A 144,179-nucleotide genomic window follows, 5' to 3' on the forward strand; every position below is an offset into this window, starting at 1 on the left:
AAATATAAAATGCTGAGTGATTTCAAAATATTCAATAAGCTAGTTAAACTTTTTTTCTTGCAACGGCTATTGGAACTATGTAAAATAGTGTTTTACACAACACTATTTATATACAGTGTTCATTTTTTTCCTTAGTAAAGCTATCAGGCCAGGCGCGGTGTCTGACACCTGTAATCCCAGCACTTTGGGAGGCCGAGGTGGGTGGATCATGAGGTCAGGAGTTCAAGACCAGCCTGACCAAGATGGAGAAACCTGTCTCTTCTAAAAATACAAAAATTAGCAGGGCATGGTGGGGGGGCGCCTGTAATCCCAGCTACTCGGGAGGCTGAGGCAGAGAATTGCTTGAATCCAGGAGGCAGACGTTGCAGTTAGCCAAGATCTCACCATGGCACTACAGCCTGGGTGACACAGCAAGACTCCGTCTCAAAAAAAAAAAAAAGTAATAATAATAATAAATAAAGCTATTAAACTACAATATAAAATCAAGAACAACCTATTAGTAAGTAAACTACAATTAACTTAAATTATTAGAAAGCATAAATTTGCATGTTTAAATTACTAATTGTAATATATGAAAAAGCATTTCTTTGACCATTTTTAAAATTTATTTTTACTTACATTTTTTTTCTTTTTTTTTTTTGAGACAGAGTTTCACTCTTGCTGCTCAGGCTGGAGTGCAGTGGTGCGATCTCGGCTCTCGGCAACCTCCATCTCTCAGGTTCAAGTGATTCTCCTGCCTCAGCCTCCCAAGTAGCTGAGATTACAGGCGCCTGCCACCGTGCCCAGCTAATTTTTTGTATTTTTAGTAGAGACGGGATTTCACCATGTTGGCCAGGCTGGTCTTGAACTCCTGACCTCAGGCAATCCACCCGCCCCAGCCTCCCAAAGTGCTGGGATTACAGGCATGAGCCACCATGCTCGACCCTAAAAAACAATTTTTTAAAGATGGAGTCTTGCTGTCACTCAGGCTGGAGTACAGTGGTGCAATCTCAGCTAACTGCAACCTCTGCCTCCTGGGTTCACGTGATTCTCCTGCCTCAGCCTCCTGAGTAGCTAAGATTACAGGTGCCGATTATCATGCCAGGCTGATTTTTGTGTTTTTAGTAGAGACAGGGTTTTGCCATTTTGGACAAATTGGTCTCTAATTCCTGACATCAGGCGATTCACCAGACTCAGCCTCCCAAATTGCTGGGGTTACAAGCATGAGCCACTGCACCTGGTCTCCTTGACCATTTTTGATAATACTTTATGAATAAAAAAATCTAAACACTTTGGAAATAGATAATGGTGATGGTTGCACAACACTGTGAATGTAATTAATGACACTGAATTGTACACTTAAAACTGGTTAAAATGATGAGTAGTATTTCATATACATTTTACTGCAGTTTTTTTAAGTATAAAAATATTTGTTTAAAGAACGTAATGTTTGCAAATATTTTTAAGAATAAAGAAAAGTAGTTCTGTGGTCACTGAAAGTAGAATAGTATTTTGCAGTTTAAAAAGTAATGGCCAGGCATGGTGGCTCACACCTGTAATCCCAGCGCTTTGGGAGGCCAAGTCAGGAGGATTAATTGAGTCCAGGAGTTCAAGACCAGCCTGGGCAACATAAGAACATGGGGATACCCCATCTCTACAAAAAAAACAAAAAACAGTCAAAAAAGTTGTGAGACCTCACCTCTATAAAAAAACAGAGACATTAGCTGGGAATAGTGGTGCACACCTGTGGTCCCAGCTACATGGGAGGCTAAGGTGGGAGGATCGCTTGAGCCTGGGAGGAGGTAAAGGCTGCAGTAAGCCGTGTTCGCATGAAACTGCAGCCTGGGTGACTGAGTGAGATCCTGTCTCAAAGAAAAATAAAAATAAAAAAAGTAATGTCACATGTGTAATCTTAATTTTTTTCTTCCCACCAACATTGCCAATTAAATTCCCACATTAAACTTTCTATAAGACAAATAATTTTAATGTTACTTAAATGTGTACAAGAATGCCATAGTCCCCTTTGCAGAAATGTCATTTAAAACAGTACTCTTTCATACAATAATTTCTATGTTTCTAGTCTTACTTACTTTCTTTCTTTCTTTCTTTCTTTTTTTTTTGAGACAGAGTCTCGCCCTGTCGCCCAGGCTGGAGTGCAGTGGCACCATCTCGGCTCACTGCAAGCTCCGCCTCCCGGGTTCACGCCATTCTCCTGCCTCAGCCTCCCGAGTAGCAGGGACTACAGGTGCCCGCCACCATGTCCAGCTAATTTTTTGTATTTTTACTAGAGACGGGGTTTCACCATGTTAGCCAAGATGGTCTCAATCTCCTGACCTCGTAATCTGCCTGCCTCAGCCTCCCAAAGTGCTGGGATTACAGGCGTGAGCCACCGCGCCCGGCCTTTAGTCTTACTTTCTATTTTAAAAACAATTTTTTGGCTTTTTCTGAATCATTTGACTTGAATCTTCCATGCTTTAAAAGTTTCCCGAAAATTCTATTACTTTCAGAAGTCCTGTCTAATAATATAAATTATGGGGACAGTGTATATAACTTTCTGAAGAGTTTGATTAGTATTTCTGTTTCTTCATTAAGCTGTACCCATCTCCAATGGAAAGAAACAAAGAGGTACTTCAATCAGTTTGATTTCTGAATGCTTAAAAACACTTAAAAAACAACTCAGTTTATTGTTGCTGTTGTTTAAATAGTGCTTGATTTCTTTTTAGATTTTTCTACAAGGAATATTCAAAAAAGAAAAAAAATTAAATAACACCGTGTTTCAGCAGAATCTGTTATTATTATAGATATTTTTGTCATTAGAAATTAAATCAGAAAAGTAGCTAGGTCCAAGTTCCCCAAAAGGTAGGGTTCATGATTTGCCTGTGACCACGACATCTTGACACCAAGACATACTGGTTTTGCCATTAGCTTCAGTTTCTCACCAGACAAAACCAAGCAATTTGGAGGCAGTAACATAATTCACATATCTGTGCTGTCTGGCATGTGGGAGTCACTGAAATAATTTAGTTAGTTCCCTTCCCCAAATTTCTCCATGATACATTTATTGAAGGATTTATGTGAAACAAGATATTTACAGAGATTAGAACGTAGAACTCAAAAAGGATTTATCAGGTGTCCTGGTATCTAAATTATCTAAAAGAATAATATATGGCAAAGTAGTGCAAACACATTACTTGAGTGCTGTGGTCATAAACTATTAAAAATGACACGATGATTAGAAGACAGTCAAAAATTTAGATGACGTTTATCAGTTTTAGATGTGCTACCTTTCAGAGTGATCACGACAGTCCAATATTTTCAGTTTCTGGGCTTTTATTTTAGATTTAAATTTTGAGCATATTTAATTTGCTATAATCATGATTTTCATAGCATGTTTTCTCAAACCGTAAGTATAATTTTAATACAACCAAGTGAATTAAAAATTTTCTTCCCCATAGAAGCATAAATATAATTTTAGAATGAAAGTAACTAATACTGGAGTCTATATGCAAAAAAGACCCTACCTTACATATGAATCCATAAACAATAGCCACGGTATATACACTTGTAACTGAAAATTCTGAAATCATTAATATTTCTATAAAGATATCCACTTAGTCTAATCAAATTCTCCTCTTAAACTGTACTTTCCATAAACTGTTTTTTTTTTAAGTATGTCAAAGTGAGTCTCATGTATATAAAAAAAGAAGTCCTAAAAGTACTAGTTGAGCTCTGAATAAACTGGGTGAAATTTTCTAGTATCATGCCCAACTATTACCATCTTTTTGAAACTTGATTTTTCCAATTCTTAGTAGAATTGCTTAATATGTACATTTGCCTTCTTTATATTTTTTCCACCATCACTTTTACCCAATTTGTATTTTTTTAATAATTCTATTTCCTCTCTTCTCCATACCAAATCGCAAATGGAAAATAGCTTACTCACTTCTTATTTTTAAATTTTAGTTTTTGTTTTCTAGGATTCCAAGTAACAAACATCCAAATGACCTTCTCCTCTGTAATGTTTTCTCATTACAAGCTCTGAAAAGGCTGCATGATAGACAAAGTGGCTCATTTTAGAAATCCCTATCATCTGGCAAAATTCTGTAGCTTCTGGCAATATATTTCTTTCCTGGTTATATAAAGATAAGTTGACTCATTTTGCAATTGTTCTTTTGAGTAATAGACATATTTTACACATTGTTCTTACCTAATAAGTAATAATCACTAGCAAATGATAAGATCACATAGTAACCCATATTAACACCAAAAGAAATGTATTAAAAAATAAAATCTGGATTAGACCACTGATTTAACTGTTATTACTATTATTATCATACCTTCTGTTTTTCTGTTTCATGACTTAGTGTTTTCCTGGGGGCTGGGGAAGGATTTGAATAATCTAAAGGCTTGATGTGATTACCAGACATTTTAGTGGAATAGTTGAAATTTAATATAGAAAGTTTTCAAAATTATTTATGCAGAATAAGGGGAAAATATCTCAGTGGTAAATAAAAGCAAACTCTAGTACTTTCAAATCCTAGATCCCTCAGCAGAACTCCACTGTTCCTGAGTAAATCAATTAGAGTCTTTGCTACACAGTCTTCCTCCTCCGTGCGGTGTTCTGAATAACAGCCCTGCCCTCACCCCTTACATCCATGTCCTAATCCCTGGGACCTATGAATAATTATCTAGCCAAAGGGACTTGGCACACGTCATTAAGTTAAGGATCTTGAGATGGAGAGATTGTCCTGGATTATCTGAGCATCCCCTAAATGTAATCACAAGCATCCTTATAAGAGGCAGGAAGGAAATTTGACTATAGTAGAAGAGTATGTGACCATGGAAGCAGAGATTGAAGTGATGTAGCCAGGAGCCAAGGAATGTCAGCAGACTCTAGAAGTGAAAGCTGGAAGAATCTCCCCTGGAGCCTCCAGAAGGAACCAGACCTAAGGACATCTTGGTTTTAGTCTCTTAAGGCTTCTTTTGAACTTCTGCCTCCAGAACTATAAGATAAATTTGTGTAAATTACTGAAGTTGTGGTAATTGGTTACAGCATCTACGGGAAACTAGACCTCCAAGATCCGCCCATGATTTGAGAAAAATGTTCTGCACTGTCAGTCTTGTGGATTTTTATTCTGAAGCACTTTTCATGGACATAACAAGAAAAATTATTTTTACTTAGTTATTTGAGTATAAGTGTTTGTTGCAATTAATCTATTGGGTATTAACATGTCATCATCAAGAGACAGCAAACAGCAGTGAAGATAAAAGCTGAGAGAAGACATTACATCATTAACAAATGATTTCTATGTTTGAGTAGCCAATTCAATGAGAAATTCAAAACACAAGAATCTTGCAGAAATCAGCTGCCAGATTTATTAATCTACCTGAAAACAAAAACATAAAAACTCAACCAAAAAGTGGAATCAAAACAGAACTTAAAAAATTTTAGATACATTTTTCAAAAGAGTTTATAATGTAATATTTTCAACCCTTCTGTATTGGAAATACACTTAATGTTGGTCAATTATGTATTTAGTTCAGTGAGTCACTACGTTAAAACAGCAAAACATATAGTTTGTCCTTAAATATTATATAACTAATACCATTTCTGCCATTGTTCTCTTGTGATAACGTTAGCATGGCCCAATTCTTCCTCACTGACTGACTAAAACTAGACTATTAAAAAGAAGAAAAAGGAGAAAAGAGAAAAAGAAAAAAAAGGAACAAAAATGAATCCTCAATACAGTTTTCATTCAGAATATATTTTAAAGACTCACTTAAATTTTCTCCTTCAATTTCACCAAATCTCAATTATATATCTCAATTCCTTTTTCCAATAAAACTTTCACTGAATATTTTAACATCTGTTTTTATTCTAAGTGCTGTAGATGGCCACATAAGCATAGTGGGGAGAAAAGGTTCTGATTTTTAAGGCATAGTTTTCTTTTTTAGGCCCAAAATGGGCCAAAATAATACATGATGTATATGAACAACAATCATTGAAATCGCAGGTTACATACATATTTTGAAATTGGAGTACTTTTTGTAGGATTAAATGTGAAGAGTAGCAATTTTGGTGTTTGGGTTTCTTGATAACTGCTCCACTTAGAGAAATGAGCTGTGATCTGTGTAGTTTTGGAAAATGGGTAGCTGGGGGGATCATCTTTAAACAATCTTTTTCATGCTCATCACGAAATGCTTTTACAATAGGTTTATTTTGACTTTGTGTTTAGAATTTTTTTTTTTTTTTGCTTTTTGCTATAGACTCTTTAAAAAAGTTGTTCTTCTGGATATTATTGATAGATGGAACAAAATTCATGTCCCTTGCTTGAATCTTTTAGCGAGCTATTCAGAGATTCTATATCCCCATTTACTCATGGTTTTTTCAAGGTGAATGAAACAACATACCCTGCTTTCAATATTTTCTCCAAATGCAAAGCAAAAACAGAACAAAAAACTTTGAAACTTTAAATCTTCTTTCAAACAATCCAATCACATTTACAGAAGTGTCCAAAAAGAGATGATGGATAATATCAGTGCCAGCACTATGTCATACAGCAACTTCCTCATATTCTTTGACGGTTTGTAAATAATTTTCCATATCACCAAAAGTTACAAAAGGTTCCACAGTTTCCTTTAGCAAGCTGAAGCTTACTCTTCATTTGTCAATGTGCATAAAAGCTGCTTATAGCATAGCATGGCGTAAGCTATTTTTTAAGCAATAAATGGTTTGAGTCATCTATTTTGTCCTGAAATGCTATCTGTAGTTAACTGCACTGCTTATAAATGGTCATAGTAAATTCAGCATGAAAGAGAATATTACAGAAAAGACAGCAGCAGAAGCATTAGCATTATCTAATATTTATATATGTTATCAACATAACACAGCAGTAAAAGGTTTAAATGCATATCAATGGGTACCATGTCTAAAAATTACTATAGTACCTATTTAGTGTATTGGATATTTTTCTTAAAGAGTGTTTGCTGTAACTAGAACAGCATAATACATGATTTAGTACAGTTAATTCTTATTGATTAAATAATGTATTTATGTACTGAAGAAAGTGAAAAGGAGACAGATATTTTTTGCTTCATTTTGATTCCAGATTTAACATTTAAATGAAGATTCCAAAGGACCATGACATGTCATTATTTAACTGAAATGGGCTTCAAAATATTTAAAAGACGGTATGATTTGTATCTAAACAGCAAGGTGGCACCAGATACACGTAATGCTACTGGCCTATGACTCAGTTTGGCGCCAGAGTCCAAAATTGTGCCCCTCATTTACAGTCATGGTGATTATTCAACTTCAGAGAGAATTACCCATTTTATGGTTATCCTCTGCAAGTCATATATAAAGCAAAATAAAACAACAAACAGCAAATGCAATCGCTAAATACCTTTTTACAAGTGGTGCAAAAACAGTCATTTCTAACAATTAAACTGCCATTTACAGTAGATTGGGGTTTTTTTGTACACCTGCAGAGACTCATAAATGACAGGGGAAAATGCCCAAGGCAAATAGTCTCCAAGTGGATATTTACACAACGTGAAATTAACTGTACCATAGATACCCCGATAAAATAAACATTATCTTATGTTGTTATGAAATCAAACAGACATGATATAGTTTCATCATACTCAAAACTTGTAGGACCCCATCCCAAGCCTAAGTAAAAAGTAATCCCCAAATCCCTCTGCCCATTCACCCATTAGCTTCCTGTTACACAGAATAAATGTTTAGATTACTCCCACCCACCCTCAAATAAAGTGCACAGTCCATGGCAGACCATAGAATAATGCAACAGGAAAAGCCCCTTTTTGTGTATTATTATTTAAAAATAAAATACAAACAACAGAAATAAAACAAAGATTCAGCAATTCTCTGTATCTTGCAGAAAAAAGGAAAAGCGCAAAAACGCCCTGCTTGACTGTCACTTGTGTTAATACACGTAGCCTTCGTTGTAGGGGTGGGGGTTGCAGCAGCCCCCTTCCGGCATGTAGGCCATGCTCTCATCAAAGTGAGAAAGAGGCACTGTGTCCTCCTCGTTGATGTGACGTTCCATGTCTGTCTTCAGCAGTGGACGCTGATTATCTGGAAAGGCCATGGAGAAAAGGGCTTCTGGATCACACACAAACTTGTAGACATATCTCTCTCCAGCCACCTGATGATAACATGGAAGAGAAAAACCCATCCTCACCATCGCCAGATGGGGAAGGACAGGAAGGAAAAAGCCAAAAACGTGGTTTAATATACAGGAAAGGATGGGTAACTCTGGCCCAAAAAAGCAAACAACTAATAGCAGATACACATAAAAAAAAAAAAGTCTTTACTTTGTGGAATAAACTACAGTTCAGTCAAGGGAGATGCAAAATGTTGACCTTGAATAATAATTAATTAATTCCAGATATAGCTAGGAAGCACAGGAATTTGCTTGTCTTAATATAGAGGTAAACTTACATCGTTGTTTTGAAAAAAAGTCAATTATTTAATGCAGGCATTTCATATTGAAAGCTTTTTTTCTGCATTTTAAAAGGTAGTATCTACAAATCTGTACTTTTAAGGTACACTGTCCCTCTTAATATTACATATCTGAAATGGTAGAAAAACTAAATTCAAAATTTAAAAGAAAAATGTGCTTTATTCCCAATAAGACTAGACTAGTAATTCACTGATTCACAGAATAAATGGATTCTTTACTTTTTTTCTTTTTTGGCAGTGTGTGTTGAAAGAAGAAAGAAAGGAAAGAAATAAAGAAAGAAAGAAAAGAGAGAGAGAAAGAAAGAAAGGAGAGAGAAAGAAAAAGAAAAAGAAAGAAAGGAAAGAAAGAAAGAAAGAAAGAAAGAAAGAAAGAAAGAAAGAAAGAAAGGATACACAGCCTCATTTAAATGAAAGATGGATCAAAAGGACAGTATCCTGGGTACATCACTTTTAAAAATGAAGGCAAGATGCATTAGACAGAGTTAAGGATGTGTGTAAAGTGTCAAATTGAAGTAAGAGGTGTAAAAAAGTGAAAGGAATTTAAAATACACAATGCACAGGGAGGAAATGAGAAAAAGAAATGTGACAACTGCCTGGAATAAAGAAGTAGCATAATTTATAGGGTATGACATACCCCAAACTTAAATTCTGAAGAGTAATGCTTCCCTAGAAAATTATAAACAACTGAGTGAGATGAATACGCCTCTTGTTAATAGACAATGCTGAGATGCTCTCAAAACCCGGGGTGGGGGGATGGGTGGATGAATACAGTTCTTTCTATTAACTTTGATAGTCACTTTGTATGGGTGTGTGTAAAGGTATGAGATTTTAGAAAGCTGAAGGTGACACAACACCTCCATGTTCCTGTATATCAACAAGGCATTTGCTAGTTGATTTTTGATGTGGGGCAACAGTGTGTTCCTGGGTTATAAAGTATTGTTATATCTTTGAGGGAAAAGTAACAATTGTCAATGAATGCTGCTGCTCTGAATTCAAATTTAGAACATTTTTTGTTTCTTTTGCCCTGAATTTAAGTAAGAGGAACCACTTTAGAGAATTCAAATAATCTGAATGTACCTAGGTTTGAAAGAATGAACATTTAGTAGTTTTTATGAATTTGGACCTGTTTCTTAGACTACCTCTCAGTGGCCTTTGCTGTGAAATGGAGACAGGAATGGCGCCTCAGAAAGCCCATTGCAAGGTTGGGATGGAAGTCTCCAGCACAGAGCACTGTGCCAGAAACAGAGGAGTCTGGCATACATTTATTTACTTTAGTCCTTCATACAAAGAAAATTAAGATCTTAAAGGTGAAATGATGAAATGACCATAAACATAAAAATAGCACTATCAGGAACAAAGCTGAGATAGTAAATCCTAGTTTTCCTTTATTTTTTTCTTTGTTCAAAGTATTTGGAGAAAAAATAAAATAAAATAAATGGCCTGCATACCTCTGAGTGTTTTATAATGTGCTTTGTTTTGTTTGGGGCTGTGGAGGAAGATACATTTGCTTTAAGTACTGGACTTCCTTTGACGGGTTGCTACTGGCTATACTTAAAAATTATGTAATAAATGAATTAAAATGTGTAACATGCAATCAAGCTTATGCAATCTCTCAAGGACTCTGCCTTTCCTCACTGCTTCCTTCTGTATTGCTTTTGAATAAACATTTTTAGGGCTACTACTTCATTTGCTGGACTATGTTAAATGCTACTGAGTTTAGAACAAGGGATGATAACCAACCAAGGGGAATGATGTCTTCCATTATGAGTAACAGAAGTACTAACGTGCAAAATGCTGTACATTAAGTATAGCCAAAATGCAACACTGAGACAGACAGAAAAAACAGGAATTTTTCCAGGGAGATAAATCAAAAGTAAACAAGGAGATAGCTTTAGAGCTGTGCTTTCAATGGCTGGATATTCAAATTATGTTTTATCTCTTAAAATTTCAGAAGTAATATGGGGATACTGAAGGATAAATTAGAAATTATCAATTAAGTTAAAACAAAGGGTCTATAATTATATCATCCAGAATATAATCACCATTAACATATTGGTATATATTGTTCTAGGCATTTCCTAATTTTGAAATAGAAGTACACATAGGCATTGTCTGTAAGGTAAACATACACTGTTCCATTGTTTCTTACTTCTTCCGTATTACTAAAATTAATTACCAGTTTTCAATTTTTTTAACATGTTCAGATGTAAGTTATTTTTATTTTTCTCTAATCTTCTAATTTTCTATATTATATACACCACATATGCCCACAAAGTTTTAAGTTAGTGAACAAATATAGCCATATAAATATTTTCTCCTACATGTTAAAATATATAATTCAACATCATAGTTTTTGCTATTTAAAAAAGGACAGCATAGTTTTCCTCTGAATGACTATACTAGAATTTACTTGAACATCAGAATGGTACATATCCGAGAATGTGATTAGCTGGGTGCAGTGATGCAAACCTGTAGTTCCAGCTACTCAGGAGGCTGAGGCAGGAGGATTGCTGGAGCCCAGGAGTTCAGATATACTTTACATTGTGCCAGTTACAATGTAAAGTATCTCAAGTACATTATTTCATTTAATAATCACAGCAACTTTAATGAGGCAAGAATATCACCATTTACTAGGAAAATAATCTGTTCAAGAATGTAATCTGGTGAGAGGCTAGCATTCAAACCTAATTCCTGACTGCCTTATCTGTTACTGCTGTGCAATACTGCCCGGGGACACTGCTGAGCACCATCTGTGACAGCCCAGGCAATGTGCCCCCGCATTAGGAAGATGGTGGTGAAAAGAAAGGAATGGAATGTATTTGAAGGATCTTACTACAAAAAGGTAGGTGAGAGAAAGGGAGGAATTAGAAATGACCCCAGGGTTGAGATGAAAAAGACAGGAGGAGCAGGTAGTAAACTGTTATACATTTTGAAGGCATGATTGAGAAAACAGGAAGCAACTGAAAATCGAAGTCAGCCTTTTCTTTTAAGGATCATGGAAGTTCTAACGTCTGAGCCAGCAAATTCTAGGGCACTGAGATAATATGCCTCTTGTCAATAGACAATGTTCTAGGAAAGTCAACAGTGCTATTTTTCGCTGCTCTAATAAGCTTCATGTAGCAACTGGTCTAGTTTTTCTGGGTAAAACTATGGTGACATAAAAATGTGCCACAATCTATAACATGTAACTATGTTTACAAACCCTAAAATAAACAAATGATACAAAATAAAACTGTAACGTTCACAATAGGTAAATCATAAACTTGGTTCACAGTCAAAGCAATTAGATTTCTGTACACTTGCAAAGCTAAAGGGTGTAATAAAAACAAATATCCACGTTTTATCTTCATTCATTTATTTATTCCTTTCTTCAAAAATGTTGTATTTTATTTTAAGTGTAATTCACTTGTTTTTTCTCTACTCTTTTTTAAAAAGCTACTCTTGGCTGGGTGCATTGGCTCATGCTTGTAATCCTAGCCCCTTGGAGGCCAAGGCAGGCAGATCACCTGAGGTCAGGAGTTCAAGACCAGCCTGGCCAATATGGCGAAACGCCATCTCTTCTAAGAACACAAAAATTAGCTGGGTGTGGTGGTGCGCACCTGTAGTCCCAGCAACTTAGGAGGCTGAGGCAGGAGAACTGCTTGAACCTGGGGGACTGAGGTTGCAGTGAACCAAGATCACGCCACTGCACTCTACCCTAGGCGACAGAGCTAGAATCTGTCTCAAAACAAACAAACAAACAAAAAGCTACTTTCAAATATTATGGGAAGCTCATTTGAAATAAAATATATTGAACTTCCACAAACCAAATAAGATCAAATGTTCATTTTTAATGAATGGTTTAGGATGTCAAACTATCAGATGATAAAACTAGGCAAGATTTGAGGCAAGGAAGAAAATGTTTTCACAAATGAGAAAAAGAAATGTCTGTTTTAAGAATCAAAACAAGAAAAAAGTACAAATTTATTCTAAAGATTCTTTATTGCTATAAACAAAAGCATTCCAAAATTATATAATTGTAGACAATGTGCAATAAAAACTTCTGAAGACAGATGTGCTATTAATACTAAAACAATCTTTTTTAACCATGTGCAGCAAAGTAGGACCTTCCAGAAAGCCTATTATTCTGTATACAATATCACTACACATTTGTCTACAATGTCTAGGCATTTATACATAGAAAGGCTTGTAATACCAAAACCAAGAGCTAAGCATTTGTTAAAATGAGTGAAAAACTCGCTTCAGCAATGCAATGATATGTGGCGTTTAAAGTATGATGTTCAGATTAATGTGCAACATTTCAATGAATTTTAATGCTGTATTAGCTGCTCACCTTTTGCATAATTCCTTTCTCATAGTAATAGCGGAGTGAACGGCTAAGTTTATCATAGTTCATAGCTGGCCTGTTTTTCTGAATGCCCCAACGTCGGGCCACCTGCCGCGAAACAGAATTACATTGTAGTGTTAAGTATTAACTTATCAGCATATTTCATAAAAATTATTTAATTAATTACTTCCAAACCCACAAAAATGTCCAACTCAAGGATATAAGTAAAGTAGCAAGAGCTATCGTAATCTGGATTTCCTGTCTCCTGGTTTGCTTTTTTTTTTTTTTTTGAAACAGAGTCTTGCTCTGTCACCCAGGCTGGGAGTGCAGTGGCGCGAACTTGGCTCACTGCAACCTCCGCCTCCTGTGTTCAAGCAATTCTCCTGCCTCAGCCTTCTGAGTAGGTGGGATTACAGGTGGGCCCCACCACGCCCGGCTAATTTTTGTATTTTTAGTAGAGGTGGGGTTTCACCATGTTGGCCAGGCTGGTCTCGAACTCCTGACCTCAGGTGGTCCACCCACCTTGGCCTCCAAAAGTGTTGGGATTACAGGAGTAAGCCACTGCGCCTGGCCTGGTTTGCATTTTAAACCAGGCGTGCAGTGATCCTTCTAAAACACCACAATAGAATTATTTGTCACTATTGTTTTGAATACAAAATTAAATGGAAATAAGGAAATGTTCTTACAACAGGAATGAACAGGCTACAGTTCACCAAAATGAGGCACGTTTTTCATTCTGAGATATACTGTCTGTTTTATCCTTCTTGGTTTTTCAGACAAAAACTATAGATAAAGAGCAGCTTAGTGATCTCCTTGTAAAGGTGTTTTACTGAGGTTATGATAAGCCAAAGGAAAAAAGATACCCTGCTCAATACTATATGAAAGAGTGAACAAGTGACAATGTGTGTAGCAGAGGAAACAGTACACAAATTAATAAACCGAACTGCAAATACTTTTTATTGCCTAAAGCAGCAGCCGAATAAAACTGTGGGTAATACCAAACTGAAGAATTAAGCATTCATTTAGAGAACGGTAATTGGATGCTAAAAATAAGAAGGAAGTGGAAAAGGTCACCATGTATATGAGTCCACAAACAAAAATCTCTAAAGCAGAATGTCTACTCTGTTGTTTAATAAAAAAACTCAGAGCTTTTTATTATGTGGCTTTGGAGGAGCAATGTATCTAAGAGTTTTTCAATAGAGCTTTAAAAAAAATCCTCTCTCCTCAATGTATATATATCCCTACCTCATCACCACCCCAGGCTAGCCAAAGCAGTATACAGAATAGTGTAGCTTGCTTTTCCTACCCCAGCTAAAGTCACTCTCTCATTAATTTCCACTTTTTATTAGTCTGAGAAGAAACTGCAGCTGCCACGCAAACCTAGGCAACCCCAAGAGGACATTATCTAATAGGGCTAGGGAGCGCCTTCATTTCCATAAAATTCCAAGTTGTTGCTATGTCATATATACTAAAATAGATTGCTTTTCAAAGAGATCATTCTGTCTCTCTTTGCTTTATTAGTAATAACCTTTCTCCAGGTTTTTTTTTTCCTTTAGAAATACCGATCCTAGCTATTTTCCCTCTCAGTAATTTTTATTCTCTGAATGAAGAAATAAAGTACTTTAATGACATGCATCAGTATGTTTTTTAAGAGTAGAGAGATGCGATGTAACAGGGACAACATCATATATCCCAGCAGACAATCACAGTGGCAGGAACATCTCAATTTCCCAAAGATAAACTTCATTTTAATGTAAATCTTCTGAGCAATAGTGAATTGAAGCGGGGGTGGGGGCGCTGGGGGGAGGCAATAAGAAATGAAAGCATTTTCTAAAGAATATTTCATTCAAAAACCTAACTATGGACATCAGTGAACCTTTAATAGGCATAGCAGCCGAACTATATGCAAACCTGGAGGGGATGTGAAAATAAAGTATTAGTATCTCCTTAAACAATAATTTCTGAATCCTTATTCATTTATAAAGGATTATTTTCTAGAAACTCACCAGGATGCACCTAGAAAATAAAATACTCACATACTCACAACAACTTTAATACAATGTTGTGGAGGTCTCTGGAGAGAGAAATATGATTTTTAAAAATACCACAGAGTTTGATACTTATCATGCCAGTTCATTCTCAGCATCATGGGTATTAGTGGACATTTAAAAACAATAAAATGTAGTCTTAGAGTTGTTTTAGTGTCATATTCCTCATAAAGTTGAGGTAAATGGGAGAGAGCAATATGCTTAAGAGATGCAGACAAGACAAAAGTTATAAATTAACAGCGTAAATAATTCCAGGCCAGGTAGGCCAACCACCAACTAAGAAAGTTCATTCAGCCTTCACATACGACCGACCAATCGCCACCATATCCAACACCACTCAAAGTCAAGGCATAGTTTCCAATATGGAGTGGGAAAAATGGTGGGAAAACTTCCAGTGACTTCCTTATATACGCCTTCAAATGAAAACTTGAGTTGTTAGTGAAGAGAGTAAAAAGATGATAGCACTATGGCATTCACCCTTATTGTCAAATAAATTAAATAAGATAATGTAATAGTTCAAGCATTAATCAACTTATTTTAAAATATCACGCTTGAATATGTAACACTGAACCTGATAACAACAATCAGGGCCTGGCTATCAGACTTCCTGGTAACTCTTCCAGCTCAACAAGCTTCAATTTCATCAAAAGACTTTTATACTGAGTCTTACAGACGACTTTCTATGTTAATAATTGTTTCCCGGCCGGGCACAGTGGCTCACACCTGTAATCCTAGCACTCTGGGAGGCTGAGGTGGGCAGATCACCTGAGGTCAGGAGTTCAAGACCACCCTGGCCAACATAGTGAAACCCCGTCCCTACTAAAAATACAAAAATTAGCTGGGTGTGGGGGTGCACACCTGAAGTCCCAGCTACTGGGGAGGCTGAGGCAGGAGAATCACTTGAACCCGGGAGGCAGAGATTGCAGTGAGCCAAGGTCGCACCACTGCACTCCAGCCTGGGTGACAGAGTGAGATTCCATCTCAAAAAAAAAAAAAAAAAAAAATTGTTTCCTGGAACAATTCCCTAGGAGACATGACTAATTCAAAAATAGTATTTCATTATCTCAAATATCTAAGAAAAAGACATGTTAAAGATTATGCGTTTTCTAAAGTTACCCTAAACACACTGAGCAGATAATCTGTGCAGGTCTGGAGTCTCACTCAATATCATTTTAAAATGCAAGATGAAATATAAAGAAATGGAACCCATCAGTAATTCCAATAAGATGGCTTCAGAGACATCTTTCACGGACTGTGCTGACACAGGCACCCAATGAGCTGCTAGGCAGTAGAGGGAACAGGGTGACCACAGGTCACAAAGACAAGAAATTTCACAAACCCTTTCCAAAGAAGAAATTTAAACAAGACCCTACAGTCATTGCCTGATGGAAGTAATTGCAACAGTCAGCAATGCAGCAATCAGATATGGGATGTTTCATTTTGAACAAAAGCCTTAGGAGACATTCAGTGCTTATTGCACAATTCCCATTGAGTTGGTTATTATTTGGAAACGCTCTACTGACTCTGAATTATCCAGCCTCTTTTTAACTTTATGAGGCTGCTACAGAAGAGTTGTCTAAATGTCAGTCTGTTGTATGGAACAGATGTAATTCTACTTCTTCCCTCCATTTAAAAATCACAGTAACTCAGAATTTGATGAAACTTAATGGTCATCTAGTCAAATCTCCTACTTACTCAAATCTGAACATCATAAAAGTCAACAGTTGCTATATAAAAAGCTTAATCATTTGCAAAAGAATTTTTCTTCTTCTGAGTGGATCAAGAAATACTGGCATAATTCAGTAATGTTCCCTATCTTAACAAATATATGGCAGGAACAACAACAAAAACCTCTGCTCAGTTCATTTTAATCACAGGTGAAGGGAAATAACTGTTTAACTGATACAAATCCCTGTAGAAAGTGCTCAGTTCCAGCATGAACCAACTCTTGCAGTGATTATTAACATCTTCCATGAGGTGAAGAGCACACACTCCCATCATGCGAAAGGGCTTTCAAATTACTTTGTTAAATGCTTCTAGTCTCAATTTGTTAGTGCTTAACATTTTTGTGGTTCTTTCACTTACATCATGTGAGAGTATCTATGAAAAAACTAATCTTCTTTGACAGCTAAGTTAATTTTAAACACACTACAGCATTCAAACACCCAAACGTCATCCTAGATAATGAGAATTTTCAAATACTGACATTGAGTCTTCTGTGTGTGCGTGCTTGATGTGGGGCAAGGGAGATACTGCAAAACTAACCCTCTAGTGTTACTAAAGTATTGATATAAACTGAAGGAGACTTGACTGTTCTAACCAGTGCCTTTTATTTCATACTTTCAGTACATTCTCGAGTCAGATAATCTCTTAAATTTCAAGAAGTTATGTAAACTTATCTTCTGGGCATCAAATTAGGGCATATTATCTGATTATAGTTGAATACGTGGTTTAATAAAGACAGAAAATTCAAGATGATGGACCCAGTAGTCAAGGGTGTGGATGTTCAGTGTATATGAAAATCACTTTGGGTTCAAACATTTTTTAAACTTACTGAATTTTTCAATATTACTGAGGTGTTTAGATTCAATACCTAATATAATCAGTTAGAGGTATGGTAGCTAAAAATCTTCCATTGCTTTTTTGGCTGATATAAACTAAAGTCAATTTTAATAGTAGCAGAGAAAGTATCTTTAGTAATGAAGACACAACAATTTGATATTAACTTCACCTTTCCATCAGCAGTCCAAAATGCTATTGATGAGTTATGCTACAGGAACAATAGTAGCCTTAAGCCTAAAGCTAGTTCTGGGAAGAATAAAAACTGAACTGAGAAATTCTTCATGGAAATACTCCATTTGTATGTGGGGAGTGGGAAGGAGGGGACAATTGAAGTTAGTTGAAGGTGTCCTCCATTTCTCTGTACAGTATTATCTCTGTCCAGGCTCTTCTTATTTTAGTAATTTTTTATGTGCTATGGCAACATTTTAAACTTCATCCCAACCTTCCAATGGAGTATGCCAGTCCAGCTGACTTGGAACAAGTGTCACGGACAAAGGAAAATGTTTCTACCAGGCCTGTGTCTTGTAAGAGACACTTAAGGGCTGAGAATTTTCCACTGTTGCCCTTGCATCCCTTTATCCGCCACAGCTGTTTTTCCCCAATCTTCTTTTGAACATAACTTTGGCCTCTAAATGCTCCTCTCCAACCCTCATGACAAAATCCAAGTTGTCCAAATAATGATTGCTAATTTGAAAGAATAATTCACCCATCCCCCAACCAGTTGACTTTTGCAGACATCGTTCCTCTCTCCTAAGGACCATAAAACCTCCCTCCTGCCTCTTTTCTCTAATTCAGATGCTCCTTTAGAAACCCTGAAGCCAGACATTCTTAAATAAAGGTGCAAAGCATGCTCTGGTTAATTTTCTCCAACATCAATTTTGTAGGATTGTATACAACCGGAAGGAACACGCAATACATTGGTGATTTTAAAGGTAGACATGTTTTATCTTTGCATGCTTTTTAATTCAGAAAGTTTCCCTAAAGTCTTGAAATGATTAAGAATACATTTTTGGTATATTAATCAAATGTGTCAGTTTCTTTATGTTATAACATGTCTGAGTGTCCTAATTAAAATCTATTAAACTAACCTCTTCAGGCTCAATCAGTTTAAATTCCATGCCTCGACCAGTCCAGGCAATAAAATGAGAATTTGAAGGGTCATCCAGAAGAGCTACCAAAAACTGCCAGAGCTGAAGTGATCCTCGCCGTTGGTATGTGGGTCCTTCCCGATACATTCCTGGCTCTTGTTTGATGTCTCCTAAATTAAAACATTTTTAAGTTTCTATTATTAGCAATACTATGCTATCTTACATAAAATGTACATTAAATCAATCACTAATATGGTTAAACCACAATCAACCACTTTATGGGCATTTATGAAATATATTATTACCATTAAAGAGGAATTTAAAATAGTTAAATGGTTGAATATAAATGAGCAAGCTGTACGAACTTACAGATAACTATATATAACACAGGTGCAGAATAAATCCTGTGTCAATATGAATGACACACATCATTTACTTACAAAAATATTGTGGAACTATCTTTTTTTTTAAATTGATTTCTTTAAAAACCATCGTATCTAATCAGACTTCTTTGCTTTTATTGTTAATGCTATTACCCACTGCTCTAGGCAACACTGAAGAGGGAATAATCAATCTTAAGCTCTGGGCATTTGATTCATACAAATTAAATTCTGCAAACTATAATTTATAAATATCTTATTGACCTGCTCATGAAAAACTATTGAAAATTTTAATGCAAATATTTCAAAGCAAATTTAATAGTATCCTAAACTGAGTTAAGTAATCTTCACTTTATATAAATAAGGAAAATCTTGTGGGTAATTCAGGGCATACTGCATTATCGTAGTACTACCCTTCCTTCACCGCATCATATACCTTCCTATTAAAGCTACTACTTTTTCAACTGGTAACAAAAATTCTCTCTCATTTTTCTTTATCTCTTGCTTGTACTTCACTCACTTGAATTTAACTTGCTATTGTTTTTTCTAAAAGTCCAATTTAAAAATGCATGCACGAGAGATTTCTGTAAGTATGTATTTTTAAGCACAAAAAGTTTGTGTTATATTTATTTGATATTCATATCTAGTGTAAAAATCTGTTAAATAGAGCACAGCAATAAAGGTGTTCATGTTGCAATGCTTCTGGTATAAATCTGGTCAGTTATATTAATTTTACAAAAAAAAATACAAAGTTTCATGACTTCTGATTATTTACTTCCATCTCCAGCCACATGTCTCAAAAATAGGTGGAACTGCTCACATTGGGGATTGAGTGTCTAGGGCCCTGCAAGTATGTCATTGTTAGTGCATAAATTGCTCTTCTCCGCTAAAGAAACAATCCAGACAAAATATATCTAAGCCTATGTAGTCATACTAAGTGTGCATTATAAAATAGACCAAATTGCACACTTTCTAAAACTTACCTATGGTCAGTAGAGAGACATATACCTCTTAAAATAATTACAGAAAGGGCAACATTTGAAAAACCTAAACCAAAATATAAAATGTGTGAGTCAATAGCTGCTAAAATCATTATGTTGTTTTGGTCTTAACATGATAATATAGAAGTGTATCTTCATATCGATTTCAATGACAGTTTTATTTATCTCAGTTTTTCCTTCTGAGATTTACAATGTTTTTTTTATGGGAGTAACTGAGTAATTATGCAGATAGAGTGAAACACTGTTACATTTTATAGTCTCTATATTGCTTCTGCCTATAAATGTGACTGATCACACTGACCATGTACAGTGAAAAAATAACCCCCTCATTTTTCTTTCTTCTTGTTCTACATTACTTATAAAATACAAGGCAAATACTATCTTCCAAAAAATGTTTTATTAGTGTAAAATTGAAGAGTATTTAAAAGTCGAAGGGAATAAATAATCAAGGCAGCTTGTTCCCTAAATATTAGTGTGACTTTGGCCTGTCAGATTATATTGTAATTCTGTCCATAATTTTGAGATATTTTTCTTTCTTATATGCCCTTACTAATTTTCAAGATCTCTGCAAATATGAAGCTCACCAAACACGAAAGAAACTAATGAAGGTCATTCCAAGAGTAAGAGGCTTTATATACTTTGTCTAAGAGAAAATGCTATATTTTAAGAATGCTGATGCTCTGCTAATGTTGCTAAATAGTACGGCTCACCCCTCTGAAATGCAAAGCTTAAAGCTAACATCTGTTGTAGAATAAAACCAAAAATGTGATTCCTATAATTTTTTTTTTGACCTTGAATGAATTTAGAAATCTAAAGGAGGATAAAGAAGCAGATCTTCCCTAGACTTACCAGCCCTTCTGAGAAGGGTAAGGGTAGCACAAAGCTCGGGAACATGGGGTAGTCTCCAAGCAACTAATTAGAAATTGAAAAGCAATCTGAGCATGTACATTGCTGTTTAAATAATGACAATTTAAAACTTCAGAGAGCACCCAAGTCATTATAGCCATGACCCCCAAAGTTTGTGCAATCAGTGAATCACAGGGCCCCTGCTGGTTTCCTGTCAAACGATCAAAGCAGGAAATATGAAAACCACTCTGAAGAACCACTAAATCAATTAACTGTTTACTTTTTACCCAAGCTTCCTCAAGATGCCAACTTTTGTCACCTTTGTCAAAAAAAAAATTCAATTTAACTTGACACCCTTTTCTAACATCTGAGACCTCTGCATTGCAATAGCAAGTGATATTAAAAAGGTAATGCTTTCCTAACTCCCTTTTAAGCAATTACAAAGTCATGCTACATTAGTAACATACATCTTCCCCAGTTAAAAAAAAAAAAAAAAAGGGACTAACAATCACTAACTAAATGGGCAGTTATGTTGTTCCTGTGTTCCATAATGCATCTTTCCATGAACAATGAAAGAAGAGAGGCCGCGTTAGTCATCGGTCCATCCACAGCAGCACGTTTTCTGCTCTGCTTTGTTAATTACAGGATCAGCTTTCAATAAATCTCGAATAACAAGCTGCATGTGCTCAGCAGGGCAATGGAAAGCCCCCTCTTACGCTACACAAAGCTCAGCAAGAATGATGCTCTTTGTCTATTTCTCCAAAAATGAACTCCCTCCTAACACAAAAGAAAAGGTTTCCTACTGGGGCAAGGAAGAGATAAATTGTAATAGGTCAACGTTGGCTAAAATTAAGTGCATGATGAATTATGTGCATAGGAATCTTTAAGTAGGGATGTCCACTGTTTTCAGAAGAAGCGAAGGTAATCACTCCATCTTTAAAAAAATCAGAACTTGAGGCAAAGTGTAAAACCTACCATCGAATTTTTCTGGGACAACACAGGTGTCATCATAAAACTGCCTGGGGCCCTTTTCAAACATACAGCCTGTGGATGAAAAAGGAATACATTTATTCATGATAGAAATGAAGCTCACAAACACTTAAAATATAACCATTTAACATAAAAATTGTGATAGAAAATGACTCTGCCACCACCTTTCAGTTCCTTGAGCCCTGGACACATTATTTAACCTCTGTGCCTCAGTTTCCTCATCTATTAAATGGGATGACAGTAACACCACTTATCATGTTATAGGGTTGCTGTAGTTTAGAGTGATGCCTAGTACACAGTGAAATATAAAAGTTAGTTATTTACATTGTTAACTCAAGCCAGAGCTCACCTAAACATTGGCAAGGATTTATAACGTATCGTCTCCTTTTTTAGATTCATCTAAATTTTATTGTTCAATGAAAAAGTGAGAAAGCAAGGTGAATTACTGGTATTCACATTATATTATTAGTCTGATGCTCTGAGACAGATTTATTTTATCCTCTTACTTTCTTGTAAAAATATTTAGATGGGTTAACCTTCCTGTACTCAATTAGCAAGATAAGAGGAAAAAAAAAGTTTCCCTTTTTTTTTTTTTTTTTTTGCTGTAAGGTAAGTCCACAGAAAAAAATGCAAAATAAATCAACAGCTTTTCATAATAATGTCCTCTCTCAAATATCCTTCACTGTGAACTTTCGTTGTTGCTATCTGTGATTACCAGGAATAAATTTCATAGAGTTTACTTTTATTTCTCAAATGTATTGGTCTTTATGGTGGGTATATAATACTAACAACAGAAGCAACAATAATTACATTGCATTTGTGCAAAACTTTTAATTTCAAATATTTTACATTTACCATCTCATACTACCCTTTAAAATTCTACTAATATCATTTACACAAAATAACCAATATTAGACCTAGCCTAAAAGAATGCATCCAAGTCAATCCTATTAAAGAGATGTAGAGTGTTTAGGTTAGGAACCATGCACATATTTCAGAAATCCTTTATTGAGGATTATATCCAGACGAAATCATTTTTACCATTACTTTTTAGGTATCAAAGTCCTTTACAGGCAAAGCTTTCCTACCACGGTTACCACAAGCCTGTCTATGAGAAAACTCTTTCTCTAGGCCTCCTATGTGAAATCTCATTCATATAAATTATTTGTCCAAAAATATAAAATCCAGAACATTTAAAGGTGAAAACCTTTAAATCGATGGCATTTTACTCCAAAACTATGACTAGGTCTGTAAAAGCAAAACCAAATATTCCTCAAAGATACATTTCAGTAGTAGTAAAGTGGGCTAATCTATAAAGCATATGTTCTATTTTAAAAGGATGTGGTTGTTGGCAAAAAAGAACACAGAAATCCACTTTTCAGTTGTTTCTACGCATATGACTCATGTTAACAACAAGATACCACTACTTGAAACATCTTCTTTTTACTTTGGAGATAGTCTTAAAACAATTGCTTAGGGAACATAAATGATTTTTCCCAAATAATATAATGATTAATTAAATGACGTCATATTTGGGATGTCTGATTATTCTGAACGGTATTTACACGGAATTTCAGTGGTGGACAACTTAACTTCTGTTCTGCTGGGATGAGCCAGGAAGCCTTCTTGCCTCATATAAATGGAGTGGCAGCTAGGCACTTCTGAAAGAGGAAACAATATTGGTCAAAAAGAGTCTGGAGCTGAAACGCTGCGGTTATCAATGGACAGGGTGCAGACAGAGAAGATACAGAAACGGACACAGGTTCCAATGTGGGGAACATGTCAACATATAATCAACATTTCAGGCAGGGCCCACACATGAAATGAAAGAATGAAGAGTATATATCTTGGTGAATGCTGATTCTCTTGAATAGGAAGGTGAATTCAAAGTTTTACCCAAATAAACCTTGCTAAAAGTCAGCTCAAACAGCAACCCACATGAATGAGATGGTGTCCTTGAAACAGGGTCACAAGTTTTAAATATGCATCAGGACATTTAGCAAATAAATTTGTATAATCCCATAGCATTCTATGAATATAGCAACATTGGAAATATTTAGAAGCTTTCAAGTTGAAAATACTGTAAAATGTATTATCAAAAGTTTTATTATGCTATTATACTATGCCTTCTTCATATGAAGTATTATGAAGCATATAATTCTGACCATATAAAAGACAGAGTTAACACTGTTTCCTGATATCTGCATTTATAATAGGGTTGCAGTATAGTTAATCTTTTGGGTTACCAAATAGTTAGCAATCCATTTTAGCCCAACTTCTTAACCAATGGTACTTCAAATTAATTTTTAATGCTATTTTGATTTATTCCCAGACGTAAGGTCCCTTAAAGCAGCTGGGACTGGAAGGGACAGTGTTAATAACTCTGCCATCAGCTCAGCAGCTGCTTTGAGGCAAGCATTTTGTTGAACTAATGTTGACACCCTGCCACAAAATACTTTTATTGACTGCTGCACACCTGGATTGCGGCTATAAAAACAGCTGGCTGACTCTGGAGGCAGCCAGAGGAAAACAGATAGGCTAAACTCTATTACATATAAGTGTGACTAAATGCAGTCTTTCCTTCCCAGAGTGGGAGAAAAGGAGGGAGAAAGGAAGTGCAAACATTTCTGAGAAATTCACTATTTAATGTCAAAGAACACCTTATAAAAGTGTTTTAACATATGACAAAATTAGCATAACCCTGGAAAACTAGATATTTGACATCAAATTTGAGATCTGATGGATAATTTCACTAATACCATCTCTATTCAAATGGCTGATTTGTTTATTGCTATATTTACTTTATAACATTCTTAATAAATTCTAATCTATGATATTTAAGATATACTGATTTAAAATTCATAATAAATTAATAACATATAATAAGGTTAATGCCAGAATCTCCATTACACTTCCAAAGGCCCAACTTGTGAACTCAAAAAAGCAATGGATGGCAATTTAGAAATATATGGAATACGACTGTGTTTTTGCCAATTGCTGTTACTATTTATACTCTAGTGTAAATAAAATTAACATCTAGCTCTTAAAATGGATACACTTGGCTAGCATTGTTTAAATCTGGTCTATACTTAAAATTGGTGTCCTTTATACAGTCCAGAGAAGCCTGAAAAAATATGGCTAAGGGGAGATTATCCCCATAAAGTAAGTAAAGTCATGTTATCCTTAAGTGATATCAGTTAATTTATGACTATCAGAGTGGGTCAGACTCTAATCAAATTGTAGAAACATTTCCAAAGTGATTATTCAATCAAATGACTAACATGGTTAATTAGGAGCCATAAACATTGCTCTGAAGTTCATCAAAGTAATGACTTGCCCAGAAAAATTACTGCTAATTAAATTGCCTGCTGCTTTCATTTCTACCTTATCTAATAAAAAATCCAACCAATGAAGTTTGGCATTACATTTTAACTTTTGTTAAATGCTTGACTATGATCCAAACTAGCTAAGCGGCGACTTCAAAGGCAAATGTTTTGTGGCAGAGGAAGGAGGCATTGCATATGCATTCAGTTCTGTTTCTTCACGAATAAAATGTACAAAGTTCAACAACCGTAACAAGCTGTAGTTTAACTCATGCAAAAATATTAAGATGACAGCATATTCACACTGTCCTATTATGCATCCACAGATTATAGTTTAAGGATCATTAGTACAAGTACAGCACAATGGTTATAAACAGGCACCTTGTCATCTGATAGAACTGATTTTGAATCTCAGTTCTGACATTGCATGGGAGTATGACATTTTGTTGTTATTTAACATCTCTAACTCCCAACTTCCTCATCTGTAAAGTGGGAATAATAATAATAATGACATCCTTAAAAGGGTTGTTGGGAGGACCACGTGGAGTAAGTTATGTGCAACATTTCGCACAGTATCTGCACACTGTAAGAATTCACCATATGGGACTTATTATTAATAACACTATTTTTAAGTGATCCTCACAAGTATTTAAACTGAGTACTTTAACCACAGTACTTAAAACTAAAAATAATTATATATCTAAATAAGTTACATTTGTTATCTTACTCTGCTGTTCTTAAATTATATGAGATGACTGATTTGTTGATTATTAGTGTATCTATTTTGGAATATTTTTCACAAATCTATCTATTAATCTATGATATCTAAAATACAATAAAATTCATTATAAACTTATAAGGTTTAAGCCAGACTCTCCAGTAGATGCTTTAACTATTTGGGGGTACCTCTTTTTTTTTTTTTTTTTTTTTTTTGAGACAGAGTCTCGCTCTGTCGCCCAGGCTGGAGTGCAGTGCCGTGATCTCAGCTCACTGCAAGCTCCGCCTCCCGGCTCAGGCCATTCTCCTGCCTCAGCCTCCTGAGTAGCTGGGACTACAGGCTCCCGCCAGCATGCCTGGCTAATTTTTTGTATTTTTAGTAGAGACGGGGTTTCACCATGTTGACCAGGCTGGTCTCGAACTCCTGACCTCAAGTAATCCACCCGCCTCGGCCTCCCAAAGTGCTGGGATTACAGGCATGAGTCACCGCGCCCGGCCGGGGGTACCTCTTTTGAGCTTCTTTTTACAGTATTACCCCCTCATGTTAGCTCCTAAAGCGCTCTGGTTTTAAAAGTTTTAAATTAAATCTAAAAATTAAATTATGTAAATTTAATTTAGGACAAAGAATTTTATTTGTTTCAAAACTTGTGGATCAAAATGCTCTATGACATATTAGTACTGGCCAAATCAGCTTACAGAAATTAAACTGCCTATAATTTGTTACAGATGAGTTCATGGTGATGAAAGCTGATCTAATATGCTGTAAAAATTCAAAGCAACAAAGCCCTGTTGTCATTTTAATGCACTAATCAATGTAGCGGAAGTTAAGAAGAATAATAAACTAACACCCCAAACTATCTAATTTGATTAGTTTTCACGTTTAGTAACATCAGTAAAGTTCTCTTCAAATTAAAATACGCAGACAAGAAACTAAAAAAAAAAAAAAAAAAAGTTACCTTCTTCTCTGTCTCTTGATTTGCATTTTCAAGCTATGCTGGGAAACATAATATTGATTTGGGAAGCTTTACCAAAGGTTTGACCACAAAGTGCAGTATTGAATTTGCACATTTAAAATTGCTAGGCACTCTCTGATTTGCATATTTGCTGCCTCTATAGCAGAATGGAGGCTCTCCTTTAGGGCAGAGTTTGCTTAAAATTTCAAGGATCTACATCAGGCCACGGCAAAGAGAAAAGATTTGCCACAGTTGCCTGAAATATCTGTACAGAGCTGGCTGAAATTGCTCTGCTATCAAATAGTGTGTAAATCTGGAATTATAACATATTATAACCTCTAAATAAGGGAGAAAAACAAGTCTTTTCCATTTGATGCTTTTGGTTAAATTCTTCTACCAATAACGACTGTATAACTTAATTAAGCATTTGAATCTCTTAGAGGAAATGAGAAATCTCAGTAAAATATAAATATGTTTGATGTTGTATTTTAATGTGGTTTTGCTTTCCTATAAGTATATAGTGCAAAGCTGGATTGATTATACACTTGACTAACTCCTTGTGGAGTTGATATGACAAAATCAAGTGCACATAAACTTGTCTATTGTATATTGATGATTTCTAAAACTTGGTGCATAAAATATCCAGAGCCAAAATGTGTATGTAAACACATATCTGAAATTATCATATACTCAGTAAAAAATGTGTGTATCAATGCATACCTAGGAGTTTCAACTAGTTTTTCAAAAACATTTGTCTATTATGTAAAAAATACTGAGTTGTATTAAGAATTAATATCACCAATCTCATTCAAGAAAGATGAGCATAGTGACAGATCTTGCCAACATTTTATCTCTTTTAAACTTAGTACTTCACTAGATTTTTTGTTTGCTTACTTCTTCTCATTTGCTGGTAAGCTCATAGTTTATGTTTAAAATCCAAAGGTTTACAAGGATGCATAGATTACCTGAGTTTTATGCAGATGTGTTTAAATGCAAAGCCATCACGTATATGCCATACTTTTAGCCTGCTTTTCCAATTGTCACATGTCAAATTGAGTGCACTCAATTGAGAAAACTTATTTCATAAAGTTTCCTAGAATGAATGATAATGGAAATAATTTTTTTTTTTTTACTTTTACCATATGACCACTCTATTGCAGAACAAGTCTAAAAGTAATTATCTTCCAAAATAAGGACATATATATCTGAATTCATGTGAGAATGATAGCAAAAAAGTCAAGTTTTATAAGACCTATTTGCTGTTCATTAGGAAGCTCAATGTGAATATAACATCTTAGTTACTAAACTTGATGTGAATGTAACATCTTAGTTACTGAACTGGATGTGAATGTAACATCTTAGTTACTGAACTGGATGCGAATGTAACATCTTAGTTACTGAACTTCACATGAATGTAACATCTTAGTTACTGAACCTCATGTGAAGAAGGCAGCAAAGCTGGAGAAATCCTGACAAGGGAGTGATGAATTTAGTATTACCTCACTCACACTTAGATGGGATCTTTCTCTTTAGGGTTTTAAGTAAACTGTGAATATAAATAATGTAAAATCTGCAGAGATACTTACTTCACAATAGCTCGGATGTACTGAATCTACTATTGATTGAGTATGGGGGAGAAATATGTTAATTTTTAGATGGTTTTAATATGCTTGTAATAGCATTTGCAAAATCTTAAAAAAAAGAGAGAAAAGTAGAGGTCAGACGTGGTGGCTCACGTCTGTAATCCTAGCACTTTGGGAGGCCAAGGTGGGCGGATCGCCTGAGGTCAGGGGTTCGAGACCACCCTAGCCAACATGGTGAAAACCTGTCTCTACTAAAAATACAAAATTTAGCTGGGCATGGTGGCGCGTGCCTGTCATCCCAGCTACTCGGGAGGCTGAGGCAGGAGAATCGCTTGAACCCAGGAGCCGGAGGTTTCAGTAAGCCGAGATCGCGCCACTGCACTCCAGCTGTGACAGAGTGAGACTCCATCTCAAAAAAAGAGTAGGCTGTGCACAGTAGCTCATGCATGTAATCTTGGCACTTTGGGAGGCCGAGGTGGGAGGATTGATTGAGCCCAGGAGTTCAAGACCAGCCTGGGCAATATGGTGAAACCCCATCTCTACCAAAAATACTTGAAAAGTTAGCTGGATGTGGTGGCACACACCTGTAGTGCCAGCTACTCAAGAGGCTAAGATGGGAGGATGGTTTGAGCGCAGGAGGCAGAGGTTGCAGTGAGCCCAGATCATACTACTGCACTCCAACCTAGGCAACAGAGCCAGACCTTGTCCAAAAAAAAAAAAAAGTAAAAGTAAAGTAAAGAAAGAAAAAGTAAAAGTAGAATAAGTAAATAATGCAGTTATCGCAGTTATCTGAATTTACGTGCTTTTGAAAGTTTAAGGCTACATGGCGAAAAATAACAGTATAGAATTTTATCTACACAATTATAAACTTCTCTTGTAAGCACCTGGGGTTTTCTTTTGGACAATACCCCACACAAATAATGACCAGATCCAAACAACATTAGATTATATGATCTACTAGGCTCGCACTATTACAAGTTTTACAAGCCTGTGATAGTCTTACTAAGCTGAAATTTTAAAATAAAGTTGAAGTGATAGAAAACATAGACACAACTGTAACTTTGAGTATTTATTTATTTATTTATTTATTTATTTATTTATTTATTTATTTTGAGACGGAGTTTCGCTCTTGTTGCCCAGGCTGGAGTGTAACGGTGCGATCTCAGCTCACTGCAACCTCTGCCTCCCGGGTTCAAGTGATTCTCCCGCCTCAGCCTCCCTAGTAGCTGGGATTACAGGCATGCACCACCATGCCCTGCTAATTTTGTACTTTTAGTAGAGACAGGGTTTCACTATCTTAAGTCAGGCTGGTTTTGAACTCCTGACCTCAGGTGATCTGCCGTCTTGGCCTCCCAAAGTACTGGGGTTACAGGGGTGAGCCACCGCGCCTGACCAACTTTGAGTATTTATTTCATACTACCATACTCTGACAATTAACAGAGGTTTAAAAGAAAATATGAGGCCGGGCGCGGTGGCTCACGCCTGTAATCCCAGAACTTTGGGAGGCCAAGGTGGGTGGATCATGAGGTCAGGAGATCGAGACCATCCTGGCTAACACGGTGAAACCCCGTCTCTACTGAAAACACAAAAAATTAGCCGGGCGTGGTGGCGGGCACCAGTAGTCCCAGCTACTCGGGAGGCTGAGGCAGGAAAATGGCGTGAACCCGGGAGGCGGAGCTTGCAGTGAGCCGAGATCATGCCACTGCACTCCAGCCTGGGAGGCTGAGTGAGACTCTGTCTCAGAAAAAAAAGAAAAAGAAAAAGAAAGTATGATACAGGATGCCATTAGCTGCCAAAATGGGCCACACAAAATTCTGAAGAGATAGTGGTTTTAATGTGGAATTTCAATTTTAAATTTCTCTCTTGCTGGAAACTACATGATTTGAAAAAAAACATACCATGAACAGCTTTGTCCTCTTGTTTTCATCTCTCCTTGGATCACCACAATATTCAGATAACTTTTTCTATTTGCTTTGCATATGAATAATACTAGTAAGAAGTTCATTTGGGTATATACCCAGTAATGGGATGGCTGGGTCAAATGGTATTTCTAGTTCTAGATCCCTGAGGAATTGCCACACTGACTTCCACAATGGTTGAACTAGTTTACAGTCCCACCAACAGTGTAAAAGTGTTCCTATTTCTCCACATCCTCTCCAGCACCTGTTGTTTCCTATAAATCATGCTGCTATAAAGACACATGCACAAGTATGTTTATTGCGGCATTATTCACAATAGCAAAGACTTGGAACCAACCCAAATGTCCAACAATGATAGACTGGATTAAGAAAATGTGGCACATATACATCATGGAATACTATGCAGCCATAAAAAATGATGAGTTCATGTCCTTTGTAGGGACATGGATGAAATTGGAAATCATCATTCTCAGTAAACAAGAACAAAAAACCAAACACCGCATATTCTCACTCATAGGTGGGAACTGAACAATGAGATCACATGGACGCAGGAAGAGGAATATCACACTCTGGGGACTGTGGTGGGGTGGGGGGACGGGGGAGGGATAGCATTGGGAGATATACCTAATGCTAGATGACGAGTTAGTGGGTGCAGCGCACCAGCATGGCACATGTATACATATGTAACTAACCTGCACAATGTGCACATGTACCCTAAAACTTAAAGTATAATAAAAAAAAAAAAAAAGAAGTTCAGCAAGACTGTTTCTCTTGCTGGACTAGCACAATATGATTGTTTTAAGAGTATTGTCTCTCTTATTTTATCTTATCCTCTAGCCCCAAATACTGTACTTTAAATTATTAGAAATAATAATGGCATCTTAATAAAGGACTAGCAGTCTTTGAAGAAGTATCTAGTCAAAATAAAATCATGTCAATGGGAATCCTTTATTATTGCCTGCACCCCTATTATGTGCTAGAAACGGTATCAGTGACTTTATAAACATAACCATATTTACCCGTTACAAAAACACTAAAAGATGAGAGTTATTTGCCCTTTTATAAATGAAGAAACTGGAGGCATAAGGGGTTACAAAACATGCTCAATATGACACAAATCGTAAATGGATGTCAGGCCCAGGATTTACTATAATATTTCCAGTGTCATGTTAAGTGAGTGGTTTTATTTTTTAATACTAAGAAAAACAGATGGAGCAGTGAAATGTACAGACCCACATACTAAAAAAAAAAATTACCAGAACAGAGAGTTGAAAAATACTTTTAAAGAGAATAGTTAAATGAATCACAATAACACATGCTTGTTGTTCTTTTGGTTTTTTTTTTTTGATACTTTTCATATTTATCTTTGAATTACTCTCCTGTAAAATTTTCCAGATTGTTAGAAACAACTAAATAGAAACCATACACACACACACACACACACACACACACACACACACAAAATAAGAACAATAACCATCTATTTAATCTGATAAAAATTCCTTGAAAATTTTTTCAAGTTGTTCATATCCTAGTTGAAAATGTTTTATGAAATAAAATGTCTCTTTTCCTCAAACCTATTAGTTAACTCATTTAAGTATAGAAATCATTTAAGTGTAAAAATTCTAAAACTATATTCGAAACCTAAAAACAGATACTTAGTTATGTAAACACTTTAAAAAATGTTATATGTTCCCTTCTTTTGTTCATATTCATGAAACAGACAAAAACACACAAAGACACACACACAGAGAGAGAGAGAGAGAGAGAAGAGAGATCCAAACATGTATCTTTAAACTGTCTCATTTAATTTCAAATCTCAGTTCCACTTATAAAAACAGTTGTATGTTCACTTTACCCACTTGAAATAAGCAGTTCTGGGCCTAAATATCCTGGTTGTTTTATTAAAAAAGAAACTAAAAGTCCCACCCTATAAAAGCACACTCCACCCCCTTCTAATTGCCTTTTTCCAAGCTAGTACAACTCACAAGCAGATTATCCATCCCTTCCCCCTTTCCTGCCTGTAAAATCCAAGTTAGACAAACACTGTGGGGCTGAAATGACATATTTGAATGGAATTCAGACCCACCAGTTCCTGTTTATGTTTCTGATTTGAGAATGTTGTCTTCTCATTCACTATACATTAGGAACACTGCAAGGCCATAAATAGTGTCAGGTTACTTGCAAGCAGGACCAATGAGCATTAATCATTACTTCCAGTCAACTGGCATAAGCAGCAGCTGATGGAACACTACACCCTTCAGCTCTGTATAAATGGACATTCCAGAGAGAGTGAGTGAGTGTGTGTGTGTGTGTGTGTGTGTGTGTTTCCTTTCAGTCTCCATTTTATGAATGAAACTCCAGGCTCTATAGCGTCCATTCATGTAAGAGAAATGCTTACAGGGCTCTGCCCCTAGGGATCAATCAGTCATGGGTAAAACTGGTATGATTGGTTTAAGACAGCCTTCAGCCTTCCATTACTGCCTTAAAATGCAGTCCCTGTCCATTTGGCCTGTGTTAATGCATAAAGAGTAAATCCAGACTGTAGTCTCAACTCTCAAATCAAATCACTAGAGCCAATGCCACTTACTGTAACTGTAGATTTAGAGCATATTTAAGTATTTCTTAGAAAAACTGATATAGTGGGCCAGAGTACTGATTTGGGAGATTTGCAATTTTAACTCCAAAAGAAATGAGGAAAACTCATATGAGACATGCTAAGCAATAAAAGGCAAAGTCAAATTGTGAGGCCAATCTATGACCTCTATTGCAATAACAAAATCAATTAGGAAGACATCACTGTCACTTTTCACAATTGAAGCACCTAAAAATCAGAGATTAAGTGATCTACTAGTCCACAAATCACTGGATGTGTAAAAGAAAATTATCTTTGGATATTGAGAAAGAGATAAGATGTTAACATTTTCTGAAAGTTCAATAGCTCATTCTTTAAAGTTCCCAAGTGATCCTACACTTGAATTTCTTTAAGCAATAGTTTTAGAGTTAGGAGGGAAAAAATGAGCTGCCATGTTTCAGGAGAAAATGTAGCCATAAGCAAGTGATGTTTTGTAATGGAATAAGGCCACGGTTTAGCCTTTGGAAGTGTTACATATCAAGCACAAAAGGCCAAAGTTCATGGAATCATAATCATTGCTGCCCTGGAAATTACTAAAGATGGCAATATTTAAAAATATCCAGAGTTTTTATGGAGAGGAAGCAATATATAAGCAATTATGGAAATATTTTTTGAAGAGTCAATCCTATCCTGAATAGTATTGAATATGGAATGGGTTTTATCAGCCATTTGTACTTTGTTCCTTGACTCCGAAGGGGAAAAAAACACTTTTTTCTTTCAGTGACCTGAAGCCATGTGAGAAAAAAGTTGCAGTAAACAGTCCCTGTGTATATCTCTAAACCACTGATCAACAGATCCTTGCCATGCCTACAGAAAAGGAAGAGGATAAACAGAAAAACTGCCCAGTCTTTGGTTTTAAACCTGGGAAGGATTATTTATTATGGCATTATGACAAATATTCAACCTCCAATTTCTAATATCTGATTAATACAGTCATACAGAATAAATAAATTTATGGCAGTATGTTAGAGCTCAAAACTAAAATACTTAACATAGGCAGGTGGGAGATGAACCCACCATTCAGAAAAAATATGGGACAGAGGAAAATCACCAAAGAGTGAACGTATACCGAATTATTAATTTATTGCTAACTTTTTTTCCAGGGCTTTAAAAATATTCAATATTTTCTAAGGAATTACTTTTTAAGGTGGTTCAAAAATATGTAAATAAAAATGACAAACTGAAAATGAATATCTTCAAATGTAATATTTCATATTTAAAATAATTGTAATATGTTGTCTAACTTCCATTATTCAATATATTTAAAGTCTGATCAATGTAATACATGAATTATAAATTTATAATTATTAGGGGCTGGATATAAAATTCATAATAGATTGATTTGAGAAGTATATGCATTATCTATATTGAAATAATTTGTTTAGGTGTTCAGAGTTTTAGATATTGTGGTTTTTATAATTCTAGGCCTTCTATAACTATATAAGAGGGAGGCGGGCCTTGAGATAGACTGTTGTGGTTGCTGAGAAGAGAAGAAGGCATACATTCGTAACAACTTGGTGACACTTCCATACTTTCAAAGGGAATATGAATAGAAAAATACTATTCTACTTCCTTTCCTCCTTAGCTGCCTAATTAGAATCCCAGCAATAATACAATTTTTAAAAAATAACTAAGATAAAATAATGTCTTCAATGTGAAAACACTGAATAGTAAGTGACATTGGAATGTTCAGACAGTGGTGGCATGCACCTGTAATCCCAACTACAGTGAGGCTGAGGAGGGAGAATTGCTTGAGGCCAAGAGTTAGCAACTTACCTGGGCAAGACAGCGAGACCCTATCTCTTTAAAACACATCAGCCAAAACAAAACAAGACACACACACATAGAATGTTCAAGAGGGAGAAATTATTGATCATGGGCTTTCCATTTTGGAAATAATGAAGCCTGCTAGTTTATGGTAAGCCTTGAATATTCAAAATAAATATCAGTTACCTTTATTTCTACTCCCTGTGTTCCATCTGACTTTAATTAGTGTCTTTCAACAGCTTTCCTTTTTGTAATCACTGCATACTTTCTGTTTCCTGGATAATATTTTTGGTTGCTTATGTGTGCCCCAATTGTTCAGAAAGGATGAAAGAAAAGTGTATTGGAAAATATGTATGAGGTTAGTTTCCCTAGAACACGTATCTCATCTTGTAAGTAAATAGCAATAAATTGTTTTTTAAGGTAAAATATCCTGATGACACAATTTCTGAGATATTGCTAGATGAGTAGTAGTAATAAATGCAATAGTAATAGTTTAGAAATAAATGACTGGGATATTTTAGCCCTCTGAATGTTGTTATTTTTTTCTTAAGTTTTGTGCAAGTTTAGTCAGTTGATTGAGGCTCTGACATGTCATCTCCAAACCTATAAAACACTACACATTTATATTTTTATATGGATGCAGAAAATAACCATGTTGTTCTTGCTCCATTACCCAATTATTTAATCCTACAAGTTTCACTTTCAAACCATATTATAAACTCTGCAAGGGGAAGCCCAAGCAATGCTTACTACTACAGGCAGCATTAGGAATTACTTCACTACTTTTCCTACTATTTGATTAGGATGAGTATCCACCAACACAGCAAAACATAGAATAACATTTACAATATAAAAACATTCCTCTCTTGCCATTTCAGAAACCCAAGAGTATTTAAATTTCTTGATTAAAGTGCCAGCTTGGGCCTATGTGAATAGCAGATAGATTTGTCAGCTCTGACAGATGAAAGTTAAACATATTCCAGTTTTAACGTATTTAACATAAGGTAAATATTTTTTCAGTATTTATTTCATCATTTTTCTGCCTACACATAATTTTTCGATGTGCTAAGGACAGATAACCGTTCTCTAAATTTACAGGCTTTTCTACTGGCTTTTATCAAAGCCCTAATAGGGTAATAAGGAAGTATATGAGGAGCCTGGGAGGGGTTGTTGGGGTGAATAATGGATGGATTTTAAATGAAGAATGGGCCAGCCACAGTGGCTCACACCTGTTATCCCAGCATTCTGGGAGGCTGAGGCGGGCGGATCACCTAAGGTCGGAAGTTTGAGACCAGCATGACCAACACGGAGAAACTCCGTCTCTACTAAAAATACAAAATTAGCCGGGCATGGTGGTGGCGCACGCCTGTGATCCCAGCTACTCAGGAGGCTGAGGCAGGAGAATCATTTGAATCAGGGAGGCGGAGGTTGTGGTGAGCTGAGATCGTGCCATTGTACTCCAGCCGGGGCAACAAGAGTGAAACTCTGTCTCAAAAAAAAAATTAAAAAAATAAAATAAAATAAAATGAAGAATGGAAAAAGCACCCTATTCCTCAACAACAGCTTTCTTTACATCGATTTGAGATCCTGTAGTCCCTCATAAGCTTACTTGTGAAAAATGGATTCAGCTGACAATGGTCTGAAAAGCACAGCTGAAGGTGAAGTGTAAGCCACTGAGCCATCAAGGGCATTAAGAAAGAAAGAGCGAGGTCCAATGAGAAGACTCAAACTCTATGTTCATGCAATCAAGGACTTAGAGCTTGGAAGGGCCATTAATTAGCCACTTTTTCTTCTCATTATTTTTCAGTCTTTTTCAAAAGAGCTATTATAAAAGATCACTTCTTTGATAATCTCAGTTCTTAAGAATGCTCGTGGTATATTTTTTAAAAGAAAGCAGAATGCATCTTCATAATTTATATCGTTGAATTGCTCTATTTTGCTACCTCACTGCGGTGAACACCTAACATTTAGAGTAAAATGTGGGCACTATTTAATGTGAAATGTGCTCCTCCCAAATTAGTGAAAGCACACCTCGTATCTTCAAGCAGATGCCCTGGATCATGAAGATCCTTCGAAAACCATACAAAAACACTCAGTATTTCCCTTTAATCTGAACAATTATGTAGAAAGACAAATCATGAACTCTTCACTAAACTAAGAATTAGAAAATCCTAATTTTAGTTTTGGCTGCTTCACAATATATCTGTAACTGATGGTAAATTACTTCATTTGGATGAACCTCAGATATTTATCTGTAAAATTTGGGTGTGGAGAAGTTTGAAGTAGGTGAACTTCAAGAGCTTTCATGATAACAGGATTTAGAATTCTATGAAACATTTATTTGTGTCAACTTCCCAGTTTAAAATAGCACGAACAACATTTGCTGTCAAAGAGTTACGTGCCTCCAAATTGAAAAAAGGCCTCATGAGTAGCAGCAGGAGTGGCCTTAAGAAACACAATTTAAAAATGCAAAAACCGTTTCTTCGGCAAACATATGATGTTGAGTTCTCACCTCTACCCTCTGCTTTTATTTCCTGCTCTCTCTAAGCTCAAAGTATGCAGCATTGTCCTTTATTTTCTTATTTTAGCTATCTTCCTCTTGCCTTTGAAAGTTCTTCTTTCCCTCTCTTCATTCCCTACTCTGATTAAGTTGCTCCACCACATGGCCGAGAAGCATTGTTTAAACCTATTAGGATAACAGAATAGGTCTTCAGGGCTAAAAACACCTTATTAATGTACATTACTCCTCCAACCAACTACTGAGTTAAGATTTTTAATACACTGCAATGTGCAAAGGAATAAAACCCTAATGGTAGCATTGCAAGCACTGTGCAAGGTGAACATGAATCCCACTAAGTAAGGCATCATTTTCCCTCCCTCCTCTAAGGCAGTACTAGACACAAACCAATAGAAAGTCATTTACGCTTACAACGTGTGAGACTATAACATCATTTACTTGTTTTCACTTATAGGACTGACGTGATGAGTTTGGACACTTCTCTTCTTCAACTATACATTAATTGATTTTTTTTTTTTTTTTGAGACAGAGTCTCGCTCTGCTGCCCAGGCTGGAGTGCGGTGGCGCGATCTCAGCTCACTGCAAGCTACACCTCCCTGGTTCACACCATTCTCCTGCCTCAGCCTCCAGAGTAGCTGGGACTACAGGGACCCGCCACTGCGCCCGGCTAATTTTTTGTATTTTTTTTAGTAGAGACGGGGTTTCACCGTGGTCTTGATCTCCTGACCTCGTGATCCGCCCACCTCGCCCTCCCAAAGTGCTGGGATTACAGGCATGAGCCACCGCGCCTGGCCCGACTGATTTTTTTTTTTAAATACTCATTCTGTTTGATTAGGAAAGCAGCACATAAGCATTGTTAAAATATAAAATATTAATACTTCACAGATACAAAATATCACCTATAATATCACCACCTATATATAGCCAAGGTATTTCTGTACTGGCTCTTAATTTGCATGAGTTATGCCTTGCATACTTTTAAAAACTCAGTAGTCTCATTTCATTAAATATTTTTCAAAAATCTGACTTCTAATGGCTGCATAATATTTCTTTTACAAGTACCCATAACTTACTTTACCGTTCACCTATTATATATTTTTAATATTTTGCTTTCTGTCTCTCTCAAACATTCACTATGCATCTTTCACTATTTCTTAGAATAAATTCCTGAGAGTGAAATTACCATGTGAACATTGTGTGCTGATATTCTCTAAAGTCAAAGTTTAGTTTCATGTGCTCACTACTCCCTAAAAAAATCTACTGTAAGATATCAAAAAGTAAAATAAAATGAAACAAAAAAAGCAAAATATCAACCAACCACCTAACACTTTCAGCTCTAATAAAATATATTGCTATAAACATCTAAAATATTTGCGTCACTGGACATTCTGAATTTGCAAAACCTCATATGTGGTCATGAAAATGAGAAAACAGTCTTGACTCTAAGAAAATAGGATACTTTCTACGGGAATCTCCATGACGCACTCCAGATGAAGCACTCAATGTGTATTTAACACTTCTTATGTGGGCATTTGACCATAAGGGCATGAAAAAAAATATCATGTTGGATTTAGACAAAAACAACCAACCAACAACAACAAAAAATGTGTACTGCTTTATGCAGCATAATAGGCTAGAGAAGAGAAGGAAAGGGACAATAATAGATGGATTGGATTGGATCTTTTAGAACCTAGTATCATGATACAATCATGATCATACTGTACTGGTTCATTAAGCTAGCCCTAAATATCTATTTCTTGTTTCCTCACTGTCTTCTGATTGAAGTCTTTTTCTTTTCTCCTGAATAAAAATTTATACTCTACTAACATACTATTTTGCATTTTTTATCTTAAATATTAGGCAGTTGAAATTGCATTCCTGTAATTATAATTATAACTAATAGACCTTCCATTTCCCATGTCATAATTAATGTCAGGCTTTATTAGAGCACAATCATAAGCTACCTTTTCCCTTACGAGGCTTCTTTTATTTTCACAACATTTATGGTGTATAGAATTAAGCAATAAAGAGTTCTAAAGGTCTTCCGTAAGAATAGCCTTTGGATCATAGATGCTGAGTTAACTGACTTAGAAAATGCTTTTTACGGCAGGGTGCAGTGGCTCATGCCTGTAATCCCAGCACTTTGGGAGGCTGAGGCTGGCGGATCACTTGAGGTCAGGCGTTTGAGACCAGCCTAGCCAACATGATGAACCCCTGTCTCTAATTAAAAATATAGAAAAATCAGCTGGACATGGTGGCACACGCCTGTAGTCCCAACTACTCGGGAGGCTGAGGCAGGAGAACTGCTTGAACCTGGGAGCTGGAGGTTGCAGTGAGCCGAAATCACACCACTGCACTCCAGCCTGGGCGACAGGATGAAACTACATCTCAAAATACAAATACAAATAAACAAAATGCTTTTTACATTGTTTTTAAACCACATATAAATCTATGTGCTTCCTAATGTGCTATTTGTTCAACACCAATAGGTGAAAAAAGAAATCACTGATTCAGTGATAAATGCATTAGATTTCCTCAAAGGTTATTAAGTGTACTTTCAGCAAGGATGAAAAAATTAATGACAACCAAACAAAATATCTACGAATCATATTTGTTGATTGCCATGTATGACATATACATATGTGTCAACTTAACTGCAGCAATTTCATGGCAAGTAAAATACATTTTGACACCCACAGATTAAGTTTTCATAGGCCCTGGTTATGGGGTTACTATATTTATTTTAAATCCTGTCAGAAAGATACAATTTTACCATTTAACTATTCAAGCAAAACACAACTGTATCCTATTGGCAATATTGAAATTAGAACTCAAAGGTGGTATACAACTTTGGTAATTTTAAATATAATTTAAAAGGGAGAATGCAATATAAAATTAACAGCTTTTTAGGTAAGAATTTTACAAGTAATCTGCAAGACATGGCATACTTAACTTACAAAAGAGATGCCATACATACCTTCGACAAACGATGCTGGACTATGTTTTGAAGATTATATATGACTCAATCTGTGCTTTTGAGGGTCAAATAGTGACTGGCTCTGAAGTCCATATTATGTATGAATGTAATTCTTACAGCACAAGATGCTGTATTTCGCCCTTATTAGAATTTTAAAATCTCTTTTCCATTAGGTTCACATCTTCTTAAGAAAAGTTATACATTCTCAATACCACACTACATATAACTGTATATACAATATAAATATGAGGAGAAGATATACATGGAGCAATCACAGAATCAAGAAAACAGTTTCAGGCTGGGCGTGGTGGCTCACGCTTGTAATCCCAGCACTTTGGCAGGCCGAGGCAGGCAGATCACGAGGTCAAGAGATTGAGACCAGCCTGACCAACATGGAGAAATCCTGTCTCTACTAAAAATACAAAATTAGCCGGGCATGGTGGCGCATGCCTGTAATCCCAGCTACTCCGGAGGCTGAGGGAGGAGAATCGCTTGAACCTGGCAGACGGAGGTTGCGGTGAGCCGAGATCGTGCCACTGCACTCCAGCCTGGCAACAGAGCGAGACTCCATCTCAAAAAAAAAGAGAAGAGTTTCAGTGTGGCTCTTTTTGGTATTATACATATAAAAACATTTCTAGGCAGGGCATGGTGGCTCACACCAGTAATCCCAGCACTTTGGGAGGCCAAGGTGGCCCGATCACCAGAGGTCAGGAGTTTGAGACCAGCCTGGCCACCATGGTGAAACCCCGTCTCTACTAAAACTACAAAAATCAGCCGGGTGTGGTGGTGGGTGCCTGTAATCCCAGTTACTCGGGAGGCTGAGGCAGGAGAATTGCTTGGACCCGGGGGTCGGAGGTTGCAGTGAGCTGAGAATACACCACTGCACTCAAGCCTGGGCGACAGAGCGAGACTCCGTCTCAAAAAAAATTCATTTCTAGAGCACAAAAAGAAATATTTTAAGTGCTATGCTATACATGTTCTTTGGAATGATTATTTGAGATAATTTATATGATTTCCACATAAAGTTTCTTGAAATCATAATGAATTTTAAAAACTACAACAAATTAAAATGTGGTTTGGGGAATAAGGATAATATCAATTAACAGGATTTGAAATTTACAGAGATAAATGTGTACTATTTATAATAGAGCCCACTGTATTGCAGGGTTCTTAATTAGAGACACCAGTGGACGATACAAAAGGTTCTAAACTGAAACCACAATGGGAATTTCAAGATACTCCCCAAATTACAGTCCCTGGGGCAAAAATTCAAATAAAGACTCTTATACAATCTGTTAAAATTTCTTAAATTATAAATCGGCCAAGCAAACTGATAAATAAGGTGTCTTCTCATCTTTGCAACTGTATACCATAACAACCTCTCAGCCATGTCAAGTTTAGTAGCTGAGGAAATCTCTAAAATGAGCCTGGAAGAGTATGTGGTATGGAGAGAGCTAGTACCCAGTCTTCAGATCCTGACACACCCCACTTTTTGTCTCTCTTCCTATCCTTGAGCTCAATATTGGGCCACACTGTGAGAGTTTCACACATCAAGATCCATCCTCATGCCTTCACGAACAACTGCCCTTTAGCCACCCTTGAACCTAGCACTATATATAGGAGCAATGTGCTCTGGTTTCAGAAAACAGGGCCTGGGATGCACTTACTCAGGCCCTGGAAGTAGACTCAAGGCCACTTGGGCAGAGAATTCATAGGTTTTGGGGAGCTTGCATGCTTTCTAGAAGTTGAGGCATGCCTCAACGGGGCCAATTCCCTTCGTCCTTTGAACCTATTGGCCAGTGTAGAAGGATGACCAGAGGGAGACTTCTAAGTCACAGGGCTCTCTTTTGCAGAGCCTTAAGGGCAGTTCATTATCAACCAGGTAATCTTATACGCAAACTGGTAACTCAAGACCTGGAGGTAGTTTTCTTTACTCAAGTAGACTGATGATAGAAAAACTCAGCAGAGGACGCAATACTCCCTTCATAAAGAATGCCCAAACTTTATATCCAGACAAAAGGAAATGAAACTGTTCTCAAATATTTCCACATCCACAACCATCTATTGACCACAGATACAATAATGTTAACAATATTTTACAGGTACATGGTAACCTTATAAACATTAGCTTTTATTTCATAGATTATCTTTCAAAATACCTGAGATGTGTTAAAAACAGATGTCCTGATTTGGCAGATTATAGAAGGAAAAACTCAGCAGGGTTAAGTAATTCTTTTAAAGTCTCAAGGTTCAAATATTGGCAAAGTTGGTGGTACTATTTGGAAAAAAAATTTTTTTTTTGAGACGGAGTCTTACTCTGTCACCCAGGCTAGAGTGCAGTGGCGCAATCTTGGCTCACTGCAACCTCCACCTCCTGGGTTCAAGCAACTTTCCTGCCTCAGCCTACCAAGTAGCTGGGACTACAGGCACGTGCCAGCATGCCCGGTTAATTTTTTGTGTTTTTAGTACAGACAGGGTTTCACCGTGTTAGCCAGGATGGTCTCAATCTCCTGACCTCGTAATCCGCCCACCTCGGCCTCCCAAAGTGCTGGGATTACAGGCGTGAGCCACCAGACTGGAAAAGATTTTAAACCCTCCCTCCTTTCAGGAAACCCCACTCCCCCACTTGACCCGCTGCTTTGTACTACTTTCTAGCTCACAGAGACAAAGCTAAACTCTACGAATAATCTGTTATTCCCCTCTTAATATGTAAGAATTCTTACTTACGAACACTTAGAATCTTTGCCACCAATATATATTTTTTTTTTTTTGAGATTTTTGAGACGGAGTCTCTCTCTGTCACCCAGGCTGGAGTGCAGTGGTGCGATCTCGGCTCACTGCAACCTCTGCCTCCCGGGTTCAAGCGATTCTCTTGCCTCAGCCTCCCGAGTAGCTGGGACTACAGGCACGTGCCACCATGCCTGGCTAATTTTTTGTACTTTTAGTAGAGATGGGGTTTCACCGTGTTAGCCAGGGTGGCCTCGATCTCGGTCTCAGCCTCCCAAAGTGCTGGGATTACAGGCGTGATCCACTGCACCGGGACCCCAGTAATTTTTTCTTAAATGTTATAAGCAACATGTGACCTAGTTCAGAAGAATATTACTTTCTGTAAACATTTTTATTAAGTAGCACTGTAGTAGCAAAATAAGAAGAAAAAAAAGTACAGAATTAAGAAAAAAAATTGCAATGTCCCTCTCGAGCTGAGACTGTGCATAATTCTGTAAAGTGTATTTTTCTTTAAACTGGTTTTGTTTCCAGACACTATTTCAACCATCACCTCATGTCAAAATGACCTGATAGTTCAAATCTTTACACGTAGATGAAGTTTCAATGAACGGACAAAATCTGAAAGATCTTATTAAAAAATGGTCAGGAGCTACCTAGTCTGATACCAACACTAACCAATGTGACAAGGGAGGTGAAAAAGTGCCTTGAATGTAATTTGCGCAGAGCGCAGGCCTACCTGAGTCATATGCAAAATCTCTGGGTTCCTGTTTAATCATCAGAGGAGGGGGAAAGCTTTGGCTGGCCGCACTGCCAACCATGGTGTTGTGTTCATACACTGGGTCGTGGTACTCCTGCTTAAAGCCTTGTGGTGGGAAGGGGATGTTTGGCTCAGACATCTGGCGTTGGTACATAGGACGTCCTTCCCTTGGCATCGTCGGCAAAGGAGGAAAGGAGTTACAGGGTTCAGAAAGCTGGCGGCGAAATCTAGGGAATAAGAGAGTGTGTTTCAGATGAAACGGTAACATGGAACATTCTTTAAAATACGGATACGGTTTTCCATTTCTTAGTGAACGAACATGATACCAGCTGACCTGAAGCGTAAATCTTTAACAAGCATTACGTTTTTCTTTCCTGGATTAGTAGCTCTATGTTTTTTAATCATATGACTTATATTCCCTTTCTAATCAGTCTTTTGCAGCACTGTTGCAGTATATGAGTTAAAGATGTACTTTGAGTAAGGATTGGAGAGCAATGAAAAACTTTGAGGATTTTACACACCCACACACACACACACACACACACACAACGATTAATGGCTAAAATGCCTAGTTCTAAATCAATTGGATCACGGATAATTTCCACACAAGATTCTTAAATCATTATATACCAGAAAAAGATCTCAAACTGCATCCTCTATCTTTTAATTCTGTTACCAAACTGATCAATAAACAAAAAACCAACCAACCAAAAACCTGCTGAGAAAGCAAGAGAGGAATGACTTTTTTCTCAAATCAGGACTTTCAATTCCTCAACAATGTCCTAATTAACATTGCGTTCTAGTAAGAAACAAAACTAGGTATTATAAGGACTCAAACCCAAGCCGGTTGTAAAAAGACTACCTCTTTACTGTCAAACAGCAATGCAGACCATATTGGCTTCCAATAGATTCAAATACAGTATCAGGTTGATAAAAATAAGCATAAATGCACAGCTGATCTCCAAAGGTGAAAATAACATATAGTGTTGTATAGGTTTGGGGCAAGTCCCGCTGTTAGGACATGAGGAAGTTCTGAGGCCTCAGCAGAAGGCTAGAAATGAGTCCTATGCCTCTTTGTTCTTGGTTATACTTTATAACAATTGGCTAATCACATAATCGTTCTGTTCTGTGTTTCTCATCCATAATATCATTGACCCACCACAAAGATGTGGATTAATTAAAGATTTAAAAGTGCTCTAAAAATGCCCCAGGAGTGCTTAAAAATAACCTATAAAACATTTCTATGAGCAAATATAAGCCTAATAACCCCCCCACTAAAAGCATTCCTGAGACTTTAATTTGGAAAGTTAGCATTTAATTTCGGTAATGTTAAATAAAAATAAGGTAAAAGCTAAAGAATGGCAAAGCGATTGCTTTAGCATTTCTAAGAACACTCCATCCTGTGATTTAACTCTAGGCTCACTGGTGGTCATGGAAAGCACTGAAATTCCACCTACACCTGCAGAAAATAAACTTAGAAACTCGGATATTGCAGAGCAGTTAGGCTGACTGGCACTGCATTCATTTCCCTTCTCTTGCTTATTTCATTAGCCAAAAAAAGAAACAGAAATTATCATTAAGAACTGTCAAGGAGTGAATCAGAAAATTGTAACTTGAAGTTAAAATAAGAAACTGGCTCACTTGTGAAGCCTTAAAAGGAAGTTAATAATACTTGTAACTGAAAGCTTTGTAAGGAATCAAGCCATTTGTTTTTACGAGTCGACCTGATTCCAGTTGGAAGTTGCTGGGGAACATGTATATATCAAACACGCATGCTTCTCAGGAATTTGCAAGGTTTTGGTGCAATTCTTAGGAGCCACTGACCAATGGTAAAGAGAAAGTGATTCAAGAAGCTTCTGGAAAGGAGTTAACAGATAAGGAGAACATGCTGATGAACTCCCAGATAAAGAAAAACAGGGTGTAAGTGGTGGAAACACTGAGAAAGAGAGACAGGGCTCCTGCACAGTGGGTTCAGGAAAAAGTGCCAAAGGGCTGGCCCCAGGAGCAGAGTGAGGCTGAGGAAAGGAAGCAGGGTGCAGGCCAGTTGGCCGTAAAGCATTCCCAGAGTGAAGTGGGGTGCCTGGCTGGAGGGGGTGTTTTGGGGAAAGGATCTGTTCCCAGAGCAAATTTGCCATTTATAACTGAGGGACTGTCATTTGTTGGCCAGAGCCCTCTAAGAAATCCTCCTCAGAAACATACGGCTTTAGAGATTTTCCTGGGACTGGCCAGCTGGTACTGTCCTCAAAACTCAGTCAGGGGTCAGTGGGAAAAGACCCCGAGCTTCCCTCTTGGAGTTCCGGGCCGGCTGTTCTCAGTCTCAAATATCTGACTTCAAGTAGAGAAACTAAAATGAATTTGGCTAAAGCATTTCAAGTTAGGTCACCTAAAACCAGGCACACTGCTTATTCAGCAGGCACCTTCCCTAAGAAATAACCAGTTTGCACAAAAAGCGAATTATACAATCTATAATTCTGGCACTGATCAGAAGAGTGAGATTCAGTTATCAAGAACTCAGAAGTCACCAGTAGTGGAGAAAATAAAACTTGGTTTGTTCATATTTTTTTGTTCCCTTTCAGCTCTGCACAATGTCCATCTGTTTAATGGCCCACCCTGCAATAAGAATTCTTTCATCTGTATTTACAAAACTGTTTACACAGATGCACATACCATTGCACTCTGACAAAGTCTCAAGGCTACAGGGTGAGAAGAAAAAGATAATAGGAAGCATTTAATAACTACCCCACAAGAGGACTTAGTGATGGAACCAAGGGTGGAAAAGACAAGGCTTTGTATCACATTGTAAAGAACGCTTTCATCTTACGCCCTTTATAGCAAAATGAGTTTCTGAATTTGAGATTGAGTCCCATGAAAAAACCTATAAAAAGCACATTTGAGTGCTCCCTTATTTTCAGAAAGTTGCCAGTGGCACATCTTCTGCTTTCCTCTGCTGATCTAGAAGATTCCTTTGGCTGAGTTATTTTTACAACGGTGTCTCAGGGCCAGTTTGCACTGACTTATTGTCAAACTTGCAGGAATTTTTTGAGCCAGTTCTTAAACACAGCCACTATTAACAGTTAAATTATATAACTTCACAATCAAAAAATATGTTAAAAACAGAAGATAAAAATGCAAAACTCATCACTTTCTAATTATCTTACTACATTTCATTACCAATTATACACCTGAGGTTACTTATGTCTCTGGTATCCGTATGCTAGAAATACTACATTACGCTGTGCTATTGCATCTTTGCAACTCGGCATTCAGGGTTCTCACAGTGATGGCTCGTAGTGGGCCATGAAAGCAATATGTACATCACAGACCCAGCAAAAGCTACTGATGAGGGCGTTTTGTTTTTCTCTCATGCAGGCTGTTGCTAAACATTTACCAGCACGCCACTGCATACAGAAGCACAGGGCAGAAGAGATAAAGAAGGAGAGATGCTGTATATAAGCAACCTGATTTTAAGCTGTATATTAAGGTAGTACATCTCAGAACCTCTACAGGTTTTATTTAGTATTTTACTTAAATATGAATTTCTTAATCTCAAGGAGTCATGAATTACCTAACGCAGTATTCTCCTTAGATCTATGCTATGCTTCTTGCCTTGCTCCTTTCTAAGTAATACTAATTGAGTCTCTATCTCTTTAATTGTATATTCGCAGTGTCCAGAGTCATGCGTCTACTGATATTAAATATTAATCACCTGGAAAAGATGGTCAACAGTTTTAATCAAATAAGTTATATTCTGCAAAACTATGTACAGCTGAACCATTCAATATAAGGTAGAAAACCTAATTCCATAAGCTACCTACTAAAATTAGTCTCCTAACTTTACAGAACAAGTACACACATATGCTCATAAAAATGGGATGATCTGATTTAAAGTTTAAGTGAAGCAATTTAATTCAAGCAAAGCGAAAGGGAAATGCTCAAATGTCAGTAGATAGATTAATTTTCCATTTTAGCAACCAATTTAAATGTTTATAAAAGGAATGTTTATAAATGACTTTCTCCACAAATTATAAGTATAGATAGAGTGAGCTCTTTCTAAAAATATTTTGCACAGATGTGCAAAATTAATAGGCTCACCTTAAATCTACTCTAGGCCTTCAGAATTGTTAATAGAAATTTTTTCCAAGAACGCAAAAAACAGTTTCTAGAAAACTGGTATCTGCAGGTTACCTGTGGTCCATGGGGTAGCTGCTATCTGGTATGGACTGCGATGGAGGGAGGTGAGCTGGGAAGGCCCGGTCAGGTTTCGGTGTATGAGTTGAGTTTGGAGATGCATGATGCAGTGGGGACACTGGCGTGCTGGATGGTGTGGGGGGGTTGGAGGGCCTCATTCCCACTTGTGGCTTCTGATCATAGGCACTACCCAGGGGACAAAAGAAGAGAGAACATTTCTTTCTTTGGAGCAATTTTTTAAAAAAGTTTCTAATCCAAAGGAAGAAAAGATATTTTAGACTTAAGTCAAATGGAAATGAAAACTTTGTTGTTGCTATTGTTGTTTAAATCCAGAACAGATAAACTTCAAAATCACAACACCCTTAAACAGAAAATAGGATGATTAATGCAAAACCTTGTAACAGAACAAATATTAAATGTGTATTTTTAATGCATATACAAACAACTTAGTACAGGGAAAATTACGTCCAAAAAAGCAGTGGTATTTTTTCCATCTATTCTTGATATATCTATTTGAGAAAGTTTGATAGATCTTTCCTAAATCATTAAATACTTCTGATATTATATTCTTCTTTTATATTATGTAAGATTTTAAAACAAGAACTAACATCAGCTTAATAAGGCAGAGACCACACCTGGCTTGCTTTTATTTGTGGTGGGATTTTAAGAAGGCAATGCTTTTACTTTATTTTCATTTTATTATATTAAATAAATGATGCTTGGCATTAACTTCCCCACATGGGATAATGAAGATTAATGAGGTAAATTAAAATGTCTGATATATTTAAACTTTCTTAGAGAATAAGTAAAAAATAATGTCATTAGGAATAAAATCCTATTATAGTCTAACTTCTAAACACAGTTACAGAAGAATAAAATGAGTAAGCTTGATTTTACATTATGATTTTAAACTGCTTTCCTAGGTGTAACTTTCAGGAATGTGATTTAGCTAATTTTGGTCATCTATAAAATATTTTACTAAAACTAAATTTTCTTAAATTTTTTTTAACAACAGGGCATTTCTAAGTTAGAATGCTGTATTTCATTTTGCTGGGCGCAGTGGCTCATGCCCCTGATCCTAGCACTTTGGGAGGCTGAGGTGGGAGGATCGCTTAAGCACGGGAGTTTAAGACCAGCCTGAGCAACATGGTGAAACCCCGTCTCTACTAAAAATACAAAAAATTAGCTGGGCGTGGTGATGCATGTCTGTAGGCTCAGATATTCACGAGACTGAGGTGAGAGGATCGCTTGAACTCGGGAGGCAGAGGTTGCAGTGAGCCCAGATTGTGCCACTGCACTCCAGCCTGGCTGACAGAGTGAGACCCTGTCTCAAAAAAAAATAAGTAAAATAAAATAAAAAGCAATCATCAGTACACTTTTTTCTTTAGAAAGAAATATTTCTTTTTGAATTAAATTATGTAATAATTTATTCTGTTGCTCCATCAATGCAACGGAATTATATCCAGCTGCAAAAATCTTTTACAAGGAGTAAAGGAATATATGCTGCACAAGGCAGCTCTTGCTTCAAAGCAAAGTCAACAGTGTTCATATAATGAATTGCATGTTTGGTTCCACCTATGTTCTTTACCAGTATTTCTGAAGAAAAACCCACTTCTTTTGTGAAATGGTTCACCTAACTCATTCTCATGAATGAAGAAACAAATGATACTATTCCCCCATGAAATGCTGTACTCAATAATATTTTCTGTATAGCGATGGAAGTACCAGAATTTATTGCATATGCCATATATCACTGTGGGGACTTTTCATCCCCCAAAAGAAACACAAAATATTCAGGCAATTCCTTTATTATTGATTTGTGGATGTCAGATATGGCATATAAAACAGTGATGATTTCACAGTCACAATTCTGATTAATGCTGAAAGGCAATGACAATTCTATATCTAACTGCCATTGACTAGAAATTCCTCAATATGTTAAATAATTATGCTGTGGATACACAGTACTTGTAAGGAGAAAATGCAAAAACAAAACTAAACTATAAAATAAAACTCAGATCGATCAATACTGTCTTATCTGAACTCATTATGCTTTAATAGTTACCTTCTACAAGAGACCTTTTTTATAAAACTTTGCAGTTTCAATTGAGCTAGCTCATAATTTCAGGCTCTGGTGAACCTCTTAGAAAAGCAAATATAAAAGACAAGTTTGCAAGAACAAATGGTAATAAAATATCTGAGCATTGGTCAGCTGCCATAATGGCACAAGTCTATGTTTCTCTTTTATTTTTGAGATGGAGTCTCGCTCTTGTTGCCCAGGCTGGAGTGCAATGGCGCGATCTCGGCTCACAGCAACCTCCACCTCCCAGGTTCAAGCGATTCTCCTGCCTCAGCCTCTGTAGTAGCTGGGATTACAGGCATGCGCCACCATGCCCAGCTAATTTTGTATTTTCAGTAGAGACGAGGTTTCTCCGTGTTGGTCAGGCTGGTCTTGAACTCCCGACCTCAGGTGATCCGCCCAACTCTGCCTCCCAAAGTGCTGGGATTATAGGCATGAGCCACTGCGTCTGGCCTATGTTTCTAGAATCTTACATATCTTGGACATAAACAGCGTATGCAATAAATATCTGAGGAATTATTTAATAGAAGACCCCTTTGGGTCATAATGTACAATGAATCTGAATTGATATAACTTATAAAACAGTATGAATATTTGGAATAATTTGTGTAAGTTTGCAAACTAACTTCTTTTAAGAACTAAGTTTCTACTGTAATTGAGAGTGATAATACTCAGTAGAGACAGCCAACTTTTTCTTTATGCAATTAAAGGCCAATATGAAAAGTAGCATCATACAATTTACTTTGAAGGGTTTTTAATGAACATATATGTGATCAAATTTTCTAATAAATGAACAATGCACTTTTACTGCACCACCCTTTATTATCATCAGAAGAACAACCAGCTTTTTAATAGATAATAGCCTCTGCTAAGCCTTATGAAATTCCAGTTTTATTGCAATTGTCCATGAACTCATCTTACAGATCATCTGCAAAGCCTGGCAGATAACTAATGTACTGCTCAGACCTGCCAAATGTTTCATTTTTTTCTGCAAACTCTCTATCTAAAGTGTATAATGCATTCATTCTAATGGGAACTTTCAAAAGCTGCTTGTGCCAAGTAAAACCCCTTTTTCAAACCCAAGATGCATCACTACAGTAGAAAAGCAACTAATGATCTGGATAAAAATTATTGCTTTAAAATGAATCCAAAGTGTGTGATTGGATGGTAAATGGTTCTTTAGAGTTCTGCTAAATGCATTACCTAATTAGCTTGTTACATATTAAAGACGTTACTCATAAAATATGACTTGAGATTTCATATTATTCTGGACTTTTTGATTCAATAAGAACCACTATCCTACATACATACACCTGGTGGCTTTACCTGACATTGTACAGGCACTTTTCTCCATAGCTGAATTTAAAGGGCTGTTCTTGACTGCAGGCAGAGCTGATTTCTGAACATGGACTGTGGGGTTCTTTCTTGATTTTCAGTGGCAGGCCATGAAAAGCCACTAGAAAAAAGAACAAAAATATCCACAAAAATTAAATGCTGTAGGAATTATGGAGATTAATGTGTTCTACTTCTCTTGTTAAAAAGGTCATTCACATTTCATATTAACTTACATATGTAAGAAAAATCACGTTTGATGAATTTCAGTAGCAGAAGATTTCAGAGAATCTTCATATACGCCTTTTCTGCCTTTATTGTGTAACAAAATGCATGCTTGAATTTTCTCTCATTACTTAAGTGAATCACTTGTAATTTGCTTAACTGATATTAACAATGCTAGAAGCTCAGTTTCAAGAAAGTACATTTTGAAAACATATCAGAAAGGTTTCCAATGACTAAAGCAGAAAAATTACAGATGATTAGCCAAGAATCAACTAAAGACCAAAATATAATTTTAAGCATTATTGAAAGGAAAATATATCAACTGCATCAATAATAATAGTTTAATGAAATGACAACTAGACTGGGGCAAAGAAAATCCAGGCGCAGGTCCAGAAGTGACTGATATTACTTTGGGCAAAAACTCAACATCTTTGAGGCCAGTTCTCATCTATAAAATAGAGATTAAGTATCTGCCTATCTAATTACCAGAACTGTGAAGATGAAATCTGAGAAATATGTAAATGTTGTTTGTCACATGTAATCTACCATGAAACAATTATTCTATATGAAATGATGTTTTCACCTTTTTACTGTGACTTAATGCACAGTAATGCTTATATGCATTTATGTTTAATAACGTACAAAGCTACATCACAAAATATGAAAACTAGAAAAATACGTATATGGGGAGGGAATCACAGCTGTAAATCCAATAAATAAAAAACATGCTATAGGCCGGGCGCCGTGGCTCACGCCGGTAATCCCAACACTTTGGGAGGCCGAGGCAAGTGGATCACCTGAGGTCAGGAGTTCAAGACCAGCCTGAGCAACATGGTGAAACCCTGTCTCAACAAAAATACAAAAATTAGGCCGGTATGATGGCAGGTGCTTGTAATCCCAGCTACTTGGGAGGCTGAGGCGGGAGAATTGCTTGAACCCAGAAGGTGGAGGTTGCAGTGAGCCGAGATCATGCCATTGCACTCCAGCCTGGGCAACAGAGCGAGACTCCACCTCAAAAAAAAAAGAAAAAAAAGAAAAAAAAGAAAAAAAAAGCTATATATTTTTTATTCTTCGATATGAAACTGAAGAAATGCCTATTAGAAATCTTATCAGAATAATTAAATTTTTGGTATAAATGGGAAATTGGTTTAAAAAAGGAAAAAATAATCATAAGAATAGATTCTGTAATTTACATATAATATCCACAGGTATGAATAGTCAAGGGATAAACACATAACAGAGACACACGTTCTGGAGATTTATTCTAACTCTTATAGAAACTGAAATTAAAACACAGTATGTTAAGTCCGCTTTCCAAAAAGGAAGATATGACAAGAGGAATTTTGTGGTTTATGATGTCATTTGTCATTCAATCTTAATGACGGCATTACAGAATTATAAACTTGCATTAGCTTGAATGTTATATATAATTTTTAACATAAAAATTTGATATCACAAACTACCAAGCTTCAGGAAAACAAATACTATTTGTTTTATATGCATATAATTTTGATACAAGTGTTCAACAGCAATCAAGAGTCATCTGAAATATTCTAGAAAACAAATTTGCCAAATACGCACATTTTACTTAAGTGATCTAAGAGAAACTTAACACATAATAATAAAATAATTACCCTTGGTACACTATTTCAAAGCATTTTTTAATGTAGTGTGTGTGTGTACATACATGTTTAGTACGCCTATTCAAAGTAAAGAGAAAAGAAAAAAGAGAAATTTTGTCTATCTCCATATATCAAGAATACTCATGTGCATTAACTTTACCAAGTCAGAAAGCTCTAATTCTTCTGAAAGAAAAGGCTTAAGAGCCTCAAGAATCAATTATGAGGACTTGAATTCTGATTTGAACAAACCAACTATAAAAAGACAACTCTGCAATAAATGACATTTTAGTATAGACTAGCTATTAGATAATTTAATGTCTGTTAATTTTGTTGGATGTGACAATAGTTGTATTTAAAAAGTTTTAATGTTAGAGGTTCATAAAATATTTACAGATAAAATATCCAGAATTTTCTTTAAAATACTCTAGAAAAAATAATTGTGTATGAGGAAAGTGATGAATAAGACTAGAAAAATGTTGATAAATGGTAAAAGCCAATTGAAGGGCAGGAGGGAATTAACATTATTCTCTTAACGTTTGTCTATGTGTCCTAAATTTCCTGGGTAAACATTTTTTAAATGTGAAAAGAAAACCCACGAAGAATTTAAAGTAGTGCTCTAGGCCCAGTACGGTGGCTCACACCTGTAATCCCAGCTCTTTGGGAGGTCAATGTGGGGAGATCACTTGAGTCCAAGAGTTGGAGACCAGCCTGGTCAACATGGTGAAACCCCATCTCCACTAAAAATACAAAAATTAGCCAGGCATGGTGATGTCCACCTATAATTCCAGCTATCGGGAGGCTGGGGCACGAGAATCACTTGAACCCGCGAAGCAGAGTTTGCCGAGATCGCGGCAGTGCACTCCAGCCTAGGTGACAGAGTGAGATTCTGCCTCGAATAAATAAATAAATAAATAAATAAATAAATAAATAAATAAATAAAGTAAGAAAATTGTCTCCCATTGTATATCTGCGTGTTGTCTGTGTGTAGGCGAGATCTTAGAATAAGAAATACTAAATGACACAGCTTTGTAATACATTAACCATGCATTTCTTTTTTTTTTTTTTTTTTTTTGAGACGGAGTCTCACTCTTTCGCCCAGGCTGGAGTGCAGTGGCGCGATCTCGGCTCACTGCAAGCTCCACCTCCCGGGTTCACGCCATTCTCCTGCCTCAGCCTCCCGAGTAGCTGGGACTACAGGCGCCCGCCACCACGCCCGGCTAACTTTTTGGATTTTTAGTAGAGACGGGGTTTCATCGTGTTAGCCAGGATGGTCTCGATCTCCTGACCTCGTGATCCGCCTGCCTCGGCCTCCCAAAATGCTGGCATTACAGGCATGAGCCACCGTGCCCGGCCTCTTTTTTTAAACAAGTGGTTTTCGATTATTTATTACATCTTTGAACATATTTAGCAAAGTGTGTATTTCCAAGTTTTGTTTTGTTTTTTAACTTTCACTTTAGGTTCAGGGATACATGTGCAGATTTATTATATAGGTAAGCTCGTGTCATGGGGGTTTGTGGTACAGATTATTTCATCACCCAGATACTAAGCCTAGTACCCAGTAGTTATTTTTTCTGACCCTCTTCGCTTTTCCACCCTCCATCCTCAAGTAGCCCCCAGTGTCTGTTCTCCTTTGTCCATGTGTTCTCATCATCTAGCTCCTACTTATAAGTGAGAACATGCATATATCCAAGTTTTAGCACTTCAGATTAAGTATTGGTTTTACATTTTCATAAGAAAAAGGAGCAGCGACATATAAGGAATTCAAGTAACAAATCATATTATACTTGAGAGATTAGATCAGGTTTACATGACTAAAAATTGATGAACTCTATAGCTAATAAATATGCATGCAGTATGATGTAAAGTTTATCATATTTATCAAAATGTCAGCCATATTGGAGACTATAATGTTTAATATTACTATATTTTAAGTCTTGAGTACCATGAAGTAGGAAAATATTTATAAACAGGACACAAAAAGCACTAACCATAAAAGAAAAAATATCAGCAAATTAGGCTTCAATGAAATTAAGAACACTTTTTCAAAAGACACTGTTAAAAAAAAGGAAAGTAAGTCACAAGCTATAAGATGTTTTAAGTAGAAAGATCTGATGAAGAACTCATTTAACAAAATAAGAATTGCAAAATATCAGTAAGACAAGACAAATTCCCCACTTAAAAAATGGGCAAAAAGTCTTGAAACAGGCCAGTAGTTCACAAAAGCAGATATCCAGATGGCAAAACAAATCGGAACGACAACAAAATATATGCAAAGGTATTTAAAATCTTTATTCTTCAGAAAACTGCAAAATAATCCACATGAGATTATCACTATATAGCTGTATCAGATAGTTACAGATATCACTAGAATGACTAACCTGCAAAAGATAGACATTATGAAGTTTTGGTGAAGACATGAAGCAATGGGAACTTTTATACAAGCTGCTGAGGGTATGGATTAGTATAATAAGCACTTTGGAAAACTTTCTGGCAATATCTACTAGGGCAAGAGAAATCTACTCTATGATCCATTAATACACCCTTAGGATACATCCAAGAAAAAAGGGTGCATATGTTCATGAAAAGACATGTGTGAGAATGTTCAAAGAAGCTTTATTCATGATAGCAAAAACTGGAAAAACTCAAATATTCATCAATGGGCAAATGGATAAATAAATCATGGCATATGCATACAATGGAATGAATACAGGAATAAAAAGGGACAAATTACATGCAAAAACAGATGATCTCACAGGTACAAAGTTACGGAAATATATCTTGCTGGAAACATTTTATATCTTGCTTCTGGGTGGTGGTTATATGGATATATACACATGTAAAATTCATCAAACTATGCACTTCAGATTTTTGCATTATAATGAATGTATATCAATATAAAGTTTAAAAAACTCTGAGGGACATTAATCAAAGCTACACTAATTAAGTTACTTGAACATGTATGGCCTTCTGACCCAGCTGAGACATCTGAAAATGTGCTTCAACTTCACAGGAGAAATTATTCCAGATGGGTAGGAAATGGAGGGTGGAGAGGAATGGCATGTTTGGGGTGCCATCAGGAATGGCTGCTAGCATAACAACAGCCTTCTATCAAAATGTCCATTAGCATGGACCTAGAAGCAAAAGGCATGATCCATGCTAGTGGAAATGCTATTTAGTGCTCTACTGCTTTCAGATTGGCCCAGTGAGTTTCCCGAAGTGACCTTAGAAGAAAGGGCATGTCTTAGTCTGTTTAGGCTGCTGTAACAAAAATACCATAGACCGTATGGTTTATAAACAACAGGTATTTATTGCTCACAGTTCTGGAAGCTGGGAAATCCAGCATCAAGTCACCAGCAGATTAAGTGTTTGGTAAAAGCTCACTTCCTGGTTCACAGATAGCCATCTTCTCGCTGCAACTTCACATAGCAGAAATCACAAGTGAGCTCCCTGCGATCTCTTTAGTAAGGGAATAGGGGCACTAATCCCATTGGCTCCATCTTCATAACCTAATCACTTCCCAAAGTCCTCACTTCCAAATACCATCACACTGGGGAGTAAGTTTCAATATCCGAATTTGCTGGGGCGGGGGTGGTGAGACGGGGACACAAACATTCAGTCTACTGCAGGGCATAAGGATTCTCAAAGGGTTATCAGAGGCAAGCTGATCCCTGAACACAGGAGCCCCAAATCTGGCACATCATCAAATTATCTAGGGAGCTGCTGGAGAAACACAGATTCTCAGACCTCGTTTGTTATTGGTTGGATTGTGTCCCATCAAAATTTACATGTTGAAATTTCAACACCAGAATCTCTTATTTGGAAGATTAAATTAACATAAGATCATTAAGGTGAGCACTAATCCAATATGACTAGTATCCTTATAAAAGGGGGAATCTGGATAAAGAGACATGCACACAGGGAGACTGCTACGTGAAAATGAGGGCATAGGTAAGAGTGAGGCCTCTACCAGCCAAGGAATGCCAGAGGTTCCCAGGAAACTACCAGAAGCTAGGGAAGAGGCAGGGAATAGATTCCCTCTCACAGCCCTCCGATCCCTGCTGACATCCTTCATCTTGGATTTCCAGCCTCCAGAACTGTGAAACAAATTTCACAAAGCAACCCAGTTTGTGATACTTTGTTACAGCAGCTCGAGAAAATTAATACACCACTCCCAGAAATTCCATTCATTAGAGCTGGGTTGTATCAGGATTCTGAATCTTATAAAACTTTTTAGGTGATGCTCATAATTGAGCAAATTTGAATCCACTGTGATCTGATGTATGCCGCATTCAAATAGGTCCAGTAGTTGAAAAGAGTTTTTTTTAAAAATCCAGCAACATCTTCCTTTTCCTTAGATGCCAACGCTCAAGGATTCTTACAAGTTCTCCCGCTCCAGTAGTTTTGAGATCCCCAACTCTCTCCATAACAGGTTCAACCTATGTGGGCCTCAGTCACTATGGGCCCTTGAAACTGATTTTTTTTTTTTCTAATCATAAGCCAAATAAGTAATCCAATGAATCTGAGTTGGCAAAAAAAATTTTTTTTTTGAATTGCTGCATGTGAGGAAAAAAGAGAAAGCCAACCTAAAAATCTTCGACTTACAGCACAAAAGCCGTAGGCTACATTATTTTCCTTATTTTAACTTTCCTGCTTCCTGGAGATTCTATGTCACAAAAATGACTTCTCTTATTTATTCTTAAATAAGAGTAGTGTAGAGACTCCCATTAGAGAGGGCTGAGTTGAAAACGTGTTGGGTATTTCATCACAGGGCTGAGAATCTGAGTCTGCTAACAGGCGGTTTTCCAGTTCATTGGCACAGGCACAAGCGAAAGCAGCACATTCATTTTGTGCAATTTGCTTTACCTTCCCACATGGAGTTGGTGCATGTAAAAGGCTGTTAAGTACTAAATTATTCCTTATCAAATCACCATCATCTGGAGTCATGATCAACACTAATTAAATTACTTTCGTTGAACACGGCTCCAGCCTGCTGCCGAGGCTGCTAGGTACTTTTCATTTCTCTTACAGTACCATCCTTGCTGAGTCTGGAACAGAGTTACAGGCATCTGCGTTGTTTGTAGTTTTAATTAAAGTGAATCTTTCCTTCTTCAAGTGTACCAAATCAAGTGAGTTGACTCCTTCATTTCATTTGCAAAGTGGTGGTTCAAAATGATATTATATTTTTTATCCCTGACTTCAGACAGGTCAGATAATTTATCTAGAAAATCTGCAGTCTTCCTCTGGCATTCTTCAAACACATTTTCCATGGAAACTTTTATGATCCACAACTCCTCCGGACAATCAAATTTTTGGGAGGAAAGGCAGAAAGAACACTCAAGAGATGTGTCTTGCATTTTTTCTTTGATGGAAGCTTGACCTTTAAAACCACATCTTAAGGCTGACTAATGATCACTTGAGTTCTTCTAATGGTTAAATTTAAGAGCTCCAAAATACCAAGACTTTAAAAAATGCACTTCCAAAATAAACTTAACCACTTCTTAATTCAGAAGTTTACTTGGGGTTATGGTATTCCTCATGAAGTGTTTGCTTAACTAGTAACTGTTTTCATTTTAGAACTATGAACTATGACACATCATTGCTTTCAATTTTTTCTACCTATATTTTAGAAAGAGGGCACAATCTTGTCATTATTATTCTACCAGAGGATAGAAATGCCCTGAGCTTTCTAAAAGCAACAATGCTGGTATACAACTACAGCTTTGGTTGAGGGTAGATACATAATGTAAAATCACATTTGAACACTTGAAATATAAGGGGAGAATATGAATTTATTTATTTACTTATTTTATTTATTTATTCATTCATTTATTTATTTTGAGACAGAGTCTCACTCTGTCTCCCAGGCTGGAGTGCAGTGGCACAATCTCAGCTCACCGCAACCCCTGCCTCGCGGGTTCAAGTGATTCTCCGGCCTCAGCCTCCCAAGTAGCTGGGATTACAGGTGTGTGCCACCATGCTCAGCTAATTTTTTTGTATTTTTAGTAGAGACGGGGTTTCACCATGTTGGCCAGGCTGGTCTCAAACTCCAGACCGCCTCGGCCTCCCAAAGTGCTGGGATTATAGGCGTGAGCCACCACACCTGGCTGAGAATATGAATTTAAGATTTGCTCATAGGAGAATAACTTCCCAAACAATCATAACATTGGGGCATTATTTGTATCCTTACATTGAAAACAGATAATGTTTGTTACAACTGACTGGTTAATGTAAATCCAGAGAATGAACAATGAAATCTATGAATGATGTATGTTTTTGTTTATATTTTTACAGTGAAGATGATGGATGATGTCTTGTAAATTAAACAAAGATAATATGTTTAAGTGTTGACTTAACAAACTGGTTGAGTTTGGAATTCTAATAGAAAATACTAATTGTAATCCTAATAGAAAACACTAACTATACAAAAAAAAAAAAAAAACAAACTCAAACACACATAATATTTAACCATTTTCAAAGAATTGTCCCATACTCTATTTGATTCTCATCAGTTAAGACAGGAACATATATAATAATTCCCATTTAACAGATCTTTTAAAAAGGCACAAAGAAGCTAAGCACCATGTCTGACTAAAGATCTAACACTAAGTCATAACACATTAAGAATTAGAGCCCTGGGCTCAATCTTAAGGTTGTAATTGTTGAACTCTTGAGTATATAATTCAAATTGATTTATACACAGACACTCATTATTTCCTTCATGCATGAGCACCACTATCACATTATATGAGATTTTTATTCATTCATTTCTTCAGCAATTAATTCATTAATTCATTTGTTAATTCATCTACCATGCCCCAGACACTACGGCAGGTCCTGAGAGGGTGAAGGAATATGGAGCTATGGAATGAAGATAAATAGTAAGACACAGTCCTTATTATCAAGAGCTCATGGAAGTCCAATTAGAGCTTTATTTGGTGTTTTAAAAATTCCCTAATAAAGACATTAGGCAGTATTCTTTAAGTTTGACTAATTCACGTGTGTCAGATACATGTATCTGTATGTATGACCTTAGTACTATATTCTTGGCACGTGTATCTAAATAAAAACACTTCTCAGAGTATTCACGTTTGCTTTTAGGCAATCTGCCTTCTTTCAATTTATTACTGTGACCAAAGGCATTTAAAAATTCACACCACTCATATTCCACTGAAGGAAGAATGTTGCTATTCAACAGTTGAAGCTTCCCTTATACTCTGATAACCAAAATGTCACAATGATGGAAAGGTCTCCTTCTATATGTGGACAGCGAAAGTAAATACAGTGATAAGTTGTCTTGGCTCTGACCTTTCACTCTGCTTTCCTCCCAACTCTTGTCTTAAGAGTGAAATAGGGTTATCAGTTTCTGTGAGTAGCAAACAATTACCCTGGGAAGAGAAACACGTCATATTTTTAATTCTTCTCTAAACAGAAATAAAATCCATAGTTTTGGAGGAAGAGCCTTGAAGACAGTCTCTTTATTTTGAGGTTGCGTTTTCTGGTCTGTTCAAAAATCATGTTTTAGAATAGTCTTCTGTATGCTGTTCTAGAACAGAGGCTGGCAAATTACAGCTCATGGGCCACATCCGGCCTTCCACCTGTTTTTGTAAATGAAGCGTTAGTAGAACACTCTCCCACCCATTCATTTCGGTCTAGTCTAGGGCTACTTTGAGCTACAATGGCCAAATGGAGTAGTTGTAACAGAAACCATATGGCCCACAAAGCGTGAAATATTTACTATCTGACTCTTTACAGAGAAAAGTTTGCTGATTCCTGTTCCAGAATATAGTCTATAATAAAAAAAGGAGAAGGAAAACACCAAAGTGGCTGGATGGAAAGTGACACCTGCTAGTGACAGAGACAGCTCAACTAGTCAACAAAGGACACTTAATTTTAATCTCTTAACTCTTGGTTTACTCTGTCTCTCAAAACCAAAAATGTGCAGCCTTGTGTAGCCAATTTTACAGCAATATACACAAACTAGCTGATTAAAAAAATGACACAAAATTGAGACTAAAACTACAAATTTATGTGCTTTGAGAAATTTCAAGGAATTTACTTAGATCAGGGTGATGATGTATAACATGGAGAATTTTTTGCACCTGTCTAAAAAATATAACTGAAAAAGTCAAAACAAATCATAGTGTGGATACTAAAGTGCTTGTAAAAAAAAATTTCACTTGGCTATAGCAGTGATTTAAAAAAAAAAATCTCTGTAAAAGGGAGGGGAGAAGTAAATGGTATACATAAATTAGATATATTTAAGACCAGATACAAGCATGGCATGAAAAATGCACACAGCCTTTTATACAAATATATGTAGTTAGGAATACACTCAGTAGATGAAAAGCATTCACTTTAAGTTAATATCACTTCAATTTCAGGTAATAAATGGATCGCAATGACCTCAATTAGTGCTCAGTTAAATTCTAGAAGCAAAGGGGAAGGCTTGAGTATAAATAAAGACAATGGTGTCACATGCTTTGTGAATCCATCTTCTAAGACACACAGAAGCAGAAGGCATTTTCAGCTGCATCTGAGGCTCTCAAAGATTCTTTCTAGTACATTTACCTCTTCCAAGCCCTCCCCACCCCCACTGTGTACATATACCACTCACACATACACACACCAATATCCATTACTAAAGGGCCTAATCTCAGCCATCAGCAGAGTGCCTTTATGGGGCCATTAAACCATTTCTCTTGTTTACAGTGCCTGAAGAAAGATGTGAATTATGTCTGTGACAAAACAAGCGATAACATTTCTAAACTGCTATCAAAATGCAAACTGAAACACATTTAAGGACAGGGACCCTGATTCGAGTTTTCATGATTTTCCATTATTTGCAGCATCTGGAAATACATTCACCTATAATATTTCCGAGACAGGAATTTAGACCATAGCACAGCAAGTTGATATGTATTTTTTTCTTAAATAATATTCTTTAAGGAGAGCAGCCATTAAAACAAAAATGCCACCAAGTTTTAAAGGAGTATTGTCAGTCTGCAGAGATCAGATACCCAGTCTGCCCCTGGAAGTTATTTCGGCAACACAGGGGAAAAGTTATGTGAACTCTCATCCCTTTTTAGGAACATCAGGGTTTTTAAACTGAAGCAGACATTAGATATGATTAAGGTTTCAGGATTGAGCCAGTGTTTGTTTTAGCTTCGGAGACCTTTGTACTAAAGGAATCACAATTGGAAGCCCAATGTGCAAAACAGATGAGAGTGGAGCTACCTTTATGGGGGAAGGCAAGCAGTCATCAATATGCCCCCACCTTGCTTCCTGAAGTAGATCCTTAGCACGTGCAAGGATCTTCCTGGGCAGTTCAAAAATAAGTGCTGAGTCTCGAAACTCATTTCACAGAAGGGAGCATCAAACTTTTGTGAGTGTGTGTGTGTATGAGAGAGAGAGAGAGAGATCCCAAACTCCTACCAGTAACAGTAACTTCACACTCTCTTGCAGGGATCCCTGAGTAGTCTTGCCAGGGTGTACCTAAATGAAGGAGATACAGTTTGAAAAAGCCCCGGAAGTGATCAGGTGTCTACAGACTTGGAAACTAGACCTGAGGACAGACTGGTGGCCTTCGGATGAATGCTGCAGCCTCATAAGGCAGCTGTTTCTCAAAAGCAGACTTAAAAATTCAACTGTCTCTACATTGGAGAATACCATAACATCTTAATAGAAGAGAATGGGTAAGTATTCCAGATTGGGGTCCATCTTTCATCTTTTCAAAAAGTAGTGGGGATACCAAGATGTGGCCAACTCTCACTTTCAGAAGGTCACTTTCCCCCAGCCCTGATGATCTAACTCAGAGGTTGACAACATTTCTTTGTTTCAGAGTGGTTGCAAATAACCAATTAACTGTGATCATTTAAAAATCAGCTTCAAAATCTTCTGGTTTAGAAATCCAAACTGCTGGCTTCTCTAGGAACACACACACACACACACACACACACACACACACACACACACAATATCGAGCAATACTGGGTCCAATTTCCTGCTTGAAAAACAGGTCAGGAGTTGGCTGAGCCACTCTCAGCTGCCCCTTTGGCCAGGACCTGTGCTTTCCTATATGCCACAGTCCCACAGTCCCCACCACTCCATTCCCCATACCACTTGGGCTAAGTTCACTTCACTCACTTATCAGCCTGCCTACCCCCTATTTAACACATAGATAAGAAATCATCATATGTACAAGTAAATGTGCATGTGCATGTTCTCTCTCTCTCACACACACATACACATCATCTCTAATTGGCAAAAATAAATATTATAAAACTTATGTCACACTCATGAGTTAAATACTCAAGTACCTGCTCACGGGCAATAAGACATAGTGGCAAAGCTAGCAGGCACTTAAATCTGCCTAGTTCCAAATCTTGCCACTGCCACTTATTAACTATAAGACTGGGCAATCCACTTAACCTCTCTGTACTTCGGTTTTCTCATCTATAAAATGGGATAATAACAGCACCTGCCTCATAGAGTTTCCGATAGGACTAAGGGAGCCACACTACGTATAAAGTGTGTATTGAGTCCTTAATGATGTTAATTGTTGGTGTTATTATTCAAACCCAGAATCATCAAGTGTTACAGCCAAAAGAGAACATATAGATGACCCGGTCACATAAAAGCTGACTGGTTACGAACATGGAGACTAAATCTTGGCTTTGCCACTTACTAACTGAAGGACTTCTGGTAAGCTAGGTAACCTTTGTGTTACTCAGTTTCCCCTTTTGTAATATCAAATATTGTAATATCAAAATTATTAATTATAACATCAAATATTGTAAAGTCACAAACCCCACAGAACTTCCTCATGGGATCTGTGTAAGAATTTAATGACGTAACACATAATGAGAACTTGATAGTAGCTGACATGTGGCAAGTACTCAGTAAATGTTTGTTACTACTAGTATTAGTCCAACCACTTCCTTATACAGAAGACAAACAGACTCAAGGATGTACACTGACTCGTAGAAACAGAGCTTCAAGCCATCAGATGTTACTTCACTACTTTTTCTATTTAATCTTGTTTCCAATTTCTCTATCAGTCAACTACACACTAAGAGCAAAATAAATAAATAAATAAATAAACATGGAAAACGTCAGTTAGGACAAGGTATCCCGACAGAAGGAAAAAGCGAAAGGTGTGGCCTGGAAGAAAGAACACTGGATTAGGAGTCGAGTAATCTCTACCCAGTTCCTACCCCAGCTAGCTGCATAATCATGGACTAACTGTGCAACCTCCCTGGCCTTCCATTCCTAATCTGCAAGCTGAAGCCATTAGGCCAAGTCATCTTTTTTATAGCTCTAAAATGTAATGCCTGCGTGTAAGTGCCTGCTTACTTACTGATGTAAGAGAGAAGAGGAAAATGGCAAAGGTCTGGTACAAGAATTCCAAGGGCATAACATTCTAAAGCCATTTACTAATAAGGGCACACACAGAGCTCTACAAGCCTCAATAATAACTGAGGGCATTTGCTGCATTTTAGCAAAGGGTGGCAACCAATGTTCATAATGGCAACCCTTAATCACCATGAAAAAGCAAAATTGGGTGTAAGTACTATATTTAAGAAGGGAGGGAGGGTACATAATGCACGTTAGAAAGAGGTACATGTAATACGGTTAACATTTTAAAACACTTGATGCTTTAAAATTTGACTACGGGGACCCCCCACTTTTCAGTAGGGGACCTCCCACATTTCAGTGGGACAGGGACCTCCCACATTTCAGTAGGAAATGTGGGAAAGTAAGATGTTAGTATATTAATAAAGAAAAGGTAGAACTGAAAGACAAAGTTAGATTCCTAATTTTAAAAGCATCACAAGCGTCATTAATTGCAAAATAAAGAGACCAAATACAGAATATGTTGATTCATTCCTCTAAATTTTAAAGCCCAAACTTAATATAATGGTACTTCAGCAGTAGTGGTACTAAATGATCCTCATCTTCACAGTCTAATTGCCAGGAGAAAGTGCCCTGGGAGGAAACTGGTTCTTCCATCTGGAAAAAGGATAAGAACAGGGAAAGGAAGGCCTAATGTATGAACAATCCAAATCTAATCAGTTTTGCATTTTGCACTGGCTTCAAATCAGATCGTCCTACCCCTACTGGTCCAGTAGATGGAAAGCAGCACGACACTATTTTTTTGGAAACAAATTCTGTACAGGGAGCCCAAACATACAGTACTTCATATCCAACTGGCAGGAATAAAACCTGAACAAGCTGGAGCTATTTGAGAAACAGATCTAATAAATTGAAATGAAGTGCCTGAATCAAGATACCCATCCAAATCCACACCTCTCAAAATTTGCTATACTTAATAAATTACCTAATTATGACCTTTATGAATATTGAAACACCTCTTCTACAGAAATTGTCCCACTTTGCTGTAATAGGGACACTCTTTAAGCCCTGCAAAGTTCCAAAAATAAAAATCTCTTCTCTGCCTAGTAATTCTGTAGTTTGTTTCAAATAATGGACAATACATATTTAGAAGAGACTGGGAAGTGTTTGTTATTATTCGTAGCTGAGTAGGAGCTGGAAGATCCCAGCACTTCCGGGTGTTTCTCAGGCCAGGATGAAGTACTGAGGAATGCTACGGCAGATGGGCCTGCAGAATGTGCAGACACCAGAGGTGCTTTGTCCTGGCTACTGAGTGACTATGAAGACAGGTTCTTCCCATAAGAACATGTTAAAAAAAAAAAAAAAAGAAAGAAAAAGGTGGGCTTCCTTCTACCCTGCATCCCCCACACCTCCACCAGGATGCCAGAACAAATTCCACAGTGCTGTCCTCTGTAGGCAATCTGTATAGATCTCTAACAAATAGTTTAGAACAAAGTGGTAAATATATTCCTTGAAATCCAGTGCTACAAAAAAGAAAGCAGATCATAAACAGACGATAGTGGATGAAGATGTAGCATCTCAAGATGGCTTATTCAGAAGTAAATGATAAATATGATCTTTAATTTTCCTTTTTTATTAAATCACAAACACAGGAGCTCCACCTTAAGATTTTACATTAGTTATTTTATCAATGCGCCATAGTAACATACAAAACAAAATTAATATTGCATTGCCATAGAAGACTACCAAATACTAATATGCCTGTCATGGCTTTGAAATAATAACTACTAAAAAGGCATTTCTAAGATTTGTAAGTATTACTCACTAACAACAAGTAGTCCAATAAATGTATTAACATGAAATAAAATAAAATCATTTTCTCCAGCAGTATTTTAAAGGCAATAAAATAAGTAATCAGTGATGCAAATACTTGCTTAAATGAATTTATTACTGTGGGCTTCAGAACCAGAGCAGTATAATTCTAAATTTAGAATTCATCTCACACGGATTAGCATGATCTAAACAATTCTTCAAATAAGCCCAGAGGTAAGAGCAATGGTACATGGCTTACAAAGTGGAGAAGGCCAACACCAAGACGACTAAAACTCCACATCTATACAACATACTCATGAATCTAGGGAAATACTATTATCGTTCCATTCTTCAAATGTTTGTGCATTACCTGTTTAATATTTAGCTCCTGGAAAGGATCTTTCAATCTCAGTTTGGTGATCCTATATTGTTTGAAAAATTTTATTCTCTTTTGAGTTATTGAATCCTCACTTTTGATACATCATTTCACATACTTTTCTTCCAGTCTGTATGTAAAAAGGATCTGTAGTTTGAATGGTCTTAAATTGACTATTTTAGCACCAAAATGACATGCTGGAAACAACCCTCAATGCTTGAAGTACACCTGCAGCATTCTGATGTCACCCTACTGAAGACATGATTGAGATCAATTCAGACATCACTAGTCACTTGGCTCCTTGTTCAAAACAACCCCATTGGTAGACAATCAAAGCTGAAAATATGTTCTGAATACCAGAGCTAGGAAAGTTTGCCCAAAAAAAGAAAGCCAGCTGGCTAGGGCCAAAAAAAGTACCTTTCAGTAAATGCCAATAAAACTTTACAGGCTGCCAAAATAACAAAGATAGAGTAATTACAAAGGAAACTTCACAATTTTCCTGACAATAAACACCTTCTTAAAACGAAATTTTCTGTCACCTGGTCTCAATTGTTACAGCTGTTAATACTGGCTGGGGTAAATCTTGCAAAAACATTTTATTTGAACCAACTACTAATTTGGCACAACATTTTTATAATTTTTACCCCAAAATAAATTTGAAAATGTTCTTTAAAAATCCCTTCTGATATTTAATTCAATGTATATTGAAGGAGTTTCCATGAGGAACTGCCACTCTTACAGAAAAGCTTCTACCGAAAGTATTTCACCCAACTTGAAAATTTTTCATTTAACTGTATGAGATTAAGAATCCCCCCTCAAAATAAGGGGAGATGTATGACATACAAAAGTAAAGACTGTGATTGGGCAGGGCCACTTTTTTTTAAAGCAGTCAAGTCCTTTTTTAATTTCTTAACAATAAAATAAATATTAACTTAAAAACATTTACAGCACAAGAGCTACATCAGAATAATGAACTCTAAGAGTCTCTGCTGACACAAACCCAGCCATTGCCAATACAACAAGAAGCAAACAAGCCAAATGCTGACAAGGAAAGCCAAGCAAGAAAGCCTTGGAGAGACTTAACGGTGGCCATGAAATACACAGTGAGGAGACACTGTGTAAGACACCTATGTAAGAAACTAATTTGAATACCTCTTTAAATACTTTGCAAGTATTGTAGGAACTAAATGTATTGGATCAGTGAATGCACAGATCACATTTCCATACCTAGAGGATGTACTCCCAAGAAAACTATTATTGGAATGAAGAATTTTTGAATTATATTAGCATATTATGAGTAATTTTTGTGATTTCTTAAAACACTCATTTTTTTCTACAAGAACACATCTCTAATTTTTCATCGGGATCCATTTGGGAGTTCTGAATCACAAATGAACCAAGCCAAATTACAGTATTTCATAAGGAGTTTAAGAGATTACTCTTGTCCACCTGCACAGTCTTTAAAATGAACAGTTACTGAGAAGTGCTGTAATCATAGATATGCAGCTTGTTAAATCTGATTTCAATACCAATACCCCGCATGCAGTTTATATTAAGTCATATTTATACCAAATTACAATTACATTTGACTTAGTTGATATGATCTAGTGATAAAGAAATATTACAATAGCCGAAAATATAAAATCAAGTATTATACAAGTATTCACTAATTACATACACTTGTAACCTAAGAAATGTTCTTAATTTTCACCCTATTTATAATAATCCAGAAGGCCTTCTTAAATGTTCGTTAAATTCTTGTTACACTTTATAGAGTTGTTGATACAACCTCCCAGCTGCTAGTTCACAGGATTTTTTTTTTTATCGGCTCTAGAGTCTCCCTATTACACTATTCCAGGAGTGTACCCTTAAGGCTATATTACAGGAGAGAACTCCATATAATAAGATCATTTCCATCCTTCAGGAACCAAGCCTTGTCTGATGGGAACCAAGATAGTTCACCTGTTACTAAATTTGCCTCCATAGCAATAGTGTCATGGCAACATTCCAATGTATATTTTTTACTTTGACTTGCTAACTGCAAATAAGGGGAAATTAGATTACTACATTAAGCATAAAATGTAGAGCGTAACTAGGTAGCAGTGGTGTACAGGTGTTATTGGAAATAGAAAATCTCAGCATGGAAGCAATAATACTTGAACATTACAAATCTTTTTACTTCTATCTTGGGCAGAGCATTTTGTAGAAACATCAAAATACATATCAAATCATACTAATCCTTGCACAATGCAAGTCTTTATGTTATACATAATATACAGTATACAGAGGCACTACATAGGAAACAAACTCTGCGTTTGATTTTATTGTCACATAAATTTCATTTAAGTAAATATCAGTTACTAATTTCTGTGGATTAATAAAATTTTTAAAAGACTCCAAGAAAAATTGCAAAATGTCAAAAAAATTAAGATGTGATTATTAAGGTGGCTATTATTAAATGAGGAGGTATATCCAAATACTCAAGTGTTCTAATGTTTAACTGCCTTTTTTTAAAACGTCAAACTATATTTACTGCTACGTAAACCTAAGTCACCTATTTATTTATTTATTTATTTTTTATTTTTATTTTTTTTGAGAAGGAGTCTCGCTCTGTCGCCCAGGCTGGAGTGCAGTGGCGCGATCTCAGCTCACTCCAAGTTCCGCCTCCCAGGTTTACGCCATTCTCCTGCCTCAGCCTCCCAAGTAGCTGGGACTACAGGCGGCCGCCACCATGCCCAGCTAATTTTTTGTATTTTTTAGTAGTGACGGGGTTTCACCGTGTTAGCCAGGATGGTCTCGATCTCCTGACCTCGTGATTTGCCCGCCTCAGCCTCCCAAAGTGCTGGGATTACAGGCCTAAGGCACCTATTTAAATGTAACCTTTTGAGATGCTTAGATGGTGGCATCAAGCCCATTTGAATGAACAGGTATTACAATGTTTGCTCTAGATCACAAATCAATTATAGGGATAATCATTTTTCCATAACTTGGTGATCAAAGAGGATGGTAAACAATGACAACAAATAGCATTGGTTGTCTACCAACACAATACAATGGTGGAAACTTGCATATGGAATGAATTTTTTAATATTTCTGTCTTATTTTATTTTCTGCATTATAATCTAGTTCTTTAGAACAATGAGCTCTGCCAAAGCGTCTGCTGTAACTCCAGGTGTAAGGTGTATCAAATACTGTAGCCAGCTGATATATTCAGCAGCTTATATTAGCACTTAAACACACAAAGAAGATTTATACAGCACTCCTTTGTAATTGATAGTTCCAAAAAACTAGAAAAGTATGAAGATGAAAGAGCGCTCTGCTTTCCTTCCAAGTGTGCAAATAGAAAAGATGAACTTTGGAGAAACACATGGATACCACCTGCAAAACAATCCTATGATCACAACCGTGATAGGCCTGGTTTGCATTCTCCTCCTCACCCCTTTGAAGTAAATAGAAGCTTTGTAAAATGAAGGTGTGCATAGGGATAAAAGTTAAGTCAGATAAAGCCTGCTTCTCCTCTTACCATACAAGGCATACATAAATTCTTAGCCAGTGACTATTTCTTTGAATTACTACATTTGATTCCACTGACATAAAATTTCTGGTATATATGCATTGTTTAGCATGTATTTGTTTTAAATATGGTTAACTAGAAGTGTGCCTATATACTAAAATCCATTTACAAAAATACATTATACCCTTTGCTTTTTTCTTTCCACTTTCTCCTCCCCAATAACACGACATTTTCATTCTCAGAAATTTCCAGGTTGGCCCATTTGTTGTTGTTCAGATAAACCTTGAATACATCTGACTTTTGCTAGCCCACAAAATGACCTATCAAACTTCATTCCCATTGCTATCCAGTGTGTATGTCTATATTCAAACACTGCTACCATTCTCTCTGATGGACAGAGCAATTAATACCTGGTCTTGTCCCAACTTAATAGGCCCTCCCCTCATCACTGGGTAAATCATACAAATCTTGAGAAGCCCAGTCGATTATGTAGTAAGCACACATGTATTAAAAATTAGGTGCCAAGGAAGATCGTTCCAGTTCTGTCACTACTTGGGCACTGTTTGTTACTATGGGCAAACTGTTTTGCTCCCGACAATCTTAGTTTTGGCACACAGCTCTAGCTACAAGACAGTGTAGCATCGTGGTTAAGAGTATAAACTCTGGAGCGAGATCTACAACTTGGCTGCTGTGTGACACAGGACAATCCACCTAACTACTCTGTGCCTCGATTTTCTCACCAAAAGAAAGAGATAATAGTTTCTACTAAATAAGGATGTTATGAAGATTGGCTGCATTAAGATATTTATAAAGTGTTTAGAAGAGGAACTAGCACATCGTGAGCATTACACAAGTATTAGCTATTATTATCCAACAAACACAGAGATATTGGGTGAATTATCTCCAGGTTCCTGTCATTTCTAATATTTCATTGAGTAGATTTCTCATTCTGTTGTAAGTCAGGCTTCATTTTCTTCATGAAGTCTTTCTCAAGTACTCCAATCTGTGTTGATCTTGCTTAAAAAAAAAAAAAAACTATAGAATTTAGTATCTGTAAGGACCACTCATTTAATTTGTAGTCAGGTAGTATTTTTTTAATCGTTAATACAATAATAGTAATAATATTAATAATTATGAATGCTCTATTTTATCCTCCTTACACATCTATAGTATCCTCACTCTTCAAAGCCCCTTTGAAAGATAAGGAAATGGAAGTACTAAGAGATTAATTGACATACCACGGTTACCTGGTTATCAATAGGAAGTAGTAGATGGGGCACTGAGCCTAACTAGTAGGACTCCAAAGCCTGCACTCTTAGGTGCTATTTTAACTTCCCACTCTACTGTACCTTAACTAGTCCCAGCATATGCTTCCCCTTCTTCCATACTTCACAGTATGCTTTTAGAAGGCAGGAATCATGTTTTTTAAATATTTTCATGCATAAGAATTATATCCCATATAAATAGATACTTAAGTACCTATCTATCTTTATCCTGGCATTATAACTCTGCAAGTAATTCATATAATGTCTAAAATGGAATGAGTCTCAAAATGATTGCTTAAAAATGGTTTGTTCTGGCCGGGCACAGTGGCTCACACCTGTAATCCCAGCACTTTGCAAGGCCGAGGCAGGTGGATCATTTGAGGTCAGGAGTTCGAGACCAGCCTGGCCTGCATCGTGAAACCCTGTCTCTACTAAAAATACAAAAAGTAGCCAGAGTGGTGGCACATGCCTCTAATCCCACCTACTCGGGAGGCTGAGGCAGGAGAATGGCTGGAACCTGGGAGGCAGAGGTTACAGTGAGCCAAGATAACACCACTGCCCTCCAGCCTGGGCAACAGAGTGAGATTCTGTCTCAAAAAAAAAAAAAAAAAAAAAAAAAAAGATCTATTCTCTGGAACCTTTTTTTTTTTAAATTGGGAGCCATACATAGATTATTTATCTTTCTTAAGTTAAATACTTGGAGTACTGTGCATAGACAACCTACCACATAAAATAAAGAGCAGGCTCTTTCACAGATCTGTAATGTATTTGCTGCTACATCTAAAGTATTTCTTCTTTTTGAGTTGCTAGTGGAGGACAATGGAAAGGAAGACGGTGTTCACCTCTTAGAGAACAATCTATAATGAATAATTACATCTGTCTAGGGAAGATATGCTACCAGTATGTGGCAGCAGTAATGACATCACAAACCAACTCTTTCATGGCTAAATTAATCAAATGCAATCATCTTAAATTCCTTTAATTATATTATCAACATTGCTATTCTGAATCTTCATTACTGTTACTATAGCTTATAAAGTCCTCTGCCCTAAAAACAGTACATAAATTAAGTAGATATTGATACTGCCTGACTTCTACAGAGCTACTGAGTTATTCAATACTCATCTATGTGCCAAATTCTTCAGACAAGATACCTCATTTAATCATTACATTCACCCATTTATTTTCCCCTTTTACTTACACAGCTTAAAGAAGTTAATTAGTTCAAAATCACAAAAATAGCAAATTATAAAACTTAGATTTAAACCCAGATTTAAACCTACTCCAATCTATAAATCTATAAAATTTATAAATTTATAAAATTTGTAAATCTATAAAACTTAGATTTAAACCTACTCCAAAGCTCACATGTTGCCATGTGAGCTTATAGCTACTTTAAGATTTTACCTCAGTGCCAAATTCTCTGATGCTAGTAATTCTTTTTGGAGAGAGAAAAACTAGAACCTATTTTTCTTATATTTAGCATGCAGAATCCAATTGATGAAACTCAAATTCTGATTTGTTTTGTTGTTGTTATTGATTTTCCTTGGGGGCTGAAAATATAAGAATCTGTTATCATATGCTGGGAGTGGTGGCTAATGCCTACAATGCCAACACTTTGTGAGGAAGGATCACTTGGGTCCACAAGTTCAAGACCGCTAGGTAACACAGCAATACCTCCTTTCTACAAATAATAATAACAATTTAAAAATAGCTGGGCATGGTAGCGCACACCGGAGTCCCAGCTACTCAAGAGGCTGAGTTGGGAGATCGCTTGAGCGCGGGTGGTTGAGGCTGCAGTGAGCCATGATTGCCCCACTGCACTCCAGCCTGGAAAACAGAGCAAGACCTCATCTCAAAAAAAAAAGAAAAAAAAGAAAAAGAAAAATCTGTTATTATATAAGAATGATTGCACTAATATTTGTGAAATACTTTGGGTCAAATACATCTGGTCCTGTAGAAGCCCAGCCATAGCCTAATAATTGATTGATTGGAAAAGTAGCTATTTTATAAGGTGATCTTTGGTCATTCACAATTTAAGCAGCCCATTAATTTTAAATGGGCTTCAAGAGGACCATTTTAAAGCTGAATACCACTTCATTGCAAATAGTGTTACAGCAAGGGTCCTGTGGATTCATTTTTATTATTTAAATAGCAATGATCATAAAATTAGCACCCTTCTAATGTAGTTCTCATCTTGATTATTGCTATTTAAGTAGTGAAATTTTTTCTTCAGGCTGAGCGAACACTATAATTATTATTGCTTTACATTGTAAAGGTTGCATCTTAATTGAAAAATCAACACTTTTTTTCCCTTTCAATGAATACATCAACTTTGAAATAAAAAAAAACATTGAGGATAGAAGCAATTTTGTTAGACCCACAAATTAGGGTGTCCTTGATTGGCCAGAATTCATAACCCATAATCTTACACATAAGATGCTAACTGATCCTATAGTAGGGTCTGTATTACAAGTATCAGAATGTTTCCAGTGCAACACTTTTTGTTTTTGAATTCCTATGGTCAAAGTAGATTTGAACAAACAACACTTCTTAGTTTCTTCTAACAGTATCATTACAGATATACACTGAACTACTTAGTGTGATCAACAGCAAAAGGTCAAGTTGTTACAACTATTTACAGTATGTGTAGATACAGTAGATAAAGCCCACATGTTGGTAGGTGTAGACATTATTTATGAGTATGAAGAAAAACACAAAAAGTTAAGTTGATCAGAAATGAATGCACGTGTGATATATTATGAATGTTATGTTTTGTGTATTTCATATATCTATATATTTTTGTATATACAGAATAAAAGCTTATATAGTATGTTCCATGTGCCAAATATATTACTTAGATATTTCACATAAACATATACAATGTTATGTACACACACACACACACACACACGTGTGTGTGTGTATATATATAAATACTCATTTAGTCACCCTAGGGGAGATAATATTTATCCCATTTTTATGCAAGAGGAAACTGAGGCACAATGATCTTAAATTGCTTGTACAAGGTCACACAGCTAGTAAATAGTAGAGACTTGAACTCAAGAGGCCTAGGTCCAATGTCCTACTCTTATACAGTACAATGTACTCAGTCCCATAGATAAATCTCATCACGTTTATATCATATGGCTTTAGTGTCTTCAACATCAACACTATCAGCAGCATGAAATAATATAAAAAAGTAGTATCAGACAAGACGCAAAATGTGATATTCAATTAATTTCAGCACATTAGCAAATGTTCCTGGCCTAATTATGTGTTGCCAAATAGAGTCCAAACCAATTTTAAAATTCTCTTTTGAGAGCATCATTATTTTGTTAAGCAAACATTCAGGATTCCTGAAGCTGAAGACCTATGTATACATAGAACTTAACCACATTTCTACAATCCAAAGCACAAGCATAAAGATTTTCATAGACAAACAGGGAACTTCAGGGATTGCCCACTCCACCCTTGCTTTCCATATACGTATTAGTTTGTGCATTATGTTATAAATTAGAATAATTCCATGAAGAATAAAAATCATTTTTGATAAATTTTCCATTTTTCTTTTATTGTATTACACAAGCATACGAATATATATATGTATACACGGATGTGGCAAAAACACTTATTTTACGTCTTTAATTCACTTGTATAGTCATGGCAAATCAATGAATAACAACTTTGTACATTTTACTGGAATGCATACAAGGGAAAATGTTACAAGGTGAGTTTTGGTTCTGCCATTCAACACCTATGAATGTAGTTCCTTATATAGGAACCACACTAAAACTGTATGAGCTTTGTCTACTCTGTCTATATCCCAAGGTAACTGTGAGAATCAAATGAGATACAGGATGTGAAAATGGCCTATGAAATCTAAAATGCTGAACAAATATAAATGATTAGTATTATTGCTAGTATTGTATTCATCTTTCAGTTCACAGCACCTAGCACAATGCCTGGCACTATGAATATTTGTGAACATAACTTATTTTTCGTTATGAAAAAAAGCCACGGTAAGAATTTAACCAACAGGACAAGCTGCATGTTACCAAAATAAAGATGCCAAACCTAAAGAGTCTAAAACTGCTATTCCCTTAACTATTATAAATAATATGAAAATAAGAGCATATTTTTCCAATTTTGTAATCACAAAATTCATGTGTGTTTTACTATATTCACAACCATTGAAATTTTGCATTAAGGTTTTTGAAAACATTTTAATACCAATCTTGGCAAAAAAAAAAAAACTTCATGCACACACACACCTATACGTATATATAGAGAGAGAAGTTTACTGATGACTTCTCATTTTCTTAGAATTTAACCAAAATTCTAAGAAAAGAATGTTATATTTTACATAAAATTCAGATGTTTGTATATATTAGCCTGCTTATATGTACATTACGTACACATAAATTCATATGTCCATCTCTACATAAGACCTATAAATAAGAGGATAGGTCTATATATTCCATAAGCACATTATCCGAACTTCAGAAATTGCTATGTAAAAGCCAAAAGCCCACATTTCCACTTTGATCAATGGGACAGCTTTATCACAAAATGGGATGACTGACGTTTATTGATTAGCTGATAACTTTCTAATGCAACAGCCTTTAATCTGCAATAAAACTATGAATGAAAATAGAGCTTTCACAAAGGAAAACAGGGATTGATTTTCCTGAAAGAATACAGGAACATGGAGATTTCAGATGGCAAAAACATCCAGAGAAACACAGCAATGACATCCAGCTATTTGGCTTTCCCTACAGACCCGTGAGTTGAGACAACTGCATCACCTGACATTCTGGCCCCAGTGCCAAGGACTAGGGAATCAAATCAAATCAACATAATAAGGCTGTTGTGTTCATGAGGATGGAGAAAAACAACCCCAAACAGCAGTAAAAGTTCACTTCACAGCAGGACCACCATTTCAGAGGAAAAGCTAACACTACTGAGAGGTTTGCTTCAATACTACCCATACATCTTTATAGGGATGAGCCATTTTTAACCATGTTCGGTGGCCTTGATAGTATTTGACAACAACTTTTGCTGGTAACTCTGCAGCTGGAAATAATTCTAAGAAAAACATCTTATGGTTTAGGACTAAATTCAGTGTTGAAAAGTTCTGGGGGATAAATGGAAAAAGGGGGGCACATATTTCTAATCAAAATTTATCCAGAACTTGGTATTGGTTTATAGATCACGATCATACTTAATGTGAAAAATCGACATAATACTAAGCTAAGAATTATGCATAGATACATTAACATTGATAAACGAGACAAAACCTGGCATAAAAATATTGAATTGAAGTCATTCCTTCATCCAACAAATATACATTTGTGCTAGTGATGTAGCAGAATTTAAAAATACCCTTCTGAATAACAAAATGGGTGAGAAAAGTATTTCTTATTCCAGTATCTGGAATAAGATACTGGAATAAGTATCTTATAGTGAATCTGATAAAGAAAAAAATCACTAATGAGTGAAAGCATCCAGGTTCATACTTTTTCTTATTTGCTATTTTCCCAACACACAGCTAAGGGTGTACAATCTTTCTTTTAAAATCATGAAGAGCCTGATAATCTTTTTGGGTTTCAGTTTTTCATCTTTAAATTAAAGGTGTTGATATCATTAATCTTTATCGTCTCAAGCTGCAGCTTTGAAATTTCTATGAATATTTACTACTATAATGGGAATTCCATGAACATTAGTAATACTCCTACTACTACTACTAATACCTCCGCCGCTGCTGCTACTACTACTACTGCCTCCATTCCCAAACGGCTGTTCTCCTCCAGTGAGAAAAATACACCATGTCTGAAACATTCTGGGGCCAAAACCTGTGCATAAACAACGCATAAATACACAGTGTTATCATAAACATCTCTTGAATTCTGGTAAATAAGAGAAAATATTTGAGGCAGAGAAGCGCACACACTGCAGCCTAGACAAGGACTGGAATAGTTCCCGAACACCATGTCCTCCCATCTATTTTTCTCACAGCTATTCGCTCAGATGAGTTCACAGAACATCTTTCTTGAGACAAACCTCTATTGGAAGGTGCTCTTGGTCTCTCTTCATCTATCATACCTTGATGAGAATAATTTTCAAAAACTATTAGTGAAACACATTCTTTGTTAGCCACGCAGATTTTTTTTTTTCAGAATAGAAACAGTTTTGAAGCTTGTACGTGTAGTCTGAGTATTGGCTATCAGGGAGGGAAGATCTGCATAGACTAAGCAACCATGAGATGGGATTCTCAGCTGTGTAATTTCAGTCATCACATGCCTTAGCTATTTGATTATTTTATGCCCTGGGTTTCTCTTCATGTAAAACAGGAATAATATCAAGTTATTTCAGAGTATTTGTCCTAATAGAGATTATTGAGAAATGTGTGGTGAGATAGGAGTATCTAATAATATTTATTAGAGTGCCCTAATCTGATAACTGAGATTTAGCTCTAATGTTACATAAATGCAAACAGCTTTCCATTAGCCCTCAAAGAAAAATAAAACAGAGGGAAATAAAAGCAGATATTGGCACTCGTTTTCAAACAATTCAAGCCACCTGTGCATGAATACGTTTTTTAAAAAATAAGATTCTAAATACCCAAGAAACTATTCATTCAATTCAGTATTCAATGAATACCTCAAACATGTGAATCATACACATAAACCGGGCATGAACCATCCTCTACAAGCCAATGAAAATAGGATTAAAATTAGGATCTATGTAAAGTATGTATTGGCACATAAAATTTGTTAATTCTGACTAAGATAATCAAGGGAAAAATAACATCTGATCTGAATCTTAAAGAACAAATATGATCTCAATGAATAGGACAATACTCTGTAAATAGTAATACTTAACAGTAGAGTACCTCATTTTTTAAAAGTCCAAAGATATTCTTGTCAGTCCCCTATAACATGAATTTTAGCATAGGTCAACAAGGTGTTAAGACAGACACTGATAGCCATCATCCACTAGGGAATCCAGTGGCCTTGCCTTTGGACAGAGTACATTTTGTTAAAATAAGTATAAAATTAAGTCCGGGTGTGGTGGCTCACACCTGTAATCCCAGCACAGTAGGGGGCCAAGGCGGGAGGATTGCTTGGTCTCAGGAGTTCAAGACCAGCATGGGCAACATGGCAAAACCCCATCTCTACAAAAAAATACAAAAATTAGCTGGGGATGGTGGTGCATGCCTATGGTCTCAGGCTGAGATGGGAGAGTCATCTGAGCCCAGGAGATTGAGGTCACTTGAGCCCAGGAGACTGAGGCTGCAGTGAGCTGAGATCATGCCACTGCACTCCAGACTGGGCGACAGAGTGAGACCCTGTCTCAAAAACAAAAACAAACAAACAAACAAAAAAACCTAAAATTACATGAAACCTAAGCACATTTTCTTCAATATGTAATAGATCAGAGTCTGAATACACAGTGATTATGCATAGATTTCACATCACTCATATAATTTCACATTACTCAATATGTGATAAATACAACTTCATTTATCAATTATATGCAGTAAGAACATAAGCTCCATGATAGCAGATATTTTTCTGACTTTTTTCACCACTGTATCTCCAGTGACTAGGACAAAGCCTGTCATATAATAGGGACTCAAAACACATTTGTTGAATGAATAAACATCTAGAGTCTTATAAACCTACGTAACACCTGTACAGACTACAACTGTGTAGCATATGTACCCAATAAATAAATTAATTAAACTAAACTCTCATAGGTAAAATAAGAACTGTTATACATTAAGATTTATTATTCATATTTAAAAATCATAAAAAATAACAGTAATGGATACGGATCTCATTTGCAAAATATAATCATTCCAATTTTGCAAACAGAAATGTGAATACAAGATTCTGCTACAATAAAAGATAATTAAAGGGTCCATCACAACTCAAGCCTCTTCAACAGGACCTAAAAACTAGTCAAAACAGGACTATATAGGCAATAACTAGGAGTAACTATGAAACAAATCTCTGAATAGTTTAATAATGTCATACCCACAGCAAAACAAACCAAAAAAACTTCTTTGCTAAACTCTAGATTTACAAAAGATTCAAAAGATTACATACAAAACCATTGCACAAAGGTACTTTTCTGATCTTAAAGCTTAATCAGACATTGTTTAAACAGTATTTTTAATCTAGCCATTCCTGATATATTGCCAATAATGGAGTTCTTGAGTTAACATTACCCTTAGCTACTGTCAAATGCAAATAGTGCTTTAGATTTAAAAAAACAATAGCATCTAACCAAAATTTTTACCTAGTAAGATACAGCACCAACTCTCATTAGGAAAAAATTCAGTAACAGACAGAAGCAAATATGCATTGTGCATCTTAAATACATGTTTATTATGATTTAAAAAAAGTGGAAAAATGATACCAATAAAAACCCATAACAAACACTAAGCATACAATTACGATGTGAAGGTCCACATGTACTAGTTTAGCTCAGGTTATTTCTTCTTTATATCTTATTTCATGAAACTTACATATTCTATGAGGTGGTAGCCCCCAAATATATTTATTTTCATGACTGCTTTATTTTAGTTTCAAATACTAATAATTGTTGTGTTTACTTTTTTACATATCAGAATATATAGATGTATGTGTATTTATTAAAAATATGGGGACAAAAAGTATAATATTTGGTTCTGCAAATATTTTCCACTGACATCCTTTACCTAGATTTTTCCAATAAATATTGTTTGGCTTATATTTCTATCAAGTCCATTCATTGTATAACAAAATAATTATTTAATATGAGGTCAAGTTCAACCAAAGAAGGTATAGATCACTTTCTTCAAAATAACTTGTGACTAATTATAGGGAGGGTAAGTAAAAAATATTTGCTGACATAACTTCCTTTGAGCACATTTCAAAAGTCAATTTCTACAATATATTGTTATATTAAGGACAAAATTAAAGAAGAAAAATAGGAAAGAAAAAGCTAAAGACTTGGGTTAATATATATATTTTTAGCTTTCATCTTTGGAAGAGCAAGCACCAGTTTTGTAGAGTTTTGAATTTTAGTTTTTGGTTTTCATCTGGGCGGTAAGCCTGCCCTATGTACCTTAACAAGAATAAACTGGTAAAACCAAAAATAGTGAAAAGTATCTACTAGAGCATACTTTACTAAAATCAAGACTAATGTAATTTTCTCACTGTAAGTATACAGAATATAAGTATTGGCTGCACCTGTCCAATACTTATATTCCGTATACTTACAGTGAGAAAATTATAAGTATACCAATAAAAGAAAGTACACCTACTTCCTATAAGGGAAAGTGTCCTTCATAGCAAATTCTACTTACATTATTCCCCCATGAATTACGTTTTTTTCTAAAACCCACTTTTCAAGTCAAGCATGCATTCACCAGATTTAGCTAGTATCCTTTCTCTTTTCCTTCTGGCACAAAATCATAATGTGGCTCTGGGCCTAAAAGATTTGTTTCCCTGTCAACTTACAGATAAGTAAGTAAAGGTTAAGAGACATACCCAAGGTCTATGATTTAGATTTTATTTCTTTTACTGGACTTGATGGATTCCTGGGAGGGTATCTAAAATAAAAATTCTTGCAAGAGAGCCTACTTGCAAGATGGAGAGTACTTTTCATTGGATTTTCATTTTGATTTAAAAAATGTATTCCTTGTAAAACAATCAAGTACCAAACTAAAATTTTCGCTTTACTGGAAAGGGGGCTGCTGGGCTTTGTGACAGACATGGAACACATCTGCACCAGTGGAACAGTAGAACATCTAATGACAAGAATTCCTACTAGACACACCTAGAACAGGGTGGGTCATCAATGCCTTGGCTCTCTCTAATCAGCATTGGGAAGTTCCTTCTAAACTAGAATTGGTTCCAGTATAAAAGAAATCTACAATCAGCAATGACTTTCTCACAGCTAAAATAGAGAATAATCTTTGGAAGAGGAAAATATATATAATTCTAGCAAAGATGATAAAATAAGAATATATTTAAAATATCATTTTTATATAGCCTTCGCTTTTTGATTCCCTAGTATATTTTAAAAATAAGATGACAATATATTACTTAAATAATATTTTCCAGAAACTGATTGCCTCTATCACATAACAAATTTTATATGGGTATGAATGGCAAGGTTCATCTTACAACTTAATTGCAAAAGACTGATACTGCTGTCTTTATTTTACAATTAAGTATATGAGAAAATATCTAACCTTGCACTCCACGAAAGGCCTGCATCAGAATCACCTAACAGTTCCTTAGAGATACAGAAGCCTAGTTCTAGGCCTGTAATGTCAAGCTCTCACAGGATAGGAAACAGGAAGCTGCATTTGCACAAGCTTCCCAAATGATTTTTATTCATGCCCAGGTCTGAATACGGACTGAAGTAGAATCAGACAGCTGATTACCGGCATTAAAGTAATTAAAACCTATCCAAAATGTTTTTCTATCTTCATAGGACAACAGGTAAAATCTAAAACTAATAAAACAAGAAGTTGCAGTACAAGCATATTATTTAGTATGTAGGACAACTAAAAGGCAGTTGCTTCTAGAGAGGACTGTGAGTTGTGGGTTGCAGGAACGGGGAATAATTTTATTTGCACTTTTTCCTACTCTGTACATAAACTGCTTTGACAAAATATTTAAACTGGGCCAGGCGCAGTGGCTCACGCCTGTAATCCCAGCACTTTGGGAGGCCGAGGCAGGAGAATCACGAGGACAGGAGATGGAGACCATACTGGCTAACACAGTGAAACCCCGTCTCTACTAAAAATACAAAAAAAAAAATTAGCCTGGCGTGGTGGCGGGCGCCTGTGGTCCCAGCTAGCCGGGAGGCCGAGGCAGGAGAATGGCGTGAACCCGGGAGGCGGAGCTTGCAGTGAGCTGAGGTCACGCCACTGCACTCCAGCCTGGGCGACAGAGCGAGACCCCATCTCAAAACACACACACACACACACACACACACACACACACACACACACACACACACACACACACACACAAAGCAGCAACTACAAAAAGCATACCCAAAAGAAACTCAGAACCATCAAGAGGTAGCTATCGTATAACTCTCAGGAATACTAACTTGGGCGAGAAGGTATGCAACTAGTCATGCTTGAAATGGATAGTTTGAGTCTATTTGGTAACATGTTTAAATATGCCTCAAAAAAAGTTTTAAATCTTTTTGAAATTGAAAACAAACCAAAAAACTCATGTTCTTAAATCCAAAAAAATGCCATTTCTCTTTCAGTGTGTGCTCTCATTTTGGTAAAAGCAGTCAGAAAAACGAAAGAAGATGAAGTTTTCCTGACCAATCATATCAAAAAAACTTAATCGGGCAAGAAAGTTTTCAAAATTAGTAATAAAAAATCAACTTTATAAAGTACTCACTGTATGTGTTGAAAGAAACAAGATGTAGGAAGGTAACTTAGTAAAAAGGCAGGAAATTATGAAAACAAACCACAAATGGAATTTTTCTGATCCTGGACAGGTACGTGTTAACACAAATTATTCAGTCAGGGTCTACACAGACCTGACTGACTTCAGTTTTTTTAGAAGCAGATTTGTAACAGTAATCTAAGTATTTCTTTTTTCCACTTCATTGAAAAAAAAAAGTCAAATGCTATTCTTTCTTTTATTTATTTTATTTTATTTATTTATTTTTTGAGACAGAATCTTACTCTGTCACCCAGGCTGGAGTGCGATGGCACGATCTTGGCTCACGGCAACCTCTACCTCCCAGGTTCAAGCAATTCTCCTGCCTCAGCCTCCTGAGTAGCTGGGATTACAGGCATGCGACACCACACCCAGATAATTTTGTAGTTTTAGTAGAGACGGGGTTTCGCCATGTTAGCCAGGCTAGTCTCGAACTCCTGACCTTAGGTGATCCGCCTGCCTCGGCCTCCCAAAGTGCTGGGACTACAGGCGTGAGCCAATGTGCCCGACCCAAATGCTATTCTTAAAACCAGAAATTCTTAAAGAAACAAAGTGTAGTTATGATTTTCATTTACTTAAAGTGCCATCCATGTAATAATATTAGTGGTTTTAAACAGTTGAGTCCCCACACAAGGGTCTGTCTGGATGATTTTTGTATGGTCCTCTAGTATTGTATTACAGATATCTGATAAAGTACAGAAGTTTGCAAAAGATTTACTTTTGTAAATAGTGAAGAGTCAGGGTTATTGTTATTTCTTTAATAACATTTTTTCCAATGGACTTGCATTCCAGTGTGTTTTACTGAGTGTAAGACAAAGCAGTAGAGTTACAAGGATCTATTCTGTTGGGAATTTTGCATAACCCTGGGACTTATGCACACTCCTGGAAATGCTCTGGAAGAAGATAAAATGTAAATGTGAAAGTCACTATCATGTGAATCACTACAGAGAAAAGACTGAAATGAACTAATGTAACCAAATGGAAACAAACTAGTTCTAAAAATAACACATAACTTTGTTACGAAGAACAAAATGAAAGGTGGTAGATTTTCAAAGATGAATGATATAACGGCCAGGCACAGTGGCTCACACCTGTAATCCCAGCACTTTGGGAAGCTAAGGCGGGCGGATCACTTGAAGTCAGGAGTTTGAGACTAGCCTGGACAACAATAGTGAAACTCCGTCTCCACTAAAAATACAAAAATTATCCAGGCATGGTAGCGCATGCCTGTAATCCCAGCTACCTAGGAGGCTGAGGCAAGAGACACTTGAATCCGGGAGGCAGGAGTTGCAGTGAGCCGAGATCGTGCCACTGCACTCCAGCCTGGATGATACAGCGAGACTCTGTCTCAAAAAGAAAAAAAAAATGATATAACTAAATTTAAAATATATGATTTAAGGCTGGGTATGATGGCTCATGCCTGCAATCCTAGCACTTCAGGAGGCCGACTTGAGCAGATCACTTAAGCCCAGGAGTTCAAGACCAGCCTGGGCAAAACCCCATCTCTCTATAAAATACAAAAATTGGCCGGGCATGGTGGTGCGTGCCTGTAGTCCCAGCTACTTGGGAGGCTGAAGTAGGGTAGACTGCTGAACTAAGGAGGCAGAGTTTGCAGTGAGCCAAAATCATGCCACTGCACTCTAGCCAGGGCAACCAAGTGAGACCCTGTCTCAGAATAAAATAAGATTGAAAATATAACATTATTGATGTAATTAAACTTAAAGTAAACAATTTAGGAAAATTCTGTTTAAATACAAATGTATATCCACTTCAGAAACATAAGGTTCACCTCTGTTTGAAATACTCCTTAATTTGTCCTTTTTGAGAAGATACACTTCTATTTCTTCTGGATTAAGCACATCCTAACGTAATTCTATTTTTTCCAACAGAGTGTCTGAGATATGAAAAGATTTATTGCTAAGGAATAAACAATTTGTTAAAAGCATGTTATTGTTTCTCTTAGCCTTCATCGATTTCCTGGCATGCACTTGTAGGAACTTGTTTTCACTTGGTTTTTATTTTTATTTTCTGATAGATACAGGGTCTCATTATGTTGCCCAGGCTGGTCTCCAACTCCCGAGCTCAAGCAATTCTCCACTTCAGCCTTCCAAAGTGCCAGGATTATAGGCATGAGCCACCATGCCCAGGCTCTGTTTTCACTTATTTTTAATGCCTATACTTGCTTCAAAGTTAGCATCCTTCAAAGGTTAGCAATCTATAATATACCATCACTGGATTCCACATTTCCAATTAAAATATTTTGTAAACAGCAACAAACAATGCTCAGGGAAATTTTTAGAAAGTTCTCAAGTGTTGTGATTTAATCTCATTTTCACAATTTTTGGATGCTCTGATCTCTATTATTCTACATGCATTTAAACATGTTACAGTCAAATGCATGTTCTATAATCCAGTATTGAGCAAAATTTTGCTCTTCACTCTCTTAACCTTCATTTACCAAAGGACTAAAGCAGTAAAAGCTAAGGCAGAAGCATCTGATTTCATTGAGGTATGCAAGGAAACCTGATTACTCACATTTTTAAAAATATCCCCATAGAATTTACAGACAGGCCACACAGAGGGGATGCAGTTTCTTTCTCTTTCTAGAGATAGATCCCTCTGCCCCCACTAAGCATACCCAGACGCACGAGAATCAAACATCTGCTTAAAGGCATTTTGGAGACCATCTAACCTCTCAATTCCAATATTTGATAAACTTCTGCATCCAGAAATCCTCTTTAGTATCTAATACAAATGCCCTATTCTTCTTTTTAAATCATTTCCCTCTTGTCCTTTCTTCGGTGAAGAATAAAATTAGCTGGTTATTATGATCTAAACAATAGTCCTTCATGTCTGTGAAAACCTGAAATAACATATCCTTCCACTTTTTTTTTTAAATTAGGCGATTTCAGACTTATTTTTGCCTCTGTTTATGGGTTTTTTAAAATTATTGTGTGTCTTATTTACATGTCCCAAAGCCATATTTGTTAAACTGTAAATATTCTCTAATTAAAGTAAAATAAACCTTCACAATTCTGAAAATATTTGGTTAAACTTTCATAGTTTCGGCAAGTTTTCCCAGAATGAGACTATACGTGCAGTTTTAAGGCATATCATGTTTCTACCTTAAGAAACGAATTAAGACTCTGAAGATGCTTAGGAGGAAATAAGCACTAAGAAGGTGATCATGAATGCAATGATAATTTTACTTATTGTTCTCCTATAACATGTAAGCCATGCTGAATGTGACGTGTTTCTTGTACCCTCAAGAAGTTCACAATCTTGTCAAAGACACAAATGTATCTAAAATACTATAATACAATAAATATAATATACAAGATGCTGTGGAGTCCAGCTAACTCTGTGGGGTCAGGGTGGCAAGAAAAGGCTGAGAAAGACTTCAGTGAGGTGAAATCTAAGCTGAGTCTGAAATAGGAGGTTCACCAGATTGCAAAACAAAAATGAAAAGTTTTAAAGCAAAATGAACACATGCAAGGGCAAAGAGATTTAAAACAGCTCAATCTGCCCAGATAACTGAAAAATTAGAAGGGCTAAAGTACAGAGGAAAGGAAAAGTCAGGGCACTGGAGTAGCAAGAGTTTAAACCGAAAGGACAGTCAAGGCTTCGGTTGTAGAAGAATTTTCCGTACAGCTAAAGAAATAGGACTCTGTCCTGCAGACAGTTTAAGAAGAAAAGTAACAAGGCCAAATAGCTGTGTGTTAATGCTATTGCACAGGGTGGCTTGCAAAGAGGGAAAATCAAAAGACAAGAAAACCAACCAAAAGGCTGACTCAGAAGTTCAGTCAAGGCAGAATGTAGGTGTGTGAACTAAAACAATGAAATAGGGATGAAGGAGAGGCCATGAAATTAAGATATTTTTGAAAGCTAGGATCAACAACTTGGTTAGCAATTTGAGGTTTATTGTAAAGAACCGAGGTCTCTAAGGATAAATATCAGGATTTCAGTTTGGATGGTGATGCCAGTAACTTAGAAAGGCAACAGAAGTAAAAGAGCAACGTTGGTCAGGAAAAATCATGATTTCACTGTTGGACTTGCTGAGTGTAAATTGTCTGTGGAGTGTTGCGTTAAAGATTGGAGTTGGCGTGTAGATGGTGTTTTGTGCAATGCACAGCCAAGGGCTAAGGGAGCAAGTCCAGAGGTGTTGCCTTTTTCTAATCTGCACAGGGACACTAGCAGGGATCAGGTGAGGATGTCCAATGGACAGCTTCGGAGGGAAGAACCAGGCTGGAGACAACAATGTGGAAGACATCGCTGTTCAAAGCTGTGCTGACCAATACAGTAGCCAGTAGCCAGTATCCAGACATGTCTAAATTTAAAATAATCAAAATTAAATAAAGTTAAAAATTCATTTCCTCAGTCCCACTAACCACATTTCGTGTGCTCAATGGCCAATGTGGTTAGTGGACACTGTATCAGGTGGCACAGGTGTAGTCATTTCCATCACAGAAAGTTCTATGGGACAGTGCTGGCATGGTGCATGTAAAATAAGAGGAAAGGGGCTCACACCTGTGATCCCAGCACTTTGGGAGGCCAAGGCGGGCGGATCACGAGGTCAGGAGATCGAGACCATCCTGGCCAACACAGTGAAACCCCAACTCTACTAAAAAGACAAAAAATTAGCTGGGAGTGATGGCGGATGCCTGTAGTCCCAGCTACTCGGGAGGCTGAGGCAGGAGAATGGCTGAGGCAGGAGAATGGTGTGAACCCGGGAGGTGGAGCTTGCAGTGAGCCAAGATTGCACCACTGCACTAGAGCCTGGGCAACAGGGTGAGACTCTGTCTCAAAAAAAAAAAAAAAAAGAAAAGAAAAGAAAAAAAAAAAGGAAAGGTTTCGGGACAGAACCCTAGGGAAAGAAGAGGTCCACAAAGAGGAGGGAAGGAAGATGAGTTGAGTAAGAAGGAGTGGTCAAGGGTGTAAAAAACAAAAAAAAATAAAGGAAGAAAATCACGCCAGTGTGACCTTCAGAAAAGAGTTCAAAGAGACTAAATATTCAATAAGAAAAGCTGAAAAGAGGTCAAATAAGAAAAGGAGTAAAAAATTACCTATAGGTGGTTCATTTTACCCTGACAATTGGTATAGTATTGGAATTGTTACCAATTACTTTGGATGTAAAATATCAACGAGATTAATTCTTTTACTCAGACGACGTGTTTAGCTTTTAGAAAGAAGAATTCAATTGCCCATAGGAAGGGAAATGTTGGCAATATGACATTCTCTTCCCATACTTTAATCAAGAAGGGGAGGACTTGTATTAGCCATCATCCTTCTGGGAGTGTTTCTAAGGGTGTCTAATTAAGGTCTATATAGTTGCTGAGTAAGTTTCTTGAAAGCCTATGTCAATTACCTGTATTTAGACATCAAACAGCATTATACAGTTTTCTTCTCGGATCAAAAATAAAGCTAATACAACAGTGGTTACCAGGGACTGAGGGCAGAGAAATGGGAGTTATTGTTTTACAGGTACAGAACTTCAGCTTGGGATACAAAAAAGTTCTGAAGTTGAATAGTGGTGAAGGTTGTACAACAATGTGAATGTACTTAGTGCCATTGAACTACAAACTTAAAAATAGTTGAAATGGTAAATTTTGTGGTATGTATATTTTACCACAGTAATTTCTTTATAACCAAGCTGAGTTGAAACATGTAACATGTTAGAGAATCTGGACAAAACCTTGCACAACCCTCTACGCCTGAGAAATTTAACATATCAAACATAAATGCTGAAAACACTGCCCACAACATCTGTTACTTGAAGTAATGCAGGTATCTGTATTAGAAAAAATAAAACAAATTTAGATGTCACCAACAGAACAAAAATGCATTAGGCCAGTTTCATAATTAAGATGGCATTTATACCCTTTTCCTTAGTATTTGCTCCTTTGGTCAGTAGCAGCAGTTAGCTGGTAGAATGGCAGATTATAAATATCAGCAGTAAACCCCAAGGCAACCACGTTTGTACAGGCAAAACGCTCACTCTGCAATTAAGGGACAGTGAGTACTCCATGCATCACTCCTTGCGCATTCTCTGACAGACCCAGGAGCAAGGCTTAGGGAAAGGAACGCAGAAGGAAGAACCCTGAGAGAAGCCAATGGCTGCTTCCATTTGTGCTACTGCAACCAGGAAGCAGAAAATTTCAGGCTAAAAATTAAATAAAAGCAGGTGACAATTCATGAATGTACAATACTACAATAAGCCAATGAATGTTTGGTCCAGAATCTTTTATAAATTATACAATAACTAATCTCAAGTAGTTTTTAACTCTACCTCCCATCAGCATCCAGGCATTTCTCTGTAAGCATATTGGCAAACTGGAAGTAAACATGTGCATGTTCATGGATCACATGCTATTTCCTCCCAAAGATATTTACCAATATGAAGAACAAGACCATCTTTCAATCAACTCAGTCTTCCTTGCCTACTATTTGGAGTTCTCTTCCGATATACAGAATTCAAGCATTCTGCTCAAAACAGAGTTTCTGCTGATGTCACAACCTAACAAATCAAATCATCTTATGGCTGTAAGTTAAAAAGGTGCTGGTACAATGTAAGACAAGACACTGGACGTGAAAACCAACCAAAGAGAAAGAAGAAAGAAGGAAACCAGAAAGACAGAAAAATACAAGAGATGAGTCATACTATACTTACAACTTTCAGCCTGATAGTCTGGTACAAACTGCTCATCATTGTCAGGTACCTGAGCTGAAGAAGAAAAAGAAAATTAAAAAAAATTAAGAGAGAAACTGCCAAAAGCATAAGGAATGTCAAGTAAAATCTGTCAAGTAAGATCTTCTTGGGCTGAGATCAAACCTATGATTATTTGCCAATGAGCTCCTATTTAAAATGGTATTGACAACACTACTTAGGAGGAGAAATGGAAGGGGATCATTGATGTCACCTAGGAACCATATATATGTCAGAAATAGGATGATGGCAGGTGTATTCCCTCCGAATTTCACCTGCCAGATGGAAATAAAAGAGATGCAAAATAAAGAAAGCTATAGAATTTCCATTTCCTGCAGTTTTTTTTCAAGAATAGAGCAAAAGCTATTTCAATTCACCCACTGCCAGTGTGTAAGCAGCCCACTTAAATTAACCACACAATTATTTTAAGTGATGTGCAGTTATCACACACGTCTCTCTGCTTTTTTAGAAACGTCTGCTGGTATGTTCTCTGTCCTGCAAAATACACCATATTTTAAGATGCTTGCACTGAATTTTGCCAAAGTATGCTACAAAGGTTTTTAAATGGAAGAATGGTCCTTGATTTGGCTCATATATAATAAAGTATTATATTTCAAAGATTATATTCACATTAACAAAATAACAAACAATAACACAAATGTCATCTTTTCATTCAAAATATTTTCCTGGCAACTACTAGGCATTAACAAAAAGAATATCACTAGTTCGTCAGTCCTCATGTCAAAAGACGTTCCTATTTTTAGTCAAGGAAAAATACTGAATAGCAAGGACTTAATGCATTTGGCAGCAATCAAAACACAAGTGCATTTTTCACTTCTAAAATGTTTTCATCACAGTTGATTTAGACATCGAAGTAACCTATTCCAAACTGAATATTAGTAATAAGCTTTCACAAACACACATAAATACATGCAAACACACACACACACACACACGCCCAAAAAATAGAAGTTAGGTTACTTTTAATTTGATAAAAATATAATGAATTATCATCCTAATTAACTTTAGCTGTCATTTGACTAGGTAGTATTACTTCATTAGTGTTACGTAATACTGAAACTTTTTTATCCAGCCAAGTCATATTTAAATAGACGTTAATTAACTTTCTTAAATGAGCCTATTCTGCATGAGGAATGCTTATTAAAATAAACAGTCTCTTTTGAAAATGCTTCAGGTTGGTAACTGAATGGCTTAAGAAAAAAATCTACATAAAAAGGAATTCTACATTTTAAAAAAATTTTATATAAAAAAGAATACAATATACAGAATTAAAGTTTCTTTTTATTAGTTTAATATTATTCTTTAAAAACAGACATTTGGCTGAATAAAATTTACGTTATATTATGAAGAGCATAAGAATCTGATAATTGTGCCTGTTATAAAAACGTATGCAGTTTGACATTCAACTGTTTTCTAACAACTCTCTTCTGTACACCAATAATTAACCTTATTACCAATGCACTCTACCCCCGCTACCAAACAAAATCAAACAAATTAATAATTTTTTCAAGTTTTAACTGATACCTATTTGATCAGCCTATATTGCAAGGAGAATTTTTTTCTCTTCATATTGCTCCAATATCTGATACTGTGGGTAACAACTTCAAAGTTAGCAAACTGCAAATCTTAATTCTGTGACATGCTAGTTGTGCAACTTTGGTTAAGTTTCTGAACCTCTTAGAACTGAATTTTACTTATCAGTTTACTAGTGAAAATACAGTTTTTTGGTGAGGATTAAATGAAACAGTCTAAACGCAATGCCAGCTACTCAAGAAATGTTCCTTATTTTCTTCTTTCCAGTCCTCTACCCACCAACCCTTGTCTTTCAAGTCATCCACAAAAAAGTACATGTCATTACAACGCTCAGTTTAATATCTTTACTTCTAATGAAGTCTACTAGAGAGGCAACGAAACAGCTAAAATCTGTACATTAGCATTCTCTCAGCTATTAACACAACATATTTTTTTGACACTGCAGAAAAAAATGTTCTAAAAGATTCATAAATTACAAGGCGAAGGGTGTGCTTTCAAGTAAGTCTTCATATCAAAAAAATTACAAGTGTTTTAAATATATATTTAATAAATAACAGCAAGTACACAGATTCAAATCCTGCACATTTTTCCCATTATATCATTGTTTTGGTTTTCCCTCAGAATTAACAGCTAAACAGATATAACTATTGAGATGCAAATATATCAACCACAACAATTACTGGGCTTTTAAAAAGCCAACATTTATAAGAATCTAATAAAAATATAATATCCCTTTACAGGAAAAGTTAAAAATAGCTGGTGAGTAACAAAAGTATACTTGTAACTGAATATGATGGTATGAATGTTCTAAAGGTCTTTTGTTTGTTTTTGTAGCATCGTAAGCAGATTTGCAACTTCCTAATATATGTCACTGCAAGAGCAGCACAGACTCACTGATGGGTGTGTGATGTGTGCTGGAATATGTGTGAGGAAAAAAGGGCCAAATTTTAGGAGTAGAATAATCTAGAAGTTATACCTCGCAAATATACAGAAAATAGCTGCACGATAACAATCTGTAAAGAGTAAGAATAAGAATTCCTATTTCTGTTCTAACTCCTTAACATACTGAATAAATACTTCACACTTATTCCTGAACATATTACAGAATTTTAACAAAAAACATATGACTCACATTTTCACAGAAGCTAATCTTAAGAAACTGAATAGACCAAACGAAGCAGCATGCTACTTAAATAGACAAAGGCTTAAGTATACCTCTAATTTCAAGTTAGAGTAAACGGAAAGCAGTTAACTAAAAACACAAGTTGGATCTAGGCAAGGAAAATATGACAAAGTATTGCCACACTTGTATCATACATTTCCTTTTTTCTTCAATTCAGGGGAATACTGTGAAGGAGCAAACTGCAGCTGCCTGAAAACTTGCAGCAAGCCATACCAACTCCAAAGTTGAAAATTAACAATAGAGGTCAGCCTAAAAAAGCAATGTTTTTTCCACTACTATCTATTATAAACTGTGCTGGATATAATCACCTTTGGGGAATGAAAATGTTTCCCCACACTATGTAATTAAAGACGAAGGGGAAGAGGAGGAAAGGAGAAGGGGAGAAAGTATATACCAAAAGACCAATAAAATGCTTTCAAGGAGATTAAGCATGTGGATTTTATTGGTAATAGCTGGAGCGGCTCTATCAGTTCATTGCACGTTAATAGACCAGTTGCCATCAAGTCTCAGGATGTCGGCTTTAAAAGGGCAGTATCTGCACTCTCAGCTATTTGTTTTACCTAGATTATTATCCAAAGTTGTTTTACTGTTTTCTGTCTTTTTGCTACGTATCAATGCATATTATCAGAAAGAAATTCATAAAAATATTAATCATGACCTATATGTCACAAACTCACCAATTCTCCTTTTTAATTTTAATACTTTTCTTAACTAATATTGCCTTAGAGATGGGTAATTTTAAATATAGCTTGCCTTTATGTTATGCTTATTTTTAACTTTCAAATGAAATAATAATCATTACTTAAGAAAAAGTAAGCGATGAAAAAGTTTCCAAGGTTGGCTGCAGGGAAGCGAAAACCCTCCTATTCTTACAAACTATGTGCCTGTTGGGTTTTTTTTTAAAGCTAAGGAAAAAGTGGAAGAATTACAAATAAAACAAACGTCAAGTATAAAAGGGGTTAATATTTAATTAAAACCAGTTCTATCCACTGTAACAATGACCTGGAGCCAAACAAGGCGGAAGATGTATGAGTCATTCTTTCTGCCCGTGAATGAGACAGCTGATCTCCTCAGCAATTCCTCAAGACAAGCAGGCAGAACTGGAGTTCTGCCTCCATTCACAAAAACACAGTCCAGCATATGAGCCATGTGGCCCAACCACAATCTTTTCATGTCACACCCTTCCAGGGAGCTAAAGCAAGTAAACTTGGACTTGCAATATAAACACACCAATTTTATTGCTCTGTCTCAGAGCTCAGATCCATTAAAGGAACACATTTAAATAAATGACGTTTACAAAGTTACATACATACATACATACATACATACATACATATATATATATACACACACACAAATACATACATGCATCCTGCTTTACAGAGTAACTTGTTACAGAAACTTGCATGTATAAAACTAAGGAAGAAAAAAGGAAAAGACAGAAAGATGCAAAGAAGGTTTCAAGAAAGGGAAAAGAAAAACCATTACGGAAATGCCTTATTTTTCTTTTCTATTATCCAACTATTTTTATCATAAGAATACTGTAGATTGTTTGCTGAACTTTGTAGCATTTCTCTTTGAATCAAAGAGTTAGAAACAAATTTCTCATGAGAAATTTAAATTTTATTTCAAATAAGAAGTAAAAAAAGAAAAATCCACCTTCCTACAGTGGTATGCTGTTTAATCCTAAATTGAAGCTACAGGCCATGGAACAAAATAATCATGAGTCCACTAAGCTTGGTTTTATACCACATCCACTTTTAACATTAAAATGATTGTACAAATGTAAAAGCATTAATTATGCAGAAGTATAAACATATTTAAACATACAAAAAGGAGGCAACTTTCCAATGACAAAACACCTTTAATACTTGATCAAGGCATTATTTCCATATTTCTATATTCTTACTGTAACAGTAAAGTTTTAGTCGTTGTGTCAAATCAGCTTCAATTCCTAACTAAAACTGACCTGCAGTAACTTGAAAACTTAAGGGAAGCTCAGAGCCAACTAGCCGTTGTTTCTAGCCAAATATTTTCTCTAATGCTACAGAGGTCTGACTCTATTATTATTTTTTATTATAACATTATACACAAATCAAAGGGAATAAAGTTATACTACAAAATGTAACAAACTGCACATTTCCTATAACTGAAATAGAAAAGCTTAGCAATATTTTATTTATTAGGATCCTCTGGAAAAACTACACTATACTACACCAAATCCTATTTTTCTATTTTTAAAAAAAATTTCTATTTTGTAAATAAAACATGGATGAAAAAACATTTATGCAATTCCAATGAATGTTTAGAAATAAAATATACTTTATCTGCTGTCTTTAAGTCAAACTCAAATGGGAAGTCTTTCTCTCATATTTTAGATTATTTTCTAGCACATCAAAAAGAGGGGTGATAGCCCATCCTCTCCCCGCCCACACACACATGAAATTATTGTTGTTCAATTATAAGAGATTATATGGAGTTCTGTAATTCAATGCTTAATTCTAAATTCATGTTTTATGTAAACCACATAAAATAATGTCGTTTTTAAAGCCTTTAATCCTTATTGCACCAAGTGGGGGAAAATAATTCATGAGCACATAACCAATTTTATGTTCCATTAAAAAAAAGTAGGATTTCTGAAAAATAAAAATGAGTGTATTATGACTACTGTATATTGTGGATGACATTACACATAGTAAGTAACAATAGCACATATTACTTATGATTTTGAATATAAATTTACCATCAGCCATTAAAGCGAATTGAGGGGAAAGTAATGACATCTCTGCTTTTAAGTTGACCTGACTGTTGTTTGAAGGTCACATAAAACCAAAAGGAAAAAACCCTTATTCGTATGATGTAATAAGCTTTGCTGTAGAAAGGTTGTTCTTGCAGATAAAACTCCTACTCGAAGTGTGGAGGCAGCACTAAACTTGACTCAATACAAAACCACTGGAAAACATTTTACCCTGAAGACAGAGAATATTGTTGATGAAAGTGAACCTGAAAGAACATCTAGACCGGAAACAAAATAACAGTCAAGAGAGCAGCTACACATTTACATCAGATATATACTGAAAATTATTATTTCCCTTTAAGTTGTGTTAGTAGGTGAGCTTTAAGAAGCAAATTTGGAAGAATACAATCCTGTCTTAATTTTTTACATCTTTCTATTTTTGTTCTGGATACACAAGAGGTTCCATTTTAACTATGACTTTCAGGTTGTTAAGAATAAGACATCACCATGATGTTGATAGAATTGATATTTAAACTCATTATTTCATGGGATCAAATAATTGCAATTGCCTTTCTGTCAGTAGCAGTCTAATTTAAAAGACAAAGAATCAATAAAGAATTGCACATAGTAAAATTATAACATAAAGTGACTATGGCAACATTTTAAAATTGGCATATTCCCTGACTTTTTTTTTTTTTAACTACTGTGGTTACTGAAAACATTAACTTTGCAGTTTTCTTCAGAATAAGATAATTGTTTTAAACTGTGTTTAGATGTTAAAAAAAAAACCTTTAAATTGCAGTGTTATTTCTTGGGAAATGATATTAATGTAAAGTTATATTCTCCACCAACATATTTAAATCTCTGTATGGGAATTAACTTTCTTGGTAGAATGCAAGTATATTTTTACAGAGGACTTTACTGAACTGAAAATACTGGTCCCATCCCAACCCTCAAACAGTCCTGCCTTATCTATTCCAACTTCCCCTTAGAAATAAAAGAAATTTTATAATCCATAATAATTACCCATGACTAATCCATATGTTGCATTTGGGGTAAAATTTATGAATAGTCTTACAGAAAAAAAAAAACTAAACATGCTAAGATATCATTTCACAAATATTTGAGGACTTTTATAATTTTTCAAAAACACAATTATCATATGACATATGACAACTAACTTGACTCTTATGTCTAATAAGGTTTTTAGACCTGTTTAACTTCCCAGTGGAATTCTAACTCATGCGAGAAACTTGATTAACTGCCAATGATCTTTTTTAAAAGGGTCAAGATGTCTTAAAATTCCATGGTCACTTTCTTGGCTATGGAGCATTATGAAAAGAAATATGTAAACGGTTCATGGTCTGCCAATTTGGCAATGTTTTAATTTCTGGATGTCCAGAAAGACATAAATGGACACATCTCACTACAAATAAACTAGGGTAATTTGGGGATCTCTTCTTAGCTAATACCGTTCAAGAGGTGGGATAAGTCAAGTTAAAATATCAGTGCAAAATAATATATTTAATTTCTCAAAACAAAAAAAAAGTGGAGTCTAGAAACAAGAAGTTAAAAAGATCTCTTTTCTCACTATTAGGTTTTAAACATCACGTTAACAACTTTTTACTTACATCGTGATTAGATAAATTAACGTAAACTGTTTTGAAAACGCTTAAATTATTCTAAAATGAAATCTTATCCATAGTTTGTAAATAGTAGTCCACCTGGGAATTCATATAAAACACTCATGATTAATTCCTGAACTTAATTGAAATTATAATTCTTTTCTAAGTAAAGGTCCATGTTCTTCCAAATACACTGATCATTTTCTAGGATTATTTTTTGTAGTGCTAAATCTTCAGGTTTGATTTACAGGTATGTTAATAATCCCGGAGAAAGACTATTCTCTGCAGAGTTTTAAAAGATAAATTTGGATAAATTATTGCAATCACTTATCTGAGCTACAAGACACAAAACAAGTAAGTCAAAAGTTAAAAAAAAAGTACTGAAACTGATTATAAAATGGTAAGAGTCTGTCACAGATTCCACATTTTAAAATTCCAGGAACAGAGTTGCTATGCACATTCAAAATCTGCCAGCAAGTGCACTGACTTGGAATCAATGAGATTTAAACATCTAAGAACCAACAAACCTTCCAGAACAATTAAAATAGATATTTTAAGTTATTTTGGAGAAGCAAATAAATTCTCTCATAAAGGTAATGTTCTCACAACCTTTGACTTTGCAAAACTAATAGGCATAAGTTAATACAAGAATCTCCATGCAAATTTTCCTTGAAAAACTTGTATCTGAATATGACTTATGTTGCAATAAAAAGTAATGTATTGCAGTAAGTTTCATTTACACAGACTAGCAAAATGATCCTTAAATATAGCCAAAACTTTCAGTAAGTCTTACCTTCATTAACATATAAATACAATCATCCTTTCAAAGGACTATTAGGAAAGCTATTTAACTTTAAAGATTGATAAAGATTGAAAAAGCTCTTTGGAGAACTAGACTATCAGCAAAACAAAGAAACTTATTTTACATGCTAACAGCAACTTGATCAACTGCATTCAAGACCACCGATAAAACACGTCAGTCTGCCTCAAAGTAGCTACAGTAACACCTGGGTTCCATTTAAAGAGACCCACTCTCTCCTTTTTAACCATCTTAAAATCTGTTCCAAAATTTGCATGTTTCCCATATAATGTGAACACACAAATAATACTGTTATACACTCAATGCTTAAATATCTATAATTTTTCTCTTTGTATTTCCCACAAACCACACCATAAAATTAATGTTTCACATTTGTATGCCAAATCCAAAAGAAAAATTTCAAATTATGAATGCCAACAGAAGTCCCTCAACATTAGGCATTTTTGAAGTTGTATAAAGCTTTATGAAGCAATCTCATTTTCCTATAAAGTTGCATACGATAAAAGATATAACAGATTGCACCACAAAATTTTAACAAAAAATAATTCAAAATGAAAGTAATGCCTTTAAATGTATCCTTGCTCTATTAAATAAATCCTAATAAAACTGACAAAATAGCAAAGGTCAATTTCAGCAAACATAACATGAATAGTAACACATGGAAAACATTTTTAAAATCCTCATATCTCCCATTTATTTTAAACCCATAGATTTCCTAAGCATTAGATACACACCTAACGTTCTGTGTTGTGAACAAGGTGGAAAGAAGACACTTGCACTTAAATCTTGAAGCATCCCGTCCTGATGAACCCAGAGAAACTAATTTCTGCCATCAGAAAAGTCCTCCACCAGAACACCAAATAATGATATGCGCTGCTCTAAAGGAAACAGCAAGCCAGCCGGGTTCTGGCTCTAGGAGGTCTCTGGAGGTACAATAATATAAACCTGATCAATTGCAATTAAAATCTGAACAGAGGCTTAGAACTTGAAGTCTTGGTGCATTAGTTCTTGCCAAAAGCAGATGTGATTGTGAGCTGGAAGCAATTTCTCCTGGTAATTTGTGATGACACTGGGTAGTACAGCCCCAGAGTCCCCAAAGACAAACTCATCAGAGGCTCTAATGTATGCATGACACATGAGGTGGCTCTTTTAGAGCTCAATTAATTGGGCTGAATATTAAGACAGCAAGTTCAGGACTTCTTTTCTTTCTCCTTCTAGAGTTGCTTTCCCCCCTTTTAAAGCAAATTTTGCCTTACCTTCTGCAAGCCATGTTTCCTGTAATTGACTTAGATCTTGAAAGAGTTCTAAAAAACAAGTCAAAGACATAAACATAAGATTTGCAAATCTTTAATCTTCATTAAATGGAAATATTTGTCATGAAATTGGTATTAAATATAAATTTAATTTCAAGAGACGCAGTCAACATAAAAATAAAAAAAAGAGGCATAACTTAAATATCTCAATAATACTGCCTACTTTTCATGCCTATTAAGCAACTCTTTAAGAAATTATTTTAGTCAACTAAAGAATAAAGTCAATCATCTTTTCTTCTTTTTAACAAACAGCTTAATAAATAAGCTCAGGGATACCAGAATTCACAAAAAGGCTGAGGTGAATATGTGTCTGTTCACTGAAATCTTCCTTAAATATATTTAACTCTTGCTAAAATAGTAGTAGGGGGAAGATTAGAAAGACTGAAAAGCATTTTATTTATATCTTCTGAATCTTACATAAAATATATAATGGTACATGGTACAACTGTCAAAGTATTATGTTTTCAACTTCAATACCTCGAAACTAAAAGAAACCACTTCAAATACAAGTTTTTAGAGGAAAATTTCTACATTAATAGGTTTATAAAAGTCAGAAAGATAATTCTTTGGCACCAGGTTCTCATCAAGTTCTAAACTATATGGTCATGTTAGGGAGGGAGAGAGGGAGGTATTTAAATGGTATGAAGATTTGAGGAAGTTTCAGAATTCAGTATATCTAATTAAAATTGCCAACTAAACTTTGATAATTAAATCTAAGTATATTAAGTTTATTATGAATGTCCTCATATGGCTAAAATAATTTGTAACATACTGACATCCTAGCAACAGTTCATAAAAAGAATCTGCAAACTAATTTCCCAAATAGTATTATAATTATTAAGGAGGCCTTAAGTATGATTCAGTGAACACATTATGGTCGATAAACAAGGTATTATGACCTCACAATTTAGTCATCAAAATCACCCTTGAAAATTCTGTTAATAGTAGATGGTTTTAGTGTAAAGGAGGTGGGAAACCAAACAATCACTAATACTGTTTAACTTGTAATAAAGGAGAAAGAAAAAAGTAAGCAGTGTACATAGCTGCTGAATTTGTCCCACTGTATTGGATATTTTTAAATTGTTATCTTAGTGAATGGGGTGAGTTATATGCCCCATGGACAAAGGTATTTAAACACAAAACAATGATTAAAAGAAGGTTGTCATTGAGAAGTTTTTATTTCCTTCTTTCATTACTTTGTGATAGGACCATAAAATAGTCTCCCATGCAAACTGCCGCATTATGTAAATCGTTCCAAGTTAAAGTCTTAGTTAGATTCAGTAATTTCAAAGTTTATTATTTTTAAGATAAGACTGAAGTGCTCCTTTTCTTTTAGCAGGGTGGAGAGTGTAGGTAAAAAAATGGGGATTCAGCCCAAAATCAAACCTCACCTTCTGAATCATGAGCCAGATCTCTGTTAATGAATTTTCTTTTCCTGACATTTGTTGGTTTCTCGTTACAATTTCTCCCACGCTGACTCTACAAAGGGAAAGATAAAATCCTTTAAAAGAATGTAAACCTCAGATCACACACACGCACACGCGCGCGCACACACACACACACAGACATGCATACATAAGTCTAATGGATCTTCTCTGAATAGAAAAATAGAAGTCCATAGTATCAACTCTAATATTCATTTTCTCACTTATTTGACAGTGAAAGCTTATGTTAAGCAGGCAGGGAGAGTTGCTTCCCAGTGCCGATCTTAGCACATTACTATTTATCAATCATATATTCATGGTATCTCAGCATCAAAACAACCTGAAGCATTTACACTTAAAGTTGTTTTTAGGCTGGTTCAATGCTAGATTAAAACAGTGGGTTTTATTCTCTCTTGGACAGCCCCTCCTCCCCACCCCACCCCCACAAAAAAAAAAAGCAAAAAGAGTAGAGAAATGAAAAAAAAAAAAAAGAGAAAATGAGAAAAAAAAAAGAAACAAAAACACCCCATATAAACAAAAAGTGTCAGCATTTGTCTCAACTTCATTCTTTTCAATGTGGCAGACAAACCCAGCCAAAAACTTTGAGTGCAGCAGCTGCTGCTGCCCTCCATCTCCTCTTCCACTCATGTTGGGCACTTTAATCAGAAAAAGGGGTCTTAAAAACAAAACTATGCCTTATCCAAATCACTGAAAGGTAAGCTCATTTTGAAGACTGGGCTTCTAGAAGCAGAGTCGCCCTACAGTGGCAACAAAGCAGATAAGTATCTGCAATCCCAACCCCCGTGCCCCCTCCCTTCTCATTTTCTCCCTCTCCCCACCCCCGACGGAGTCAAGTTTATAAACAGCAACTTTCAAACTGATCACTCACATTGGTGACCATGTAAGGCACTTGCTGGTCATAAAATCCATCCATGCTGCTGCTCTTCGCAAATCTCAGCTCAGTATTTTATATTTTGAGCATTTAGCTGGAGATTTCCTCAGGATCTGGACTTCTATCAACCTAGAGGGGAACAAGATGGCTTTTAGGCTTAAAAAAAAATCATGAATGAAGCTCTTGAATTTGCATAGCTAATTACCCTCCGACAGTCCCATTCACAAAAATAACCCTCCCTACACCGCCTCCTTCACCTGGATCCAAAGAGAGCCAACAGAGTTCACAATTTACATATTTTCGGTAGTAGCAAAAATCCGAACAAGAGGCGATGTATTTATTTACACTCTCGATGTTTCCCTGCGCGGTCGGTGTACCCCGGGCAGCTCTGATTCGCAAACGTGTGCAAAACTAGCAATGGCGATCAACGAGACTTGCTTTGCACCTAACGGGACTAAAGAGACGGAGACACCTCTTTCATCAGGATAGTTTTTGCGACCCACAACCATGCAATTATCTGGAGAGACATAAAAAGTTGTTGGAAAGACCCACCTGAAGGCCACGCTAGGCGAAAGGCTGCAAAAACTTCCCTCCAAATTTAATAAAAACATTAATTATAGCCCAGCACTTCCCCCTTGGAAGCCGAAAGCGCCTCTGACAGAGCTCAATTCGGTGGTTTTTCCTCTACTTCTCCTCCAGGGGCCTCCAATCCAAACTGATGGATCGCTGCCTCCCATTGGCTCCGCGTCTCTTTCACAAGATCAGATTTCGGGCTGTCAATCAGGCGGCTTGCTGCCCCTTCCCGCGGGTCTCCCTCGCCCCTCTGCCCTAGGGGGTGCTCGGCCGGTAGGCGCTGGGTCCTCAGCCTGGAAGCGCCACGGAGAGACTCGATTTCCTCTGTAACCCGCTGCTTATTGTTAAGGCGCCTGGGGATACTGAAACCGTGTGTTTCGAGTCGCCAGTTCCCATTATTGGGGTGTTAGGTCCACTATTGGGCTGGTTTCCTTAAAGTACTGTTGTGCGGTTCTGGTATACCCTTAGAGCCGCGATCCACAAAGCCCGTACCGCCTTATTCAGCTGCCCTCCCCTCAGGATCTCCAACCTCTCTACTCTTGCCCTGACTAGGAGCTCACCTCGCTCTCTATCCTCATTCCCACTCAGCTTTTGGCCCAATTTATTTTCCCGTTTTTCAAAACCCACCATCACCATTATGGTTTATCGAAACATTTTTTAAACAGTCATCCTCAACTAAAATTAGATCCTATCGTTCGTGGGACAGAAACATAAAGAATCTATAAGGAAGGCACCTAGGAGATGCAGAATTGCTGATTAGCAGAGGTTGTGATGGGAGGACAACAGAGCAAGCTAGGTGAAAAAGTATAAGTCAAAATGGTCCCTACGTGTGCACTGGGAAAAGGTACTTCCAGTCCACTGTGGCTGTGGGGAGGAGGAGGGAGTGCTTGGGGTTGCTCGTATATCCTAGAACCCGCACGTTTCCTGAGCTTTTGTTATGTATACACGGAGGCGGAGGGTGTCACTTACTGTACTTGACGCTTTCACTTCCTCTCCAGCTTTTAAACAGCCAGAGCCCAGGGTTGGGGGCGAGCGGTGAGATGGCTCGGGTTTCAAGGACAATAACTAGGACGTTAAGCAGTGAGGGCTGCATCTCTGAAGCCACTTGCCCTGATCCTCCTATGGGACTCAGAACAGTAAAGCGTCACTTTAAGGAGCCAGTGTCCAACAGCGGACGGGAGGCCGCGGGGATAGGACCAGGGACTCAATGCTGTTGAAATTCATTTGTGACCAGAACTAGTGACCAAAAGACGTTTCCGGCAGCTGTTCCGCCCGTTAGGAAACGTGCTGCAGTTCTCAATTTCTATTTGAAAGTTTCCTTCCTTAAATAGAACGTTATGGAGACACATTAAAATGGAGTGTAAGAGCGCACAGCACTCAACCCCGGACCTGGGCAGGAGAAAGATCTACTTAAAAAAGAAGCAAACAAACAAACAATCAACACTTATTACTGGGAAAACAACCAATAACTATGGACAGCAAAGACAGACCCCGCGCATTCCCGGAAACTACTAAATCGGAGTTCACAACGCGCGCACCTATAAGCATTTTGAGCGGGAACTGCATTTTAACCCCGGCCAAGGAGAGATTCCAGGAAGCGCCTGGGCCCCGAGGCTGAACAGTGAAGCTCATGGGTACTATCTGAGGGTGCAACCAAGCAGGGGGTCAATAACAAGGGTCCTCCACCACCCTGCACTCCTGGAATAACCCAGCGCCTGTAATCTGAGCAACAGTTTCCAAAGACCTTCTCTGCAGCCCGAGCCTGACGGGTATCCAGGGTAACCGCGAGGGGGCGGAGCTTCGGGTTAGGTCCCGGCGAGGTTCTTCCCGCAGCCAATAACGAGCCGTAAATCCCCAGCCCATTGTTGTTTATTGCTGACCCCTCAGCGCTCCGCTAGGAGATTGGCCGCTTTAGGGAAGGGGGCGGAGTCCCGCCCGCCCCAACAGCCACCTTTCGTCTCCATTCACAAAATTCCGGCCCTTCTTGGTCACGTGGTTGGGGGCGTGGAGGGGTAGAGGAAATGACACAACAAAGGCCCAAGTATCCCAAACCACAAAACTTTTTTCAGCTCGCTGCCTCCTCTTTGTCCTGTCCCTGAAACAGATACTAGATGAGGAAAAAGAGGTTGGGGTCTGGGAGTAATAACAAGAGAGAAAAAAATTAAGACCGAAATTAAAGGAAGGCTCACGTGGGGATAATTCCGGCGTGCACTGCTTAGACAGCTTTTGCACTAGAGGAAAGAAAGAATTGAGAGTGGGGAGAAAGTCTTAAGGACTGGGAACTTTTGCTTGCTGCTTCAAGTCATTGCTTTTAAAGGTGCAAACTGTTCGACTGTAGATGGATTTCAGTTTTTTCACTTAACATTCTGTAATTTTCATTTCTACCTTTTTTTGTATCCCACAGTGTCTTGTTAGTTTTTTAAAGCTTTTATGTATTATTAGTATTATATATTTTTAGGAATATTGATGGTTTTCGCTGGCTGATAGCTTTAGTTTCCATTTCCAAAGACTTATCACTCCTTCCCAGGCCCCCATAAGCTCTGCGCCCCTTCTCCCTCCCTTTAGTGGACTGGCACTCTCAGGCGCTGCGCTGTTAAGCCTCAGATTTTACTACGTATTGCGGTGGCTTCATATTTTCCCTTTTGAGTTCTTTAAACGAACTCATATCTTTTAACTCTTTGATCTTCATAGTAACTGAAAATGATGTTCTCGTGTGAATAAGCAGCTAGTCTCGCTACAGCTCGGTTTTGTTGAAACAGCCTAAAATTTTGAGATAAATGTGTCCCTCTTGACTGTGAACGATTGAACCACCCTCTTTTCTTTCTCCCACTTTCTCTTCTGTCCTTTCTCTGCATTGATACTTACTGAAACACTATCTCTTCTGTCCTTTCTATGCCTTGATACTCAGACACTAGCTTCTAGTTTGGCAGTTGTTTATCTTCTCTGCTTGGCACTGGGAAAAACCAATAGACCCACTTGCTGAAGACAGTGGAAGGGCTGAAAATTTGTTTTTCAGAAAATGTAAGATCTTGGAAAATATCTGCAAAGGCAGCTGTTCTGTCTACAAGACAGGAACATAAAAAGCTGGACAAAGTTTCCACTACTTTTTGAGAATGTCTTTAAAACATCAGTTTAGTAAATGCCAGCCCTTTTGAACGGAAAATTTCATTTTGGCAGGATTTCAGGCATAGAATGGCAGAGCAGAGGCCAAGAGGCTTTGACATTTATTTGCTTGTATTTTGAAATCCCATTTGGATTTTGAAATAAGAGTTCTTGAGAGAAAGCTACCCCCCTCCAAAAAAAAGTCCATTTTTGAGTTTGGAAAGTTTTTAGGTTGCATGTAAAACTATTTAAATTTTTATATTTCCCTTGCTGTTATTTAATAAAGTAAAATAATATTCATTAGTGACTTCTCTACAGTTAACTTACTATGGCATTATGAAGAAATTGCACGTTGTTAAAGAAAGTGAATTTCTAAAAGCAGTTACAGAAAGGCAACAAGCTAAAATGGCGCTGCTTGTTTTAAATGGTTGCTATAATTAAAATCAAATGAAGTTTGCTCAAAATTGAGTAGAGTATTAAGTAAAACAGTAACTTTTAAAATTTGTTGTATTAAAACAGTATGTAAGGCAAATTGTTAAAGATCTAGTTTGCACAGTTACATCAAATAGATAAGAAAAAGATATAAAATTAAACAGCAAAATTGGCCAAGAAAATGAACAAGTGAAAATAATTCCAAAGGAGAACATAGAGTCCTCACAGGAGGGTGAAAGATAATCAGTGGCTTCAGGAACACTGTATGTGAGGAGTAGCAGAAATTTGAGAGGAGGGTGGAGCCTGGGAAGAAGGTAAGGGTATCAAGGAAACTGATACTATGTAGCTGTATACTCTCTCACTCTCAATACTGCCATTTTCAGCTGGTGACTATCTGTAAACTCCCTCAAGTAGAGGAATTGCAAACAACTTATAAATGTGGAAAAAAAAACTTTTAACTGCACCCCAAATCAGTACATTATACTGTACACTTAAAAAATAAAGAATTTTTTTATTTTTATTATTTATTTATTTATTTATTTATTTATTTATTTATTTATTTTGAGACAGAGTCTTGCTCTGTCACCCAGGCTGAAGTGCAGTGGCGCGATCTCGGCTCACTGCAACCTCTACCTCCTGGGTTCAAGTGATTCTCCTGCCTCAGCCTCCCAAGTAGCTGGGAGTACAGGTGCCCGCCACCATGCCCAGCTGATTTTTGTATTTTTAGTAGAGATGGGGTTTCACCATATTGGTCAGGCTGGTCTCAAATCCTGACCTTGTGATCCGCCCACCTTGGCCTCCCAAAGTGCTAGGATTACAGGCATGAGCCACCGCGCCCTGCCTTAAAGAATGTTTTAACTCATCAATTTGGAAGGAAGTTTCTAATATACTTAGAGTTGGATCCTAGGATAAGGGCACTCATGTATATTGCTGGTTGGAATGTGACTTTTTGAAACCTTTTGAAGGTAAGCTTACAATGTCTACTAGACTTTAAAATGAACATCTATTAGACCCTAAAATTATATCCAATAATCCTCATTTGGGAAATCTATACTACAAAAATAAAAGCAATGGTGCATGAAGACATTTATTGAAATATTAGGTACCAAGGAAAAAATCTGGCAGCAACTTCAGTATCCACCAATAAGGAAATGGATTTGACAAAGTATGATACTCTTATAGTTTGGAATTCAATTATCATTATATACCTGTTAAAAAGTATGCTATATGGTTGGTTCTCAAATTTGAGATTATATAAGACACTCCTTGTTAAAAAGTGACATCCCTGGGTGGATTCATAGAGTTTCTGATTCCGTAGGCTTGAGCAAATCACGTGGGAATTCTGTTGCAGGAGGTTGTGTTGCAGTTAGTATGTCAACATTTCTTTGAAAAATCGTGAGTTGAACTTCTACCTCACAAGTCCAAAAGGAAGCCAGCATTGTGTGCTAGTCCAGACCTGTTTTGCTTGACCCACATAATGTTGACCCTCAAGGGAAAGTTATTGTCAACATTCAAAATTCATATTATACACAAAAATTTAGACTTCCATTGCTTGAAAAATTAGAGAATATGGTAACACTGGGCCTAAATTCCCACATAGCAACCATGAGCTGGAGCTGATGTAAAGGAGCTGATGTTCCTCATGAAGAAGCATGGGCTCACAGTTTTGCCATGGTCTACATTCTTCCCCAAACCCTGTTTGTCTTGTTGATGTTACCTACCTTACCTCTGAAATGATTTGCATGCAACTATGATTTACATGTGACATAGCGTATTGAATGATAATAAAAGCAAGAGACAGAATATACAGTACCATATATTCTGTTTTCGTTAAAAAGAAAAAATAGTGTACATAAAGGTGTGTATATACACTTACACATATATATGTATTCACAACCTTTTTTTTGTTATTGTCCCCAAGGAGCTTTTTTAGACATGTTTATTCCTTATCACCTCCTTCTCATTATATTTTAATACCACAGTTTTACTGTGTATCTGTTTGTGTCCTGTAGTCCTTTAGAGTGTCACAAACCATTATGACACCTAAGATACATCCCTCCAATAACCAGTTTTCAACACTTGGGAGTAATATCACCCCCACTAACAATGTAAGGTATATATATCTATAGTTTTATTTTTTAAGATGCTATATTACCTATAAATATTAAAATTTTTATGATCAAATGAGTGGCAGGGAAGGATACACACTTATCTTTTACACTAAGTTACATTTTTCTAATAGTTTGGATTGCAAGTGGGAATCAAAAGATAATATTTTTTTCTAATACTTGAAATGGTTTGTTACAACATGCAAGTTTCATAGACGTATTTTTTCTTAACCCACTACATGAAGGAAGAAATCAGTAGTTTATTAGAGTTAATTAATTAGAGATAAATTATTAGCATTCAAATTAGAGTTTGCAAGGACAACAGAAATTTTTATTTATAGAACAGCAATATATCTAGGTGGTTATAGATCTTAATTTTTGAGTAATATATAAAGTTTGCAAAAACTAATAAGCAAGAAACAAAACACGAATCTCTACCTGCCTTTAAAAATACGATCGTTTGGCCGGGCACAGTGGCTCACGTCTATAATCCCAGCACTTTGGGAGGCTGAGGCAGGCGGATCACAAGGTCAAGAGATCTAGACCATCCTGGCCAACATGGTGAAACCCTGTCTCTATTAAAAATACAAAAATTAGCTGGGCATGGTGGCGTGCACCTGTAGTCCCAGCTACTTGGGAGGCTGAGGCAGGAGAATCGCTTGAACCCGGGAGGCGGAGGTTGCAGTGAGCTGAGATCGTGCCACTGCACTTCAGCCTGGTGACAGAGTGAGACTCTGCCTCAAAAAAAAAAAAAAATCATTTGCATTTCTTTTAGAATGAAAAGTATGACTTTGGTGACTTTAAAGTAAACAGTGAAACATTACCAGACTTCACTAATCTCCACTTCATGGACAACAGTGAGAGATGCAGGTGTGGTTGCTATGGTTTATTTAAATGTAAAAGACAGGTTAGTAACAAAGACAAAAAAAGCATCACAAAAGTTTGTTTAGAAAGATAATTTTATTCTCCTGAGTTACAACTTGATTTGGAATGATTTAAAGCACAAACAATAAAGTTAGCGTTTTATATGTATTAGCCATTAAGAGGAATAATATTTCCAACCTGGCTGCCTAAAGTAGCTCCTCTGTAAGATCTTTCCGGAATAAGTTGGTTTTCCCCAGTTCTGAACCTCAAATTAGCCTTAGGGAACCTCGTCTTGTGAACTTTCAAAGCTAGCATTTCTCCATAGCTTTATATTCTGCATAAATATTTGTTACTGTTTTTTCATTTGATACACTTTTTAGGACCTTGTGTTCTTATTCAGTGGCACATAGAAGGTATTTAATGCATGTTTTTGGATGAATGAATTAATGCAAGGATAGCATACTTTCGAACTGCCTTTCTCTACAGATTTAAACTAACTTTAAGTATTAACCTAAGCAATGTTTTGGGAAATGACTTTTTTGAAAACAAACAAACAAAAATACTGGACAATTAAAACAGCCTGAATATCTGAGTACAAATAAGTTTTAGTTAAAAGATTTTTCTTATTTTTGAGAGTAGATCTCTTACCATACTCTCCCCCCAAAAAAAGTAACTATGTGCAGTGATGGATATGCTAATTAACTTGATCATACGAATCACTTCACAACGTATATACAGTCATGAATAGCTTAATGATGGGGATATGTTCTGAAAAAACGGTTTGATTAGAGTATTAGTCCATTTTCATACTGCTATGGAGAAGTGCCTGAGACTGCATAATTTATAAAGAAAAAGAGGTTTAATGGACTCACAAGTCCCTGTAGCTGGGAAGCCCTCACAATCATGGCAGAAGGGGAAGGAGGAGTGAAGACAGGTCTTACATGGTGGGAGAAAAGACAGAGTGTGCAGGTGAATTTCCCTTTATAAAACCATCAGATCTCGTGAGACTTTATTCACTATTACAAGAACAGTACAGGAAAAGCCCGCCCCTCATGATTCAATTACTTCTCACAAGGTCCCCTCCCATGACTCATGGGGATTATGGGAACTACAATTCAAGATGAGATTTGGGTAGAGCCACAGCCAAAACATATCATTCTGTTCCTGGCCCCTCCCAAATCTCATGTCCTCACATTTCAAAACCAATCATGCCTTCCCTCCCAACAGTCCCCTAAAGTCTTAACTCATTTTAGCTTTAACTCAAAAGTCCAAGTCCCAAGTCTCATCTGAGATAAGGCAAGTCCCTTTTGCCTATGAGCCTGTAAAATCAAAAGCAAGTTAGTTACTTCCTAGATACAATGGGGGTACAGGCATTGGGTAAAATACACCTTTTCCAAGTGGGAGAAATTGGCCAAAACAAAGGGGCTACAGGCCCCACACAAGTCCAAAATCCAATAGACCAGTCATTAAACTTTAAAGTTCTAAAGTGATCTCCTTTGACTCCATGTGTCACATCCAGGTCACGCTGATGTGAGAGGTGGGTTTCCATGGTCTTGGGCAGCTCCACCGCTGTGGCTTTGCAGGGTCCAGCGCCCATCTCTGCTGCTTTCATGGGCGGTCATTGAGTGTCTGCAGCTTTTCCAGGCACACAATCCAAGCTGGTAATGGATCTAACATTTTGAGGTCTGGAGGACTGTGGTCCACTTCTCATGGCTCCACTAGGCAGTGCCCTAGTAGGAACTTTGTGTGGGGGCTCTGACCCCACATTTCCCTTCTTCATTGCCTTAGCAAGAGGTTGTCCCTGAGGGCCCCGCCCCTCCAGCAAATACATAAACCAGTAATAGTCATTTATTATTATTATATACTGTATGTTATTGTGTGTGCTATACTTTTACATGACTGGCAATGCCGCAGGTTTGTTTATATCGGCATCAACACAAACAGGTGAGTATCACATTGCACTATGATGCCTTGCCTACTAGACAATAGGAATTTTTCAGCTCCATTGTAATCTTAGGAGCCCACCATTGTATATGCGGTCTGTTGTTGACTAAAAGATTGTTATGCAGTACATGAATGTATATTAAAACATCACGTTATATACCTTAATTATATACAAGTTTTATTTGTCAATCATACCTCAATAAAGCTGAAAAATAAAAAGAAATGAGTTTTTTCTTAAAATCATTATCAAAAGAAAATTAAAAGCTGTACTGAGCTAAATACATTTCTCTAATGCGTAGGTTTCTTTCCTTTTTTTTTTCCTTTGGCACAGAAACAGATTCTTTGTGATTTCTAAGGGTGTGGTATTTATGTGACCAACAGAGTATCTGAAGTTTATAATTCAGAATCATAGCTTGTACTAATGTGAACTTTCTTTCTCTTTCTCTTTTTTTAACTTATTAAATAAAGGATGTGTACTTGGTGCCCTTAAGATCCATTATAAAAGAAATCCCTGATTTTTTTTTAATTTTAATCATTGGTTATGTTGAGCTCACTAAGGAAAAAAACAAAAAGACAATGTAGTGGAAAGAGGATTTGGCATGAGACAGTCATGGATTTGAATGCTGGCTCCATCACTGGTTAAACTACTTCATCTCTCTGAGTCTGTTTCCACATGTGGATAATGGATATAAAACCTATATTCCAAAATTGCTGTGAGAAGGAAATATGCTAACGTATTGAAATTGCCTTGCAGAGTTGGTACTCTGTAAAAGTTGCCATTCTTGTTTGTTAGAGCTTTTTCTCTAACATTTGACTATAGACCTCTCCTCTCTAGTTCAGCCTCCATGGCCTGTTCCCACTGAGATCTATCCATAAGACCTTCCGGATGGCTTTTAGGACTGTCCTTTACATCTGGCAATAGCCTGACATCCCGCCTACGTTTAGAAAAATTTTCTAGCTTCCCATCCGTGTAGGAGCAAATTCCTGATATGCAATACTCACTTTGCCCAGACAGGGGATTGCCACATGAGAGTCCTCTTCCTGGTCTCTGGTGGTCAGCCGACCTGATGTCTGACACAGCATACCAATTATATTGCAGTTGAGATCTCACTGAGTTCAAAATGTCTAGCACAACAGGAGAATTAGTCTTAAGGAAGTTAAACACAATAGTGATCCAAAACCAAGAGTTTCTGAAAAGGGGGCAAAAGAATGGCCTCATGTCTGTCACTTCCTTAAACCCTAGAAAGTATCCCCTGAATAAGGGTCACCAATGGTATTTAAGTCAGCTTCTTGATATTTGAAGAACAATGTGTCTTTGAACTTTCGTAATAGTGATTTCACTTCTTTGTGATCTCCCTGAATTCCCTTTTATATTTAAAATGTTCCTTTTGTCCTGAATTTCTTCTCAAGTTTAAAAATAGCCGTTTGACTACAGGCATTTCATGTGAGCACATCAAAGAAAGCTACAAATCTTCTTTGTATCTTATGACACACTCTAAATAAAACTCAGATTTTTGTTCTTGATTCACTTTTACATTGTAAGTTAAAATTACTCATTTCTATTGTGTCATATCACATCAATGCTCATTGGTTTATCAAATGTATTTGGAAGCAAGTGATCCACCCAAAAACTAAGTTATTTAGGAACAAGAGTCTTCCCTTGGTTAGGAAAAATGTGTATGTAACACGCTTGACAACATTTGAGTCAATAAAGGCAGGCAGCATTTTCAGAAAGGCATTCAGGAAGCAGAATACCATTACTTCAGGTACGTGTATGGATGCGACCTAAAAATAATCTTTGCTTTTAGAGTTAAAACAAAAATATTCTTTTCTATACATACGCACGTTGTCACACCCACTCCTACTAAAATCTACTGAGAATTCTTAAAATAATGTGTTATCAGTTAAAATAGAGGAAAAGGCCATGACATTTATTATAAATAGCTCTTGCTACTTGACTCATTTCTGATGTAATGGGGGATATCAGTGCTTGGATTCTGGATACTTCAATCTTGGAACAGGAAGAGGCATCAGTAGATCATCTAGTTTATTATCAATGGCATAACTACTCTTCTTATTTTCCAACACAGAGTCATGCTTAATATGAATTTGTCAATTCATCTTTAAGCCTTGAATATCTTTTTATTGGCCAAGAACACTCTAAATTATTGCTTCCCAAACTATCTGCAGTGAAGGATCTGTATTAGTTATCAATCACTGAGTTACAAACTATCCCAAAATTTAGGAGCTTAAATAATCCACATTTATAATCTTACAGTTTCCTTGACTCAAGAATCTAGGAGCAATTAGCTGGTAGATTCTGGCTCATGGTTTCTCTTGAGGTAGTAGTCAAGCTGTTGAGTAGGGCTGCAGTCATCTGTGGCTAGGAAATCTGCTTCTAAGCTCACTCATGGTAGTTGGCAGGTCTCAGTTCCTTGTTGACTTTTGGCCATATACTTTCACTTTTTGCTCTGTGAGTTTCTTCATAAGGCTGCTGACAACATGACCTTCCTTGTGTGAATAAGCTGAGAGAGCCCGAGATGGAGCCCATGGTCTTTTGCAATCTTATCTTGGAAGTGACTTAACCATCACTTCTACCATAGGTTATTGATCACACAGGTCAATCTTCTTACAGTGTAAGGTGGGGTGTGAATTCATAAGGGTGTGAATACCAGGATGCTGGGATCATTGGTGGACATCTTAGAAGCTGGCTAAAGACCTTGTTTCTTTTTAGGATGTTCAACCTATCACAGATTGAATACATTTATTTGCTGTCCTTGTTAATGCAATATTGCTTCCACAATTAGGCTTATGACTTCCAGGAGGACAGGCATTTTATCTTATTCATGATTGTATTCTCATCATCTAGCAGAATGTTTACCACATTGTTGATATTCAATGACTATTTGTTGATGGAATTGATAAGTATGCATACTATTTTTAAAACTGCTAAAATAAAGAAAATCCATAGCTTCAAGTAACAATTTTATTTAGGTAATTAACATCTTGGGGTTAGGTTATGTTAATTATACCAAAACTAAATCTGCTATACTGAAGTTTAAACTTATTTCTTCACATTAAAGTCTCTATTCACACTGATCATCTACAGTGTGCACACATTGTATTATGTTAGGAATGCACAGATAATATAACATCCCCCCACCAAATCGAGAGAGTAAACTAAAAGTAGAGACATAATAACCACGAAACACCTCTTCATGGGGTCTTCTGTAATCCCCCTCATGTTTCCTCGGTTAAAGAAAAGATAGCAAGTTAAAAATGGAGTTACTCATGCTAAGGCTCCACACCACCAAACTGAAACCTAAGTTGATTACTTGTAAGATCTGATCTTCCAAGAAATCAAGAGGAAGATAATAGCCAAATCTCATTGAACCAACATGTTTTTGTTTACATCCCTACCAGGAAAGTAACCTTGAAATGGCCAATCCACTATTTGTCCCTTTTTCCTGCTTTCTTTCCCTTTTTTCTGCCTGTAAAACTCACCCGCTCAGTTTAGTTCATCAGAACTCCCTTCTAATTTACAGATTGAATGCTGTCTGATTCATGAATCACTAATAAAAAGCTAATTAGGTCTCTGAAACTCAATTTGTTGAAACTTTGATCTTTGACACCTCTAACTCAGTACCTAACATATTAATCTGTTTTGTTTTCATGATAGGATTTAGCCTGTTTGAGGTAAGATGGAATCTATTACTCTTTCCTATAAATCCTGTTTCAGATTTTCTGTGATGAGGTGTAAAATTCTGCTTTGTTTCATTTATGCTTTCACTTAAAGTCTTACTTCTCAACATTTTAATCACTGTTACGTTTTTACTCTGAGTCCTCATCCTCTCCCTGGTTTTTAAATTTAAGTTGTGGAGTCACAATATGAGCACGAGATTCTTGTGTCTATTCAATGATTTTGCTTTTATAATTTACATTACCTAATTTAGTTAAGAACTAAGTGATGTCAATGGGTGTTTTGCATGAATAAGGACTGCAAGTGAATCTCTTCAAATTAAATGGAAATTAAAGAGACATTTTCAAGGACATTTGTTCTGAAAATTGATCTGCTTTGCAATTATCCATATGTAAAATTATTTTTCAGTAGTCATGGAAATAACAGATAGCCCACTAACCCAAGATTAGTAGAGTAGACCATTTCCTTGGGATTTATAAAACTTTGAATATGAGAAGCATTTTTTAAAAATTTAATTTTTACCTGTTCATTTGTTAAATGTTGGGTGGTGGAGGGCTGAGAACAGACATTTAATGGAGTTCTGCTTGGTGCTAGGCTATGAACTGGACACTTCATTTACTGCATGAATTATTTCACTGGATCTTTAGAACAACCCTGCTTCGGCAGACTAGTGTGTGATTTTACAGCGAAGGAAACAGATGCTCAAGAAAGTGAAAGGATTCACCCAAAGTCATAGAGCCAGCAAATGAACCAACAGAGCCCCTCCGACTGTGAATAGCTGGTTGCTAGTTAATTGTTCAGGTCTGATTGCAAGCCCTTTCTAATGTGCAATCTAAACACCTGTGATTACACAATAAACAGAAGGACACAGTTTCCCGAAGTATATCCGGAGGAAAGAACATTATGTTGGAATGATAATAGAAGTTATCTGGAAACGAAAAACAAAAAGTTGCCAGGGTAAGTTTGAACGTTTGAGAAATGTTGGGTTGGACACAATTAAACTGATTTTAAACAACGTTAAACAAAAAACCTTCTGGCACTTTTTTTTTTTTTTTTTTTGAGACGGAGTCTTGCGCTGTCGCCCAGGCTGGAGTGCAGTGGCGCGATCTCGGCTCACGGCAAACTCCGCCTCCCGGGTTCACGCCATTCTCCTGCCTCAGCCTCCCGAGTAGCTGGGACTACAGGCGCCTGCAACCACGCCCAGCTAATTTTTTGTATTTTTTAGTAGAGATGGGTTTCATTGGGTTAGCCAGGATGGTCTCGATCTCCTGACCTCATGATCCGCCCACCTCGGCTTCCCAAAGTGCTGGGATTACAGGCGTGAGCCATCGCACCCGGCCCCGTTCTGGCAGTTTTCAAAGCCGTTTTGTTTTGTTTTGTTTTATTTGTTTGAGATAGAGTTTCGCTCTGTCGCCCAGGCTAGAGGCTGGAGTGTAGTGGCGCGATCTCGGCTCACTGCAAGCTCCGCCTCCCGGGTTCACGCCATTCTCCTGCGTCAGCCTCCCGATTAGCTGGGACTACAAGCGCCCGCCACCACGCCCGGTTAATTTTTCCTATTTTTTAGTAGAAACGCGGTTTCACCCTGTCAGCCTGGATGGCCTCGATATCCTGACCTCATGATCCACCCGCCTCAGCCTCCCAAAGTGCTGGGATTACAGGCGTGAGCCACCCTGCCCAGCCTTTTCAAAGCCTTTAATAAGAAAATGTTTCCTGTGAGTAAATCTCAGGGTAGTGTTTTGGTGGGGAGGATGCCTCCAAGAGATGGGGATGTGGAGCCAGGATGAGGTAAGGACAGACTACGCTAAAATTTCCAAATGTGTTTGATTATTTTATTCCCTTGGCAAAACATCTTGTAAGACTGATGCTCTATGGATTACAGTTTGTGAAATATGTGTCTAAATTATGACAGTAAAAACAATAAAATAATTTTCAGGGAGTTTACCATGAGAACTGCTAAATATATTGATTCGATATCACCACGTAGACATAAAAATGCTGTTTTCTAAGAGAAGGTTATAATAAGACTAGTGTAAGTTGGTATCAGTTAATATTATCTGAAATGATTGCTCGAGGCACATTTCCTTTTCTTTGCCTTTTTTCCCATCTCTATGTTTCTTTTTTCTTCTATGGTGCCCTGAGTCTATCAGTTCATCAGGTACCACTTAGTCATCTAGGAAAATGGAGAAATTGTTTCACATTTAGAATACCAGGAACAGTTTTTTGTAGAGACTTGATGTTTCTGAATAGCTCATCAGTTTGCTCAAATTTTAGGTTGATAAAATTTTTAAAAAAGGTATTGAAAGGTCAACATTAAACTAACAACATTTTATTTTGTCAGATAAGAACACGGCTATTGTAAAGATGGTGAATACGTATTTATCATACTCTTAACATTTTTCAATATACTATGTATTGTATTGAAAAATGCTGAGTAGATTTTAAGCATTTTCACCACAAAAACGATAGCTATGTGAGGTAGTGAATATGTTAATTAACTCCATTTAGCCATTCCACAATGTATATATATTTCAAACATCATGTTGTATATGGTAAATATATACAATTTTATTTGTCAGTTAAAAGCAACAACAACAAAAAAGGTGGGGGGAGTAACCTACTTTTGACTATCAAATTGTTTTATGAAAAGAATACGTTTGTTCAATTAAATTTCTAGGAAGCCATTGGTTTGGAATGAACTCCTCTACTACACTCAACAGACCAAAACAAAATGGAGTTATTCACACTGACGTTTCAAACCACCAAGTAGAAATTAAGCATTTATCTGATACTCGGTGAAATCAGGAAAGAGAGATAATAGCCAATTCCCCACAAGCTACTTTTAGCCAGTATGATGAGGAAGTCCCCTCTGCTTAGACCTTTACAAAAAACAAACAAACAAACAAACAAAAACATCCTTAGAAAATACCAGTCTGCTTTTGTTTTTTGATTCTGTTTTCCTCAGCTCTTTTCTGTCTACGTTAATAAAACCAAGTTTCTCTGCTGGGCTCATCAGAACACACATTCTATTTTATGGAATGAGGTGTTGCTCCAGCAATAGAATAGTAAATAAAACCCAGTTATGATCTTTATACTAAAGTTGTTTAAATTTTGTCCATTGATGCATTTTAACAAAAAATAAAATGGTACAAAGAACATACACTTAGAATAAGTTCTATATGTTAAATATAAACAAGGCGGGCGGGTCATGAGGTCAAGAGATTGAGACCATCCTGGTCAACACGGTGAAGCCACGTCTCTACTAAAAATACAAAAAATTAGTTGGGCATGTTGGTGCACTCCTGTAGTCTCAGCTACTTGGGAGGCTGAGGCAGGAGCATCGCTTGAACCTGGGAGGTGGAGGTTGTAGTCGCTTGAACCTGGGAGGCAGAGGTTGTAGTGAGCTGAGATCACACCACTGGACTCCAGCCTGGTGACAGAGTGAGACTCTGTCTCAAAAACAAACAAACAAACAAAAACAAAAACAAAAAACTTTCACAGATACTTCAATAAGACAGGCTGCATCACCCATGGTATTACTGGGGCTCAGAACACAATATCCCGAAGTGTGGTGGCTTGGAGTGATAGGTACTTTGAACTGAAGGATATTGAAAAGGCCTCAGAAGCAAGATCTGTCTGACCTTCTCCAGTCCTGCTGTCTCCTCTCCCCCTCCCACACTTTCTCTACTGAAGCAAGTTATTGAAAGCAGAATTCAACTTCCCCAAGGCAGGTCAAAAAACTAGAACCCTTCTTCCCCAAAGTAAGCCGTAAAACCTGGAAAGGTCACTCTCTTCCCTCTCCCTTCTCCCTGATGATCTCTATTCCAGAGGAGTCCTGCCCCATATCTGGGATGCAGAAATGCTACACTGAACGACCAAGAAGAATATGAACAGACAGGCTTTGGTGGGTTTCCCCCCTCAGTCTGTTACCATAAGATCATACTGTTTTGTCCAGTCATATTTCTACCTGGCTGTCCATTCTTCATCAAACCTAAGCATCAAAAGACAGTTTTCCCTGGATCTTCAGGTCTTCATTTCTGAGGTTTCCCATGTAATTTAAATACATTCGTTACGCTTTTCTCTTGTTAACCTGTCTTTTGTTATTGGAGTGTTGGCCATGACACTTACGATGGGTGAAGAGAAGTATTACACTTTTCTGTCCCTACAGTATTCTCTATTTTGTATTAGTTGTTTCTATTGTTTCTTCAGAGAATGTGAGAAAACTTACTTTATTGGCGAAATATTCTTGCACTTCAGTAAGTACAAAGTATAACCAGAAAGGTTTACTGAGAGAATGAATCTATCTGACGTTAATTGTAATATCTCATCAAAATGAAAGACAAATAGCATAAGATTATTTGTATTCCAGACTTGATAGTGCCTACTCCATAATTTTGCGGAAATCAATGATGTCTATGCTGCAGTTTTCTGAACTATAAATGGAATTACTACTTTTCTCTGCTTTCCAGTCCTAAAAGCATGTGGGCAAATCCAAATATTTGGAGTTCAAATGAATGCCTTCATTTTAGTCTCAGTAAAGTATTACAAATAATTCTCATTGAGCTAACGTACAAAACTATGTATACAAATTGTGATTTTTACAGGGATTAGACCGATTTCCAGCAAATATTTAAGAACTTTAGATTTAAAAGAATGCTGGTACTCTGAGATTCTGGATCTTTGCTCCGCAGTTGGCACTTGCCTAATAGATGTGTCTAGAAAAAGGCATTTTTAAAAGAAAATCATAAATGAGACTAATGCACATTCCTTGTTTTTAGTGAATTGAATACAATATATAACACTGAAAGATGATGCTGATTTCAAAGATGCTGCCATTGCCTAAAACATTTTCAGATCTCATCCTTTGTAGCTGGTGTCAAGGCTGGCAACATACTTTGGGTAAATAATTTTAATATAAGAGAGTCTTTGAGTGTGGGTTTTCATTGAAACGACTTAAACTATTTGGAGGGCTTCTTGTGAACAAAACAAGGTGGGTAGTGCTGCCTTTATTCCACAGTGATGTGACTTTAACTAGTAGCCTTGAGACTTTGATGTGTTACTCAGATTGACTCTTAAGATGATAAGAAAAGGGAATTCTGAAAATTATAGTTGATGACAGGATCATTTTAGTGACTACTTTAACTGGCAGTATTTCTTTTAGATAAATGATATTGAAGATGGCAAGGTTTGGGATATTTGACTAAAGGTCAGGAAAATAAAATGTTTGGAAGAATTATGATTATAAAATAAATTTGAAGTTGGTTGAAGCTGTAGAATCTCCCATTACAATCTTTTTAATTTACAGATGACACCACTGAGAATCAGAAGAGTTAACTGATTTAACCAAATCCACCGTGTTAAGATCAGAATTGGGACTAGAGTCAGTATACTTGACACAGTACGTGAATGGTGACAAGTTCGCTGGGTTCTCTTTCAAAGTAACTAAGCTTTATAGAGTCAAACCTCCTAAGTGTTTGGTGATATATACAGATAAGTGCTAAAGAATGCTGTATTCTTTTAATTTTAGGTTTCATCACTTGGGTTTATAAAAATAAATTTAAGAGCTTTAAATTTTTGTATGCACTGAAAAATCCTAGAGGATCTTTACCTACAATAATCTATCCTAACAAACTATATCAGTATTTTCATTCTATTGTAACATATATGTTTATTCAATATATATGGTTTGAACATTGCTTTTTGATGTGCACAGCGGAGGAAGATAATTTTAATCTCATTATTCAGAATTCTGTTTATAATTCATTTGCTAAGGACATTTTTATTGCTCAATACTTGCAGTCATTATAATTTTTAGTTCCTAAACTCACAAGCAAGAAATGTCATATTATCTTCATGTCATTAAATCAAATTGAATCTGATTCCAAACCTTATCTTTTTTGGCTGTTAAGGGAGCCAACGTTAGTTATTCTAGCAACATCCGTCCACCTCTGCAGAGCCACTGGGGAACTTAGGATTTTGCTGGATGACTGAAAAATGAGGGAAGATCTCAATGGCTCAGTCAAGCACGACTATGATGACATGCTCATTATCCAAACCCACTTCTTCTTTTTTAAAAAATTATTTTTAGTTTCGATTCAGGAGGGACATGTATTTGTTTGTTACATAGGTGTATTGCATAATGGTGGGGGTTGGGATTCTGGTATACCTATCACCCAAGTATTGAACATTGTACCCAATAGGTGATTTTTCAACCTTCACCCTCCTCCCACCCTCTCACCTTTTGGAGTCCCCAGGGTCTATTATCTTCTTCTTTATGTCCATATATATCCATTGTTTAAGTCCTGCTTACAGGTGAGAATATGAGATATTTGATTTTCTGCTTTTGAGTTAGTTCACTTAGGATAACGGCCTCCAGCTGCAACCATGTTGCTGCAAAGGACATGATTTCATTTTTCTTTATGCCAAGCCCACTTCTTCTTGAAGGTAGATAGTGACAGCCATAGGGAACTTTGCTAAGTCCTTCAGGAACGTCCCTGGACATCTCATGTCTCAGCCAATCTCCCCCAATTCTTCCATACCCCAGGGGGTTCAGCAGGCACTGGGGCATGGATCCCTGTTAATCATGGGCCCAGCAGGTCTCCATCCCTTTCCTAGTCAAGACAACTTTCTCTTCTTTGATGTTTGTGGTACCCTGCACCTTGCCCCAATTCTTTGCTTCCCTCTCCAGCCTTCAGCATCACCCCTCAATAAGCTAAGCCTTTTGAAAACAAAAGCCGGAAAAAGAGTTTACCTTCAAGTAACAAAAGGAACACAAGTTCTGGCTACTTTTTGGAATGAGGAAGGAGGGGAATACAGATATAAAAATAAAAATAGATCGGATTTTTTCTAATCCTTGTGTAGCAGTGAAAACAAAACACAAAATAGTATTTCAACAAATTATCCTGTCACATGCTCCACACCGAGGACAGCCTAGAATTATGGATTGATATTAAAAAATAATTAAACAAGTCTCTACTACTACAATATCTTAAGATTAGAGGAAGCACTGGAGATGATGTCATACTAATTCTTTATTTTACAGGAAATAAAATTAAGGACCAGAGTGAGACATCTTACTATTAAATACTTTGCTGCCTGGTGAAGTTAGTATTAATTACCAGTACAGGATTTTTTGTATTAGAAAAATTCAAAGGCTTTTTCTTGTGAATGGGAATAAATGATCCTAATGAAAGCTGAGTAGTTTTTTAAAGCACCAACACTGCCAAAGTTAGCAATAGTTTCAGAGTAATTTACACATAGCTCTTGCCTTGACCTGAACCCTAGCTAAACCAATTAATAAAACACTGGGTAATCATATAAAAATAAACAACTTATTTTCATCACAAATTGTTTCAAATTGGAATTCTCCTCTTGCCTCTCCACCCCACCTTATAGACACTGCAAAATAATTGAAATGCTTAGACAATAATAAATAATTTTTGGTATATTTTCTTTGATGATGAAAGTTTGAAAATGGGGGTCCATTTTCCTATGGGACCTCCTTTACCCATTCTTACCTATGGTGACTTGGGATGAAAAACACACCCAACGTGTCACCTTCTTCAGAATTCTTGGAAAAAAAGAGAGCTTGCTGTTATTAAACTGTATGTGGCAAAAGAAAAACAAAGTCAGCATTGTTCACTTGGACATGAAATTTATTGTTGTAGGCATCTTGTGTTGCTCTAAAAGATCCTGAGGCTGAATAACTTATAAAGAAAAAAGGTTATTTGGCTCACAATTCTGAAGGTCAGAAAATTCAAGATTGGATGCCTGCATCTGGAGAGGGCCTGCTTTCACTCACAATGGAAGGTAAAAGGGAGCTGTGTGCAGAGAGCACATGGGGAGAGAGAAAGCAAGGGAAAGGGGAGGAAGATGCTAGGCTTTTTTGTTAACAACCTGGAACAGTGAGAACTCATTCACTCCTCCCTCCATCCAGCCCCTCAGGATACTAACTTATTCATTAGGGATCCACCCTCATGACCTAAACACCTCCCATTAGGCCCCATCTCCAACTTTGGGAATCAAATTTCAGCATGAGATTTGATGAGGACAAACAAACCATATCCAAACTATAGCATTTATTATAAAAGTCAGCTAAGGATTTTTGATAGCCAATCTCAAGAGATTTAAAATAACAGAGAGAATTCAGTATTTAATTTTTAAATTTTGCCATAATAATACACCATTTATTTATTTTTTTTAGACAGAGTCTCGCGCTCTCACACAGGCTGGAGTGTAGTGGTGTGATCTCAGCTTACTGCAACCTCTGCCTCCTGGTTTGAAGCGATTCTCATGCCTCAGCCTCCTAAGTAGCTGGGATTACAGGTGTGCACCACCAGGCCCAGCTAATTTTTTTTTTTTTTTTCAGTAGAGACGGGGTTTCGCCATGTTGGTCAGGCTGTTCTTAAATTCCTGACCTTAAGTGATCTGCCCATTTCAGCCTCCCAAAGTGCTAGGATTATAGGCGTGAGCCACATCGCCTGGCCTACTTTAAACTATTCTTTTACTTTCATTTTCAGCTTCAAGGTTTTAGGTATGACTGTTATACAGCAGTTACTAGTTGCATGTTAATTTTAAAAAATAGTTATTAAGCTCTAAATTCTCGAATCACTTAGCGCTTTCTAACACTGTCCCATCTTATATAAAAGAGACTTGAGAGGAATTTTAGGGTTTGACCATTATCGTATTATTAAGAAAAATACAGTCAAATATGCAGTTATGGATTTTATTGAGTCTCACGGCAAAGTAGTAAACTTTTTGAAATAAGATTATGTATAAATAAGATGGCCTAGCAAAGTATTTATATATAAAATGTTGCTTAGATTGTAGGTAATTATGCAGGGAGCCAAAGATTTGGTAAAATTATTAAATGTTGATTAGTTTGTAAAGTGGTATCATTTTCACATGGAAAGTAAATTTATTTTTATTTTATTTTGTTTTTAAGCCACTAAAATTTAGCCGTGGGGGTTGTATACCAACTTTAGTGGCAGTAATGTTAATAAGTTCTGATAATCCATAATAATCAGACCAGCCAGAAAGTCAATATATATGTGTAAAATATTCTGCAGTGTATTTATGTGCATGCTCCATGAACTTTTCTTTAAAGAAGGGTTTACTGAAACTGATCTTCAGCAACATGTGTCAGAGTCAACCAAGGTAATTGCTAAAAATTCAGATCTTAAGAAATTTTCTCATAAATTTTATCAATGGAAACTAAAAATTATATCTTTTCATTCTTTTGTTTCGTGCAAACAGGAACTAGAATCCAAATCCATTTATATATATATATTTTTGTTTGTTTGTTTCTTTCTTTTTTTGTTTGTTTTTGTTTTGTTTTGTTTTGAGACGGAGTTTTGCTCTGTCACCAGGCTGGAGTGCAGTGGCGTGATCTTGGCTTACTCCAGCCTCTGCCTCCCTGGTTCAAGTGATTCTCCTACCTCAGCCTCCTGAGTAGCTGGGACTACAGGCGTGTGCCACCACACCTGGCTAATTTTTTGTATTTTTAGTAGAGACAGGGTTTCACTGTGTTAGCCAGGATGATCTCCATCTCCTGACCTCGTGATCCACCCATCTCGGCCTCCCAATATTTTTAGAGTTTTACTCATTTAAATTGCTAGCCTGAATAGAGTCATTGTAATCTTTCACAGTAGTAGAACTATGAATAATAAAGAATAGTAGCCATACATATGAACATATTGTCAAGTTCAAAGTCAAGATGAACTATATATTTTTCAGTTTCATAATGGTTACATAGAAAATATATTTCTATATGGCTAATTTTCACTTCATTTCCTACAAGTTGCAAAATGTCACAAAGAGTAACTACAATTTTATCTTTAGAAATGAAGTATTTTGATACATGCAATCCAGTTTTTAGATATTAAATATAAATATATGCATAGTAAAAAGTAATTATAGAGACAGGTGGTAGGTTGGTCAGTGTGCTCGTCACATCTTTCCCACGCTTCCATGCACTTTGCTATGTGGCTTTGGAATTTTCTCCACTAGAAGTGGCGTTGTTGGGCTTGACCAAATATTTCTTTTGGTCAATGGAATGTGGGCATAAATGATGGGGTCTAGTGACATGCCAAGAAAAAAGGTAAGCCCCGGGTAGTTGCTGCCCTTTTAACTTGGCCCCTCAGAAAGAACACACATGAATAAAACATTAACCGCATTGTCCGTCTGTAGCTAAGCCCACTGAACTGCAACCTGAAGCAGAACACGGTGTAGTTCAGCTGAACCACAGTCTCCTAAGCATGAGGATACATACTTCTATACACTACTGGAACTTTGTGATTGTTAATTATACATTGTTGTTGTAGCAGTAGAATAAGCTTCTACAAAAATAAAAAAAACACCAATTCATGATGAAATAAATGTATAAATCATTTGGGTAGAGACTTAGTTCAAAGTACTTTCGGTCCCAGTGTCATTCTTTGCAGTATGATTTGAGCAGATCATTGTGGTTCTCAGATTTATTAACTGTAGTGAGAATGTTTAGAGGGGGAGAATTCTAAGGTCCATACACTTTCAATAAAGTAAGAATCCCTTTTCATTCCAAGAATAATTAAAAGTATCGAAAGATAAATATTTCATAAGTTGGGTATCTCTAGAGAATCATTATTGCAAGTTACATGTTAGTATCATGTATTCATTCAGTGGTTACTTTAGAACAACTATCTTGAGTTCAGAATTACGTCAAGCACTATGAGGGATCATAGGATGAAGAGGCAATGTCTTCTTCACCTGTATGAAATTAAAAACCTAATGGGGGCATAGCAATACAAAGAAAAATTTTAGGGTTATTAAAGTGCTCCAAATTAAGGGTTTTAAGAGGGTATGCTCCATCTGGAGAGATCAGAAAAAGCTCTTGGGAGGAGATGGTATTTGAGCTGAATCTTGGTGGATATGATTTCAACAGGAAGACATTTAATGTCATTTGCTGATGGAAGGAAGGGCTTGGAAGCAGGACAGAAGAAATTATTTAAAATGGTAATTTTTTTTTGTTTCAGTGGAGTATACTATGTCATGGACAGTATGGAAATATGGCTGAACAGAGAGGCAGGGGCTGTATGTTTTGAGGATTTTGATTTCTGTGTTCAGGAGCTCAGAATGTATCATGTACAGAATGATTACTAAAAGACTGAAAAAGAGAGTGTCTAATGAGTGTTTTAGAAAAATCCAACTGGTATTGTGCAGGGAAAAAAGAGATGAGTAAGACTCAAGAGAAGATGGCCTCAGAATGGAAGCAGTTTTACATGGGCCTGAGCTCAGATGGCAGTGGGGTTGGGTGTTTCAAACAGAAAACCCAGCAAGGTGCATTTATTTTCTTCCAGGAAGAAGAAAGCCTGTTGATAAGATAACATGATACAGTTACTTAAAAGAGGCTTTATAGTGCTGCTAGATTATGAGAAAACAGTATTTAAAAATGAATTTATTTTTGTAATTATCTTGAAATTTTAATGTGCATAAGAATACTCAGGTTCTTATGAAAAATACAGATTTCTGGACTTCAGCTCTAGAATTCTTGAAACAGTAGGCGTTGCGACAGACCCATGAATCTGTATTTTAACAAGTACCTGAAGTTATAAGGAAGCAGGTGGTCTGCAAATCACTCTTTGATGCTGGTTGGAGAACATAATATTAATAATAAAAGGAAACATTTATCACCCACTTCCTGTGTACCTAACACCTGGCTAAGTGCAGATATACATTACCACATTTCATCCTCCATAGTAAGCCTAGGAAGAGACTATTAATATTATTTTCCAACTTACTGAAAATCAAAACTAGGAGGGGTTCAGCAGCACTTTGCAAGTCACGGAGCTATTAAGTGATGAATTCAGGATATGAATCAAAGACTGCCAACCTCAGAACTCACACTGGAGAAGTTCATGATATTAAAGAGTGCAGCTTTTGTCTTTTCTCTTGTACATTCTTTTTTTTTTTTCAAAAGTTTCAACTGATTGGGACCAGTGCCACATTTAACAAGATTGCCTGATTAAATTTACTCCAGTAAAAAATTTCATTCCTAAGTAGAGAAAGACCAGCTGGAACATAATCAGTCATCATAGTGGGATGCCCTAGATATGAAGATGCCCATCCTACCAAGAATAATACATATGCACATAGCAGTAATTCCAAAATAAATATAGAAAATTTCTACAGCATGTGTTATTATAACCATTTAAGCAAAAACACAAGAACTTTAAAGTGGGACATTATCATTGCCTTGAACATTTTTTTTCCTCCCTGTCTTAAAACTGACATCTCAAAATAAATTCATGGTCTTGAAGCCTAAGAATTAATTGTCTAAAGGAATGGCCCACAATAAAACACGATAAAAGTCAGATTTAATTTTATTCTTCTTAACTATCTCTTGGCCCAAACTACTGTGTCTTTTTAGACTGAAAGGCCAGTCATTTATCTACATTTCCTATGGTAATGGAAACATAGTAGCTTATGTTTCTTCAAGAGAGAAAAATGAGGTAAAATATGTTATGAGTCATATTCAAAGTCCAATCAACCCACCAGAGATGTTAATTCTCTCCACTTTGAGAAACAGGCTTAAAAAAGGAATCATTAATATAAATTTTCCTCCTAAAACTAAAGAAGAAAAAAATACAAAAAATTTTCCGTGAGTTGGGGTAGCAATTAGTATTTGTCATCAGCTGTTAATTTTCCAGTTTAAAACCCAAGAGCTCTTCATTGTGATTTCATTTGCTCTTGAAGATAGTGACTGGGGAAAGGTGATGGTGGTAGTATGTGTCCATTTGAATTGATACAGTGTTTAAATTTGCTTTTTTATCAGTGATGTTTTTTCATGTAGTGATATTTTCCCTTCATCCCCAGAAGTGAAGATGATAGTGTTAGAAAAAATCTCCTTTTAATTTCAAACTTAGTAATACAAGTCAATGTATCAAGTTTTTGTTATTTGTCTAGGCCTTTTGGAAATCACTTTTGTTGAAAGTTTATTCAAAATCAGCTGTTTCCCAGACACTGTGCTAAACTATGTGCAGGACACCAGTGGACACTGATTTCTCTGCTTTACTTTCCATTTGTATCCAGTTGCTGTGTATCTTCCTGTGTCTTTAAGGAACTTATTAACCCCCCAAAAAAGAAAGGAAAATAAAAAGCCTATTCAATACCAGAGGCAGTAAGTTTAGCATATGATAAAAAATATAAAAAACTAGATTAAAAAACAATTTAATTTAATTAATTTAAAAATTAAATTGAAAAAAATACCATATGCAGAAGTTGCAGAATTTTAAAAATTTCTTTTAATGAATCACGCATCACAGGTGCTGGAAAGAAGGTAGGCTGGATAACCCCTGAAGTCCCATTCTACATATGTCCTCTGATCTACACTTGGAAACATACTTTTTGATTGCCTGATAATGTGGAGAGAGCCTGGCAGCTTTTTATAGAAATGAAAGACTGAGAACAGAATTGCAAAATTATTATATACTTAAAATAAAATTATTTACTGGGAAACCAAGGAAAATCAACTGAAGCAGCATAAAACTAATGTATAAATATAAAAAGTGAATAAAAATGAATACATTTATATCAATAACATCCTTACAAATAGCCAAAAATAGCTAGAAAATAAAATTATTCTATTAATAACAACATATCCAGTATAAAAATGGACAGAACTTATATAGAAAAACAATAGACTATTAGTATCTTTTTTATATAACAACCTTGCATAAATGAGACATAACATGAAAATAATTGCCAATATGTTGATTTTTTCAAAGTGTAGTATAAATTTAGTGTAATTTCACTCAATATCCCAATTAGATTTTTCTTATAAAAATGAACACATTCTAAAAAGCCCCAAATTTTGTCTTAAGAAGAGTATTTGAGGTACAATTTAAAATGTATTTTTTATCATTATTAATGAATGCAATGTGGTATAGGCACAAGTTTTAACAAGCAGATAATTGGAATGAAAGAGAAAATCTAGAAATGGAACCTAATATATGTAATAACTCAAAATATAATGAAGTAGCTCTTGACTAATAGGGAATATAATTAAATATTTGATACTGAGATAATTGGCTAATCATTTAGGAAATATGTATTAAGAGTTCCTGATCTCATACTACTTTATTGCCATTAGATTTGAAAAGGACTAAAGATAGTAATAGCTAATCTTAGTTGGTTGAAAAATTTGAACAAGAATTTGGCAAAATGTATTAAAAATTTTAAAACACGGTGGCTCACGCCTGTAATCCCAGCACTTTGGGAGGCCGAGGCAGGCGAATCACGAGGTCAGGCGATGAAGACCATGCTGGCTAACACGGTGAAACCCCGTCTCTACTAAAAATACAAAAAATTAGCTGGGCGTGGTGGCAGGCGCCTGTGGTCCTGGCTACTCCGGAGGCGGAGGCAGGAGAATGGTGTGAACCCGGGAGGTGGAGCTTGTAGTGGGCCGAGATGGCGCCACTGCAGTCCAGCCTGGGCCAAAGAGCGAGACTCTGTCTCAAAAAAAAAAAAAAATTTTAAAACACACATAGGAAACTAATAATTTAAGTTCTAAGAATCTATAGTAAGAAAAACATTGAACAAATGTGAAAATATTTATGTATAAAAATTTAGCAAATTTTTAATAGGGAAAATTAGAACTGACTAAATGGCTAATAGTTGAGAATTTTTTTGATAAATTATGGCAAATACCATGCAATGAAATATTACATAACCATTTAGTATGATGACTGGAATGTTTATTCAATCCTGTGTATTCAATGTACCAAAATTTTCTTGTGCGTGTAAATATAATTTTAAAATGTTTACAAAGACACATACCTTGAAGGAAAGACATAGAGATTTTAATACTAGTTATCTCTTGATTGTGTGAACGCTTGTTTTTGAGAACACTTTCCTTTTTTAAATTCTGCTTATATATGAATTTTCTTATTTTCAAAAGTAAATATGCTCTGCTTTTAAAATTAACAGGGAACAAAAATATTCATTTTTTTCTCCATCCTGTAAAATGGAACAGATGAAAAATTAGGAAAATATCTTTCAATGCAATGTAAACTTTCATTGCCATTTTGATGAATTTTCTACCCACATCAGTCTAGTGAGAGTAAATTCCCAAGTTATTGGTACCAGGACTCATTCACTGAGTTATAAAGACCATTTGGTATCTCAGGGTAACACAGAGGGATTGGGGTCATTTGCTTGGAGGATCTTAGGAGATTCGACTAACTATATAACATCTATTTTGTCATGAAAGTTAGGCAACACCTTTGCGCAGGGAAAACAGAGGGAATGTTTTGAAAAACTTCAGCATACCATATCCTCTCCAGTCTCTTCCAAATGTAACTTTCTTTAGTCATAGCCCACAGAACTAAAGGGTAAGTAGAAATGTTTCTGCTGTTTGTCATGTCACAGGCATTAACTTCTCTTTGATATGGCATGGGCAGTCACTTGGACATTCCATGCCAGGCATTTTAAATCTTAGATTATCTTGATCATGAGGTGATGATCGAGTACAGGAACTCCACAGCCAGTATGTCTGGATTGAAATTCTAACTTTGCCTCTCAGTCAGTTGTGAAATTTGGAGTACTTTGTACATTGGTTTTCTCACTTTCAGTCTGGGGAACTGGATTTTGTATGAATTTTTCTGATTTTTAAATGTCAACTGAAGCTTCCTCTGTAAACACTACACTGTTTTAACCAAGTACATACACAGGCAACTAAGTCTGGTCTAAAGTTATCAACTTGATTGACCTTTTGAGGCATTCAGGATGAACTTTAAACTACACGGTTGACATGAAAGACCCATCTTTGATCTGATCCTGTCTTTCCTCATCTATTTCTTCAAACTTTCTAGTCTGCTTTCAACCCTTCATGCACAGCACTCAACTCAGTGCTTTTGCATGTCATATCCTTCTGTCTGAATTCTATTCCGACTTGTTTCTTTTCTGAAAAGCTCTTCTTATGTAGAACTCAGGTACCATGTTCCCCAGGAAGCATTTCTAATTTTCACTTTTAGTCTAAGCTATATTCCCTTCTTAGATTTTCACAGACTGTCATATGTATTTGCACGGAGCAAATTATGTATTTACCTCTCTACGCTAAACTACAAAGTCTCTATACTAAACTACAAACTGTCTACACTGAACAACCAACGCTCTACACTAAATTATATCTATCTATATATATAGATAGATATACCTGTCTATGCTAAATTATATATATACATATCTACTTCTCTATACTAAATTACACACTCTTTGAAGACAGACACTACATCTATTATTCTAAGATCCTTGTGCAGTTCCTTGCCCCAAATAGATGTCAGCAAATTCCTTGTGTTTCTGTCCCTTTGCACCTGTCAAAGATGAACACATTCACTCTTGTTTATTTCTCACAATCTTTAAGTATGGCTCATTTTCTGATATTTAAAGTAATTGTAGGTCCCCTAATGTAATAACACTAATGACCTAATACTTACCACTTTATTACTTTACTTCTTCAAGGCCAACTATTTGCTGCTCTACTTATGATGCTGTGCAGAAGACACATAAAACATGAAGGATTCTGAATGTTTAATCATGGGTATTCTGTTTTCATGTTTGCCTTCTTCCTCTGTTTGCTATCTGGTAGGTGACTGTTAAAATGGAGAGAATCTAAAGTGAAAAGGGTAGAAGAAGAACCACTTATAAAGAATATGAGTAATCTATAAATTGGATAAAAGTTGTTTTGAACAGTTGAGAATTGACTGCTTAACACTACCGCAACTCCTCTTCTTAAGAGCACATAGCTATAGTGTAATAAACTGCTTTAAACTCCTATTAGTAAAGACACTGCCCATTTAGGTATAAACTCCAAAATGAAGACTAATAAACAATTCTCTAATCTCAGTTAGGATTAAACTATTATTCCTTTTTTTGTTTTTCATAGGAGATATAAAATAAATCAAAGGGACAAATAACTAAAACATAAAATATGCTTATATTTTAATCCAGAAAGATAACCTGAACCCGTAGAACCTGGGAGCCTTCTTCAATTTCACTATAGTCCACTTCCCTGCCTAGCCCCCAGCATTATAGCATGCCTGCCCAACATCACGTCGCAGTCTCGAAGACCTATGTAGGTCCGACTCTATTCGAGTTTCTCATCACATTCATTCAGGACTGTATCATCAGAATCATCTGGACATGTTTATTAAAAATGCAAATTCCTTGGCACTATTCCAAACCTACTAAATCATTTTCTGAATATTATCAGCAGAAAATCTTCACTTTTTCACTAGTTCTCCAGGTGGTGATTACTCACACTACAGTCTGAGAACCACTGCTACAGATGGGGAAAAAATGCTATGTGGTGCTGCATAATTGTGGAAGAATTATACAAAATGAAAAATAATATCAGTTACACAAACTCTGAATCATGAGTCATAATTTTACTTGTTTGTCAACAATAAAAAGCACAAATATTTTATTAATATATTAGAATACAGGTACATATATATACACACACATGCGTGCACACACACACACACACACACACATACGCACACACACAGAGGGGGGAAGAAACCCTTGTAATAAAGATATTTATTGCTTTCTCATCAGATTGTGCTCCCGTTTGCATTTTTTCCCACTCAACACTTAGGGTAGAATTCAAAAAATCTGTTCTTTTAGCTTAAAAAATAATTATGACAGACTAGTTTCTTCCCTGAAATTAGTGCATTTTTTTTTTTCATGAAATGACTTCCTACTTCCAACTTTTACTTCGTCTTCTGGCAACTATTTATATTCTTTAAATGAATTATCAGCATGCAAACCTCCTGTTATCTTTCCTAGTTTAAAAAAGTCTCTCTCGACCTCACTAACTCCTCAACCTACCACTTGTTTCCTCTCCTTTCTTTACAGCAATACTCCATCAAAGATTTGTCTGTACTTACATTTAAAAATTTCCCTTTACCTATTCTTTTTTCAGTTCACCTCATGTCTCCACTAGAATTCTGTTATCAAGGCCACCAGTGACTTCCATGTTGCTAAAACCTATGGTCCATTCTCAGTTTTTATTGTACATGTCCTGTCAGCAGCATTTGACAAAACAGATGTGTTTAAACACAAGTTACCTAAGCAGTTTTTTCTCTTGACTTCTAGGACACTGCACTTCCCTGGTCTTATTTCCTGATAATCTGCTCTCTTTCAGAATCCTAGTTATCAATTTTCTGCAGCTCCCTGACCTCTAAATTTTGAGATGATTTTCAGTTTGGTACTTAGATTACTTCCCTTTCTGTTGATGTGTAGCTCTAGAAGGTCTTATCCAGACTCAAGGCTTTAAATGCCACCTATATTATGCATATTCCTAAATTTATATTTGCAATTTGGACCTCTCCCCTGATCATTTGATTCACACATCTAGTTGATCAATTGGAGCTTCACTTGCATGTCTAACAGGTATATTAAATGGGGCAGACCTCAAACTGTGCTTTCATATCCTTCATCTTTAAATCTGCTTCTCTTACAGCTTTCCCCATCTCTGTATATAGCATATTAACCTTGTCAGATACTCTGGAGACCTTCTTGACTTTTTCCCTTCTTTCTTACAGCTTACCTCTATCCCATCAACAAACCCTTTTGGCTCTTTCTGCAAATGTGTCAGACTCTGACCACTTCTCATCACTTCCCCTGCTTCCATTGGAGTTCAGGTCTTCATCATCTCTCACTTGAACTAGGAAAATAGCCTCTAAACTCTTCTTCATGCTTCTGCCTTTATTCCCCAAAAATCGTACTCAATGCAACAGCAACAGTAATCCTTTTAAAATGCAAGTCATCATTTCTCTTCCCAAAATCTTCCAATGGTTTTCCATCATATTCAGAGAGATGCAAAGTTATCAAAATGAACTATAAGATCTTAAGTAGCATATATTAGTCATCTATGACTGCATAACAACTTGCTACAAAATGTTACAGCTTAAGACAACAAACATTTACATATCCCAGTTCCTGTGGGTCAAGAATTTGGGTGCAACTTAGCTGGTTTCTCTGACTCAGGGTCTCTCACAAGGTGTCCACTGAGGCTGTTGTCTCCTGTGAAGAATCCACTTGTGGAAGATCCTTTTCCAGTATTGCTGACGAGGATGTTGGCAGATTTCATTTCTGTTGGATGGGGGCCTCTCTTCATCCTTGCTATGGCCCTCTCCTTAGGTCAGCTCCCAACACGGCAGCTGGCTTCCATCAGAGGGTGAGCAAGGAAGTAAGAGAATATGAGCAAAATTGGAAGTAGAGGCTTTTTGTAATCTAATCTTGAAAGGGATATCTCATGATTTTTGCTGTACTTTCTTCATTAGAAGCAAGTCACTAGGTGCAGCCCACACTCAAAGTGTGAATGTTAAACAAAAACATGAATACCAGGAGGTGGGATACATTAGAGCCAACTTAAAAGCTGCCTACCAGAAATAAACTGCACCCCTCCCATTATATATCTGACTTTATGTCTTGCGACTTTCTGCTTGATCACTCTGCTTCACTTACACTGGCTCCTTTGTTATTCCATGTGTGAGTCATACCCTTTCATGCCATTTGGGCTAGACATGTAAAGAGATGTTTGATTTTTAAAGGTTACATCGAAATTCTAAGAAGTTATCTGAAGCAATGAGGATGGTGGTGATCTCGTATCAACATCATAGGAGTCCATTGTTGTCTTGAAGTCAGTAGCATGTTTAGAGTCTTGTTGCTGAGAGTGGGCTCTGTAACATATTACCATGAATTTATAGCATCATGCATGATGAAAATTATCTCAGGAATCATATGGAGCTGGATTTGTGAATTACAGGATTCTCTTGGCCAGTTGCAATTCTATTAACAGGGAGAAAGTGAATCTCTATTATCCCAGAACTTGTTTATTGGTTAAGACAAGAATTCCCTGATGGCTGCAATGCTGAGAATGATCAGAGGAGAAATACTGTATAAAACATCAAAGTCCAAAAATCAGATGGAAAGCAAAAAACAACATACCATATAGCTATTTATTAAAAAAGAAGAGGAAAACAAAACTACTACTATACAAGTTAACCAGATTGAGCTTCACAAGAACTTGAAGCAGAGTCTACAGACAACCCAAAAAGTCCTCATAAATGAAGTGCAAAACTTAGTATGAAAAGATATGGGTAAAATAAGCCATTATTGTAGAAGCAAAACCAGAGATATGGCCCTGAATTGTAACTATAAAAACAATGTACATTAATAATCTGTTTTGATAGAACAGTGATAGGAAATGAGAAAGTCTAAAAAATAAAAATATTATTAGAATGCCATTTTGGTAAAATGTTTGTCTTTGTTCTACTAGATCTTTCATTAGTACCTCCTTACGAAGGTTGGTTATGTTACTATACACTCCCTGAGAGAACTATCAGGCTTTGTGGGTTTCCAATGAACTTTATAGATGCTTCATAAATATTAAATAATCAATTTCAATTCAGCAAGCAATGACAAGATCTTCAACAGCAGCACTACGTTTTCCTGACCATTACATTGTATACAAATAAATGGATTTTTTAAAAAGATTGAATAGGACATTTATTTAAAATATTTCTTCTTCATTAATTTACTATCTCCTATAAAACAGTCATAGCTCATTTATTATGAAATCATGTTTTCTACTTAAATATCAACTATAATCTTTGAATATTACAATTGGTAGTGAAAGTATCAGATGCTAAGAAGGAATATTTTTTAAAAATAATTTCAGTATGTTTTTTAAAAGCCTAGAACTTGAAAAATTTTTGTTCTGGAAAAATTTTACAGTAAGTTAGATTAGTAAAGCAAACTTCTCAATTTCTATATAGCGCACAAAGAGGAAAGTTTTAAATATTATATATTAATAGGAAGGGGCCATAGTTTTGATTAAATGTATCTACTACTTTCTAATCATATTCTGAGTCCTCTTTACCCAACATAGTTTACTTAACATTTGAAAATTAAATAGAAAGAAATGCATCAAAATCTATGCTATACATTTGAAATTGATAGTTTATATTCAGTGTAAAAGGGATACAATTTATAGTCCTGGGTGACAATTTTATGTAACAAGGCATGAGAATGTAAAATTCCATTCAAATTCCTTTCTTATCACTATTCATGAAAACAGCATTTCTCAGCTGGGAAAGCTAACAGTGATATTACATGGTGACATTATTTCAGAAGAGTTGTCTACGATGCAGAATATCTAATTTTTTCACACATGAGTAAGGACTATGTAAAATTTAGCATTTAATTTGCATTCTATATGCAATATTTTAAAGGGCAAGGTTAAGTATTTTTTGAAATATTATCATAACCTAAAATTAATTTAAAAACAAGAATTTAATATTTATGTACCTCTTTTCTTCCAAGTTTTTTTCAAATAGCTTTGCCAAAAAGAATAGTATATCTTGAAATACTAAAGATACAAACACTATTATTGCTGTTTTAGTAAAAAGAAAACTGGAGCATGGAATTGCATAAATGATTTTTCTAAGGCAATCCAAATAAAGTATAGGAGCATAGGAATCATAACATAGCCAGAGCTTCACTATTCCTCATTTTAGTGTTTGATACTATTCTTTAAAATATCAAAACCAGTAAAACAGCCTAATAACATCATGTCCAGGGGATGAAGCTGTTAACTGCACTGTTTTCAAGACATTATGGAATCACGGTTAATGCAAGATCATGCAATTTAATTGCCTAACCTTATGGACAAGAAACCTTAAATCTATAAAGATTGTGACTTGCCCGAGGCCGTGGAGTACGTTAATAGCACAGACTACACTGAAACCCAGGTGTCCTCTATTCCTTGTACAGTGCTGTGTCCACTATGATTAAAGTGAAAAATTGAATCAGGCTACCAGATGCCTTGATCCTTTATGTAATTGGATTAATGATATAAAGAGTCTTGTTACAGTAGATTCTGACTTTCATATGTTTCAAATATAATATGCACTTGAGGCATTATTTGCTCTCACCTTTTACATGTAAGAGACAATTTTAAAAATTATTTTTGCATAATCCAGAAAGATAAGATGTTCACTACTCTTCAGTTCTTATTCATTCTCCACTTTACTTATTTATTTATTTCATTTACCAAACAACATCACTAATCTTATATTCTTGCAGTTTAATCATCAAAAACAGGGGTCAAAAAATTTATTTGTAAAGTGCTAGATAGTAAATGTTTTTGTAACTACTCAATTCTGGTGTAATTATTGTTGTTTGTAACACCAAGGCAGCCATAGACAGTGTGTGAATAAATGGAAGTGGCTGTGTTCCAATATAACTTCCTTTACGAAAATAGGTGATTGGCCTGTGGGTTATGATTTGTCAACCCTAATCTAAAGCCTGATGATTGCAGAATGAACCAAGATGATGACAACTTGTGGTATTTCAGCTCAAAAGTATTTTAGTTCTGAAATAAAATCACCATCAAAGTCTGGAGCTCAAATTTTTCTAAGTTATGTATATCGGCTTGCTGAATTGGCATACCTTTTAAAAATAAAACTTATCTTTATCCTCTCTGGGATTCTTTTTTTTTTTTTTGGTAAAGTTATCTTTAGTATTATCATTGGCATAATTTTTTTGTAGGCGAGAAAACCCAAGAATTTGGCAATACATAGGGTTGAAATAACACATTATATGATTTCTTAATTTAAACAAAAATATTCCAAAACCTTTTATCCTCACCCTGATTTGTCTCATCTCTCACCTCTGCCTCTTTAGAAACCCCATGAAATGTCAATAAAATAATTAAAAAAGGTATAAGCCCACTAAGTTGTAGAGAACAGGAGAGAAATCAATGGAGCAGAATTCTCAGCACAGTTTGGAAGGTGAAAAGGGGGAGTGACGGTGACTCAGATTAGTGGAGGAGGCTAGCATCAAGTGCTGCAGAGGAGGGCATGAATGAGAAGTGGGCCAATTCAAACTTCTAAGTGCAAAATTTCAGGGAGATTCAGAACTCGAAGTACCAGTTAACAAGGAAGTTAATATATGAGACATGGGGGAAAAAAAGTAGGAAAATCAGGTTAAAGTTTGCATGTAAAATATGTACTTGTATCCTTAGCCCACCCAGATCCCAAACTCTTTTGCATTCCCCCAAATCTCATTGACACCTCCGTAAATAGACTGGAAGCTTACTCTGAAGAAACTGAGCCATAGAAGCTCAGGGCCCAGGGACAGCCAGCCCAATAGCGAACTGCAGAGAGGAATGGAACAGAAGCAAAGAGTCAAGTCACAATCAGCACAGTGAATATGAAATCCTCTGGGATTCTTTTTCTATCTCGTTTTAGAACATCACCCATAAAGCCAGAGGAGTCTCCTCTTAGAAAATGCATGGTCCTGCAGAAAAAAATCGAATAGGAAACAATCACTATATATTGACATATGAGGGTCCCAATTATCCAACTTTAAGTTCCCAAACTTCTTTCTCCTCCTTCAATCTCTTCCTCTCTCCTATTCCCTGCCCACAGTTTCTATCAGCTTTTTAGCTTCTCATGATTAGATGTGATTTATCAGCTAAGGATTACCAATTAATGTAAGAAAGTCTCCAATATGAGGAAAAAAGACACCAAATAAAAAATTAAAAACAATAAACAAACTCCCAAAACAGAAACCCGGAGGAAACAGACCCAACACAGAAATGGAAGGAAATTTACATTTAATGTTATCAGAGAGAAGAAAATACTTACTGAATCCCTGAAATGGAAACAGAAAGCTATTCTAAAGAAACAGTAACAGAATTAAGATAAATCTCTTAAAATTAAAAATATGACAATATAAATCATGGGCAGGAAACCAAAAAAGAGAAAATCTCATAAATTGTAACAGAGACAAATAAGTGAAAAATAAAAGAAAAAAAAAAAACTTAGAAGATTAATCCTAAATGGCCAACATCCAACAAATAGTTTCCAGGAAGAGACAAGAGAAGGGGTAAATTATCTAAAAAAGCAATAAGGGGAATATTTTTGAGAAATTATGCATGTTTTAAAGAAATGTATAAAGTGTCAAGAATATTTGAATATTTTCTAATCTACTCTTTTTTTTTTGAGATGGAGTTTCACTCTTGTCACCCCAGCTGGAGTTCAATGGCGTGATCTTAGCCCACTGCAACCTCTGCCTCTCGGGTTCAAGTGATTCTCCTGCCTCAGCCTCCCGAGTAGCTGGGATTACGGGTGCCAAGTAGCTGGGATTACAGGTACTCACCACCTCGCCCAGCTACTTTTTGTATTTTTAGTAGAGACAGGGTTTCACCATGTTGGCCAGGCTGGTCTTGAACTCCTGACCTCAGGTAATCGGCCTTCCTCGGCCTCCCAAAGTGCTGGGATTACAGGTGTGAGCCACCGCAACCAGCCTATGCCCTTTTTATATAGAGAGAATAGTTGTATTACATATCTGAGAATGTGATACCTGAAATTTAGAGCAAGTTTAAAACTTTTACAGTGGAAATAAATTATGTAAAAAAGGCGAATTTTGATCTATTTTGTTTTAGTCAGACCTCAAATGAGAGTAGTGTATTCTGTGTTAGGTACCATAATTTCATAGGGAAAGAAACTCTAAGAGATTGGGTAAGGGGAATGGGCAGTTTGCTGTACTTATTATTTATTGCTGGGTAACAAAGCACACCAAAACTTTGTGGCTTCGAACAACAATCATTTTATCTGTTCATGCTTCTGGTGGTCAGCAATTTGAGCTTAGCTCAGCTGAGTGGCTCTTCTGCTAGTCTCATCTGGGGTCATTCATGCAACTGTAGTCATCTGGTTGTTCGACTGGGACTGAGTGCCTCCTATAAGTGGCTGAAGGTTGCTAAGGGCTGACAGCAGAGCTGGTCTCTACACAAGGAAGCTAGTTCAGGCTTCTTCACAAGGATGTCTCAGGTTCCAAGAAAGCGAGAGTGGAAGTGATAAGTCTTCTCAAGGTTTCTGCTTGAAATTCCTCTAATATCACTTCTGCTGTGATGCTCAAAGCAGGCCACAAGACCAACCCAGATTCAAAGTTCCAGAGCACGTATATCCCCCTATTCTTCGGACAAGCTGCATGTGCATTCAGGGATGGAAAGAATTTGTGACTATTATTTTGCAATCGACTGTGTTTACTCCAAACCACATCACATGAAGAATAGTTAAAAAAAATTAGTCCAGCTGGGTGCGGTGGCTCACACGTGTAATCCCAGCACTTTGGGAGGCCAAGGCAGGCGGTTCATGAGGTCAGGGATCGAGACCATCCTGGCTAACATGGTGAAACCCCGTCTTTACTACAAATACAAAAAATTAGCTGGGCGTGGTGGTGGGCGCCTATAGTCCCAGCTACTCTGGAGGCTGAGGCAGGAGAATGGCATGAACCTGGGAGGTGGAGCTTGCAGTGAGCTGAGATCACACCACTGCACTCCAGCCTGGGTGACAGAGGGAGACTCTGTCTCAAAAGCAAAAAAAAAATTAGGCCTGATTAGCCTACAGTATAGTATAGGAGCTATGGTAACTATTTTGGACATTTGAAGTGTTGTAATATGAAAGGGACATTCTTTTTCTTACAAACCCTAAAGGTCAGATCAAAGATGTGGATGAGAGTTTGAGAAAGCCAATTTCTGCCTAATGCAGACAACAGCTCTTTAAAAATTGTGAAATGTTGTATCACGAGAAGGCTTTGGGTATATGTTGGTCCAACCCACAGACCGTGGGCTGCGTGAGGCCTATGATGGCTTTGAATGTGGCTCAGCACAATTTATAAACTTTCTTAAAGAAACGTAAGATTTTTAGTGATTTTTTTTTAAATTCATCAGCTATAGTTTAGTGTATTTTATGCATTGCTCAAGACCATTCTTCTTCCATTGTGGCACAGGGAAGCCAAAAGATTGGACAGCCCTGGTTTAGAATATGGTAGAGAGATTTGCTTTAGAAGGACACTAGGCTAGATGACTTTTAATCTTTCTTCCAGTGCTGGATCCCTATGAGTCTTTGCAATTTGTAGGGAGCATAAGTTGGTGGTCAAGACTAGAGATTATGTTTGGGAATGATCTGTGAATAAATGACTCATCTCAGTTGTGAGTTTATGAACAGGGAGAAGAACAAAAGAGAAGAGGAACAGAACCTTGGGAGATACTGAGACTCCAGGGAGGAAGAAGAAGCAATACCAAAGAAGTAGCACGGGAAAGAAAAAACAAATCAGTACGACTGATTTAACATAGTATGTCACCTCAGCATTTATCTCCTCATGTAAAATTTTGTACTGCATTCAGAATATCTATTTCATCTTATTCCTCTCTGATACATAAATCTTTTTCATCTGAAATTCCTATTTGTGAAGTTATTACTTGGTTTCAGAGTTATTCAGGCTCAAATGGCTCCCTCCCCTCAGAGTTTTCCATTTATTATAGCATCCTAACTAGTATATCTTTCCTAGGAGGATAAATTACTACAGCTGTGGGTTTAAAATCTATGGTTACCTCCCAACCTCCTGCATTTTTAACTGAGTTTATATTCAGGCTCTTCAGAGAGAAATATGACTGAACAACCAGGAAAATGTTGCATTACCTAATCCAGTTGTACATTAGTGGCAGGATAAAGACAAACTCTAGGTCCAATAAGCAAGGTAGACAATTTCCTGGAGACTCTTGTATCTGCTACTTCTCGATTTAGCTTTTACCTGGGACTGATTCCAGTATGATAATGGTGAAAGTTATTGATAAAGAGACATCCACACTTTTATGAATCCCTCCTTACTCATATAGCAACAAGACTTTTGTATTGTAAATTTAGCAGATGGAAGACCACAGAAAGAATAAAAACAAAACTGTCCGTAAAAGATTATTTAAAAACTTTCAAATGGAAAATGCACACTGCAGGTAAATCAGGTCAATCTAAAAGAGATATTTGTAGTATAAGCAGGACAAGCTACAAGCAAGCAAGGCTCTGAGTGAGGTTTCCTCCACAATCGAATTTAGAATTGCATAGATTTTTAATGTGGGTGTGACATTTTGTTGAGGCAGGTTAAGTGAGGAGGAAGGCATTTCTGGTGCTTGGGAAGATGGCGTGGCTTGGTCTCACGTATTCCTCAGGCTTTGCTCGACTGTGACCTAACAATGCACAGGTATGCCTGCCTGCCTGTTTTCCTATCTGGAAATGCCCTGGATGGCATAATTGACATTTATTTCCTTGAGGAATTTCCGTTAATGCAGATGTCTCTTCTAATACATCCATTACTAATATTTCCCTATGTTCTATAATTACACCGTCTAAAGAATTCACATTCTCCCTTCTAAGTTCTAGATACTAGTGACGGCAATATTTTGCAGCAAGGTAACCCATGTAGCATCCTTATTCCCTCAGCTTTCTACATAAACTTCTAACTTCTAATTTGGATACATATATATATATATATATATATATATATACACACACACACACACACACACATATACGTGTATATATATATACACACACACACACATATATGTGTGTATATATATAAAATATATATATATATAATTATTTCAGTTTTTTCCCCTATATCTTAGGAAGATTTGAATAATCAAAACAGGTCTTTTAGGATCCTTTACGCAGAGTTTCCTTCCTGATTCCTTTTGGTTTTTGTCCTCACTTTCCAACAGTCAGGATACCCAGCACTTTATTTACACTCACAAAATAGAAAACAATGTAAAGTAAAATGATCACATTTCAATAACTCCAACACCTAATTTGTGTATCTTCTTCTAACACTTAAGCAATCTGTGCTTCAAATACTTATTGCACATTTCTCAGATTCAGCAAGAACATCCCTCACCTACCTGAGGTGTCAGTAGTTACTATTTTTGCTGGTCCATGTTTTATGTGTTATTACTGGTAAACAACAACCCATATTTACAACAAATTTGAGGAAAATATATCAAGTAAGAAGTGAAAATTCTCTACTCTTTTACTAAACTCAAGCCTTTCTTTTTGCTTTTTTTCTTTTTGAGACAGAGTTTCACTCTGTCACCCAGGCTGGAGTGCAGTGGCATGATAAGTGCAAAAAAGACAAACAACCCAATACAAAAGTGGGCAGAGGATATAAACAGTCAAATTACAAAACTAGTAAATGACAAATAAATATGTGACAATGATTACTTCCACTAAACATTCAGTAATTACCAACTGAAGTGGTTTTTTTTTTTGCCTATTAAAGCTCTAAACTTTAAAAATGGATTATTGGACATGGATTATTGGAGAAAAGATATTCTCAAGAACTGTTTGTGAGAGTACAAATTGATACAGCTTTTTATTGGCAGGTAATTTTTAAAAATTACTCAACAATTCCACTTCCAGAATTATGCTTCATAGTAAAAAATAGTCTCTTTGTCCCTCTGTTTGTATATACATGAATTTTCACTGCAATATTGCAACAGAGAAAACCAGAAATGCATCTTACATGATTATTAATAAAGCAATCATTAAATAAAATACAGGAATATTCTTCAGCTATTAAAAATAAGGGGATAGGACCATTTTTGTTGATCCAGAACGTCAATGATATGAAGTTATCAAAAATCAAAATGTGCGGCATAATGCCAGATAATGAGGAGAACAAAAGAACAAGGTGGAGGGAGCTGGAAATGCTGTAAACATTAAACACTCAGCAACAATTACTTTAAGGCTTGAGTTGGCCAGGCACAGTGGTTCACACCTGTAATCCCAGCCCTTTAGGAGGCCAAGGTACGTGGATCGTTTGAACCTAGGAGTTTGAGACCAGCCTGGGGAACGTGGTGAAACTCTGTCTCTACCAAAAATACAAAAATCTAGCAGGATATGGTAATATCCTCTGGTCCCAGCTACTCGGGAGGCTGAGGTGGGAGAAGCACCTAAGCCCGAGAGGAGGAGGTTGCAGTGAGGGGAGATAGCACCACTGCACTCCAGCCTGGGTGACAGAGCCAAACCCTGTCTTAAAAAAAAAAAAAAAATATATATATATACATATATATATATACACACACACACACACACACACACACACACACACACACACGTATAATTTTACCATATATATTTATATAGGTATATATACATTCTATATAAAAATATATATTTATATCTCTAAATTATGTACACATTTAGAAGCAATATGGTGCTAAATTTTGCTTGTTTTTGAACTCTACAAAAATGAATTTCTACTGTTTTTATTCTTGTGTACTTTGCTTTTTTCACTCGATAGTATATTTCTGAAATATAATTCATGTTGATATTTGTAGCTGTAGTTCATTTCCTTTCACTTATTAGTCATGTTCAAAAAAACTTGCTTAACCCTATTATTAATTATAATAAATTGTCCATGTATTTGGTTGTATTTTCTATGTGGACAATCATAACTTTACCAAGTAATGACTTCTATTTCTTCCATCCCAACTACTATTCCAGTTATTTTTCTTATCTAATTGTTCTAACTTGGCCCTTACTCAATTGTGTTTTGACAAACCAGTGCCCTTCTACTCACCTCCTCACTCTCCCAATCCCTGATTTGTAGTATTGCCAATTTCCATAATGCAAATACTTCTACCATAGTCAAAGATGTGCTACAATAGGCTTGTGCTTGGGGAAGTCACTGGTCTTACCATCTTCCCTATTAACTTGAAGCAGCTGGCTTGATAGGTGAAATGGCCTTTTAAAAACACAGTTATATTGCCAGGTAGGTAACAATACTTTGCAGGGCTGGGGAAAAATTCTCCAGAAGGCTGTATATGCTCTGAATCAGCATCCAATATATGGTACTGTTTTTCCCATAGCCAAGACTGATGCTACCAACTTGATTCGGTATGATCAAGGTCCATCAGGCCACTAGATTGTAGGCACGCTAGTCTACTTAATAATAGTTCCCAAGCTTTTATTATTGAATCAGATGTTTGCTGTAAGTTTTGTTTTTTAAATAGATACCCTTGAAAGGTGAGAGAGTTCTCTTCCATTTCAAGTTTGCTGCTAGTTTTCATCATGGTTTCTGAATGTTCTAGCAGTTTTCTGTACCAGTATAAGATTACCTTGTCTGTTTTTTTTTTTTTTACTTCCTCCTTTAAACTGTTAGTATATAAATGAAGTTTATAAATTGTCCTGTGCTGATACTCTTTTACTCCTGGGGTAGCCTCACTTGGTAATTATCTGTTATCTTCTTTACATAATGCTAGAGTCAGTGAGTATGATTCAACTGTCTAAAGGTCCCCTTCTCATGTCTCTGGATTCTACAAAATATATTATTAGGATGAAGTATGCGATTGGTTCTACTTTGGTTTCCAGTCATTTCTGGAGCAATCATCCAAGGTCAAAGGTGACAACATATGTAGAATAGCTCTCCTTGCTGGAGCACTCTACATTGAATTAAAGTTTTCTGAAAAGGAGACACCAGTGTTATGACATTGGCAGCTC

The 144,179-nt window shown here is 36.4% G+C and overlaps 1 protein-coding gene across 18 annotated transcripts, besides 2 other annotated features; it reads right to left on the reverse strand.

The window, feature by feature from the left end:
* On the reverse strand, nucleotides 3,292-103,488 carry ETV1 (ETS variant transcription factor 1). Of its 18 annotated transcripts, NR_120445.1 has the most exons (15): nucleotides 102,616-102,765; nucleotides 101,331-101,527; nucleotides 101,071-101,202; nucleotides 100,149-100,236; nucleotides 98,701-98,748; nucleotides 89,490-89,543; nucleotides 51,180-51,309; nucleotides 47,771-47,959; nucleotides 43,565-43,812; nucleotides 23,302-23,370; nucleotides 21,695-21,763; nucleotides 19,856-19,919; nucleotides 18,493-18,662; nucleotides 12,801-12,902; nucleotides 3,292-8,150 (listed from the first exon to the last, which is right to left on the reverse strand). NR_120445.1 is itself a non-coding variant. In XM_047419985.1 (14 exons), exons 3-14 carry the CDS (start codon nucleotides 101,113-101,115, stop codon nucleotides 7,929-7,931), a joined length of 1,434 nt encoding a protein of 477 aa, XP_047275941.1. In that variant the 5' UTR covers nucleotides 101,116-101,202; nucleotides 102,616-102,765; nucleotides 103,391-103,488; the 3' UTR covers nucleotides 3,292-7,928. The 18 variants fall into 18 exon arrangements, 17 of the variants coding, with proteins under 17 accessions (XP_047275941.1, XP_047275942.1, XP_047275944.1 ...); XM_047419985.1 differs by lacking the exons at nucleotides 19,856-19,919; nucleotides 101,331-101,527 and adding an exon at nucleotides 103,391-103,488; XM_047419986.1 differs by lacking the exons at nucleotides 19,856-19,919; nucleotides 101,331-101,527 and adding an exon at nucleotides 101,626-101,939 and having other exon boundaries at nucleotides 102,616-102,769.
* Nucleotides 97,109-97,903: an enhancer, noted in NCBI's record as "OCT4-NANOG hESC enhancer chr7:14024671-14025465 (GRCh37/hg19 assembly coordinates)". NCBI's record gives its function as "activates a minimal SCP1, AML or CMV promoter by ChIP-STARR-seq in naive H9 embryonic stem cells {active_cell/tissue: H9 hESC(naive)}" and the evidence as "EXISTENCE:reporter gene assay evidence [ECO:0000049][PMID:30033119]".
* Nucleotides 103,249-103,750: an enhancer, noted in NCBI's record as "NANOG-H3K27ac hESC enhancer chr7:14030811-14031312 (GRCh37/hg19 assembly coordinates)". NCBI's record gives its function as "activates a minimal SCP1, AML or CMV promoter by ChIP-STARR-seq in primed H9 embryonic stem cells {active_cell/tissue: H9 hESC(primed)}" and the evidence as "EXISTENCE:reporter gene assay evidence [ECO:0000049][PMID:30033119]".

Source organism: Homo sapiens, chromosome 7, assembly GCF_000001405.40.
Source record: "Homo sapiens chromosome 7, GRCh38.p14 Primary Assembly".
NCBI classification, from domain to species: Eukaryota; Metazoa; Chordata; class Mammalia; order Primates; family Hominidae; genus Homo; species Homo sapiens.

Excerpts from the sequence above, each read along its gene's own strand:
- ETV1 (XM_011515167.4), bottom strand. The coding sequence starts at position 100,829 with ATGAGTGGAAGAGGAGATGGAGGGCAGCAGCAGCTGCTGCACTCAAAG. Across the intron at positions 89,544-98,700 it reads GGAAACATGGCTTGCAGAAG|CTCAGGTACCTGACAATGAT; the intron begins GTAAGGCAAAAT and ends TTTCTTCTTCAG. Across the intron at positions 18,663-21,694 it reads TGTCCCAGAAAAATTCGATG|GAGACATCAAACAAGAGCCA; the intron begins GTAGGTTTTACA and ends GTTTTAATTTAG.